The sequence below is a fragment of the Leiobunum rupestre genome, chromosome 7, assembly GCF_980474605.1.
Source record: "Leiobunum rupestre chromosome 7, qqLeiRupe1.1.hap1, whole genome shotgun sequence".
NCBI lineage: Eukaryota > Metazoa > Arthropoda > Arachnida > Opiliones > Sclerosomatidae > Leiobunum > Leiobunum rupestre.
Genome location: NC_143390.1, coordinates 16,434,141 through 16,578,319, shown reverse-complemented (window position 1 = coordinate 16,578,319; position 144,179 = coordinate 16,434,141). Strand labels below are relative to the sequence as shown.

General features: G+C 33.7%; 4 protein-coding genes and 1 pseudogene across 6 annotated transcripts; 1 reads left to right on the top strand and 4 right to left on the bottom strand.

The window, feature by feature from the left end:
* Positions 1–11,063: 11,063 nt before the first annotated feature.
* On the bottom strand, positions 11,064–13,926 carry LOC149934905 (uncharacterized). The gene is made up of 5 exons (XM_090153476.1): positions 13,621–13,926; positions 13,044–13,557; positions 12,259–12,407; positions 11,487–12,188; positions 11,064–11,408 (listed from the first exon to the last, which is right to left on the bottom strand). The coding sequence occupies exons 1-5, from the start codon at positions 13,924–13,926 to the stop codon at positions 11,064–11,066; spliced, it is 2,016 nt and encodes a 671-aa protein (XP_090009602.1).
* A 20,545-nt stretch (positions 13,927–34,471) lies between these two features.
* Positions 34,472–69,053, bottom strand: LOC149934903 (uncharacterized protein ZK1073.1). 2 transcript variants are annotated; one of them, XM_090152837.1, is made up of 12 exons: positions 68,718–69,053; positions 42,957–43,071; positions 42,781–42,898; positions 41,857–41,919; positions 41,730–41,790; positions 40,734–40,820; positions 40,589–40,667; positions 38,623–38,734; positions 37,356–37,394; positions 37,161–37,296; positions 37,041–37,092; positions 34,472–35,192 (listed from the first exon to the last, which is right to left on the bottom strand). In XM_090152837.1, exons 1-12 carry the CDS (start codon positions 68,754–68,756, stop codon positions 35,035–35,037), a joined length of 1,059 nt encoding a protein of 352 aa, XP_090008963.1. In that variant the 5' UTR covers positions 68,757–69,053; the 3' UTR covers positions 34,472–35,034. The 2 variants fall into 2 exon arrangements, with proteins under 2 accessions (XP_090008963.1, XP_090008962.1); XM_090152836.1 differs by lacking the exon at positions 68,718–69,053 and adding an exon at positions 46,956–47,136 and having other exon boundaries at positions 38,623–38,732; positions 40,590–40,667.
* LOC149934904 (U2 spliceosomal RNA) lies at positions 63,019–63,175 on the bottom strand (annotated as a pseudogene).
* Positions 69,054–78,972: 9,919 nt separating the features above from the next.
* On the bottom strand, positions 78,973–116,617 carry LOC149934902 (endoplasmic reticulum-Golgi intermediate compartment protein 1-like). 2 transcript variants are annotated; one of them, XM_090181235.1, is made up of 10 exons: positions 116,529–116,617; positions 116,410–116,447; positions 115,424–115,558; positions 85,024–85,112; positions 80,129–80,253; positions 79,892–79,993; positions 79,766–79,826; positions 79,592–79,692; positions 79,402–79,524; positions 78,973–79,317 (listed from the first exon to the last, which is right to left on the bottom strand). In XM_090181235.1, the coding sequence occupies exons 2-10, from the start codon at positions 116,427–116,429 to the stop codon at positions 79,210–79,212; spliced, it is 864 nt and encodes a 287-aa protein (XP_090037361.1). In that variant the 5' UTR covers positions 116,430–116,447; positions 116,529–116,617; the 3' UTR covers positions 78,973–79,209. The 2 variants fall into 2 exon arrangements, with proteins under 2 accessions (XP_090037361.1, XP_090037362.1); XM_090181236.1 differs by having other exon boundaries at positions 116,533–116,602.
* A 1,488-nt stretch (positions 116,618–118,105) lies between these two features.
* On the top strand, positions 118,106–131,810 carry LOC149934901 (dual specificity protein phosphatase 4-like). The gene is made up of 4 exons (XM_090181398.1): positions 118,106–118,962; positions 127,439–127,611; positions 127,698–127,917; positions 130,232–131,810. Exons 1-4 carry the CDS (start codon positions 118,449–118,451, stop codon positions 130,633–130,635), a joined length of 1,311 nt encoding a protein of 436 aa, XP_090037524.1. The 5' UTR covers positions 118,106–118,448; the 3' UTR covers positions 130,636–131,810.
* The last annotated feature ends 12,369 nt before the right edge of the window (positions 131,811–144,179 follow it).

The window sequence follows — 144,179 nt, the reverse complement described above, 5'->3', positions numbered from 1 at the left end:
GAAAAATTCCTTTTTCTACTTTTAATACGACAACACACAACTCTGATACGCAAATATATACAGAAAATATATAAAAAAAAAAAAAATTCCGATACACAAATATAGATAAAGAAATACTATAAAATGTAAAAAGGTAGAAAAATACTACACATTAACCATTATAAATCTAAGCTTACAACATCCTTCACGTATAGAGCATAACATATATGTTCAGAGTTAACTTGTTTCCTCGTTATCTTTATCTCATATGTTTTAAATAGCGTATGGAATAAGTTAAGAATGTACTGAAATGGTGTATGTTAAAACCTCGTATAATAAAGAGTAAAACATAAGTTCAGAGTCGGCTTGATTACTAAAGCGAATAACACAGAGACGTTTCCGGTGTAGTCACGTAGGAAGAAAAATACTACAACAATCTCTATACTCTACATTCAACACGTTAAAATATATTTCCGAAATGCCAATATAGGTAGTAAAATACTACAAAATCTCTATACTCTACCTTCAATACGTTAAATTACATTCCGATATGTAAATATAGGAGGAAAAATACTACAAAAGCCTCTTTTCTTGGCGTTCAATATGTTAAAATAGATTTCTGAAATGCAAATATAGGTAGTAAAAATGATATGCCTCCGATCGAATCGTTCATTTTTTTCCCTATTTATTTAAATATAAGTATTTAAATTAGAATTGCTTCTAGTCTTCGGCAGTCGATTAATTTTTATCCATGAATAAAATAAGCTCGGCTATATTTAAATAATATTTATTTAAATAACCAATAGTTGAATAAAAATTGTTAAATGTTTAAATAATCGAAAGTGAATAAGCCTATTATTTAAATAAAACAAACAATTATTTAAATAAGTACCACTTTTATTCAAATAAATGCTTGGTTACGTAAAAAACCTAATTAAATAAGTTAAAATGATATTCTTTTTACCAACGTTTTTTAAATAAATCGGTCGGTATATAAAGTTTAAAATGTGTGTTCTGAGGGTAGAAATAATATCAGCCCTATTTTGATTTTCTTCCAAGTTAAGTGTTTCAGATAACGTTTACTTATTCCGCACCTTCCATCCATTTTTTCACATTAATTTGATATAACCTTGTATCTTCCTACAATTCAGTTTTATGCTATGTACAATTCCCTTATTCATTACATCATTCCAAATTTAGTCTAATTCATTCACGGGCGTTGATCTTCTGAAATGGATATTCCAATAAAACATTTTTCTTATATCATCGCTTCTGATTAATCTGAATGTTGTCAATATAAAAAACATCATATGCTATATTTAAATATAAAGGATAAATTCATTACATCATTCCAAATTTAGTCTAATTCTTTCACGGGCGTTGATCTTCTGAAATGGATATTCCAATAAAACCTTTTTCTTATATCATCGCTTCTGATTAATCTGAATGTTGTCAATATAAAAAACATCATATGCTATATTTAAATATAAAGGATAAACACTGCTTAGGTTAAAGATAGATTGAAATGGAATATTTAAGTAAAAAAGCATAAATTTCTGAGGGCCTTTTCCTCCAAAATATCTAAAAGGGCAAGTACATTCTCGATAATTATACAAGTTCTTTGGAATAAGAGACGTTTTTATCAAAGATAAGCCAAGTTTATACCTTATTGTTATTAGTTCCATAACAAGAACCACGTTGTAACGTGATAATGGCTACCCCTATCGAGAATTTTCGGCACTAAGAAATTCTACGTTTCTATGTATTATACGGGTTTTGACAGATTGATATTTTAAATATCCGTGAAACGTAAACTTATCAGAATAAGAAATGGCATACAATGAGATTAGATAACTAGATAACGATCATTGATAATAAAATTCTAATCGTTTAAATTTAACATATATTTTTTACTAATAATAAAAATATTTAAGAAACATGCTATTATTTTTAACATATGTAAGACAATTTTTTTATTCACTATATAATCCATTTTTTTTCAAACTTAGAAGTTAGTTTGTATGAAATACTTACTAATACCTGAAAAATAGACTTTAGAGTGGATAATTAAGTATTTTTCAATCCTTTTACCTATATTTACATATTGGAATTGTTACAAAAGGAATTTTGGAATTTTCTAGAATAGCAAAGTAAAACTAAAACGTAAACCAAGTTTAAAACGAAACTAATAACTGGGAGAAAGGTTGAAGTAAGTAATTTTTTTGATTATTCGTTTTTTAATTTTTGAGTTCCCTATATTATTATAAACTAAATTAAATATAATTTTTGAAAATTTGTGATAAAAGATCTGCTCCTTCGTGTTTTACATATATTTAAAAACTCGAGATTTTAATGAATTGTTTTCAAAGCATGAAAAATATAGCAGATCCTTTGATTTTAATTGTAGTTTTTAGTAACTTAAAAAAAAAGAAAAGTCGCTAGCTGACTTGGAGCTGGTGTAGTTAAATTTTAAAAATGTGTATTTTAAATTTTGTTTGTAAAAGTTTTTTTTTGAAAAAGTTTAGTATTATAGTTTAAATTTATTAAATAAAACAAAATATAAATTATACATTTGGTTTAGTATTTTACTATTGCAAGTAAAATTAACAGTAATTTCAATTACTTTTTTAGTTTTTTTTGACAAATATGCAAACTATTTAGTTATTTCAAAAACAAATACGTCGAATTATTTGGTATTCGAAATACTATTGGTTAGTTTTTATATCTTTAATTTTATTTTTCAGAACAATTTCTCTTTGTCTAGCTTCTTCTAACTTTAATTTAGATGGCCTTAAAGCCAAGTATTTAACAAATTTTGTAACCAAGTAGATGGACTTTTAAACAATTTTTCAGTCATGAGCCCCCGTCGACGTCTGAAATGTGAAATGGGGCACCGACGGGGCTGGCGCGGACGCTGGGGACACGGGCGCCACCCGCGTCTCAACGTCTGACTATCATCTGGCAGTTCCATACTGGGCTATTTTACCATCAAAATGACCAAATACACGTATATTTGAACATTTCCTTGACTACATGACTGAAAAATTGTTTAAAGTTCCATCTACTTGGTTACAAAATTTGTTAAATACTTGGCTTTAAGGCCATCTAAATTAAAGTTAGAAGAAGCTAGACAAAGAGAAATTGTTCTGAAAAATAAAATTAAAGATATTAAAACTAACCAATAGTATTTCGAATACCAAATAATTCGACGTATTTGTTTTTGAAATAACTAAATAGTTTGCATATTTGTCAAAAAAAACTAAAAAAGTAATTGAAATTACTGTTAATTTTACTTGCAATAGTAAAATACTAAACCAAATGTATAATTTATATTTTGTTTTATTTAATAAATTTAAACTATAATACTAAACTTTTTCAAAAAAAAACTTTTACAAACAAAATTTAAAATACACATTTTTAAAATTTAACTACACCAGCTCCAAGTCAGCTAGCGACTTTTCTTTTTTTTTTAAGTAACTAAAAACTACAATTAAAATCAAAGGATCTGCTATATTTTTCATGCTTTGAAAACAATTCATTAAAATCTCGAGTTTTTAAATATATGTAAAACACGAAGGAGCAGATCTTTTATCACAAATTTTCAAAAATTATATTTAATTTAGTTTATAATAATATAGGGAACTCAAAAATTAAAAAACGAATAATCAAAAAAATTACTTACTTCAACCTTTCTCCCAGTTATTAGTTTCGTTTTAAACTTGGTTTACGTTTTAGTTTTACTTTGCTATTCTAGAAAATTCCAAAATTCCTTTTGTAGAATTCCAATATGTAAATATAGGTAAAAGGATTGAAAAATACTTAATTATCCACTCTAAAGTCTAATTAGTAAGTATTTCATACAAACTAACTTCTAAGTTTGAAAAAAAATGGATTATATAGTGAATAAAAAAATTGTCTTATATATGTTAAAAATAATAGCATGTTTCTTAAATATTTTTATTATTAGTAAAAAATATATGTTAAATTTAAACGATTAGAATTTTATTATCAATGATCGTTATCTAGTTATCTAATCTCATTGTATGCCATTTCTTATTCTGATAAGTTTACGTTTCACGGATATTTAAAATATCAATCTGTCAAAACCCGTATAATACATAGAAACGTAGAATTTCTTAGTGCCGAAAATTCTCGATAGGGGTAGCCATTATCACGTTACAACGTGGTTCTTGTTATGGAACTAATGACAATAAGGTATAAACTTGGCTTATCTTTGATAAAAACGTCTCTTATTCCAAAGAACTTGTATAATTATCGAGAATGTACTTGCCCTTTTAGATATTTTGGAGGAAAAGGCCCTCAGAAATTTATGCTTTTTTACTTAAATATTCCATTTCAATCTATCTTTAACCTAAGCAGTGTTTATCCTTTATATTTAAATATAGCATATGATGTTTTTTATATTGACAACATTCAGATTAATCAGAAGCGATGATATAAGAAAAAGGTTTTATTGGAATATCCATTTCAGAAGATCAACGCCCGTGAAAGAATTAGACTAAATTTGGAATGATGTAATGAATTTATCCTTTATATTTAAATATAGCATATGATGTTTTTTATATTGACAACATTCAGATTAATCAGAAGCGATGATATAAGAAAAATGTTTTATTGGAATATCCATTTCAGAAGATCAACGCCCGTGAATGAATTAGACTAAATTTGGAATGATGTAATGAATAAGGGAATTGTACATAGCATAAAACTGAATTGTAGGAAGATACAAGGTTATATCAAATTAATGTGAAAAAATGGATGGAAGGTGCGGAATAAGTAAACGTTATCTGAAACACTTAACTTGGAAGAAAATCAAAATAGGGCTGATATTATTTCTACCCTCAGAACACACATTTTAAACTTTATATACCGACCGATTTATTTAAAAAACGTTGGTAAAAAGAATATCATTTTAACTTATTTAATTAGGTTTTTTACGTAACCAAGCATTTATTTGAATAAAAGTGGTACTTATTTAAATAATTGTTTGTTTTATTTAAATAATAGGCTTATTCACTTTCGATTATTTAAACATTTAACAATTTTTATTCAACTATTGGTTATTTAAATAAATATTATTTAAATATAGCCGAGCTTATTTTATTCATGGATAAAAATTAATCGACTGCCGAAGACTAGAAGCAATTCTAATTTAAATACTTATATTTAAATAAATAGGGAAAAAAATGAACGATTCGATCGGAGGCATATCATTTTTACTACCTATATTTGCATTTCAGAAATCTATTTTAACATATTGAACGCCAAGAAAAGAGGCTTTTGTAGTATTTTTCCTCCTATATTTACATATCGGAATGTAATTTAACGTATTGAAGGTAGAGTATAGAGATTTTGTAGTATTTTACTACCTATATTGGCATTTCGGAAATATATTTTAACGTGTTGAATGTAGAGTATAGAGATTGTTGTAGTATTTTTCTTCCTACGTGACTACACCGGAAACGTCTCTGTGTTATTCGCTTTAGTAATCAAGCCGACTCTGAACTTATGTTTTACTCTTTATTATACGAGGTTTTAACATACACCATTTCAGTACATTCTTAACTTATTCCATACGCTATTTAAAACATATGAGATAAAGATAACGAGGAAACAAGTTAACTCTGAACATATATGTTATGCTCTATACGTGAAGGATGTTGTAAGCTTAAATTTATAATGGTTAATGTGTAGTATTTTTCTACCTTTTTACATTTTATAGTATTTCTTTATCTATATTTGTGTATCGGAAAATGGTTTTTTTTTTTATATTTTCTGTATATATTTGCGTATCAGAGTTGTGTGTTGTCGTATTAAAAGTAGAAAAAGGAATTTTTCATGGTGTTATTCTACCTATTTACATATCGGAAATGTATTTATATTTTACCGTATTTAAAATATAGGTAATTGTTTTTATAGTATTTTTATACCTATATTTACATATTGAAATTGTTACGCATACGTGATTCCCATTTAATATTGGAATATTTATAGTAATAAAAGATAACTATTGTAGAAAATAAAAGATATTTTAATTAAAACATTTCTTAATTTCTTTATTGTCTAAAAATATTTACAATATTTACAAATTTTTATATTGTTTAACTTCATTCATTTAAAAAAATGTAATTGCTTGACTTAAATAAAGCGTGAAAGTAATTATTTTCAAAATTATATTTACAAATCTTATCCACACAAATTTCATTTCATTTTAATTTTAGTGTTTGATAGTATCTTTCTGACTATATTTGTGTATTAGAATTCTATTTTACCGTATTTAAATAGTAATAAAAGCGAATTGAAAGTTTGAAGAAAATATGAATTTAGTTCGTAAATAAAATCCTTTTATAGTACTTTGAAGGACTCTTAATACGTTTTCAACTTGAATAAAATTAAAAACAATAATCTAAGATACCCTTTAAAGTTAAATTCCTTTAGAGTTTATCAGTAAAACCACTTACTTTAAGTATTTTTTCAATCCTTTTACCTATATTTACATATTGGAATTGTTACAAATGGTTCTTTTAAACGTAACTTAGTACATTAATTAAGTATTTTTAATTTACCGAAATTAAAATATAGGTAAGTGGTTTTTATCTTATTTTATACCTACGGAAGCGATAAATAAATTATAGCAATAAATTTTTAGAGTTTGGGGATGGGTGGAAAAAAAAATAAGGCTCTTCGTTTTTCCAACTGCTTTTCTGATGTACCCAAAAATGGACCAAAATAGACCAAAAGTACCGTAAAAACGACCAAAGTCACCATTTTCGGCCCTATGTACCCCATTTCGAACCAAAAGTACCCCAAACTGGACTTATTAGCTTTATTGTAATGTTAAACTCCCATAGAGCTTCCCCTAAAAAGAAAAAAACTTGCGGTCTAATTTTGGGTACATGAATTATTTCGGAGAAGAAATCCATGTTTTTAATTCAAATTAACCGTGCTCCCCGGGCAATCCACGCCTCCCAGTTAATCCGCGCCTCCCAGGTAATCCGCGCCTCCCAGGTAATCCGCGCACGCGCGCGCGAACACTATCTTCCCGCCTAGGTTATTAAGTATCATACAACTTACATAATTTCCACTTATTTCGTACGATAAAACGCGATCGAGATTTAAGAAATACTCGTGAGATCGGTTTAAGTGCCAAGCGTACTACAATGATATTAAAATGAAGTTTAAAAATATTTCCATTCTACTTTAACAACGAATATTCCATGACGTCAAAACACTCTTAAATTCAAATTAACCGCGCCTCCTGGGCAATCCACGCACGCGCCGCCTAGGTTATTAATTTTTACATCATTTAATCTTATTACGTACGATAAAACGCGATAAGATATACGTTCAAGTGTCTTTCGCGATAAGCGTAGATAAATAAACAAGCTGGCCTGGACACAATATGTTGATATACGGGAAAACAAATCGTCGCGAGTAATATCATAAATACATTGACTTTTCGACGATTTTACCCCCATTTCACCCCTAAAATCCTGGATCCTCGATCCTCGATCCTGGGACTGGCGTCTCGCCCTCACTTTCCTTCTACTTCTTTTGATCCGAGTTTCCCGCTTTCGCACGCTTTAAGACCCTCATTCGATGGAAAGTAATGGAAAGATAAACCACTTTTGTTGTTGTTATTACTGCAGGAAAGAACTGCGCAATACACTGTGGCGCCCACGTCTTCGGTGGTTTCGGTGGCATCTTTCCGTAGAATATAAATATTGTTATAATGACTACGTATAAGAAATAATGATATAATTTATAAACAATACCATGTTATCGATTTTTTCTTCAATTTCTACTTTGAAAATAATATTTTTACACGTAGCCGGCTCGTGAAGTCGTGATTCGAGAATCTCGAACCCGCGTGGTCCGCGAGAAGAAAGTCAAAAAACGCGGTTACAAATCCTCTACGCGATAGTAGAAAAAGAAAAAGACTACTGGAAATTCCCCGCCGCTCGAGCGCGCCGAAATCGACCAAACTCATGACGTCAACAATCTGTGAAGTTTTCCGCGGCTATTGAAATACCATTATTTTACATTAAAATATAAAACTAAATTCTAATTGAAAGTGCTAATATGTATATATATTCTGATTCAGGACTTAAAAATCTATCATAACGTGTAAGCCCAAGAACAAATTTTTAAATTAATCTGAGTTGGCAGTGGCACTATCTCTTTAATATACAATGTTCACATTATTAAAAGCAGCTCAACCAAATAAACCATTAACTTTAATAAAATTGTTTAGTAATAATAGTTATTACTATGTGATAGCTTACATTAATGATTATATATGAAAATTGTATAATTTAGCTATTACCGTATAAGTACAGGGGTGCAAAGGCTTAAGTTTTTAAATGTTGATTACAATTATTTTAAACAAGATTATTGTTATTTTATTTTTTTTAAATAATTATTTATGCATAATTAAATGCACCACAACCAAATTTATTTGAAAATAATACGTTTATTAACACTGAAAAGATTTAAAACTTTTAAGGCGGCACCGACCAAAACTTTAATTTTAAAATTTTGGAACAGGGTTGCTCATGAACTTCCCAGCCGATAAGTAAAGCCGTCATGTCAAAAATGTTTCAATAAAGCAAAGCCATAGGTAGGCTTTTACCTACTGTCGAGTAAACCATGTATTTTTTTGCGATTATGAAGTGTTTTATATTTTAAGTTGACAGTAATAACAAACCCCTAAAGCTATCGCTAGCTTCCCTAATACTGAATCTTGGGCATGAAAATCGCTTAAAATTTAAAAGTGGAAAAAAAGCTTACGTTTTTGATAGCATAAATAGTGCTTTCAAAGTCTATGGAGAAGCATGTTGGCCCTTTATAAAGATTCCACTATCTTTCTGTGAAAGAATACACTATTGTGTTTCAAAAGCTAATCAAAGCGTTAAATAAACTTCACAACATCATCATTCATCAATACTAATAATAATATTTTATTTTATTTTTACACAAGATAGAAAACAAAGTTACTAGTGGAGTGTACTACTGCTAGGACTTAAATAATTAGTATTTACCAATTATCAGTGGAGTCTGCTACTGCTAGGACTCGTAAATTCATAACAAAAAGGGAGCGCCCATTAAATACGTGAGGCGATTTTGGTGATTTTTCCACCCCCCCCCTCCCCCCTTGGTGAGATGTCGTGAGATTTGGCTCGCTCCCTCCCTCCCTCCTAATATCACGTAAGATTTTCCAAAAACGTATTTTTAGTGTAAATACGTTAATCTGTGTTTGATTGCGTTGGATTTATTGAAAAAAAAAACATAATTTGCTTAGTTATTTACATATAAGACTAGTTAAGACTAGTATTTTAGACAAAACGTAGTCTAGAATCACAGTGAGAAAATCGAACATTACAATACTTAAATTTTAAGTATTAAGGAACTACTAAAATTCATAAAAAAATATTCATTCTAATTCAGTCCACGGGGACTCATGTGTGGTCTCAAGAGTGACTACTGGAACCAACATGTCCATGTGATTTTCAGTAAAATCATCTGCTCCTTCAACCTCGCTCTGATTTAGCCACTTTAAACCGTTGTCGCTTGCACACAGAAGCTCAGTTACTCGGCGTGTGACAATCCGTGAAGGTCACACTTTGCGTGCTGGTGCAGGTGGTGCTCTGCAGCTCTTGTTATGGATGAAAAGTAGATACCGCATGTACTGCAGCATCTCATTTTCTGATCACCAAGTACACTTGGGCAATAGAGGTCAAGGGGCATGCTGATGAAGGTGTGCAAGGGTTGAATTACTTAATTTAACCCAGTTTTATCTCAATTTTACACTGTTTCTTGCAAAAAAAAATTACGTGACATTTGCCGAAACCCCCCTCTCCTCCACGTGAGATTGGGTGAGATTCAGCTCGATCCCCTCCCTCCCCTAAACGCATCACGTAATTTATGGACGCTCCCAAAGCTTAGACATAAGAAATTACCATAAAAGTATTGGAGCCGGTTTAAAACACTTGGAGCCGGAGCCGCGGCTCCAGATCCGGCTCCGACCTTCACCGGAACTAAAGGCGGAGCTTACTGTAGCCGATAGGGTTTAAGTCGGAGCTGGAACCGGAGCTGGAGCCGGAGCCATGCGGAGCACTATTATTATGTGGCCGATTATTAGTTTGAGGGTGAAAGTTGGAATTACTCTGATTACGATTGGGGTGAATACTATTATTTGGCCATTTAGATTATTCTGGGCATTGTTTTTAGCTTGGCCATTTGTATTTCTCCTTTGATGACTAGCTAGGCGCTCGACAGCGAGGGCATCTCGAATATTTTCGTAGTGCTTCGTTGCCAAATATATTTTGATTTCGGAACGTAAGTTTCTCATTACCAGCCTAACCTTTTCTCTCTCGCAACTTCAGCGCCAGTTCTCAGACCTTTCATAACAACAGGGTGAGCTGGTAGAAACTGTTTCTGAACTTAAAACTACTATTGACTCTCGAGAAGCCACAATAGCAAATCCGTCAGGGACAATGTCTGTACTCGCTAATTCCCTTGACACCTATAAAAAAGATGTTGCAAATTATCAAAGTGATGTTGAGGAGCAACGAGTGACATTAGATGACCACAATGATATTTGGTCTACTCTCTGATAATTTGGATAGTCAAGGGGGTGATTTATTGGACTTGAGAAACACCGTGCAAACAAAACATGTATATGTTACTAACAGCTTAATGAAAATGGATTCAGGGTGTGCCAAACTTGCAAATGTCACTACTTCGTTCCAGAATAGTATATTCGTACACGTTCAGGAAATGGAGTCTTCGATTGTAGCTTTGCGTACACAAATAAAGAATTCCACAGTGCCAGATGATCTGGAGAATCTAATTCGTGATACGGTCACAGCGATGGATCGTGAAATAATTACTACTATTGATACAAAAATACAGGAATCAATGAATAAGATCTCAAGTGAAAGAAGTGAGCATAGCAGACAATATAATGTAATGCTATTTAATTAATTAATTATTAATGCGCCTGATATTCATTGGCCTTCTGTAACCTTCATGCATGACTCGATCGTGGGCGGCGCGTACAATTAAGTCACTTTTCTGCAGCCTGCCTCCAAGCAGAGGATTTTTTTAACGGTCTTCAGATTGTTGACTTCCAGGAGGAGACTTTCTAGTTGGGCTGGCTTTAACCATACGATTTCGTCTTCGCGAATCTCTTCGGCTTTTATATGGCCAGATCTCTTGTTGTTTGGATTCATCGAGTTGTGCGCAAATCTAATTATAAGAGTGGTGATTCGGTAGAGTCTTTTTAATGAACTGAATAGTTTCACTGGTAAAGGAGCCACTGCTTCTGAAGCTTTCACGACTATGAGTGTGGCTTTACGCATCTCGTCCGCGGCGTTTTCCATCTCGGCGTTTTCAACTGTATGTGGCTGAAGTTCCGATTTTAGTTTATTTCTGAGGAAGGGTCACCCTTCCCACCAAAGCTTGTTGTCGGCTAGGTCAAGTACCTTCTGCCCGCTGGTAGGAAGGTTGGCGGGATTTTCAACGCCTTTACAATGATACCAATTGGAAGGATTGGATATGTTTTGGATCTCCCTTACTCTGTTCTGAACAAAGGTCTTCCATTTATCAGCGGGACCTTGTATCCAGCCCAGTGTTATTCTTGAATCTGTCCACATGAAGATTTGACTCGGTTTAGTCCTTAATGTATCGTACAAATGTTTGACGAGTCCAGCACCCAACAATGCTCCCATTAACTCAAGACGTGGAATGGTTAAGGTCTTCACTGGTGCTACTCGGGATTTCGAGGTAATAAAGCTAGTAGTTATCTCCCCATCTATATTCTGGAACCGAAAGTAGGCCACGGCCCCATAGGCGCGTGGGCTTGCGTCTGTGAAACAGTGCATTTCGAGGATGGAGTTATTATCTTCAGTCTTTCCTTTGAAGTAGTAGCGTGGAACTTTTATTTTATTTAAGTCCTTCAATTCCGTACACCAAGCGTTGAAAGATTTCGATAAATCTTCGTGTAATTCTTTGTCCCACGTGAGGCCATTTACTTTCCACAGTTGTTGGAATAACATTTTCCCACGGACGGTGAATGGCGTGATGAGCCCCAATGAGTCGAAGATGCGGGAAACTGATTGCAGTACCCTCGAGGAGACGCTGAAGGTCTGGTGCCTTGCATTTCCACTTTCGCAGCTGCATTCCGGCTGAGTTCATTATTTCGCTACTGTCTTTGATCAACTGATACGCCTTCCTTTCGTCACTAGCTCCAGATACCACATCATCAACGTACGTCGAGTCTGCGAGTACTCTGCTGGCTTCTGGTTTGGTCGTTTGGAATTTTTTGCTTTGAAACGTATTTTTGCTGCGAGGAGAAATGTTGATGACGTAACGCCGAAAGGAACGCGCGTAAAGCTTGTTTTCCACTAGCGCGCGTCATAATGTTATTTTCTTTACGCGCGTAAAAACGTCTGCACGTTTCAAAGCTGAGAAACGCGTCGTTGCGCGCGCCAGTGGAAAACAAGCTTGAAGCGGTAATCTTGAAAGCTGCCGCTGGCTGGAGAAAACGAAGTGCGTCTCTGTCCTCTTCTCTTATTTGGATTTGGAGAAACGCTTTGGCGATGTCTCCCGTGAACGCGACTTTGTTTTCTCTGAATCTAACGAGGACGTCGTATAATTCTGGATTTAAATTGGGTCCTACCTCCAGACATTCGTTTAGCGATGGAATTCCCTCGGCGTGCGCGGATGCGTCGTATACGATACGTGTTCGTGTGGTTTCGCTCGCTTCCGGCACTACTGCTCGGTGAGGCAGATAATAGACGGGGCTGGAGGACTTAAACTTCCGGCTTGACTGTCTCGACGATCCCAGATTCAAGCTGTTCCTTGATTATTAAGTTGTATTCTTGGAGTAGAGTGGGGTTCTTTCTAAGCCGCTGGATGAAGTTCTGCGTGCGAATGGAGGCGACCTTATAGTTGTCGCCAAGTTCTGAGGAGGTAGACTTCCAGGATAGCGCAACGGTATATCGCCCATCATTGTAAGTTGTCTTGAATAATCTTGTTACCGGTGGTAGAATCTTCGTTTGAGTCTTTAACGATATTCCAAAACCTCTGAAGCTGGTTTGACACCTCTTCTTCTTGGTGGACGACGCATACTGAGACTCGCATTATCGCGACTGTGTTTATTCCTTTTAATGTATACCCGAAAATTGTTTCGAATCCAATTAGTGTTGGACCGAAGCGTTCTATTTTTCGATTTTCTGACAAAACGGCTCCGATATAATCTGCACCAATGAGAACATCGATAGTGGACGAGTTACTTCGCTTATTTTCAATACATAAAGCGTCTGCCATCACCAGCTTTCTATCCTTGAACTGTTGCGCGAGTTCCGCGCTTGGAACTGCGAATACTGATACACATATCTCCGGAATCTCGTATGCCTCTAAAGTAACCTTCTGATAGGGGTCGTGGCGACTCCTTAGAGTGAGGAGTATCTTCTTTTTCTTGGTTCGTACCGCATTGGGAGAACCGAAACTGTGTAGGTCGAGCGTTTCTTCGTTCATTGTTTGTAGGCCAAGCTGTTGAGATATATTTTATTTTGCAAATGTCACGTGGCTTCCCGTGTCTAGCAGACAACGTACTTGAAGAGCTTTACCGGCTTTGGAGCTCTGAGCATCCGCTACTGCTGTCTGTAGTAATATGGTACCAGTATTAGCCTTAACGCCGGCCGCGCTAGCCACTACCCTTAAACTAGTCGAGCCAGTGTCGTCCGTATTTATCTGCTCCGGATCTGGAGGCGTCTCGCAGATCGGATGATGATGCTGACGACCGCACTTTCTGCAGTTCATGGATCTAGGATGGAAGTCTCTGGACTGATGACCTTCGCGCAGGCATACGAAGCAGCGCCTCTTCTTGATAAGGACATTCTTTATATCCTCTAGGGACATTTTGTCGCAAATAGAGGTTAAATGATCGCTGGCGTCGCAAAACAGGCAGGGACGTGGCGTATTTCTTACGGTTAGAGCGCCGGCACTTGATAGCGGTTTCTGGGTAGGGCGTTGGCTACGACTGCTATGAGTGTCGCTCAAGCTGGGTCTCTCGGCCGACGGCTTTAGGAACTTTCGATCTGACTACAAATTTTCCCAAAATTTTCGCTCGCTCTCGACTGGAGATTTCCGTTTGTATTGACAAAAGATCTTCTATTTTGAGGTGGCTGACATTGGAGTAAGCTCTACTGAAGGCCAGGTTGATCTCCGCGGGGAGGCGCTGTGTTATGATGGGGCATAGAAGGCTACCGTACGTATCGTTAAGTAATCCTAACGATTTGAGGCTTCGAATTTGAATTCTACATGAATCGTGTAATTTTCGTAGGCCTTGACGTGGGTTGCTTCCATAACTTCCGGTAGCTTCAAACGTTTTTCCATATGTTTGCCTATTAAAAGCGCTTGACTCCCAATTGATCTTTTAAAATACTGATAGCCTCATCGTAATTTGCAGCTGTTGGAGCGAGCCCTTCTATTGCCCTAGCGGCTTCCCCTTCCAAAAGTGATATTAAATAGTGATACTTAGCTCCTTTCTCGATGTCGCAGTTATTGTGGATTTAACTCCGTGTGTATATCAATTACTAATCGCGTAGCGCGTACCACAGAGACGGTGAGTTCATCCATGTATTCCTAGGCAGATTGCGTCTGTTTTTCGAAATCCTTGTCTTCAAGTAGAGGCTCTATTTTTGCAAATATTTCTGCGAGAAGAGGTTCTTTTTTCTCTAGCACTTTAAACAGTCCTTCGATGATACCCACGTCCGGCTTGGGTTTACTTAACTCTACGTCTAGTTGATCCTTGATCTTTGTCGTGGATTGTTTGTTACTTTTACGTCTTAGTTTTAATTTCGTCAAATCTTCCCTCATCGTAGTTGAAAAGAGTTCCACACAAAATCCGAAAAAATCTAAATCACCGTTGTCAGAGTAAATAAATAAATTTAAAGAGTACAAAAATGATAAAAAGAGGGTTTTGTGATTTAACAGTGCCGGACACAAACTCCAGTCCTCAAAGCCAAATTTTCCAACACCAGCCAAATCAAACATCAAACGCCACTCTGCATAAGGGACCTGCAGTATTACCCCCCGAAAACCTGCAACCCCAGTACGCATTAGGCAGGATTTTCTTCCTTCTTTAAGCACGAACATAAGGGATGATCAAAGTGGAATCCTACCGGAAGGTACCGATCATATTTCACCATCAGGGGCTGTTCACAAATTACGTAACGCAGAAAAACAACTTTTTAGACTCCCCCCTCCCCCTCGTAACAAAAAGTAACAAATGGAAAGACCCCTCTTCTTAAATTACGTAACAAATATCGAACCCCCCCCCCTTAAATTATTATAGTACGTAACAACTAATATGCTGGTAATAAAGTACAATAAGATCAGGTACTAAATTTTATTGTTTGTAATTATCATTTGAAATTACAACTGTATTTTTATGCAACACTTTATACCCACCCATGGGTTTTATTGTGGTGTCTTATCGGGGAACGCTTTTCCGTAAGCAGATTTGAGGGACGTAAATAGAGCGCTTTTGTCCATTTTTAACAATGAAAAATCAATCTAAACTGACGAAAAAATTTAAAACTTTAAAATTCACGTGGTAGATCCAGACTAATCGTTCTCGCACTTTTGTCCATCCCGAGCGGGGGAAAATAGGCTAAACTCCCCCCCCCCCCACGTAACAATTAGTAACGCTTGCACAAACCCCCTCTCCCCCCCCCTACCACGTTACGTAATTTGTGAACAGCCCCTCATCACCCCAATTGGATAAGCAACAGTATCAACCCAGACGTACAACTCGTATCAGTGTTAAACCAAAAATACTGAACTTATTAGTGTTGAATCTTGTCCGAGAGGGTATTGTTGTATAGTCATATAAATAACCACATTTTGTAATAAACATTCAAATATTCCCGCGTATATATGTATAGTTCATAATTTACTCAATAGAGGGAACTCGCCTAGCTAGAGAGATTAGAGGTAGGAGAGAATGAATGTGATCAAAATCGTCTGTTCTTTACTGATCAATAAATAGTATTTCGTTTACACAAATCCATTGCTTCTTTATTACAACTCACGACACAACAGATATTATACCGGAATCCCTTTATTTTGATCATCATACCAGATATCTCTTGTTTTTGATCATCATACCAGTATCTCTTGATTTTGATAATCATACCAGTATCTCTTGATTTTGATCATCATACCAGTATCTCTTGATTTTTATCATTATACCAGTATCTCTTGATTTTTATCATCATACCAGTATCTCTTGATTTTGATCATCATACCAGTATCTCTTGATTTTTATCATCATACCAGTATCTCTTGATTTTGATCATCATACCAGTATCTCTTGATTTTTATCATCATACCAGTATCTCTTGATTTTTATCATCATACCAGTATCTCTTGATTTTGATCATCATACCAGTATCTCTTGATTTTTATCATCATACCAAAGCGATGTTTTTGGTATCACTGAAACATGTATAGATTCAGCTGTTCTGGATTCGTTTTCTTACATCTCACTCGTGGAGGCTGCGTCATTCTTCTGGTTGAGTTTCCAGATGAATTATTCGCTACTGTCAACGGCGTTCAATCTTCTGGACGATTACCCGTGGTAATAAAATGACTGTGGTTGGAGGAGTATTTTATTATTATAATCCGACGTAAATCTGCGTGACCTTTTTGGCTTTCTACACGAGACGAGGTTTTCTTCTTTATGGTAAATTTGCACATACATATTGTGAAGCCTGGAAATTGTCGGCTTATGTTTAAACCATGTACGAGAGTCGAACTGTAAAATTCCCTTTATTAATAATACTATATATATATTTACCAAATATTACAAGGCATGGCAACTAAACTTTCTCTAGAAGAGAGAATTGAAAAGATTTGACTGGTTACGTCGGAGTCCGTAACCAAGAGAGAAATAATCCATTGTCCCGACGTCCCTTATATAGCGGGCCCCTCGGATGACGCTACCGGTCTCCAACCTAATTGGCTAGAGAAGAAAGCCCGCCAAGAAATCTTGCGGACTCACTGTGGTGCAATAGTAAGCGTCACCGGTAACTTTACCCCGCTCTTAACCCATCGGGTCAGAGGTCGCCACTCTCGGAGAATTCCAAAGGTGGACGACGCGAGCGAGGATGAGTCATCCCTACCTTCCCCAGCAGCGTTCACCCAAAACAACGAGATAACTCTCTGAAGTAAAGGGAAAGACTGTTAGGGACAAAGCCTACATTTGCGGATGCAAATGCGGGCTTTACAATATTTACTGGTCTAATCCGTTTCCAAGAACATCCGAAGAACAATTATTTTAACAATACTCTTGACTTCTTCATAAATGCTCAACAGTTCATCACTGAAATTCACAATAGAGACAGAGATAATATGCCCTATTATCTCTGCTAGAGACAAATTCCCGATTGTTATTGTTTTGCGTTTTCTGGCAACCTCAGCATGCCACAACCATTCATTCAGTCAATTCAACGTACTATACTCACATACAAACATACCCTCTCTTCTGCTGATCTTGAGATGTGGGAACTATTGCTAGATATTTTTGTTGTTTGCTTTAAAGATAATATACCGTTTATAACCATCCGTGGTAACAAGAGTCCAGCTTGTCTTTTGGATGCCATGGTTCCTGACAGTATTTTTTTTAAATAGTCTAAGTAGAACACCTAGACCTAGAGAAGAGTATTAACCAACATGAAAAAATTAAAAAACAACTTTTAAGGGAAAAATGAAACTTTATTGGAATTAACGCGGTTCTTCTGTTTCTCGGTCGAAGTAGTGACATAATTCTGATCTCTTCAGATCAGCAGCAAATTAGCAAACCTAATTCAAAATATTAGATTTTTGGATTGATATTAAGTGTGGGGTGGGCATTTGAAATCGGACCGAACACTGCCACAAATGTCGATTTGTTCTGCCCTCGCAAGTTAAAGAATTGGAGAATCCACTGTGCCTGAAGGTTGGAAAGCTCTTGCTATTCCAACCTATGCATACCGTATAAGTTAAAATTCGTGACAACAACAATAGTTGCTAAATAACACGACGGAGACTTCATGGTATTAAAATTCAAACGTTCAAATTTTAAAGCAAGTGGCGGCTCTACGTGAATAGCTCTTGTTTCAATAGATGTCGCTAGCGTCAAAATCAAAAAGGCGGTACTTACTTGTACCCCTCGCGTTGATTGGATCGTTTGTAAATTGGTCAATAACATAAATTACAGCAATTATAAACAATATTTTTACATGGGATATATAATTTAGGTTAAAGCCCACTAAATAGAGTGTAAGTTGTTTAGTTATAATACTCGACAATGTCTTTCTGTTGACGTTATCATTTGGCTATTTTAAATTTTAGCTTCCTTTGACATAAATAGATGGCACCACGCTCTCCTGTAAAGTCGTGTTTCTCAAAGAATCTGATACGATTTATGGCCATCTCTAATAACAGTGGCCTTTTCATAATACAAGTGGCAATGATAGAACCACTTTAAAAAATTTAATTTTCTTATCAGAAATTATTTTTTACATTCATTGACTTTTAATTCGCCGCAGTTTTTATACAAATTTAACACTTATCAAAATTTTATTTTCCTAAATTTTTAATACTAGCAGCTTCTTTATAATGTCTTTTAAAATAATTTGATTCACGAGTAATTATATTTCACAGTTATTAAAGTCAATTTTATGTCTCTTCGTATTCCTTACGTTTTCGCCTAATTTTATACATTTTTCGTGGTCATTTTCTCTAACCCAAAATTTTCGTTTTGTCTCGCCAATATAAGATTCATTACATTTAGAAAACGCTAATCCATTATTAATTAAAGTCGACGCCAGAGTTTCTAATTTTTTACTTTTTAAATTTATATCTATATTTTTAAGTTGCCTAATTGTTATTTCTTTTTTTTTACTTATTTACATATTTTTCAGGTTTTTTTTGCGCATTTTACTATATGTGAAATAAAAATATATTTTATAAAATTTTTAGAATATCCGCATTTTACTCAAATAAATTTTTATATATTTTTCCGCTTCATCTGAAATTTTTTCAATTTCGCTTTATGTCTTTAAACTAAGACCATTTACACCTGGACTACAATGCCAACGTTATAACTCGGATTTCAGAGTGTCCGCTACAAAACACCACAAAACATGCAGCAGCCCCCCCTTTTTTATCCCCCTTCTTTGAGAGGCGAACGGTTCGCGCTCTCTCTTCCGCTGTTTTCCTCGGTCTCGGGGCTCCTCTTCATTTCTAGCGGGTGGACGAGTATCTAACACCCATGATAAAAATGATTAAAAACATTTCCTTAAAAAATTAGAAATTTCATAATTAAACATACCTTCAACAAGTTCCTAAAACGTTTAAGGTGGAATTTCAATAAACTTTGCCATGTGGTTTCCACTTAAGCTTTGACGCCGTAAATAACGGGCGAAAATTGGTCACGACTCGCGGGGCGACCGAGAACAATGTCGGGAGAAGAGGGCGACGCTATGAACGAAAGGAGCGCGAAGTGAACGCGTTTTTTCAGCCCGAATTCCCTTGTGGACAAAAGTTGCCTCTAAATAACGATGGTGGCGTTGGAGTAGCGGCTACACTAGCCTAACAACAACGCCTACCTTCATTGCAGTCCAGGTGTAAATGGTCTTAGCTTTAATTTAACACGACTGACAAATTAAGAAAATGTTATAAGTCTATATACTAAGTACTAGATTCAAAAAACTAAGTGGGAAAGATGAAACTATAGTTCATCGTCATCAGTATTGATGGCGATACCTGTTAAAGAAGTAAGTTTCTCTCACTTCTATATCTTGGTAAAAATAAGAATAAAGTGCACGTCGTACGTACTTCCGTCTTCTCATTTATACCTAGACGAAGGACTAGTGTAATTAGATTAAAGTTAGGTAATTATGTAATATACCGCACCTAAGATTGATACAGTTGGTGTCTTCCACGTTTGATTTAGAAGTTGTGGACGACAGTGATGATGAAATGATTCCAGGCTAGTTTTCCGTATTCTTCCCTTGCTTTTGGACATTTGGACAAATATTATCCTGCTTCGTTGGGTGGACGTTCATTTTGTTCCATTATTTCTGTACTTCCTCGAATTGATGTGGTGTCTTTGATATGTATATTTAGTCTTGTCCTTCTTTTTCTGGCGTGGTTTTTGACCTTGCAAGGATTATTACTTGTTCATATTCCACATCCTTCTTTGCAGTATAGATTTCCGTTTTAATTACGTACGAATCCGGATTCGTATCCAGTGCTATGCTGACTGCTGGTAGCCATTTTCGTTTGTTTGATAAATATCAATCTCGTTCATTTAGATGTAGTTTACGTAAGGGTTTATTTGGTCGAGAGTTTGCTTGTTGAACCATCTGTCGTTGTCTCAGTTCCAAAGCATGTTTTATTGGTCTTGTATTATAATGAGATTCCAAAATTGTTTCATTTGTAGTTAGTGGGGTGCGTATGTTCCTTGCCATTATCATTTCGGCTGTGCTTTGGGTATTGTCCTATATTCCAAGCACATAATCCAGATCCGTACCATCTTCTTCTGCTTTATTCATCAGATGTTTTATTGTCTATATTGTTGGCTCTGATAGGCCATTACCCCGAGGGTAATAACGGCTTGATGTAACATCCCCAATATCCCATTTCTTCAGAAAAGTTGTAAACATCTACGAACTGAAGGGGGGACCATTGTCGTTTATAAATCTCCAAGTGTTGGACCATGAATTTCATAATAGCCTCATCATTTTCATATTGCTCTTATTTTCTCAGGATTCGTTTGAATTCTTTGTTGAGAAATAATACGGACCATATGAGATATTTTAGGGACTGCTAACCGAATTTTACTTATACTAAATTTTAGACCAATGCTTCGAACTAGGTCAAGAACTTGTTAATAAGTTTAAAAATCTTATTATGTTCAAGGAGTGTAACTGTATGCATTAGAAAGTCATCTGTTGAAATATGAGTTTTTGGTATATGTCCGAATATAGTGTTCATTGTTCTTTGGAAAATCTCCGAGGCTGTTGCTATTCCATAAAGCAAACGTTGGAACCTGAAGAGTCCAAATGGTGTGTTAAATGTAAACAGAGGCCGAAAGGCATTTTGTGCATCTAGGACTGTAAATACTTTGGCATCATGAAATGTTCTCTTAGTAAATTCCCTTTCAAATCTAAACAAATTCGTACTTCTCAATTCGGCTTTTGGGAATTCTAGTCGAATCAAATAATATATTTGATGATAATTTGATGGTTAATTATTTGATTTTTGATAGTTCAAAAATTGTGGTTGTTCACCAGGAAGATATTGTTCCAATGAATGTAACACACGACATGTGGGCACGAAATGATTTAGTCCTCCACATCCTCTACAGCGATTACCTCTGGCTGGGCATGTTTGATGAAATCCATGGGCATGATCATAGCGTTGGCATTTGGTAGTATTTGATAGGTAACGTGTCGAATGTGACGGCCATTGCCAGTTGTATCACTGTCACTATAGGCTCGGGGACGAAAGGAATCTTGTTGTTCGCATGCCTCTACCAGAACCTCTACCAAAGCGTCTTCTCCATTGATTATGTTTGTTAATCACGTCCCAAGTGGCAGGTGTCTCCTCTATCATAGCACTAGTGCCTGTGATCGATTCTGAGTGTCTCTTCGCGACTTCCTCCGTCTGATAAGTTTAGATTAGATTGAAGTAATAGCTTCTTCCGCACAGCAGATTTGTTGATGCCAATCGTAATTACAATATTGATTATAGATTCCTTCGAAGCTCCCCACTCACATCCATCAGCCAAAGTATACGCAATTTCAATAATATTCATCAAAGGGCTGGTGTGGTTTAGTAGTAAAAAATGTATAGCGTGCATAAGTCACGTTCTGGTATGGCTTGTAATATGAATCAAATGCCGTAAATATATCTGCCCAAGTTCGAGCTTCCGGTACTTTTGTAAACGATAAAATGTTGGAAATATCAAGTCCTGCCTTGCGGATGACGTGCAAAAAGATCTCCCGTTAATATACTCTTATATGTTTAATAGAGGTCTGTACGTGTTGTGTTCGTAATAAATCATATTAAAGTCATGAAATTATATTTAATGGAAACATATTGACATAGTGAAATAATGGACTAAAACTCTCACACTAGCGCTCCGTGTGAAGTCGGGAACCCGAATGTCCTACCTCCTCTCGCTCATGACTACCCCCCATCAGTGAGTGCCCCCTATGGGCCCTATCCATTTATTAGATGAAACACTAAACTATTTTAAGGTACAGAACGATGTATATAACAATACGCGCACGCTAAAATACAAGAGTGACTTGAACTGTTACTGTCTCTACTGTATTAAAATCCACATTGATTATCTTTGATATAATGTCTTTGTAAATGGAAATGGCCACGCCACCCAGTGGCGTAGACAAGGGGAGGGTTTCCATGTCCAAAACCCCCCTGGGTGTAGCTTTGGCTGTACTAAAATTTAACCCCCTTTCCAACCCATCTCAGGTACTTAACATAGTTTGAACCCCTCCCTTGAAGGATCTCTTGCTATGCCACTGACGCCACCACCATAAATACTGGAATCCTTGCGATGCACCGTTAAATAATGTGGGATAACCTCTGAAGTAGGAAACGTTGGTTCTAGATGGATTTCCGTTAAAGCGATGAATTATTAATTTACCATTACACAAACGGTTTCAAGTTCATAGTGTTTACATTCCAACGACTGTATATTGGTATAAACGTAGAAGATGGGGCTTTTCTTGACTAATTGAGGTCACAACTCGGTATTAAAAAATGTCTAGCAATGGAGACTATAAAATATTTTCACTCTCACCAAGGAACTGTTAATTTCTTCTACTGTAGCTCGTCCGGATGAGACACTATAATCTCTGGAGTGGGATCTTCCGCACTTGTTCAGAGACAGAAAATGAGCCGTCAGGTACTAGCTTAGAACCACGAATTGCAGCTTTAGATTCAACATCTTTCCTCCGTCTAGATAGTGCACAGTATATGTACCAAGAGGCCACAGAGCTGCACTGTTTTAAAATAAAGGTCTTATTTTAGACCTCTAAAGTACTTAAAACATTTTCCAATATTTAAGACCTATCATGGTTTTATCATAAAACATATTTAAACCTTCTGCTCCACAAATTCAGTCCTTTTGTGGAGGGTTTAAGTACTTATTTTACACTCTTTTATCCATTTTACTTCATAAACAGTAATAAGTTAATCCTTTTTAACTTTATTTTCAGTCCTTTATAGGCCCTTATTTAATACTTTTTGTATTATTATTTAATACGACTCAATAGATTAACCAATAACATGGCCAGATTAGGCTGGTTTTCGCTAGGGGGAAATAGTCGTTGAACGAAGGGAGTTGATCACGTAAAGTATCATTTAATACTTTCAGTTTTTGATATACATACAGCAAGAATTCTATGGTGCCGATATTTGGGTTATCATAGTTTGACGCCATATTCAATATCCCCTATATTTAAATCTGTTATAAAATTTTTAAAGACTTAACCTTAGTTAAATATTCCTGGTGATTGGAATTTATTCGCATTATGTTATTTAAAGAAAATATTAAAAAAGAAATAACGTAGTATTCAAATACTCGTCTCGAAATTGGTCCATATCATTATTTTCTTCGTTTAAGGGAATTAAATGGGTAGTCAAAAGGATTAAATGTTAGAACATAACTTTTTTATACCTTTACCACCAGGACTGGAAAAGGTATCTGACCCACAAACATAGGCAGTACTGAGCACATGTCCTAAGCTATGCAGATAACTAGGGAATTTACCGTGACCCCTGAGCATCTGCGTTAAGAAGTAGTTAGGGCTGACCCCATTGTCACCCACCCTAGGAATAAAATTCCTAGTTACGATGCCTTTAGTGCTGTCGCTCCAGCCACTCTGCCAATACTTCTTGGTAATGCCCCTCAAAATATATTTAATGCTGCCCTTATCGGGTTTAATAGAATGAATAACCTGATTCAATAATGTGCCCTTGGCAGTGGCGTAGCCAGGGGGGGGGCACAGGGGGCACATTCCATTAAGGTTGGAAGAATTTCCAATGGCTCGTAGAGAAGATAGACTATCACTAAAGATAGCTACCTCTTCATTGTGGGGTCGCTCCCTAGCGAACCAGTTAATGCTCTCCAAGATGGAGTAAAACTCAATATAAAATACACTAGGATTATAACTCATGTCTATAGACGATATGTCTTTGACAAAAGTTTCAAACCATTTGAGTAAACGACAAATGCCTCAGTTGCGGCATTCTCCGATAGCGAACCATCGGGGAAAATCTCTAACCCTGCATTAGTGGGAAGAGTGTCTCCGCGATAAATCTCTACACGAGAGGCCGGATGCCTACCCCATGAATCGCCTGGGTAAACAAAATTTCCACCTACAACATTGTATCCACAGTGTTTAGCTCCCATCTGTTGGTAAAATGACCTAAAGATGGTTTCTTCCTTACTTACAATGTATTCTATCGGGGTTAAGTTGGTAATTACCAATAACGCATCGGTAGAGATGTTACGATAAGCAAAGCAGACTTTAAGAGCTGCTATTCGTTAGATTGACCTGAGCGTTCAAATCATTAAATAATTCTTTGTCTCGTGCCACCATGCGCCAGCATCGTAATTCAGACTTTATACACCACCCTCGACGCTCTATAATTAAGACCCCACTCGACCCTTGCAAAGCATCGTAATTCAGACTTTATACACCACCCTCGATGCTCTATAATTAAAACCCCACTCGACCCTTGCAAAGCAGGCAATGGACTGATCGCGACGAGTGACTGTATGCTTAACCTCCCCTAAGTGAGGCAAGAAGAACAAAAGTTTGGTCCAAGGTAAAGCCCAAAAACTTAGCGGTTTTGACATAAAGGATTCTCTCATTATAACGAGAGAAAATAGGAAGCATATTCATCACCTTTGTTTTAGCAAAGGTGATTGCAACGGTCAACTTATAAATTGTGCTCCAATTACTGAGAGTATCCAGAACTTCGTTACCGATAACCTCAAGACCTCCAAGAACTCCAGACCATCGCCTGTATATCATCTGCAAAGGCCTGAATAGCACTCGCAGCCGGGTAAATTAAAGAGTAGAGGTCCGATACAAAATCCCTGCCGGCACCCCTTGGTGAGTGACTTGCTAAGAACACTACAGCCTACATCAATTGAAGCAATTCTGCTACTTAGAAACCTTTTGTATAATTAATACAAGTTTCTTGGACAATCAACCTGCTGGAGTCTGGACAGGACCCCCGGAACCCAGACATTGTCCAAATTTTTGGGAATTGCCAAAAGTCAAACATGCATTGTAGAGGCGCACGAAAACCAAGGGACAGACCAAGAACATAATCTTAAAAAATTCGATAGTAATGCCATCGAAACCCGGGTCTTTGCCCCTTTTGAATTAATCAAGGACATTAAGTACTTCATCTTCTTTAAAATTTACGTCGTCCTGCTCGACGTAAGGAGCTTCGACTGACTCTTTGATTTCCTTGTGTACTTCAAGGACATCTTCATGCGAGTCGTCTTTAAAAAGAGAATTAATAATAGTTTCAAATGTTTCAGTGAGTCCCTCTCTTTCCGCACAGGAGACATAAGATTATGTATTTGTACCCCGCCGTTCCGCTGGGCACTACGGCGGCACACAAGACAAACAGTCATGCCGGGACAAAAATGCACTTTGCGAAACAAACGTTCGGCCAGTGAGACAGCCATAAAAAACAGGCTCACATATGGCAAACAAACGTCCTCATCATGGCCCAACAAAAGGCGACACCATGGGCTGCCCTAATTCCCACCCTCGCACAGCTGAGGACTAGAGTGACTTCCTCTTCCACCGCAAACTATCCTCCCCAGAAGGTTATAGAATGCCGAGTATGGAACACCCACGAGGTTCCAGTCACCCAGCGCCCCGAGCACAAGACACCCCAAGGACTCCAGTGACCCAGCAAACCGGGTGTGGACCGCCCCCAAGAGCCCTGCATTTTTTCGTTTGGCCTTGCCGGTTGCCCATTTATAAGGAAGATAGTAAGGATCCTCCTTCGATACAGAAGAGTAGATATCCTGCCAAGACTCCAACTTAGAGGAACAGATGAGGCTCTTGTACTCTCGCTGGAGAGTCAAGAAGTCTTGTTTGTAGCGTTCCCTCACCAAAGGATCCATAGTCACCTGCATATGTTTTCACGCTGTACGTACTAATTTTCGCTTATTACTAAGACCCTCGTTCCAGCAGGGAGCCGAGTTATATGTCTTAGTAATAACTTTACGCTTTATGCTAAACTTACTAACATCATAGAAGGTGTCCTCAAATAGAGGAAGCCACACTATCAATCTGATCCCTAGAGTCAAGTGCTACCTCACTGAGTGCCCCAAGAGACAAGTTGATCCGGCCGTGAAAGCGGTCCAAGTCCAGATTTAAACTTATGGGCCTTTTGCTCTAAAAACATAAAATTGTGGTGACCACATTGAAAATATTCGTATTTGTAAGCGTTAAATCAATCCAGCTATTTCCATTGGTGCTTGAAAAGGTAGGATCTGAACCAGGATCGTTCATCACGACCAGATCTAAAGAGACAACAAAATCCACACAGGCAGCACCTCAAGGACAATTGTCCCTCGAGCCCCAGAGAGTATGATGAGAATTGAAATCACCACCAATAATAATTTTTCGCCCTGCAAATTTAGTAATTTGCTCTGAAATAGTATTCAGCTGTTCGTTAAAGACTTCCGACTAATGACATTAAAGTTTATATTGAGTAGTACTATGGCGGTCTTTGGGTTCGCGTCGGAGCACAGCACTCTGGACGAAAGCGGGAGACCCCGTGAAGCAGGCGCAATTGGACGGAATTCTCCATACGAGTGGTGAGACTAACCTCCGCTACCCTAGTACGACGCTCAATTAGCGTGCAATGGATATCGCCGTTAACGTAAATTTGGTCGTCATCACTCGCGGTAAGAAGCAGACGTGAGATGAAATCGTCCTTCGGTGGAATAGAATCGCGAAAATATTGTCACGGTGGAAAAGGTTTAGACGAATATACTATATTTATAAAACTTACAGAAAAATTATTATGTTCAACAATACGCTGGGGCTCTCTCTCATCGGACGGGGTAAGCACGAGGCTCGGCTTTCTCAGCCTTAGTCCTCGGCGTGGTTTGTAGTAGCGGCGGCTGACTTTCGCAGTCGGCAACCTCGCTACCGGAGGGGAGGGCTCGGTTTCTTCAACCTTAGTCCCTTTTATCTCCGAGGAGAGAAAGACGCTCGCTCGACGAGGGGACCCTCCTTTTATACCAGAGGGGCCCTTTGTTAGAGCGCCACAGCGAGAGAGAGTCTTATGTAGGTGACGTTTCCCGTCTGTCCATGCGGGTGCGACAATATGCTTCACAGAGTCCGGCGTATTAGGTGTGGAGGACTCGCAGAGCCGAATGCATATGCACTGACTCTCGAAGGTGTGGTCAAGCTTCGACATAAGTCTAGCCAGAGCCGTGAGATTGAGTTGGGTGCGCGTGAAAAAAAGCGATATGACCATTTGGTAAAAATAAAAGTACGGGAGAATGCGGTAGACACATTTGTCTTTTGAAGAGAAACGACCTCTGGACGGAAACGATTTATGTAGTGAAGACCACGGACACAATTGACGTCAGTGACCATTCCCCACACATTTACACTTTAGAGACTAGATATTACGATTAAAACTATATGCAAAATTACAATTGAAAAGATAAATAGATAAATCGATAAATTATTGCTGCGAAAGGGAAGATGCGTCGAAGTCATTATCGGTCGTTGTTGAGGAAGAGTATTAACGGCGGATTTCCTTCACGACATACACCAGAGTCAGTAATGGTGGGATCTGTATATGTGAAAACTGTCACTTGACACGCGAGAGACGAAGCCGAGTCACTGTCCGTAACAATGTCTTCGACTAGACGACGTTTGTAGGTAAAGGCCACGTGAGCTGTGTGGTCGATGGTTGGTGTGAAGCACCCGTCAGCGTCCTCCTAGGCTCCTAAGTATTAGTCGCCGAGACGAGAGAGTACTTATGGGCAGGAATTGGCGAGACCCTAACGGAGGTTCGACAACGGTACCATTCGAACGTTGTTGGTACGCGCGCTTCCTTTTGTTGCGGCTTCTCAGTTTCCTAAAGCCAATATTCGAGTCGTCCATTGGTTCAACGGTATTTTTTGAGGTAGTATCTGTGGGTGCGTCAATTTGTTTCGGAGTTAGCTGCTTGTTCTCTTGCGATAGGCACGTTAGTTGACTGCGGAGCTGGCAAATTCAGGCAAGCCTGCTGTTGGTGGCTTGCTTCCTTACAGATGTGACAGTGGAGAGGGTTTTTAAGGTAAAACGTGAGCCGTTTTGAGCCCAGGTAGGAGTCGACTGAGGAAGGTAGGCTGGACATTTGACAGATTTATAGCCCGGTGTACCCGGTAAGATTGAAACCACACTACCGGAGGTCTGTCATCATTATGTCCTACGACAGCGTCCACAGACCCGGACAGGCGGCAAAACCAGCATGGGTAGTAGTACCCCACTACTGATGGTCGCGCCCTTGACGCAAGCCACTTAACCCAGCAGAAGGTGCAGCAATGGGTTGACCAGCCCCCACTTCGCACACAGCAGTGGGAATAAGAGTGGATGCTCTGGCAACGCCAGCCGGCACACTACCTAGAAAGGTAGAGAGCCAAGCCCTTTTAGAAGGAGCGCCTAAAGGGGAACGGCGGGCACACGGCAGCCCACATAACCCGGCACAGCTGGCACCGGATATCCCGGTGGAACCCCAAAAGGCCGGGAGATGGGTCCACCGTTCCCTCATACGGAGGCCCGCAGCCCCACAGCAGGCAACTCTATCCGCCGAGACGGCCAGTTTGCCCAGCCCCTCTCCGTTAGCCTGGGCCGAAGCCCAGTTACCAGCCCACACCGGACCGAAGTCGGAGGTGGAGATAGGACCATTTGGACGGAGCTAACATCTCCCAGAGCGCCACCGCCCGTGCTGGGTTACAAGAGCCGGACCCCGACTCCCCGGTAAAGCCACCAGTTATTGCACACTCCGACCCCTCGTGGGCCAGGAAGGTAGGCTATCAAAGTCATTTGCCGTTGCGAATCGAATGTGTACCACGCTACGGAAACTGTTAACCGAGTCAAAAACTGACTGGTCAACTGATGCCGGTAGTTTTTCAATTCGGCCTTACACTTCGCAGACATTAGAGCGTGAAGGTCCGAATCAAGGAAGTATGTTGGAATGTTAGAGACAATAGTGCGTTTGGGAGCAAATATCACCGGAAGAATATCGATATGTTCATTGCGGAAATCAAGTCCAGTGGCAATTAGTTGCTGGGCCCAGCTGGCGTTTTGGAAATATACTTGCACCGAACCGTAATTTGGTCAGACGGAACAACTTGGGAGATCGCTAGTAAATACTCGTTTAGCGAAGTATTTGGATGTGGAGCTTAGAATGTTTTGGCTCGTGACATCCAGTATTTTAGGTGAGAGTTATTCGCTTGAAAATGTCGTACCTTCGGTTTTGCGTTCGAGGCCATAGCGGTTGGAGAAGCGATGTTAGCGTATAAAGTGGAGGTGGTAGTGCCTGTTGTGAGAACGGTAGCGCTACCGGTAGAAGAGTTGGTTGCGGAAGTGGTGGTGACTCTCGTTGATGGAACGGCGACGTGACCAGCTGATGAGAGAGACGAGGAGGTGGGAGGAGTGCCCGTTAAGTGAACGGCGGCGATATAATACGTCGCCGTTAAAACAAAAACACGTATCTTTTCGGTGGCCTTTTTGAGAAAAATGGATTTTTTAATTTTGCAGGGACTTGTGAAATCGCGTGTTAGGTATTAAAGTTTTTCGCCTTGAAGGCCTATCGGCCGAAGTACCGCATATTTTTCCCCATTAAAGCTTAGTTTTCTCCCCTACTTATTGGTCTCTTTACTTGTTCGCGTTTTTAGTCCTCACTCTCTAGACCATTGGTGGTTCTCGTGTTTTTGCTCTTAGGTTTTTACATGTGAGTTAATTTTATAGTTAAATAATTTCGTTTCAATATTGAATTTATGAGGATTTTAATTTAAAAATATTTTGCTAAAGGGGAATTTTTAGAGATACGTGGTTTTGCGTCATGAAGTGATATAGGAGCTGAAAATAAGCAAGATGCGTGCTTTTGTTTTCTCGATTTAAAAAAATAAATCCAATTGCAACCTATTAATGTTTTTAATGTTATATACGTAAATTGGGGTGTATAATCTAAATATGTCAATTTTTACAAAACCACGTATCTCAAGTTACGTGGTTTTGTTTTAACGGCGACGAATAGTTCTTTCTATAAAGTAACATGGCCTTCTTGTTTTAATGTCGCTCTTACGTCACTATATTTACCTTTTCCAACACTACGAGCGCGTGCTCGAATCACGAGGAGCTTCCTATTTCCTAAAGCTCGCGCAAATCGCGCGTGCTAAAATAACTCTACCAAAGATCAGTCTTAAGTCGTAAGAGCAACATGTTATACTTCTACTTTTAACAAGTTGGATAAGCGTAAAAAATTTATAGAAAGAACTCTTGACAGGTGAAGTGGTGACGCTCGTAGTTGCTCGAAGAGGAGATGTAGGTGAGAGAGATGGGTACCCCTCAGCCCGTTGAGAAATAGCGCGTGACGGTTCCGAGGACAACATCCTCCACGGACTTTGTACGTGTCACCGTCCGACTTTGCGTCAGTCATGGATTAACCAAGGCGTAACGAAAAAGGTTTAGGTTTTTAAAACGCTAATTAAATCGCTACACCCGGTAGTATGTGTGCGCCTGTGATTTATCAGTATTTGTGAGATACGCTCTTTCAGCGATACGGTTTTGTGCACGTTGAGTACAGTGTGTAAAATAACGGCTTCTAAACTGATGTCTGATATTTTCTTGACGTTATCCTTCACTGTCCTAACACAGCGTTGGGCAACGCTATTTGAGGCTGGGTGGTGTGGGGCTGATTTTAGTATAAAGTATATTCGCTAGATATATTTTAACGAATGCTAGCCGCTGCTTTTACTTTAACCATGCTTTGGTTCGAGCTGTGTAGTCCTTGTAGGAGTTGGTTTTTAGTCTCTGGGAGTATAAGACGATTAACCATGAGCAGGATGCCATTGAAATAGGATATCTCATCCCGTCTACGATGATATACCAATAAGTCCGGATAAATTTACTTATATACTTTTTCAGCTCCAGGAGGATTGGATCAGCTTGTGTGGCTTCATCCAGTTGGCGTGGAAGATATGTACACGGAAGCGGTGACCTACTCAGCGCATCGGAATTTCCATTTTCCAACCCCCCCCCCCCTTGTGAAAGTTTATGTGCTACCTGAGAGCAAAAGTCAAGTAAGTCGAGATACGTGACTATTGAAAGAAATTCAAAATAAGAATCCTAGGGTGTTTTTAAATTAAGTTGGCTCAGTACAAAATTTTCAATATATATTTTCACTCTATCTTTATCAATTTTCATTATTAGATTATCATTGTTATTATGCTAGATATCGAACTTAAAACTAGTTTTTCTCAAATAGGGGTTTTCAGAATTGCTTGACTCTTGCTCTAAGGTAGCGAAATTTGAGTACGCCGCTAGGATAAGGGACCATCGCTGGATTCTGGCTGCGGCCATTGGTGGGATAGGTTTATTTGCACCCAGGAGCGTAACCATGGTTGATGGTCTGTGTATAGCGTAAATCTCTTTCCATAGTAGTAGACTTTGAACCCCGTATATTAGGGCTTAACCCTCTTTGTCCAGCTGATAATAGTTCTTTTTTTCATCGGGGGTTAGGCGTCGCGTGCAAGGTTTCACGTTTTTAGCGTTTTCCTCGCTTTTATAATTGTTTGGAAGAAAGCGTGAACAATAGTTTAGCAGGCCGAGCAAGGACCTTATTATTTCAATGTTATCAGGTTCTCGTGCGTCCATAAAATTAATGGCTTAAATCCTTGTTTCCAGAGTGTGAATGCCTTGTTTATTCAACCTAAACCCAAGGAACTCCACTTCCGTTTTAGAAACTTGCATTTCTCTAGTTTCATTTTAGGCCAAAGTCCCTAAATCTTTGTAGAAGGGCTAAAACCTCTAAATTTTTCGTTTTGGATCGTCCTCCAATGAGTGTGTCATCTTGGAAGTGCGTAACTAGTGTCGATAACTCCAAACTAATTATTAGAACGTACGATAATTTTAACCTCGTACGATGATTCAGTCTGAGTTACGATAGCTTGCCATAATTATTAATTTTGGCAGAAAACCGGTTAAACGCACTCTCGCAAGCTCAAAATTAGTGTTAGCGTCGAGTTCGGGACTTGTGGTACGTGAGGACGCCGAACACGTCCTGTTCGCGTGTGCCTCCTTCGCGACCCCTCGCCGGAATCTCTACCTTTCGCTCCAGGCGCGGGGTCTCCCGGACTCCGTGGTGGGTGTTCTCACCGCCGTTCACGCGGGTTGGCAAGATGTGATTTTGGACACTTGTAAACTTCTTCGTAAAGCTTTTCCGCGATGATTGTGATTATTGTTCTTTTTGTATTTATTTTTCAGTGCGTCTGTTCTTTCTCAATAACGTTTGTTCGCGGACTTTTCTCCCTGTGCGCCTGGTGTGAAGGCCTCGTTGCTATATACACCAATCCCCGCTACTATTGTTATTCTTCCCCCCCCTCCCCTTTTTGCATATTTGCCTGTGAAATACGCGTTCAGCCTTTCCGTGTACTAGCTGGCCTCATGATTCCGTTTTATTGTCGAAAATATGCAAGTGGTCTATCATTGCCATTCTGACAGGCTGGGAACAATTTCGTTGGCTGGAATCAAACGTTCAGCGACGAATGTTTTTAACCGCGAACTTTATCAATTGTTAGGCTAACACTCGCTGCTGAACCAGGAACCAGGATACCGCGAATCCCCCGAGAGACTATATAATTGCTACCATCGCTACCAGTGAAGTTGTGACATCTATCAAGTCGCTAGATGTCCTAATATTTAAGGATTTTATTTGTGCTGGTATATCAAAGATATTTCGGCTCTAATCCCGAAAGTACCCTCGGGTTTCGGGCTTTTTGGACTAACAGAAGGAATTATTCTTGAGTCGACAACTTTTAGGCAGATAAGGTTTTGCAGTATTAGCTTTAGAAGGAAGACTCGTTGAACAACATCTACAAATGATTTTGGCGTAGCCTTGCCAGATAAAGAGATGATATTTGACTTTTCAGTGCAGCTACTCTGCTTTCGCACGAAGAGCTAGTGGCAGGATATAAAATTCATCCATGAGCGTGAAGTTTGGCTTTACAGTGAGGGTAGTAGACGATTTCACCATGATAGCACTGGAGGTGGATATCTTCCATACAGCCATTGCGTGAGTGGGCAGGATTTGATTGGGTAACCTCCTTAGAACAGTGGTTGAATCGGCCTTGGTTTGGACAATAGGAAAAACTTTTCCTTTAAAGACTAAACACCTCAAAGAAGAACTCACAGGCAGACAGAATATAGACACAGATAAGACATAAAATTAAAGTTTAAAAATAAATATCTTGCAGAGAAACATGACAAGTTAACTTGTGTACTTTAGTCAGACGCTTGCAAACGTGCAAGGACAGCGTGCTGGCGTGAAAAGGCTTTCATAAAAAAATTCCCTATTTGACCATAAATCCATGACGAAGTGGGTTTTGCGCGTCATCAATAAACCAAACTGGGTTACGATAAAGCGATAAATTTTCGGACCCTTTTCTCATAAATAAAAATTCTATAAAAAATATAAAGACCGAAAATAAAATGAACAGTCAGTTTTATATATTTTTATACCAATGTTTTTTTTGTTTAATTGTTCATTTCGTAAATTTACAACAACGGTAATAGCAATCAACGGTTTCTTTGCATCAGTATTGTTTTCTACTTAACCAACCGATACATACTTATAAATAATTAGGGAATGGTAAACCACGAGTTAACTGGGGGACAAATCCTTCTGTTTTTATCCTAAATATAGTTTGATACCGTCAGAAATTGCATTGGTTTATCTAATTTCGTATGACAATTTCTGAACCTACCATTTCCTTTATCGAATTTCAAATTCGCTCTATTACAAATTTAACTATAAACTATTTTACACAAAATGTTTTCCGAGTTTTCGCGATTTCTAATTTATCGTGTCATGAATCCCACATTGTCATATCAAATTTTAAATAAATAAATCCAAAAGATTCTGTTCTCTGATGTTGATGGGTTTGTGGGGTTTTTTCTTTAGCGTAAAATTTTCAAGATTGTATCGTCGCGTTATTAGGGATTAAAATATTTAAAATCATCGCCCATTTAGTTTAATAAAAAGGAATCTCAAAAAGTAGGGCTCTTTAAAAATCTGCGTTTTTTCCTCATTGTTTAAAAGTCTTTACAAATTTATTTCCCCCCCCTAATTTTAAAAATTCATTGTCATAATAAAAAAAACATTTCTTCTTCGAATTTTTATCTTGGTTAATAATCGCGTTTTTTTATTTTTTTTACTGTATTTTTAATCAGAAAATAAAGATATAGCTGTATATTAAAGTTATTGTCTTTTTAAATTCTTGGTAAACTGTTTTTGGTAAAAAATTTGTCATACAATATTATTCTCATAGGTGGAGATTTCTGCGTAGAATATCATGTATATTTAATATAATTAATTTCTGTATACTTGTCGTTTGTTTTACAATTGGGGGATTTTTTTCTGGCATATCAAAGCATTTGGTATCGGGTTGTTAAAAAAAATGAAATCAAAAACATTTATAAATTTACATCCAAAACACGTCCGAAAAATCTGACCGTTCTTCTCTTATTGTACAAGGAAGTCCGTGTCATTGTGTATGAATAATAAAAACAGTTCTCTTTTCTCTCTATAGAAGAAAACACCTCCAGGTCGTTCGAGGCATAGATATATATACTCTTACGGTGTCATAACGTTTGTAATTGAACTCTGTCAGCTAATGGTTCTTTATTTTTGGTTGGCAGTTAGGGATAGTCGCCGAGGTCGAGGTTGGTCGTACTCCTCCATTGACAGCGTCCGCCTTCGGCCAACTGCCCCTAACATTTTGGGGTCTCCACCCGAGAAGGTGCGTTGTCGCTCCACTCCAGGCAGCGTCACAGACGTCACTGGAAAATTACAATTTCAAAAATTTGCCGAACAACCAATATATCTTGAAACGTACAAAAATATCATTCAGAAGTATACAAAATTTGCAATAAATTGTTTTTATAGCCATAACCAAAGTCAACAAATTTTTATATAAAAAGATGCTTGCCAAAAGCTGTTTGTCTTTAAAACTATTAATAAATATTTAATTATTAATTAATTAAAATTGAAATAAACTAGAAATTAAAAGCTACTTAATTATTAATAAAATAAATGAAATTATATTATATTAAAAATAATTAATTAATTATTAATTAAATACGTTTAATAATTTAATAATTAATAAGTTAATAATTAATTATTAAGTTAATAATTAATTAATAATTTAATAATTAATTAATAAGTTAATAATTAATTAATAAGTTAATAATTAATTAATAAGTTAATAATTAATTAATTAATAATGAGTAAAAAATTATTTTTTTATTAATATGAATTATTATTCAAGTTAGGTCAATTAACTAAATGATTTGTAAAAAATAATCTTTGATTCATTAAAAGAAGTTTAAACCCGATTTATTAAGCGTCATCTGACTCAAAAGACCACCGCCGATTGTTAGGCAAAAAAGGCAACATAAGATTTCGCAGCCATCTTTTTAATTGAGCACAGTTAAATTAAAACGAAAATGCTAAATGTAAATGCAATCGAACAATAGCCAAATAGCGTAAAAAGGGAGTTTTTCGATGAAACCCCGCAAAACACTTACCTACTTAGATGTGCAAGATAAAATAAACATCAATATATTTCGTTTTAGTAAATCGATAACTAAAACTACTGGGAAATACTCACCCCTCCCTCATCCCCTTAGACCAAACAAATAAGGGACGGTACACTCAATAGGTAGCAATTTTAGCTTAAAACAAGGGCCGATGCAAGCGCTATGGTGGTGGCTTTCGGTAACTTGTCTACTCAAACAAATCTACGTGATAAAATGAATATACCTTTCACGGCATCAGTCTGTCGCAGAGGCTGGCATTTAAGCTCCGCCTCATAATTACGTCACGGAAAAGCGGCTCTCCAATTGGCTAATGAGCGCTTATAATGACAATTAATCATTGGCTATTGGCAAATCGTTAAAAATTCGATAAACTTACAAGGAGACTACCCGTGGTGGTTATCACCGATTTTGTTGAAACTCGGGGGTTACGTAGACCTTATAGAAGTATGAAAATTCGCAAAGGGAAAAGTTGCAATGGGCTTTAGTTTTCATATGGCAACCGAAAATGTTTTTGATCTCTCCATTTAAAAAAGCAGGAGATTTTCTCGGTTACCCAAATTTTGTTAAAATGTAACCAAAATTGATAAATTTTACCAAAAATACTTAATCAATTTTACCCAAAATAGGTCAAATTCATCTTTTTGGGTAAGTTTTGAAAATTTAATTTTTTCAAATTTTTTAAGTAAGTACCCTGTGAAACCGAGAAAATCCCACGATTTTTTAAATGGAGATTTTTTGTTTTGAGAGATCAAAAACATTTTCGGTTGCCATGGGAAAACTAAAGCCCATTGCAATTTTTCCATTTTCTACCAAGCCCCCGAGTTTCACCAAATTCGGTGATAACCACCACGGGGTTAGTGCCGCCCCTACGACAGCCATATCGTAGTACGTTCAATATTCACGGATGTAAATGAATAAATTCATAGTGATAAATTTTCAAAAACTCAGAGCTGATAACGTGACGTAAGAGTAGTTATAGTTCAAACTTCTAACACCAAAGTACGCGTTGCAATTCCTCGCGATCATCGAGTGTTGAGTCTTCTATTTGTTCGTCTAAGTCCCCCCCAAACAATAATATCTAATACTTACGGAATCCTAATCCTTTGACAAATAAGAGCAGACTTTGGGCCAATTTCTCGGGCTGATTGAAGTAAAATAATTGTTAGAAGATGCCAATTACGAAGATTAAAAAGATGAAGGGTGACTTACAGCTTCATTTAGCAAATCCCCAACATTGTCCACTTTGAGAAGGGAAGTTTTTTGTTTGTCCATTTTGGCGTACATCGCCTGTACGCTCTGCAGGTGAGCTCCCTTACCACCAACTACCAGTAAGAAATCCAAACCTCTGTCATAAAAAATAAAATTAATAAATTGCGAAATAATATAGGTACCTGATACGCTTACCGTAAGGTTGTCTCCAATGCTGAGGTCAGATCTTTACGGCTGCGATAAAATGTTACTATTAGGATTTATTACAGTAACCAGAAGTAAATGAACCGCAGTTATCAGATTGCCATGTTGGAGGCGTTTTCCTTATAAAGCTACATTTTGACCTCGAATTTGAAATTTGGCGCGCTCCTAGGCCGGATAATAAAACATTTTTGTTTTTCTGAAACCATTTTTTATACATAGAAAAAGCTAAACACACAATTACCAAGTACAATTAAAATTCGCTTTTATTTGACTCGATTTTCTCAATATTTTCCTAAGGAAAACGCCCTCCGATTCTGAGCGCTATTTCGATAACTTCGGTTCATTTACTTCCGAGTAACCAAGAATGTAATCGAGGTAACAGAGAATGTACATTCGCAAACTATCAAATTTCAAATTCCCATACACTAATATTTCAAATATCTAAATTTTAAATTTTCTTAAATAGGATGAAACCGGTATATCGTGGGAATTTCTGGCAATTTTATTTAGTTTTTTACTCGAAGATCTATTTGGTCCGAGATTCGTGTCTTTATGTTTACTCGAAGAGCTGTTGGTACGAACTAATAATAATAATAATAATCAGCTAGGCTAATATCCAAGGCACCACTTAAGTCATCGAGCTACTTTTAAAGCTATTTGTAAGTTATTACATTTTTTTAAATTTGTTTAGGGTTTAGCTTTTTTTATATTTTTTCATTATGGACTATTCTACTAATTCGCGTATTTTATCATCCTTTACAATGCTGTCCATAGTCGTGTTTCCTATTAACTTAACATTAGATATTTCACAAAATATTGTTTCCTTGTTATGTTAAAAATTTCATTCAAATAAGTTGATTTTTAACATGTTTTTGATAACACGTAAAATTCCTACGTCCCCAGTTGTCTTCACCTCCTTTACTGAGGGGGAAAGACAGAGGGGCGTGGTTTTTCCCCGGGAATAAAGTGGCAAACAAAATGCAACCCCACATATTATCTGTTAACCTCAAAACATTATGGCAAAACTGATACATTTTCCAGACTAGCCCTGTAAAACCGGGTTTATTAAAATAATAATAATAATCAGCTAAGCTAATCCCGAAGGAACCACACGGGCTTATGTCAACTAGTGACTTGTAAAGCTAATTACGGGTGGTCGGAATAAATTAGATGAACTTTCCATATATGTTGCCGTACAAAAAATTTGCTAAACCCGGTTTTATAAGCCTCGTCTGTAAAGTGTATAATCTGTACGTACTTCATATAAGCTTCAACGTAGCGTCTTAGATTTCTAGGGTTGATGCGACTCTTCAGTTTCTCGGTATAATCTTGTATGAGTTTCTCTTTGTTTTCAGCTTGTTCCAATTGCTGGTTTTTTAATAATTAAAGTTAATACGTAATCAATAACAATGTTTAGTATGCCTAAAGGCAGGGTTGCCACACGTCAGGGAAAACAGGGAAAAGTCAGATAAAATAAAAATGAGCCTAAAAAGTCAGGGAAATGTCAGGGAATTTTAAGAATTGGTAAAAATTCTTGGAAAAGTCAGGGAATTCAATTTTATCTTGGCACTTTTTGAAGGTAATTTAAATCTAGATCTACACTCTTAAAAACTTTGGGTTAAATGATTTTGGTTATTTCATTTTTAACTACTTTTTGAGTCAAAAATAACCCAAATATAGTTATAATAAGATAATATAATAGCAACCCAAAATTGGGTCATACTATCAAATTTAAAGTTCCCACACGCCAAAGACGATAATGTGTCCATCGAACTTGTAGTCTTTGGAAGACTGGAAATTAAAAAATTTGCGCCATTCTCGCATCGTTTCCATGAGGGCTTGAAAGGATTCTTAATTTTTGATTCTAAAAGGTATAGAATATTTTTAATTTTATTTACTATTTATAATTTAAATTTTTCCAATATTTAAAATTTATTTTTTTATGTTGTGTTGATATTTCAGCGGAAGAACGTAATGAGCTCCTTTGTTTAAATTTATTGCAAATTACCAAGGCCCTACGATATTCTTTCCAGTGTGACCAAATTTATAAACCAAATTAATTGTTAATTTATAACCCAAAATTGAGTCATATATTAACCATATTTTGGTTATCTTATAAATTTAACCCAAAATATCGTTATTAAAATAACCCATTTTGGGTGAAAACGAAAACCACCCAATATTTTGTTTGGTTAAATACTGACCCAACAATGGGTAAAAAAACAACCCAATATGTTTAAGAGTGTATAACAAATTCCACGATTATCATTTATTTCCTTGAATGTTTGGCTAATTTTTTCAACATTGCAATAACCTTTTTACTGAAATATAAGTCCATCTAAATTTATTAACTTCTGATAAAAGTGAAATATAAAAGAAAAATTTTCACCTTAATAAGTCAGGGAAAATCTCTTAAAATGGTCAGGGAAAACAGGGAATAGTCAGGGAATTTGAATCTGAAAATTTATTTGGCAACCCTGAAAGGGGTTTAACCGATATTAGAACCTTAATTACGCAAAAAATGGTCATGACAAATGCGGTTTCGCAAAACAAACAAACAATTTCCGCCACCCTATTAGTTTAAAATAATTTTCATGTTCTGTTTTAGTTCAAATTGCAAACGACATTAAATTAATTTTGGAAGATAATACCGTGGTTATTCTACTTTAAAAAGTAGCATCACCACGATAATACCATTATAGAGTTTTTTAAATTCCCGCGCCTATAATCCGATACAAGATGGCAGCAGAATATTTAGAAAATAGGTAATTGGCAAAGGTTTTGAAATAGGAAAAGAACTGCGCATGCGAATACAAATAGTTACCTCCTGTATTTGCAACCCATTAACAAGCGATTTATAGTATCCAACAGTAAAACGATAGAGACAATTGAGAAACATTCACGAGCCATCACCATAAGAACAATGTACAGTACGACCAACCAATAGACCGGAAGAGACATAGCCAATACAATCGTTTTCAAGTAGATGATTTATAGACGAGTGGCAAAGACACCAATTTTTTGGTGTCCGAGCAGAAATAAAATATTAAACAGACAATATTTATAACCAACAAACCGAGTTAAGTATCGAAACCCAAACCTTGGCAGTAAGTTTCAAAAATGGTCGAATGCCAAGACTTAGGATTTGGCAGTTTCCAAAGCATTAGGGCTACCCTTTCGAAATTATCGTTATTTTCAAAGAAGGAACAAAGGAAAAAGTCTTACGGCTCCGAATTTGTGAAGAACCAAATACTGTTCGGCGGATGGACTCATCCCGACGTTCTGAAGTTTCCAATTCATTATCTGCGTAGCCAAGTTAAACTGGTTAAGGTCGAGGTTAAGGAGAAAGTAGGTATCTTTCGAACGCACCTTATCTTTAAAGTATTCCATCATACCAACTCCCGTTGCCACGCAGTGAATGAGGACGAGTCCGAGGACTCTAGATTGGTGCGCCATCTATTCGAAGATAAAAATAAATTAGGTCCATATAAGTAATGGCAAAAGCGACATAAGACCCAAAAGTGTGTCAGTACGGTATAATGTTTAATGGGAGCTTGTCGCGAAGTAAAAAGAGGGAGTGGGAGAGGGGGTTGAAAATACGTCATCAAAATTTTAAATTTCCTCCACTTCAGCGCCGCCGAGTGAGGCGTTTTAGAACGTATGTCTACGGGAGAATAAATTGAAGCAGGAATCCATAACGCTACTTGGAATGAATAAAGGCTTCGATTCCCCGCCGTTGTGGCGGAACATAGTAGGCGGAGCTTATAAGCCTTTGTTTGTCACTGAATTTGACGTCATTTAAGGCGGTATAAGCGTTTTTAGCCCCTCCCACAATGTTCCGCCTCAAAATACCACAGGGATATGGGGAGATACTCATTCCAAGTAGCGTTATGGATTCCTGATTGAAGAGATAAAATCGCGCCAGACCATAGGCTAAATATACAGTTGCTAGTACTATTCCAACTAGTAGGTTATGTAGTCTGTTGTGAGACTAGCTCTCAGTAAAATATTTTAACGGGCGCAAAGGTAGAGTTGACACACTTTTGGGTAACTTTTGGTAATGACATAGTTAACGTAATAATTGTAAGTATGACACTGAACGATTTCGGTTAGTGATAGTTGGTCAGACAACGCGTTTATGTTGTCATTGGTGAAACGGACATTCATTAAACGAATTATCGTTGGGAGAACAGGAAGTGTCATGCATCAGATTTATAGTCCGGTGTACCGGTAAGATTGAAACCACCCCACCGGAGGTCCATCATCAAATGCCCTACGCCAGCGTCCACACGCCCGGACAGGTTACAGGAAGTGTCATAATTATTTTGTTACGTTACTTATGATAGTAAAAACTGAGATGCCCACCGCAAATCGAACAAGAATATTAGCTCCAGCACCTTCGCCAAATCCAACCACTAGATTAACTCTGAAAAAAACGAAGTCGTCTTAAATACCATCTTTGTCGCAATTGTGTGGGATATGAATCGCTTACTTTAAATGATCGAGGACCGTAACCAAATCTTCTCCCAGCATCTGAATCGTCGGAAATTGGTAGCTGAAAAGGACAATAACGATCATCGGTCAAGATTTTCTTTGAGGGAATGGAAGCATCGACAAACTACCCCAAGCAAGGAATTGTAATCAGGTTATTACGCTACATGGCAATGTCGAATTTTTACCATCGCCATCTTTCGCCACACAAACAATTTACGCTCTCGAGATCAATATTTAATTCCATTTGACGTCACTAGCGCCACTATCACACTAGAGCTTAAACCCTAGTTTAGGTCCGTTTGCATGCCAGTTTTGAGCGCTAACGATAATTCTTGGTTAACACGTGTGAAATCGCTTCACCCCGGTTCGCTTATATAGCTAAGGCTTAACGTCATTTCAAATTATGACCTGAATTTTGAAATTACTAAAATGTATCCCAAAACTATTAGTTAATCATGTTTACTATACATACAGTAATATTATTTGACATTATTTAGAATTTTATTCCCATTATTTTGAAAAATACGAGCAATTTTACTTCCCCGCCTTGTCGTTTTGAAAGCGATTCTAATTGAACCAACTTGGACGAGTTGCTTCCCGAACCAACACGAAGCGATTTCTTACGCTGGTTTTGAAAACTAGTTATCTAAAACGAAGTGATTTTAGGGGTAAGTGTGAACCTGGCTTTAAACACCCATCCTATAGACGCGATAATAGACTGCGTTGAAGAAAATGGGGTGGGATTTTGACGCCACTAGCTAGAGCGAAGCCGACTTCAACACGATCAAAGAAACATACAATGCGATACGCTACGATAACCAGTATCTCTTCTAGTAGTTTGTCTTTGATGTCAAACATCTCTAGCAAACGTGACAGTTATCGGTGTCTTACAACAAACCACGACGTCTGCGGTCATACTTACTCGTTTGGGAAGTCAGCGGCATTGTCTTCCTGACCAGGTACGTCAATGTGTATGAACACGGATCGAGGTTTAATTTCGGACAAGCACGGGTGTTCCACAAAGTCTCGGAATGAAGAATCTAAAATACGACACGGAGTCAGACACGAATCATTCCGAAAACGAAACGAAGATCTTACGATTTGATCCTATGTCGTGAACAGTTAAAAAGATTGCTTTCTTTTCGACGTTTTCCAAGTCGCCTTGAACGTGAACCGTCATCTTGCCGCATCTTGGCGTCACTATTTCGAACTTCTACGAAATAAAGAACAGAAAACTATATTTAATTAATTATTCTTAACGAATTGTAGATCCTTATGCAAGCTAAAGAGATATACTGGTGATGCAAAAGTTTGAAGAAGTTGTAACCGGTGAGTTGAGAAGTATGCCTGTCTTTTCCCCATTTTCCTACGATGAGTTAAAAGAGCGCCAAAGAGCCTCAAAGTGTGGCCTACTAGCCCCTGGAAGGAGGCTGCAACAAGCGCAAAACCAAGCAGCAGAGAAATGCGATTTCAGGGGTACGATGAGTTTGCGAATGCGTGGGAATTGAGATAAATAACAAAAAACCAATGAGTAAATAAGAGATGTATAATGAGAATAATTAAACACAGAAGAACAAAGTTAACAGATTCTGAACACACCGGGAGTATTTCAACATGTACGCGATTCCCTCCTTCGACGGTGTCATCTTTGTGTAAGAGTTGAAGGAACATTTATTGTAACTTGTACAAAATACACATTTTCCTACTTTTGTTATTTATCTCAATTCCCACGCAATTCATCGTACCCCTGAAATCGCATTTCCCTTCTGCTTGTTGCAGCCTACTTCCAGGGGCTAGTAGGCCATACTTTGAAGCCCTCTGGCGCTCTTTTAACTCATCGTAGGAAAATGGGCCAAAAACAGTCATACTTTCTCAACTCACCCCCTACAACTCCTTAAACGTTTTGTATAACCTTTTGAAACACACTGTAGGTAGCTTAAATCAACTATTTCTATGTACTTAAAGGGAATATAACCTGCAAACAAATCTTTATGGCAGACCCCTTAAGGTTTTCAAATTTCCCTGTACAGTGGTGCCAAACATTTTTAAGGCAATAGGCCAGAGCTACAAACATTGGTGTTCCACACCAAATACTTGAGGTTATATTCCCTTTAACATTATAATTTTAAACTTAAAGATTTCGTTAACATAAATTATCATTTTCGGTTGATAATGAGCCATCTAGCGACCATCGCGAGAAACTCATTTAGCTGTTGGAATTCCGTTTGCTAAGTAGACGCTTTGTGTTTTAAATTGGCAAATCAATTAAGCAAAATTGATTGCTTAGCAGATGAAAATTCAGTAGCTAAGTGAGCTTCTCACGTCGGTTTCTATAGTGGTTTTTATATACACCAAAAAACGAATTGATGGATCTCAATTATCCTAGGTCACAGATCAAAATTAGAACTTCATTTGGTCTGTAATTCTTCCTTGAACTAATTAATCCACATCGTATAATGAGGTATTGGCAAGTTTCATCCTTGATTCACTTTTCATGTATAGTTAAGTGTTTCTGCGCGTGTACAAGGCTTGATAGCTGAGTCGAAATGTCCCTGTCAGTGATTATACCAAACGTTTCAGCCTATTCGATTGAAGTTTAATATTTTAATCGGACACGTACATTATCAAATTAGTGTGCGCAACAAATCAATGATTAAAATTCCATTTCAGCTCCCGATAATAGCTGAAGCAATTAGGAGCGACGTGCGGGCTAATTCATTTTTGTTCATAGTAATGACTGTACTGAGGCGCCTGATTTACGCAATTATTATTTGAAAATATCTCAAATCTCAAATTATCATGAGCTACTATTTCAAATTTGCTCAATATCAAATTTCCAGACTAATTTTTCAAATATCTCCAATCTCAATCTCTCGTGTACTAATTATTCAAATATCTCCAATTTCAAATTTCCATAGACTTATATTTCAAATAGCTCAAATATCAAATTCCCAGTGTAATATTTCAAATATCACCAATCTCCAAACCTTACACACTAATATTTCAAATATCGCCAATCTCAAAACCTTACACACTAATATTTCAAGTATCTACAATCTCAAATTATCACAGACTTTTATTTAAAATATTTCAAATCTAAAAATTCCATAGACTAATATATCGAAAATCTCAAATTTCAAAACTACGATAGACTAATATTTCAAATATCTTAAATATCAACTTAAACGCACTCTCGCCAGCTGAATTTTCTCACTTAGGTAGCTTTTAAAGGTTTGATTAAAAAGAGATGGCGATGGAGTCTATCGCGACGCGTGCTACGAGCTATTCCAATCTCACTTCAATCTTTATTGTAAAAGTCGAACCTTAGAGTAAAAGTATATGTGGGAAGGAATGAACTATATGCCCCAAAGAGTTAGAAATCAGTCACTCCAGGGCTAGGGGGCTGAAAATCCTCTCTCCGCTAACTTTGGCTGTACAGCGTAGTTAGAGAAACCTCCGCTACTCTCATTGTCGCTACTATCTAATGGACAAAAATTGAAAGAAAATAAGTAGTCCCGAACTCGACGCTAACACAAATTTTGAGCTTGCGAGGGTGCGTTTAACATAGACCGATATGTCAAAAATCTTCTTTTTATGTTAAAAATTTTATTCAAATCGGTTGATATTTAGTATGGCTTTGATGAACACGTACTTCCCTTAAATTGGAGTGTCAGTCAACGCTCGCTCCGCTCGCTCCACTTCAATTAAATTAGTTCTCTCAAAAAAAATGAAACTGTCAAAACTCTTTTGTTTTTTTGAGAGATTCGTCGACAGAAAGAGAAAAAGATTGTTGCTCTAAAACTCCGGAAGTGTCGAACGCTCGTAACATCTCGGGCCAAAATTGACCCAAAATCTTTAGCGTCATTCGGTGACGTCACCGTGGACGTGCAAGCGCTATAATACATAGTCGCGTATTGATCCATTTTAGCGGGGTCAGGCTCAGCCTCTCCCGATTTTCCAAAAGGTCAAACTTCTCCCTCCCTATCTCTCTCTCCAGCGGATGGGACCGGAAATCCGATTTGAAAGTAAACCCCAGAAGGCTTTCGGTCCCCCCCTTGCTCCTATATTCCACTCTGTGGCTTACCACGAAAAATAAACAATAATAATGGAAAAACACTAAGTATGAATGGAACGGACTAGAAAGTTTCGTTTTTGAAACGATGCGTTTTAAAAATCGACGTGAAAAATAATCTCGCTTACAAATAGCAGATAAGACGTTTTATGGTTGTTTTCCATTTTAGAGTTATCTCTTTGATAGATAATGTTTAACGGGAATTTATATACGTATACACTTGGAACTTTTTTAGGAATAGTGTTTTGATACTAATGATTATCGTATACAAACGGGCGTGGTTTATAGCCTAGATTTTCGTGGTTACGTTAAATTTTGCACCGATTCCATATTAAGGCTATTATCAAATAAAAATTCATAATATACACTTTAAAAAGGTGTAAGGACTGATTTAACCTCTCTAATACTTAATTTACTTTTTTTAACTAATTAAATACTTTATTTTTGTGAAGAACATTATAAATTCACCAAGAACGTTAGTGTGAGATCGAATTGGAGTTTCTTAAAGCTATTTTCCGAATGAGTGTCTTCCATTAGTGATGGCGGTCAGCCAATGAATTTGAAAATACACTCTATCTTACTTTCGCCCGTTTCCTCAGGTGCACTCGCGTCCTTAGATATTTACGAAAATACCTTGATCTTATGTCATCATTTGGATCCAGCTTTGATCAAGGCATATCCGGTTTGAATCCAATTTTATTTGGATCAAATTATGCTAATCAAATGGTAATAAAGTAGAATTTCATACATTGTAATGGGATCAAATATGAAACATTTTGGATTGTAATTTTCGAATTGGGATCTGTCCATTTTGAGGATCAAAATTGATCTACCATTTCCATAAAAGTACGAATATAATTTCCTGTTCTTAATTTTATTTATTTATTTCCCGGAAAATATTTATTTATTTAAATTTAAACAATACGAAAGTCTCAACAAAGATGTTATTAAAATTCAAACAGTATTTCGTAAAGGTAAATGACGTCAGGATAGTCCTAAAATAGCTTTTCAAGAGAATGCTTTACCTGTTCGTGTAGAGCTCCATTTGTGGTTCCGTTCACTTTACCATTCTTAAGCTCGAAGGAATCCATTTGTATTTCAAATGCTCGTACGTCTTTTAACACGCTTTTAAAAAAAGGGAGAATGCGAAATTCCCGGATAAAAATAAGCGATATTCCCTCAGTCGAAAGCGTCCACCAAAATAGTTTCTTTTCAGTTTCGATACGGAATATATTTATAAATCGGAGCCTTATCTGTGCCAGTGATAACGGAGGAGAACCCAGAGACAAAATAGCATAGAAATTCAAAACAACAGGCGATCCTCAAACTCGAGTTGGCAATGCAGTTACAGGGATAAGATTAACTGGAAGGGCTACTGTACGAAGCAGTCTGGAATCAACAGGCCTCCATTTCACGGAGTTCATTTCCAGATACGCGCTAATCTTAAAGTACGTTACATTAGTATTTCTCGTCCCTCGCCATGCTTCCGCCGTTACTGAAAATCCGTAACGCGAGTGTCCCCGCTTTCCCACGGGCATTGCAAACGTACGTGCGGGTTCCTTAGATATTCAGAAAATTGAGTGCAGTTTGATAACGAGTATACATCGGCGCTAACATGACGCCTAAAACGTTGATTAGAAATTTTCCATTCGATTTTTTTTTGATCACTTAAGGTTATCAATATCTAATTATATCGTTCTCACGGAATTATCACCAACTGAGCCATTTTACACGATAGTTAGGTGCCACTGACACACTGCGATTATTACTAGTTGTATAAGTTTATAACAATTATGGAAATCATCTTCAAGAAACTCTACTACTTATTAACCGTATAATAACGTCTGGATATTCGAAATGTCAGGAACTTCAGAGGTCAAATCCCATAGATTACGCTTTTGTGAGGTGCCTTTGACTTTTTATATTTAAAATTTGAGCCTCAACAATATTCAGACTACGTAGACAAATAAGTAGTCACCCTAAATGTCGGTTTCTCCCTGATCATTGGTGTAATGCGGGTCTAATATTTCTACAGGCGCTAGTAGGTCAAAAATAGGTCAAATCGAAAAAATTAATTAATTGATTTTAATTTAATTTTTAATTTTTTCAGGTCTTATGTCTGTTTTACTTGACAAATTCAATATAAATTTTAGTGCAGTGGTAACGTAAACTAAAATTAATTTTAATCTTCAATAAATTAGTTTTGAATTGACATTGATAGAGATCCTACGTTCGTTCATTTACATACAAATACAATGAAATATAAAAAGTGATTTAAATCAATGATTTGTTTTAAAATCGCTGATAAAATCTTCTAAGAATCGGTTGAGACTGCAGAAAATAGAAAGAAGTGTATATTGAAAAAAAAAAAGGATTTCCTAGAGTTGTAAGTCAGAAAACTTTCCGGAAAATGACCGAGTACTTTTTTTCCGGAAAAGTTTCCGTAGTTTTCCGAAAAAAATTAAAGAAATTCATTCCATGATTAGTCTAATATTGTTTGCAAATTTAAATAAAGCGGCATTTTCGCCTCATTTTTTCGAATCTAAAAGTAAAACTAAACCTCTAAACTAGCTTTAAACTAATTAACAATGTAACACTATTAATGTTTTGTAGTATGTTTACTGTTATTAGACATTTTATATCGATAAAAAGTTGAAAAGGTTAAAAACCCTTAAAAATTCATTTATGTTTCAATTTCTTATTTTTCCGATTTTCCGCTATTCGGAAAATGTTTCGGAAATTTTTCCGCATTTTCTTTTTCCGGAAAATTAACAACACTAGGTTTTCCAATGGAATAATCTACCTTTACCGAAATTCGACAGAAGACGGTAACTTTTTGGGTGCGGTTTTATGCCACCACCTAATCACCTTTTTTAAAGTTATCCGGGTCTCGTACCATAATTCTCGCTGGCGAAAGATACTCCACCCTAGACAACACGGAAAGCGGCCTGGAAATTCTTATTTTAGCCCCACTTTTTGCGGCTAGACGGAGAGTCTTCATCATCTCAGACATCAGGATCCACCTCCAAACGGTAAACACCCATGGCAGAATCGTCGTAAGTTACTTCGGTGCATTTACATACGACACTTTGAGAAGAGGGCAGAATTACTAATACCAGAACTATATAAAACTAGGCCAGGCGTAAGTAGCAAGATATAAAAACATTCTTTGGTACTAACAATCTAAGTGTGTTCAGGAAACTATAGAGGTTTACATTTGGAATGTCTAAGGTTCCATTGGGACGGTGATACGAAAGTGCGTCGAGAAAAAGGCGGGGCTTAACTACGTCAAGTGTAAGACGTAACGCGACATTTCAAATTCATTGGCTGGAGGTTTGACGCGAAAATAATGCGTCGTCATGGTAACAAATAGGCGATCTTCCCGCGCAAAAAAGGCTTATAAAACAATGGATTTAAAAACCTCAATTTGTTATCGTACTTAATATTTTGAAGTAATTACAACGTTCTTCGCGAAAGAAGTGTAGTGATACCTAATTTCAGGTATTTGTATGGTTATAAAAGAGATAATCGAGTAAGCTAATAATATAATAACCATGACTAGGCTTAATGAAGAGTTTTCGTCGAATTAGGGTAGCGAGGCGCGAGAGTTTTTCTCGTGAGTTTTCCCGCTTTAAGACACGCCCATTTCTAAGAGCTTCATCACGGCCGTAAAAATCTCCCTTAGACATTCCAAGTGTATACCTACAATCCTACATAGTTTCCTGGTGTGTATTTGTTTTATAATTATATAATTTTTGGTAGTATTATGGTTTTCATAAGTGCCGCAAAAACAAATACGTAATCTTGCATAAGTCTCAAGTAGATTTAGTCAATCGTGATATTTATGCGTTAAAAAAGTAGTTAATATGATATCGAGATTCTCTTAAATAGTGATTACCCAAAAGATAACAGTGGTACCGTTTGACCCAAAGCCACTTCTCCCAATTCCCACTTCACCCAAAATTCATAAAGCTATTTATTTATGGCATTAAATTAAATTTGAATACATTTGTATTGTATGTTTAATCTTTAAAAAAACAAGTCAAAAAAGAGATAAAAATTAAATTAAATTTGAATCTTTAAAAAAAAACAAGTTCTTTAAGTTTCATATATTAAGATGTTAAAGTAGTAGGTTTATCGCTGTTGGTGTTTTGGTTAACATGAAATGGGTTAGAAGTTCGAAGAATCGTATGATGTCGTTTTTATATCTCTTTGGGATAATTAGATTTGGGTGAAATGGACTTGGGAGAAATGGGTTTGGGGTAAATGGGATTGGGTGAAAAGTAGTTTGGGTGAAATGGACTTGGGAGAAATGGGTTTGGGTCAAATGGAATTGGGTGAAAAGTAGTTTGGGTGAAATGATTTTGGGAGAAATGGGTTTGGGTCAAATGGGATGGGGTGAAACGTAGTTCGGGAGAAATGATTTTGGGTGAAATGGACTTGGGAGAAATGGGTTTGGGTGAAATGGGACTAAATCATTCCCACATATTCACAGTATTTAGTTACTTTGAAGCGAGTGGTGGCTACAACGAAATAAATTAGAAGCTTTCCCGTATTACAACGAAAAATACCGTGTTAAGTATCGCCCTCTATCGTAAACGCCTCGCAAACTATTTAAAATTTTATCAACGGAGACAGGTTCCTGCGATTTCTCCATTTAATTCTCGTGATTATTTTAATTATACCCACGACACACCATCTAGGTCAAATTTACAGGGGGAAAAAACATTTTAATATAATTATATGGTTGAAATTAACGAATATGTTTAAAAACTAAATTAATATTTTTAAGAAAACAAAAGAGTAATTTGTGAAAAAAACATTTTGCGAAATAAAAACATTATTTGTGACGTACGAAATACTTTTGTGACAAGAAATACTTTTAAGACACAAGAAATACTTTTAAGACACAAGAAATACTTTTATGACACAAGAAATACTTTTATGACACAAGAAATACTTTTATGACACAAGAAATACTTTTATGACACAAGAAATACTTTTATGACACAAGAAATACTTTTATGACACAAGAAATACTTTTATGACACAAGAAATACTTTTATGACACAAGAAATACTTTTATGACACAAGAAATACTTTTATGACACAAGAAATACTTTTATGACACAAGAAATACTTTTATGACACAAGAAATACTTTTATGACACAAGAAATACTTTTATGACACGATAAATTCTATTATGGCATAATAAATATTTGGTGATGTAATAAATATTTTTGTGACTTGGGAAATCCTTTTGTGACATAAAAAATACTTGGAAATATGTCACGAATATCCGTGAGTGGCGTAAGCAACCATGTATTGCTTGTATGTATTAATATTTTTAACAAATGTATCTTTAAAATATTGTTTAACAAAATATTTTTTCACAACGTATTTTTAACCTACAAAATATTTTTTATTTTAAAATTTTGACTTGAATTGTAATTTTTATTTAATTTTGATTTATATACCGGTTCAAAATATGACGAATAACATCCAAACTTGAACTTTTTTAAATCTAAAAGATTTTTATTAGTATTTACGAAATAAAATAAAATCTTAAAGTGTCAAAAAAAAACGCATTTCCCTTGGCAAGTATGCCACAATTTTATAGTCACCGTAGGTAGGTTCTGGAAACGAGGCGCCAATAGTGTTCTCATCCGCGACATCTATCGAGCCATCGAGGTACTACAGATGAAGCCGCCAAAGATCATTATTGATAAAATCACGCAATGGACGAGTCATTAACTATATAGTGATTATATTCAACAGGGTCACCGGTAGAGGGAGACTAGATACATTATTCTACGCTCGTCGCTGACCCCTACGAAAACATTTCCGTGACACGCGGTCATCAAAGAATCGGTCGACGGTGCCGGGGTGGGGGCTTAGCAAGATGGTCAGTAATTTCTCGGGGATTTTGGTCGACGGACTTACGTCTGCTCAGCCGTACCACAACCAGTAATGAAAACCCAACTGGTTCTTGGCCCGAGGGGGTGGAAATACCCCCTACTTTGGGAAAAATATCTAGACCAGCCAAAACATTACGGACAGCTAGATACATTGGACAAAATATTGACTACCGTTTTTTACCTCTCCGAGGAGGGGTTATACAACCACCGTGTCAGTCTGTCTGTCTGTGGGTCTGTCTGTCAGGCCTGCGTACGCAGTTTCTTAGAATCAGGGAAAAGGTTTTTCCAAAAGCACCCTCTTTTTGTCATTGGGTGTAGTATAATTTTTTAATCGGTCGGGATTTGAACCCGAGCCCTCTTGAACGACAGGTGAGCGTTCTACCGCAGAACCACGGATACAGTTACGCATCCCTGAAAATTAAAAACTCTTCCGAGGATAGGTATATTTTGGCTTGCCAACTTGTTTTCCTTTGCTACAGACGAAAAAGGTTCGGCTTGGGTTTTTAAGCGTTAAGCTTCACATCTATCTACGTTACACTACTGGAAGTTTTTTAAACACGGTTTTTGATATAAAGTTCAGAAAAAAAATTCAGCTAGTCTTAAAAATCTTGCGAAACTGCGGTTTAAAAAGTTCTTTTTGACGAGTGTTTTAAATTCACTGAGAACCAGTTTGTACTTATAGTATACACGTCTAAAGAGAATTATCTATTCGGGGGATGAAAAGAGAGACTGATGGCGGCGTGGATCGAATTCTTAATTTCTCCCAATCGCAACTAACCAAAGAGCGCCTTTGAAATCCAAAATGAGAGACAGTCAGAGACGTTCTCAGACTAGGATGCTCGCCAAATTTTTATTTTTTTTTCAGTTATATCGATGCTCTAGGAATATTATGTGTGCCTTTAAAAAACCGTAGAAATAACTGTTAGCTTTAGTCATTCCAATTTATGTCTAGCGTGTTTGCGACTCGGAGCGTTAGTTAGACCTTGCCTGGTACCCGTGTACCCAATGCTGGAGATAATTTTTTACTCTTACACGGAATGGAATGTATTTAAATAGCTATTAACTTTGCGCAGCTATGTATGTTTGCAAAAATTGTTTGTATTACTTATTTTTTTAAGTTCGTAATTAGCCTTCTCATTTTACATAGAGCCAACGTTTGAAGTTCTATATTTGATGGATATTAATCTGATAAGCAGACGCTTTGTGATTCATCGCCTGCTTGGCAAACGAAAATACAACAATTTGATAACTTCTTACGTTGGCCAATAGGTGGCTCTATGTAAAATGAAAAGGTTAATTAAAATACTGTAATAATAAGGGGGGAATATGAAAATACTGTAATAATACTGGAAAAAATATTAAAATACTGTAAAAATTAAGGGAAAAAATATTTAAATACTGTAATAATAAGGGGGGAAAATATTAAAATTCTGTAATAATAAGGGGAAAAAATATTAAAATACTGTAATAATAAGGGGAAAAAATATTAAAATACTGTAATAATAAGGGGGAAAATATTAAAATACTGTAATAATAAGGGTAAAAATATTAAATACTGTAATAATAAGGGAAAAATATTAAAATACTGTAATAATTAGGGGAAAAATATTAAAATACTGTAATAATAAGGGTAAAAATATTAAATACTGTAATAATAAGGGAAAAATATTAAAATACTGTAATAAAAAGGGGAAAAATATTAAAATACTGTAATAAAAAAGGGAAAAAATATTAAAATACTGTAATAATAAGGGAAAAAAATATTTAAAAACTGTAAGGATTTTGAACCTTAATCTGAAATGGATTTTGAGTTTTTGAAGTAGGATTTATTTTTAATTATTATTTTTTTCAGCCAGCGCATTTATTAAATAAGTTCGTTATTAAAGGAAAATAATAATAAGAATTTAAAAAAATGTAAGGATTTTAAATCTCGATATGGTTTGGTAAATTTTAAATTTATTTTGTGATTCTAAAGGGTGCTTTTTCGATTTTGAGAATATATGAACTGATTTTCGTCCATATTTCGAGATTTTTCAGTTTATTTCAAGATTTTTATTATTTTTGTAGATTGTACTAATATTGTAATGTTCTCAATCGCTCTTTAACTATTTCAAAAGCCTTTGACAATAATTTTTTTGAATAGGGCAATATTTTCAAGGCTGATAGGTCGCTACCCCAGCCTACCCCATCGCGGTTATTGAATGTAATAATCGCGGCTACTCTATTGATACGGATAATTCTTTCGTAGAAGATTTAATGAGGGATAAACGTTATCCACGTTTATCCGATTGAAAGATAATGTAACGGTAAACAGAGTGACAAAGAAAACTCGGGAACGCCAAAGTTCAACGATCCGCCAACCCAGATATTTATGTCAAACTTAAACGAGGCCCTACAAGTTTAGCCGAAAGAGAGAGCGAGAGAGAGAGAGGGGGGCCATCTATCGTTGCACTCCCGAGGCAACAGTTCCTTTTATCTTATACCGAAGAGTATAAAAGTTCACGCTTTCGCTTTTATTACGCATCGCCTCACGCGAAATTCTCGATGGATTACGAAAATGCAAAGATCAGCTTGTTTACGTGGGGGATGTTCACAAATTACGTCACGCTAAATAACCGTTTTTAAAGGCCTAGGTTTTCTTCTGCCTGTCACCCTTTAAATTTACTTTCCGTCTAAACAAATACCCTGGTAGTAGGCCAACTTGTTCCGCTGTTGGCCTACCACCAGGGTTTTTTGTTTGGAAGAAAAGTAAATTTAAAGGGTGTCAGGCAGAAGAAAACCTATGCCTTTAAGAAATGGAAAGATTCCCCGCCCCTTAAATGACGTAACATTTACTCAAACGTAATTATAATAGCAATCAAACTTAAACCTAATAAATTTCTTTTTATTTATTATGTAATCTCTAGAAAATTATAGATACTATATTTATTTTAATTGAGAAAATTAAGTAAAAAATTACTATTGTAAGTTAAAATAATTTATAATTTACGTATTGTTTTATCTCTAGAAAATTTATAATTCTTTTACTATAAATGACGCAATGAAGTACAAAATTTCGATTGTAAATTAAAATAATTTCATTTTGATTTATTTATCGATTGTAAGTTAAAATATTTTAATTTAGATTTATTTATCGATTATAAATTAAAAAAAATAATTTAGATTTATTTATCGATTGTAAGTTAAAATTATTTAATTTAGTTTTATTGGTCCATTTTAAATTTAAAATAATTTAATTTAGTTTTATTGGTCCATTTTAAATTTAAAATAATTCAATTTAGATTTATTGATCAATTGTAAGTCAAAATAATTTAATTTAGATTTATTTATCGATCGTAAGTTAAAATAATTTAATTAAGATTTATTTATCGATTGTAAATTAAAATAATTTATTTTAGATTTATTTATCAATTGTAAGTTAAAATAATTTAGTTCAGATTTATTTATCGATTGAAAATTAAAATAATTTATTTTAGATTTATTTATCAATTGTAAGTTAAAATAATTTAATCAAGATTTATTTATCGATTGTAAATTAAAATAATTTAATCAAGATTTATTTATCGATTGTAAATTAAAATAATTTATTTTAGATTTATTTATCGATTGTAAAGAATAATAATTTATTTTAGATTTATTTATCGATTGTAAAGAATAATAATTTATTTTAGATTTATTTATCGATTGTAAAGAATAATAATTTATTTTAGATTTATTTATCGATTGTAAATTAAAATAATTTATAACTTAGGTTTCGTCATAAATCTTTGAGCTGTGACGTCGAATTGTAGCTACCCCTCTCCCTCCCCCCTTTGTAACTTTTCATAAACACCCCGTTGCGTAATTTTAGGACGGCCCCCTTGATAGGGGAGACGTAAATTGTTGACATAAAAACGCAGGTGCGAAACTATATTCGCCTAACATCGCGTTAAGATGGCGCGAGCAGCGGGCGCTAAGCCCGGGAAAACACACCCACCCTTCTGGCCTCTTGATTTGATTTCTTATTTTTACGCGTTCGTTGTCTCACCCCCCGCCCCTCTCTCGTTTCATCTTTATGATAAATTCTTGGCTAGGAAGACTGAGCGAAGACATACCCTAGTTGTCACTGGAAACGTACGTTAGACCGGCTCTTCTCCGGGCTTCGACGCCAGTGACATTCGACTCTTGGCCATTCGCTAAAGAGGAAAACAGAATTTATTGGCCTCATGCCAGAACGTTCTCCACAGTCAAGGTTGCCGGCTTCGACGCTAGCGGAGATGTTGTTTTTCTCACTCGCCCTTTAGCCCCAGAAAGTTAGCGACTTTTTTTCTACAGAGTATATCTTTTATTCTTTCGTTCAAATATAATGAAGTAAGGAGAAAGGCGGAAGAGGCAAATAAGACAAACGTCAAGCGCATTTATAAAGACAAGATCGGATCTAGGGTACTGAGAACGCACGAGGCTGATTTCCAGTACTAGCTGCATCGTCTAAGATAATGTATACTTGGAAAGAATTTTACACCCGACGTGAGAGAGGGGAATGAAATATGTCACCGGTTTGAGTTTCTATCGCGGTTTTAGACGTCAATTCTAGGGAACCAATGACGGGGGAGGAGGTTACTGTTAGAGTGTGGCCACTAAAAGCTGTGCTTAGGGTCCGGCTCTTGTAACCCATAAGGGCGATGGTGCACTGGGATAGGTTAACTGTGATCAAATGCATGGTTCTATCTCCACCTCAGAAATCGGTCAGGTAGGGGCCGGAAACTGAGTTGGAGAGGGTCTAGGTATCCTGGTCGCATCGGTGGAATTGGTAGCCTACTGTCAGGTGGTGGGTCTCCGTATGTGGAGGTGTGACCCTGTTTCCCGGCCTTTTGGAGTTCACCGGGATTTCCGGTGTTAGTTGTATCGGGTTTCGCTGGGTCGCTGCGTGCCCGTCGTTCCCCTTTAGAAGCCTTTTCTGAAGGACTTGGCTCTGTACTTAAGTAGGTAGTGTGTCGGATAGAAATGCTAAAGCATCCACTCTCTATCCCAGACCTGTACGTGAAGTGGAAGTTGGTCACCCCATTGCTGTGCCTTTTAGCGGGATGAGTGGCTTAGGTCGAAGGTGCGATCGTCAGCGGTAGGGTTCACTCGCTGTTCATGGCTGTTTTGTCACCTGTCCGGACTGTGGAGGCTGGCGTAGGAAACGGTAGGACATTCTGATGAGACCACCGGTGTAGTAGGCTCTATGAGCTTTATGTTGTGAGGGAATTAGGAGTGACGCTACTAACTAAAAAAAATACATTCTTGATCTACTGCCTGAGCTCCCAAAGAATACCCCTCCATTTCACTAGGAAATTATATTATTACACTCGGAATGTCTGGTGATCGATGGGCACTGTATTGCGAATGGGTGTGGAGAAATGGGCGAGGCTTGAAGTACGTCGAATGTAAGACGGTGGGATTATTGTCAAAATCATTGGCTGGTCGCCGTCGCTAGGGAAATCCTCGGATGTAAACCACGCCCTTTTGTATGATAATCATCAGGGCTACTATAGTCTTCCTTGGGCATTCCAAGTGTTTACGTATATAATTTCCTGATTTTATTAATTGTATCGCGCCATCTAGTATAGGCCTTAAACACCATTTTTGTTTATCTTTTCGAGAAAACGTGTACGTAAAATTTCTATTTAATTCTTAATTTAATAAATATTAATTAATTACTATTAATTTTTCATAAATTTCACAAATTATTGCGTTAAGAAAATCTTTTAAATCAAGGCCACGCCAGAGATGGTGCTAGTGTTTTAATTTGAATTGCAATTCCCAATCTAGACTATTTGGTACTTTTGGCTACCATAAACGGATCGACTAGTACTGTCTCAGAAACATAAATAGGTTCTTGATGAAGCAGAATAAATGAACTATTTTATTTTCCGCGTCCTGCCAATAAGCGGGCTACTGTATCTTTTGGGACTACTACGTTTTGTATTCCACTACAGTAGCCCGAATTAAACGATTACTCTCAACCAACGGGACTGGGTGGCTTCAAAGTTACGATTCTGACTAAGTGGTTCCCAATTATACGAATTAAATGTTTTTCGCGTGTAAGAATTCCACCTATAAAGGCAAAAGGCGAGACAGTTAATTTAAACATCTGAAATTACTTTTATCCGTTTTGTTCTGGTTAACTAAAACTAATTTTAGAGTTGCATTTCCTGGAATTTTGGCAGCATTTTCTCGGAATTCTATTTTTTTTTGCTGCGGAAAACAGAAAACCACGGAATTCTATTTTTTTCGCTGCGGAAAACAGAAAACCACGGAATTCTATTTTTTTTCGCTGCGGAAAACAGAAAACCACGGAATTCTATTTTTTTTCGCTGCGGAAAACAGAAAACCACGGAATGCTAATTTTTTTCGCTGCGGAAAATGGAAAACCACGGAATTCTAATTTGTTTCGCGCCGGTAAACGGAAAACCACGGAATGCTAATTTTTTTCGCTGCGGAAAATGGAAAACCACGGAATTCTAATTTGTTTCGCGCCGGTAAACGGAAAACCACGGAGTTCTCTAATTTTCTCTGCGGAAAACCATGGGAACCTCAGTTTTTCGATGTGGAAACTGAAACCTCTGGAATTCTCAACTTTTCGCGCCGGTAATCGGAAAATCATGGAATTCTCTATTTCTCACGGTGGAAAATGGAAAACCTCGGAATTCTAATTGGTTTCGCTTCGGAAAACGAAAAACCACTGAATTCTAATTTTTTTCGCTGCGTAAAACGGAAAACCACAGAATTCTCAATTTTTCGCGGCCGAAAACTGAAAACCACTGAATTCTCAACTTTCCGCGGCGGAATACGAAAAACCTGGGAATTCTCTATTTTTCGCTGCGGAAAATGGAAAACCTTGGAATTCTAATTGGTTTCGCTGCGGAAAACGAAAAACCTCGGAGTACTTAGTTTTTCGCGGCGGAAAATGGAAACGTTAGGAATTCTAACTTTTCGCGGCGGAAAACGGAAAACCTTACAATTCTCAATTTTTCGCTGCCGAAAATGTAAACCCTGGAAATTCTCAGATTTTCGCTGCGGAAAATGGGAAACAAAATCCTTCTAGCGCGAACTAGTCTCGTCTGTCCAGTTCGGAGGGACAAAAGAAACAGATTTTAATCAAGAGCCAGAACCAAGATTAGTTTGCCGCGGGGTGTACCCTCTATCATTTAATACGATAGGGCCCGGAAATCAGCACCAGGGGGAACTCGGTACGTAGTAATATATCCGACAGTCGATTCCCTAAATATTAGCCTCCATTTACGCAGACTCAAATGAACTTGTGCTCATCTTATAGGAGCTGATTTACTTCAATAAATATATTTTTTAAACCAGAAGTATCTATTTAAGCGATCGAAAGGAATCATTTACCTTCCCGAGATATAAGCTGATTTTATTTTATCTTTACTAAAATGATTTTATCCAATTCAGCTTGGAACAAATCGGAAAAAAGTTGAATTTCGTACATTTTAATTAAATCAAATATAACACATTATCGATTATGATTTCGGATCAAAGTCGAATTTGGATCAAATCGGAATAAAATTGAGTTTCGTATATTGTAATTGGATCAAACATAACACATTATTGATTATGATTTTCGATCAAAGTCGAATTCGGATCAAATCGGAATAAAGTAGAATTTCGTATATTGTAATTGGATCAAATATAACACATTATCGATTATAATTTCGGATCAAAGTCGAATTTGGATCAAATCGGAATAAAGTGGAATTTCGTACATTTTAATTGGATCAAATATAACACCTTATTAATTATAATTTTCGATCGAAGTCGAATTTGGATCAAATCGGAATAAATTGAATTTCGTATATTGTAATTGGATCAAATATAACACATTATTGATTATGATTTTCGATCAAAGTCGAATTCGGATCAAATCGGAATAAAGTAGAATTTCGTACATTTTAATTGGATCAAATATAACACATTATGGATTATAATTTTCGATCAAAGTCGAATTTGGAAAAAATCGGAATAAAGTAGAATTTCGTACATTTTGATTGGATCAAATATAACACATTATTTATTATAATTGTTGATGAAAGTCGAATTCGGATCAAATCGGAATAAAGTAGAATTTCGTACATTTTAATTGGATCAAATATAACACATTATTTATTATAATTTGGTATCAATGTCGAATTTGGACTTTCCCATTACGGATATATTTTTGAAATCGAATTTGATCCAAAAATTTCCTCATATTTTCTTAAAAAGATATATTACTTTTATTAAAACTTTTAAATCTTTAATCTTATCTTAAATCTATTTTGATGGGGGGTAGCTATCATGACAGTGGCCCTCTTGTTCGTAGCTACGTGACTGCAGCCGCGTGCTACTCGAATATCTGGGACGCACATTTTTTTGTTACTTAATAATTATGGAAACCAAAGGGGGAGGGACCGAGGGGGATGTCAATTATTAAAGAAAAACAGTACGAATGGCGGAAACTGGTTGGGGCCCTCTGCAAAAAATAAAATATATAAAAATAAAAAACTGTGAAAAAAAATAATCGGCTCTTAAAGAAAACCGCAATATTTCTTTTACGTTTTTGAGATTTAATAAGGACAAAAAGATTTATATCTTAGCGGCCGGCGCCATGGGCTTGCGAAATTTGGCGCAGTGTGTGAATAATAAGTTGAAATCCGAACTAATACATTTTGCTACCTGAGAGCGAGAGTCAAGCAAGTTTTAAAAACCTCTATTTGGGAAAAAAATTGGTTTTTGTTTGGTATTGTAATCAATCAGAGTAAGGTTCACGAAAAGAAGGTTAAAAAATTAAGTAATTGGTGAACCTAATAGTTCTTTTTATAAAATAACCTTGGCCATCTTGATGAAATGTTGCCTCCCCCAGGCTCCCCGCTTCAGCTGTGGATCCGTTTTATCTCCCACTAAAGAGTTTATGAACTCATTCTTAGGCATTGGCTGAACTATACCAGGACAACATTTCAACAAGCTGGGCAAGCGTAAAGACATTTTATAAAATCAACTATTCTCATTTTAATTTCGATTTTCTTTCAAAAGCCACGTAAATTAACTTACTTGACTCTTGCTTTAAAATAGAGCTTCTCCGTCGCCTAAAAGAAAATACCACGTAACTTTGTAATTAAATCCATTAAAGATACGTGTATTTGGCTTTGAGGCGACGTCATTACCTTAATAAAAGATTGTTTAAGCTCGCCGTAGATAACGCGTACGAGAAACTTGTCAGAGTTTAAACGTAGCTTTGCAGCTCGCAAACTGTTTCCCCATACACGTTTTCTTGCGCGGATTTAACCTGTTTATTAACGTGAATAAATTAAGGTAGCAACCATGTTTTCTTTCTGCATATACTGGGGGGGTCCCTATTTACAGATAATTTGAAGTTGAATGATGGCATACCCGACCTAATTTGGTGTCAGCAACACTGACAAAGGGACACTTAAAATTATTTACGCAACAATGAGATTTCCGGCTACTGGGGTACAAGTTACGATTGTAGAAGCTCACAAATGTCGCCATAAGCTAATATTTACATTTCGCAGAAGTGTGTCACTTCTATATCTTCCTCGTGCTAAATGTTATTATGCCAAATATGGGGTTGTCATAGTGAATGCTTTCAAGTTGCACTACTTAGGCCTAAAACCCACGTGTGATATTTTTTTGATGGAGTGTATTTTTCTCACTAGAGGCGCTTATATTTTTGTATGACGTCAATTCTCCGTCACCCTGCACAGAGCTATCAGTAATAATTTCGATTAACTGATACACTTATAACAATGTTTATTGATTTAAGATATCATAACATACAACTCTCAATAGTCCTACGCACCATGCAACAGATAACTCTCAATAGTCCTAATGGCAAAATATGTATTCCTACCTCCATTTATTGGGCGGGAAAACGAGAGTCCGCCATTTTGGGTGTAGTACACTTATATTAAAAGGTGGGTAAAAATGCCGACCCACCCAGCAAAATTTGAATTTATATGAAAGGCCAATAAGAAATTGCTATTTCGTTACGCAGACCATTTAAAATCGAAAACACGAAACTACGCGAGATAGGAAATTCGTTTTCATATAAACTCAAATTTCGCAGGGTGGGTAGGTTGACATTTTTACCCTACTTTAAATATAGGCGTATTCAATATGGCAACAATGCAATATTTTGGTTTTTGGTCGTTTGAGAAAGAATTGGCAGGCTGCGCAGTTTCTCCACGACAAAAATAGCTTTTCCGACCGTTATTTTGAATTATCGATTATGGAAATTACCTCTACGCAAAAATAAAACTATGACTATCGGCTGTCAATATGATTTGAATATAATCTTGACGTTTCGCGTTTTAAAAACGAAATATTGAAATAGATTAAAAGAAGGAGGATCTACAAGAAGCGAGTCTACTTTCGTTTATTCCCATTCGACCGAAATCCCATTGGACCAAATCCCATTCGACCGAAAGAATTTTAAAATGTAGCCCAATTGGCGGGGTGATTTGGTATTTTATTTATAAGGTATGTACTATCGAAGATCCATGTTTAGGTTAGGTTAGGTTAGGTTAGGTTAGAGTTGGTTAAGTTTACTATTTCAGTTTTGGTTCAGTTACTTTTCTTGACTAGGTGAAGATAAAAATATAATTCATGCTCATTCCATTTTATTTTCAAATAAATGCATAGTACAAAGATATTAAAATGGCATAGCTAAAGCCAATTTATATAGCAGCGTTCGGTCGAATGAGACACATAAAAACCGCACGTTTCGGCGGAATTCGGTCGAATGGGACACCTCAAAAACCGCCTTCGGTCGAATGGGATTTCGGTCGAATGGGACTAAAGCTCTACTTTACGAGAAACTAAATTTAACCCAGGAAGTCATTAAAAGAGAGAACGTGACACTGAGCTCGAAATGCTTGTGGCCGAACGTGCATAAACCCGCGCTAGATAAACATACAAAATATCTGCCAAAACATTAGTCAAGCGAGAAACTATGGCAACAACTGAAGATCTTAAGCAAAATTTATTATTAAAGTAAAAATATATATTTATATTCCTAATAGGTTTGAATGTAACTACTACGTCACAACTTTAACTTTGGTAATATTAGGCGCGCGCGCTTTGGGCGAGAGAAACCTAGGATTTCCACGTGCGCGTGCAAACCGCGCGTGTCAAAAATATTCTAAGAAAGCTATGACATCGTGACGTAAGAGCAACATAAAAACAAGCTAGGCAAGCATAGCTGAATTTATAAAAATAACTATTATTCAATGTTTTTTACGCGAACAGATACTATACTTCGATCTTAGCCAAATGGCGAAGAAGATTAAATTACTAATATTAATCAAATGTTTTTGTGCGAAGTTGTCTATATTATTGATTTGAAAATATACTACACTTTGATCTTAGTCAAACGATGCTTTTAATAAAATTTATAAAATGTTTTTATACGAAGTTGTCTATATTATTGAAAATAAAAGATATTACACTTTCATCTTTGCCAAACGGTGAAGAGCCTAATTATTAAATTAAAAAAATGTTTTTGAACGAAGTTGTCTATTGTGATGAGAAAAGATGTCACACTTTGATCTTTGCAAAATTATCCACACTATATATGCGAAAGTTACTACACTTTGATCTTAGCCAAATGACGAAGAAGATTGTTATAAAATTTAATAAATGTTTTTATTCGACGTTGTCTATATTATTGATCCCAAAAAATACTACACCTTGATCTTAGCCAAACGCTTAGAAAGCTTTTTATTAAATTTAATAAAAATGGTTTTCCATAAAGCTAAATATTTTATTGATGCTACACTTTGATCTTAAATTAAATAAAAAAAGTTTTTATTAGAAGCTATTTACTATCCGCTGAAATACTACACTTTGATCTTAGACATATGATTCAATACAATATGGTATTTATGCACAAGTAGCTACACTTAATTTTATGATTCAATAGCTTACAAATTAAATAAAAAAAATGGTTCTATACGAAATTATCTACCACACTGATGCGAATGGTACTACACTTTGATCTTATAGATAAACTACGCAAAAGTTAACTATTAAAAAATAAAATGTTTACTTTATCCGACGTTATCTACTTATTTGATGGGAGGAAATACTACATTTTGATCTTAGGCAAATGCTTAAGAAGGTTATTATTAATTTAGAATAAATTACTTATAAGAAATTATCTACTCTTTCGATGCGAAAAGACGTCAGTGAAGCGTTGAAGAAATTTATTATTAAATTTAAAAGAAATGGTTAGTTACGTTTTTTAAAAAGTATGTTACAGAATAGACAAGTTAAGCGTGTAGCGGTAGCTTGTAGGAGGTGCAGGCTATAGACACAAAGGTACGTCTCTATGCCTAGAAGTCTACTAGGCCCTCTTACTGCAATAAATATGTAAGAAATTGAAATTAAAATGATTTGATTTGATTTGAACATCTATATCAACGAAAGGTAAATTTTCAATCGTTTTGGATAAATCTAGTTACTGCAGCGTTAGGTCAAAAATAATTTTCGCCAAGCAAATAATGTTGTTTAAATAGCTGATTTTATAAAATAAAAAGTAGTCTTGCCCAACTTGTTAAAATGTTGCTCTTACGTCACAATAGTATATTCTTCGCACGAGCGGTTTGCACGCGCGCTAGAAAAACCTATATTCCTCGCGCTCTTACAAGGAGACATCCCGAAGTGAAACCCACCGATTTTGTTCAAACTCGGGGGATTGGTAGACCTTCATGTATCATGAAAAATCCTAAAGGGAATTTATAACCGTTTTGCCATGGCAACGAAAAATGTTTTTGACAACACAAAATATTAAATTTTCCCATTGAAAATAACATGGGATTTTGACCTCAAATTGATCAAAAGTTGATCAATTTTGATGTTTTTTTTTGTCAATTTTTATCTATTTTTTGTATTTTTGGCATTTTAGAAATTTAGAAATTTGTTAAAATTTTTCACAGGGTCCCGGGACCCTAGGAATCCCGTGTTATTTTCAATGGGAAAATTTCCATTTGTTGTTGTCAAAAACATTTTTCGTTGCCAAGGCAAAACGGTTACCCATTGAATAAATTCCCTTTAGGATTTTTCAAGTTACATTAAGGTCTACCAATCCCCCGAGTTTGAACAAAATCGGTGAGTTACACTTCGGGATGTCTCCTTGTTAGACTTGTAATAGTAAGGGACTATGACGTAGAAGGCACATTAAAACAAGGAGGCCAAGTTACTAATAGTATCCAACCGAAAACAAGGGTCGCATGGACTATCCTAACGTCTAATTAAGTTAAGATGTCCAATTACCATTAAATACATCAAGAGGAAACGTTTTCACTTGACGTCATCGTCTCTATAATGGAAGGGTAGTGCTATAGCCCTTTAACACTTCACCAGAAGTAAATGAACCGAAGTTATCAGACTGCTATGCTCCCCATGTTGGAGGCGTTTTCCTTATGAAGTTACATTTTTGCCTCGAATTTGAAATTTTGAGCGCTCTTGGTCGAAAAAAAGTTTTGGTTTTTATGAAACCATTTTTATACATATAAATAGCTAAACCCACAATTCCCAAGTGCAATTGATCACGTCAAAAGACGGGGATGGAAATTAGCTTTTATTTGACTCGATTTTCATAAGGAAAACGCCCTCCGATTCTGAGCGCTATTTCGATAACTTCGGTTCATTTACTTCTGACTTCGCATAATGACCGCCATCTTCACCAAATTCTGTCGCTATCTGGTGATCTTTGTCGAGCAGGTTTTAATACGATCAGTAACTCGACACCCCCGCTTCATGATAGAAGCGACGGAGCTAAAGCGTTTAAGTTCCAAGGCCCCCAAAATGACAGTTCGCATCACGCCAGCCAAGCGTTGAATATTCAACTCAGCGTCTAATACAAGTCGCCACAGAAAGGAAGAAAAATAGAATTCTAAAGAGGGGTTAATCTACTTAAGTCTTTAACCATCTTTCAGCGAGGGGGACAGAAGGGAATGGGGGGGTTAATTAAGTACTGTCTACAAAATTAAAATATTTTAGCTTTCCAACAACGGAGAGTCGCGGGAAGTAGAAACGATAAAAATAGAAAATCCTAAAAATGCGCCTCGGGCTTTCGCTAATAGCGGTAAATGTTATTATCAAAATTCCCTATAAAAATTCGAACCGTATCCAATCTAACGGGAGGGAAATGGAAGGGGGGGGAGCAGAGGGAAGGGGTTTATACTGATGATGGCCCCTTCACAGGTATCGAACGGCTTTCCCGCGTTGCCACGGGGATGCAAAGGCCTACTTGGATGCGTAAACTGAAGTGCTACCAGTGGCGGTTGCATTATTTTGATTCGATGAGGTAGGGGGTGGGGGAGGCACATAATTTAATATTAATATTATACATTTATTTATATATTTAATAAATTATACATTTATTATATTATATATTTAATAAATTATATATTTATTATATTATATATTTATTTTTACTTATTATATTATATTTTTATATTTATTACATTATATTTTTGTATTTATTATACTAATTTTATATTTATTATATTAAATTTCTATATTTATTATATTATATTTTTATATTTATTATATTATATTTTTATATTTATTATATTATATTATTATATTATATTTATTATATTATATTTCTATATTTATTATATTATATTTTTATATTTATTATATTATATTTTTTATATCGAGAATGTATTAAAATTAGTGTTGTTAATTATCCGGAAAAATATATTGCGGGAAAACTTCAATAAAATTTTCCGCAAATCGGAAAATAAAAAAATTAACATAAATTACTTTTTAATGGTTTTTAATGTTTTAAACTTTTTATCGATATAAAATGTCTAATATCAGTAAACATACTACAAAACATTAATAGTGTTACATTGTTAATCAGTCTAGAGGTTTAATTTTACTTATAGATTCGAAAAAAAAATATATATATATATTTACTTATTTCTTAATTTATTAAAAAATAATTCATACAGTCATATTGTTAATGTGCACTTCCCCCATTTATTTATTTATGTATTTATTTATTCATTAAAACAATATATAGGGGCACACCCCCCCCCCCCTCCGGGCTACGCCACTGAGAGCTGGGCCATAACAGGTTCTTATTATATGGCCGCGTGTCTGACTTTGAGCGTGTGAGATCACCTGTAATCCCCGTTAGAGGGCGAAGTACTTAAGGGGCCCCTGCAAAGGGTGCTCTGTTGGCTCAAGCGACGCGCCACCGTCAAAACGCCCATTACTGAAATGCCGCGAAAGAAAGCATTATTTCCCCCTTTCTTTTCCAATAAATTTCTTTAATGATCCGTGCGAAAGGGGCCCATTCTCTTGTCACAGTAAGCTTTCATTTTTGCAACGACTACGAAATGAAATAAATAAAACGACAGTCTATATATCAAAACTATTCACGCGTTCGAGGCTAACTTGTAGGGGTATTTAATAAATTTATTTGTGTTTTTATAAGCGCAAAGGCCTATATTTTCTTTTTAGGTTACGCGAGTCATTTTGGAGCTGGTGATTTTCGTAAATTTAAAAAAAAAACCCCGTTTTTAGTTAAAGAACATGATTTCTGAAAAGGATTTATTAATTAATGTGCAATTCTTAAATTTAGGAATGTTTTGAAAGGAAATTTTGAATGTATTTACAATTTAAATCTTGTAAATAATTGGTTTCTGCTAACATTCAGTTAAAATTAATTATCATTAATTAACTTTCAATTTAATATTACGGGTGTATTAATATACGTTATCCCTCAAAATCGTGAAGATAATTGGTTTCTGGTAACATTCGGTTAAAATTAATTAATATTAATTAAATTTCAATTTAAAAACGAAGATTAAGGACGTATTGATATACGTTATCCATAAAAATATCATTATGGTAGTTAATACGTTTTTGCAAAAACTATAACGATAAAATAAATAAATCGAAAATCAATATAGAAAAGGCGATACGTTCGGTAGAGGTAAACATAATTTGACGAAATATTTCCCAACGCAAAACATTTCCCTCCACCCTACTTATTTGCATAAAATAGGTCTGTTTAGTTTGTAGAGAGGAGGGGGAGGAATAGAGGGATGTGACATACGGGGGAATAAAGTCCCTCTTTACAAATGCAAATCCCTCCAATAAAAACGAAACCGATCTCTTGGTAAAAACATCTGGAACATTGCCAGGCCGAATTTGTCGAAATGCAATTGGAGAGGATTTAGTTAAATTTCTCTGTTAAGTAATATGTTAGAGCAACGAGTGAGATTTCAAGAAGCCATTAGAATCAGACCAAATAGACACTGCATAAGAAATTCAAACGGTCTTCTAAATATTGAACGAGCCGTTGATTAGATTAATTTCGCGGCGCCGTTATGTTATTTAAATAATAAACATCTGCTCCCGACTTGGCTGACGACCGGCGGTGCGAAGAGGGAAAGACATACACACGGGGAAAGAGAGAGAGAGAGATGGGAGGAACGGTGGGTTCGGTCGCGGTTCATGCCTGAAATCGAAAGTAAAAGAGAGGACAGGGAAACGCTCAAGATGAAGAGAGGATGCTGTAATGTTAGGGGTTACCATAGCAACGAGTTTCATCTTCAACAACTAAGCCTAACGCTTCCCCCTCCCCTCCCCCTGCCTTCATCGTTTTCCGACAAAATGATAGAAAAATGAAGTACTACAAACGTATAATATTGGTTGAGCTAATAAATCAACTTGTAGATGGTGTACAAGGAACAAAGCTTACGCCTTCAGTAAATTCCTTTAAACACTATACGCAACGTATCGGAAATAATCGACAGTCTAGTCAATGGTAATACTAAAAAAATATCTATATCTTAAAGTAAACAGACCTTTTCGTCGAGGGTTTCGGTCATTCCACCATCATCCATTTCTGAGTTTTGGGCGATCGAGTTGAAAGCGACAAAGAGAATGCTATTGTCCGCACCGTCGTAGGATCAACGTAATTATCAAAGAACGGAAGCTCGTGACGAAGCCCGATTTAGCGCGGGTCTGGGATAATCCGTAATGTTCTCGAAATGCACCGCGAAACTCTCTCTCTCTCTCTCTCTCTCTCGAGAAAGTAAACCAATCGGGGCGTCTTTTTCAGCGCGTCCAACGATCACTGCCTGGAATATCTACTGACTGAAGCTTCTCCGACGTTCTTCAGATTCAAAACTCCGGAGTTCTCTCTCTCACACCGCGTTCTCTCTTCAGCCTCCACCAAGGTTGGCTGGCTCTATCCAAAACAAGTCAAACTCGATTCTAGGACACACCGCGTTTGGACAACACGCCGATCCTCGCGGTGTTGTTAAACGTCCACCGAGATATTGGACCCTACCTCTTCGGCAAAAATAAAATGAGATTCTTGGCGTTTCAACGGGGCTGGCTTGGGTTGGGGTGGAGGGTTTTCGTTTGTATAAAGAGTTGGAGAAGAGAGGGGGGTTGGGAATTAATGTCTCTAGTTCTTCCCCCGACACTAAAAGAGACAGAAAACGCGCCTAGTTTCGTAATTATGTCATAATTACCGTATTCTAGTTAACGAAGCTGAATAATTTTATCCTTTTGGTAATTAATTCGTTTTTGACACGTTTTTAACAACACTAGCTCGTTTTTAGCTGAGTGGGACAAAAAGGAGCTTGGTTGACAAAAATGTTAATGTCGTGGTGGGAACTTTGATTGTATAGTAAAATAGGGAGCTAGCAGTTCTACGTCACACGACGTCACACATGATTTTTCCTATTGAAAAAAAATTCTACCTAACATGGCCAAAAATCTATAGTAAATGGAAATCGTAATAAACTGTTTTACTGTTGGAATAAAAAGTTAGGATTTGCTGATAAATTCTTGGGAATTTATATTTGTAGCTTCTATTTCGTACAATAACATTACAATAAGTATCTAGAAAATATTCCCAATTATATGATATTAAATTATTTTGAAATTAATTAATTTATTATGATGTGTTAAATGCTTCGTAATTGTTTTTACAATTTAAACAAAAATGGTTTAAAATTTCCTAAATTAACCTTAAAATTTAACTATTAATATCGAGTCAGTAATTATAGGGAAAACATTTTTTTATGAACTCTTATAAATGCATATTTTTATCTCCTATTTTGTAAAACAAAATTCCAATAAATATCTAAAAATAATTCTGAATTACATTAAATTAAATTTATTGAATAACATTAAATTTATTAATTAATCGTGTCGTATTAACTGTTTCGTAATTGGCGTTACAGTTTAACAAAATAATAATAATAATGATAATAATAATACCCAAGTCATCTAGCGACTTTTATTGCCTTTAATTCAGGTGGCCGGGTTAAATTGGATAGGAGGTTGGTGGAAAGCCCTTCATACCACGCGAGCCAACCGTTACTATTACCTTTAACCTCTACAATCAATACCAAATCAGAAATTTTAAACAAAATATGTTTAAAATTTTCTCATTTTCGCTAAAATTAACCCTCAATATCAAGTCAGTAATTAATTTTAAAGATTTTTTAAAATTTACTAACCTTTACTAACATTTAAAACTATATCAAGTCAGTAATTTTAAAGTTTTTTTTTAAATTTACTAGATTTTACTAACATTTAAAAATTGAAATCGGTAATTTTAAAGATTTTTTAATTTACTAACTATTAGGAGCATTTAAAAATCAATATCAAGTCAGTAATTTTAAAGATTTTTTAACTTAGTAACTTTTCCTAACATTTAACTATCAATATCAAGTTAGTAATTTCAAACAAATGGTTTAAAATGTACTAATTTTCACTAACATTTAACCATCCATATCGTCAAAACATTTAAGAAAGTGCTTACAAATTTCCAAATTTTCATGAATGTCAGTAATGTTTAAGCGAAAAAAAAGGTGTAAAATTTCTAAAATAATACAGTAGACTAATTTAAAAATCCAGTTTTAAGTTTTTAAAGGGTCGTTTCAAATCATTTAACCTTTAAACTTCGAAAATCGTTGCAAACGAGATTTCGCTACAAGCAAAGAGGGCAACTAAATCATTGTGGCGCCAGACAGCTGTTGCTAGAATAATCTAGTCGTTTTGTTTGACACGTAAATAAATGACCGAAAATGTCAGTAATATTATTAATCGTTAGTTCGAAGCAGTCTGCCGTAGCCGCTTCGGGAAAACGAGACAAAAACTATCTGTTGCAGACTTTGTATTCCAGCAAATTGATCCGTATGGATCCCACAAATTAGGCGTTTCTGGAAAGTGGCCAAAATTTCCATTCCTTCGACAAAAACAAATTAGCGTAGACTACCTCTCCAAGCGTCTAATCCTAGAAACAGGGATAATAATGACCATCTTTAAAACCTCCAAGGTCTCATTCGAATGCTTTTAAAAGTGGCTAAATAATAAATAACCCTGAAACTGTTGAATGGCAGAGTGAAAAGGGGGATTTCACTGGTGTCGAAGTTACGTGCATTTTACCCACGCCCACAATTCCAACTCTAGCTCCCGAGGTTTCCCCCTCATGGTGATTTTATGTATTGTATAACATTGTATAACGTCATCCACGGACGCATGCGCTCTTCCCCAAAGCGAAGAAGCCCGCTAAAATACTCGGAAGCTTCATTTTTCGGGTAGTGACCCGGCTCGTTTGTGAAGTCCACCCACCGAACTCACACTTGAAGGAACTATAAAGCTGTAGTTTTCCAGTAAATAGATTCTTTAGTTTCGATAGAAAATAAGATTATCTAACTCCGATATAAAATAAGATTGTCTAACTCCGATATAAAATACGATTGTCTAACTCCGATAGAAAATAAGATTGTCTAACTCCGATAGGAAATAAGATTGTCTAACACCGACAGAAAATAAGATTGTCTAACTCCGATATAAAATAGATTTATGAGCTGCCATATAAAATTGGCTACAGATATCCGATAGAAAACAAGATTATCTAACTCCGATAGAAAATAGATTCTCTAACTCCGATGGAAAATAAGATTATCTAACTCCGATAGAAAATAGCTTATATATATTCGGAAGAAAACAAGATTATCTAACTCCGATAGAAAATAGATTCTCTAACTCCGATGGAAAATAAGATTATCTAACTCCGATAGAAAATAGCTTATATATATTCGGAAGAAAATAGATTAAATATATATTCGGAAGAAAATAGATTAAATATATATTCGATAGAAAATAGATAATATATTTGATAGAAAATTGATTATATATATTCGATAGGAAATTGATTATATATATTCGATAAAAAATTGATTATATATATCGATAGAAAATAGATTAGATATATTTGATAAAAATAGATTATTTATTTGATAGAAAATTGATTATATATTCGATAAAAATTGATTATATATATTCGATACTAAATTGATTATATATTTGATAGAAAATAGATTATATATATTCGATAGAAAATTGATTATATATATTCGATAGGAAATAGATTATATATATTCGATAGAAAATACATTTTCTAGATCCTATAGAAAATAGATTTTCTAGATCCTATAGAAAATAGATTTTCTAGATCCTATAGAAAATAGATTTTCTAGATCCTATAGAAAATAGATTTTCTAGATCCTATAGAAAATAGATTTTCTAGATCCGATAGAAAGCAGATTTACGAGTTTCGATAGAAAGCAGATTTACGAGTTTCGATAGAAAATAGATTATCTAGATCCGATAGAAAGCGGATTTACGAGTTACGATAGAAAATAGATTACAGAGGGTAACAGAGCTCCTATCGAAAATTGGCTACGGAAAGTAAGGTTATCCCGCTCCGTTAGAAAAACCATTCCGTAGCTCCAATCCAAAATAGAATTCCATAAGTATAATATATTTAGGGACTTAAATAAGTCCTTGCTATAAGTACTCCAACTATTTCCACAAGGCGTGAAGAGAATCTCGCGTTTCGCAATTTTCCCCAAACGAAAAAAAGGTCTACTTGCTCTTGAGATTCTCATATATGAGAGAGAATCCAGGCATATGGCTTCGAGCCGCAATGTCTACAAGCCGCCGTGCTGCCCAAGCCGAAGACCGAGTCGAATCGTTATATTTATCGATTTCTGTGGGACTATCCACTGGAGAGCATTACCAAAAAAAGAAATACTATCTTTTAACGCTAAGGATGGAAAGAGCCAAATTTTATACATTCTGGTTTCAATCAAATAGGATTTTTTCCCGATTGAAACGAAAAACAGCTATTAAATAAAAACGTTCTGGCTGAACTTAAGTTTTAGGTCATTTCCTCGTTGCGGATAGTACAGAAACGGGATTAAAGACAGTGATTGATTAAATTTGTTTGATTTTTTTATACCCAAGCCATAGCAGCAGTTACGCCAGTGGATCGAAGAAAAGGAGATTGGGTAGCACGCCCAAGGGCAATAAGAATTCCAAGCAGGTATCGCCATCATGTGGACGTTAGAAGAACTAGAAAAAGGCGTCACGCTTAAACTTCCGAAAACATATTGGAATATCGTATTTTACGTGATTTTATTACAATAATAATAATATAATATCAGAAATAATATTTATCTTTACCTCTCCTACTAAAGTTTTTTCAAGGTTCGTCAAGAAAATACACTATTGACCTTAGTTATAATTCCCCTTTTTTTTTCTAGAGTTGTTAGTTTTCCAGCCAAATAAAATGCGGAAAAATTCAAAAACAATTTCCGCAAATCGGAAAAATAAAAAATTGAAACATAAATTACCTTTTATCGATATAAAATGTCTAATAACAGTAAATATACTACAAAACATTAATAGTGTTACATTGTTAATCAATTTAAACTAGTCTAGGGGTTTAGTTTTACAGTTAGATTCGAAATAATGAGGCGAAAATGCCGCTTTATTTAAATATGAAAACAATATATTAGACTAATCATGGAATGAAAAAATTTTTTAGCTTATTCAGAAAAATACGGAAAAGTTTCCGGAAAAAAGGTCTCGATCATTTTCCGACTTACAACACTAGATTTTTCAAATAAAGTTTGGGCCGTGATGCGGTGTATACGCGATTTGGCGGGAAATTCGCGTCCAACGCAATTTGGGTTTCATTTTACTTCCCTCGTAAGAGTTATATTATAAACTTCTGATAATATATATTTAGACTTAAGGTTAAGATTGAGAAGGGATTTAGCCAAGTATCTTGGCCCAAGATTCCAGTCGAATCAGCAATTTGCGGGCGAAAGTGTAAACAGCCGCGCTAAAATATTTAAGGCACGAACTATATAGAAGAGGAAAGAAAAAAAAAACCAGCCAAACTTGACAAATATTAACCTCATAGAACGGTGACGTGGAATAATCAGGGTATGGAAAATTTCTGGGAAGATATAGAATACTTTTGCCGTTACCGAAGCACGTATATTACATTAAAAATTGAATTCATTAATGTGGAGTTGCAAATATTTTCATTAGGATGACAAACAATTACATAAATTCTTTTAAAAATACCTTAAAAAGGCTCAATGTTGGCAATTACTACTGAGTTACGTTGATGCCGATAAATATCAGCAAAATCACGTTTTAAGTCTCAATCTTTAAAATAAATACCATTAGAAATGAAGCGAGTGTTTATAATAGTCAGTTTTATGTAACGATTTAATTATTGGTCCATATTTGGCCAAAACAAGCGTATATTTTACTTTCGAAAGTGGATTAGTTTTCAATAGGCCTTGGCTCTAAACGAAAATTGCATTGCGAAGGAGATTCCTCGACGTGGCTACCTGGAAGTTCATAATACGGTCAAAGACATCAACGAAGTTTGAAGTAAGTGTCAGCTTGCCGTGTACTAGTCCCTTTTTTCAACAGATGTCACTAGCGTCGAAATCGAAACAAGATGCTTAAGCTACATTTTGACCCAAAAGGCGGGATATAAAAGTACCCCTAGCGTTGATTGGCTCGTTTTTAAATTTTACAATAACATAAATTATTTTAATTTTTAACATTATATTTTATATGGGATATATAATAAAGGTTAAAGTTCACTAACAAGGAGACTACCCAAGGTGTTACACACTGATTTTGTTCAAACTCGGGGGATTGGTAGACCTTCATGTAACTTGAAAAATCCCAAAGGGATTTTATTCAATGGGCAACGGTTTTGCCATGGTAACGGAAAATGTTTTTGACAACATAAAATAACATGGGATTTTGACCGATTTCCCTGTGAAAAAAATTTTAAAAAATTGATAAAAATGTGACCAATTTTGATTTTTTTCGTCAATTTTTATCAATTTTTTTTTATAATTTTGGAATTTTAATTTTTTTTCAATTTTATAAAATGTTTCACAGGGGGGAGGCACCCTTGGAATCGGTCAAAATCCCATGTTATTTTCAATGGGAAAATTTCCATTTTAAGTTGTCAAAAACATTTTTCGTTACCATGGCAAACCCGTTGCCCATTGAATAAATTCCCTTTAGGATTTTTCAATTTACATGAAGGTCTACCAATGCCCCGAGTTTGAACAAAATCGGTGTGTAACATCTCGGGTAGTCTCCTTGTAAGTAGAGTATAAGATAGGTGTGAGCATCGATACCTGATTTCAAGAAAGTGTTCCTCGAGACCCCAGCCACTATATTCCCAACTCAAGAGCCAAAGAATCGTTTGAATTTCAGAAATATAGCTTGAAAAATACCAAATTAGTGAGATCTGCTACAGTTATCCCTTTAAAAGAGGTTTAAACTTCGTAGGAATAAACGAAACCCTAAACTTCATCCACAGAAGGACAAGCTCATCGTCATTCGTAAATTTGACTTTATAAATAATTATTCTTGCATTTTAATATAATTTTTACATCGTTTGCTAATAATTGTACAAGTTTATTTTTAAAAAAACGTTCTTACTAGGAGCAACAAACACAAGGAGAACGCAGCTAGCCTTTAAAGGGAATATAACCCGCAAAGCGATCTTTATGGAAGACCCTTTCAATTTTTCAAATTACCCTGTACAGTAGCGCCAAACATTTCTAAAGCCAAAGGCAAGAGCGGCCAGAGCTGCAAACGTTTGTGTTCCACACCAAATACCTGAGGTTATATTCCCTTTAAACACGCTAACGAAGGGTTGTGTACGAATTTCATTGGACGAGCGTCACGAGCCTTTACGCTGAACGTTTTACGGACGGGGGGGACGATAATTTCCGAATTTTCCCTTCCGACGGCAGCGTCTAGCCAATGAAAAATGTACACAAGAAAATCCACGACTTTTGACGGGGTGCGTTCTCCTTGTGTGGGGTGTTGTGTTTGTTGCTCCTAGATTCTTATGACTTTTTAATTTGTCTGTAGCAGACGCTAGATCAGAGGCGCAACCTCGGAGAAGATAGCGCCGTTACGCCTTCCAGACTCGTCTCGGTCGTGAATAGTCAATTCTATGTTTTGATTCGATTTCGTATCAGTGTACTATTACTGGTATTTCGCCGATATAAACGTTATTTTTATTTTTAAAGGGAATATACCCCGCAAAGCGATCTTTATGGAAGACCCCTTCAATTTTTCAAATTACCCTTTACAGTAGCGCCAAACATTTCTAAAGCCAAAGGCAAGAGCGGCCAGAGCTGCAAACGTTTGTGTTCCACACCAAATACCTGAGGTTATATTCCCTTTAAGTAGCCTTGGCTCTTAAAGGGAATATAACCCGCAAAGCGATCTTTATGGACGACCCCTTCAATTTTTCAAATTACCCTGTACAGTAGCGCCAAACATTTCTAAAGCCAAAGGCAAGAGCGGCCAGAGCTGAAAACGTTTGTGTTCCACACCAAATACCTGAGGTTATATTCCCTTTAAGGGAAACAGAAGATTCCTCGTCCTAACCTAGAAGTTACGCACAGCGCCAAGTTCGTTTGTGGCGTATGCTTGAACTTCATTATCCAGGTCACGGGTTAAGTAGGCTTATAAATTATTTTCGATTTTGAATCAATTATCTCCAGATATAATTTGGAAATAGAATTGCATTTAGTATGGGTTAGACTTGTAGTTGGTTATAAGTTAATAGGAAAAATAAAATAAAATGGGGAAACCCCAATAAAAGTGACAAGAAATTTAAACTTCTTGGAAAATAAAGGAGAATATGGAATTTGTAAAAATTACAGAAAAAATATTGGTTTAAAATATTTATCAAAAGAAAAAGAGTGATATTTAAACTGAATTCAGCTTAATAATTGGGCAAGCGAGCAATGATTTCTTGGATATCGGTGACCTGATATCTGACAAAATCCAGTTTTCCACCCATGTAGTTTTAGATTGCTGTTGATGTAAATAATGTCTCATGACAAAGAGAAACGAATAGAAAATTTCTGTAAAATGAGTCTATATTACAGATAGCCTTTGAAAATATACAAAAAATTGTAAAATATAAGAGTTGTGGTCACCTAGTGGGTATAAACATGTAATGCAACATTAACTTAATTGCATTGTAGAAATTGTAATTGTTTATCATCACATATAACTTAACACAGATAAGTATGACATTAAGCTAAAATAATCACCTGATTTTCAAAGTTATTTCACAATCAAGTTTTAATCACCACAGAGCCCCCTAGTGTCAAAATATGCCCCAGGGTGAAATATACTACTACCGAGGACGATAATATTCTACCCAGTTTGATTGAGAGTTTTAGTCATAGCTGGGAGAGTGTCAAATATTTAAAATTGTTCGGTAATAAAATTAGCATTAAAACAATATGGTGTCATACTTATCGTTATTATGTTACTTATAACCTATGTAATTAACGAATCTAAGAAATGAAAACCAACTATTTACAGGTTTTCCATAACATTTTGAGACACCCGACCTTAAATAACACCAATCCAAAATTAAACTCCGTTAAATTGTCAAAGAATGATTAAAAATCAAAATTCTAGAGAGGTTGCTGAAAAATCGTTTAAGGATACGCCCATAGTCTTTCGGCGGAGAAATTGGCGAAGCACCAGACACGAAGGGTCAACATTTTATATAGGGATTGGGAGTCGAAAATACCGAAAGAAAATTGATTAAAAAGGCGTAATTATGTTACTTATACCGGGTGTTAACTAAAAAACAATACAGGGCCAATAACTCAGGTGTATTAGCTATGAATTTTAAATTTTTACGACACATAGACCGTGAAGGGGGTCACTTGAAAACGGAAATTTCCATAACCTTGAACCATGTCTTCAAGATGAATTAAAATTTATCTCGAGAACCATTAGAGATACAAAGTTGGTTTCAATTAGTGAAGTGTTCCCCCTTCATATTTTAGGTCTAAATAGCTTTGATACCACCTAATTTGACTAATAACAAGTCGAGGGAATTTAGACAAAAACATTAAGGTCGTGAAGAAAATAATGTACCAAAGACCAGGTCAAAGGGCTAATCACTAAAAAAGTACACATGCTAGAGTATCAAAATTTTCTAGACATACTCATATAGTAGGAAATCTTTAGAATTTGCAAACTCAGATGACATTCAACTCATGGTTCAAGGTCATTCAAAGTGTATCTTGAGAACCAATGGATTTAGAGTCTAATTTAAAAAGTGTGTAAATCGAAATTTTAAGTCTAAATGTCTTTAACCCGATGCAGATGACCATGATGAAAACTTTTCGAAAAGGAACCATTTCTCTAAATCCATTGGGTCTTGAGGTAAACTTTGAATGATCTTGAACCAGGAGTTAAAGGTCATCCGAGTTTGTCAATTCTAAAGACGGCCTACCAAATGAGTATTTCTAACAAATTTTGATGAGTACTTTTTGAGATAACAGCCCTTCAACTTGGTCTCTGGTACATTATTTTCATCTCAACCTTCCTGTTTTTGTCTAAATTCCCTCGACTTGTTATTGTTCAAATTAAGTGGTATCAAAGCTATTTAGACTTAACACGCGAAGGGGAACACTTTTCTAGTTGAAACCCACTTTGTATCTCTAATGATTCTGGAGTTAAGTTTATGACCCTCAAGACATGGTTCAAGGTCATAGAAATTTCCACTGTCAAGTGACTCCCTGCACGTTCTATGTGTCCCGAAAATTTGAAATTCCTAGCTAAAGCACATTTCGAGTTCTTGACCTTGTATCGTTTTTTTAGTTAACACCCTGTATTAACTATTACAACAAATAAATGACAAACAAATTTAACATATAACAAAAACGCAGATTTTTAATAGAAATATAATTATGATGTACCAAAGTGAGTTTTTATGTGGAAAAAAATAAGTGCTACTAATCTGTTCCCTTTGTTTCATATTAAATAGTTTTTTTTTATAATAGTCCTGGGCTAACGCACCGTAACTTCCTCTAACAAGTTCTTTCTTCCTTTTAATAAAATAACTTATCACTGAGAACTAGAGGAACTTATTTTGTTTAAGTCTCGATACTCTCAACTTAATTTTCCCAATTCAAATTTCTTAAAAATCTCAGTGGCGGTGAAAATACTTGAGTCGATGATGCCCGCAACGGTGAACGTTCCTCCAATAATGGCACAAATCTGGGATGAAATTAAAATATTAAATTTTAAAATTATCGTAGTTTAAATTGAGAATTTACAGAATAGGAAATTAATTTAACATACTGAGGTTAAAAATACATAAATGGGCTGCCTTTTCTCAGTGTATTTAACCGTAATCGGAGTCAAATCGTATCTAAACCAAATGGCCGGAATTACTCTGCCCGTCATGCCGATTGAAACGTATTTCTACTCAATTAAATATAAAAATTATATTAAAAAATTAACTTAAAAGTTACGCGAGATTTATATTTACTTTATATGCGTACGTATACTGATAGGCCAGAGAGCGAGTTCCACTTATATCTTCGTAAATAGTTGGCACTAGTTTCATTATGTAGTCGTGAGATTCCATAGCTATAAATCAAAGTTACAGAATAAATGTAACGCTTTAAAAATCTTCAGGTATCTTGTTTATTTTAAATATTACCATTGACATCCTTTCGATTTATGTTTCGAAGTGCATTATAAGAGCCTGGCCTTCCCTCAGGCTGGAATAAAAATCATAATTTGGGTTAAATTATTTACGAAAATGAAGTATTATTATCAAATTTACCATTCCTTCTCCGATGCTGACTTCGTGAATTATGTGGGCCATATCAATATTTTCTGGCTGCCTCGATGCGGAATGTGTCGAAACATGGAAATTACCGGGAACCTAAAATATGAAGTTCAAATTAATTTTAACGTTAATTTCCAACTATTTAGTCTCGGAAACGATCAAGGATGGCGCCACCATCTATTTCTCGAAACGCCGCCTGCCGTCAGCAGATGCCGCCAGTGTGTCGCTTACTTTATTGACTTTGAATTTTCCTTGAAAGAGGCAACCTTTTCCATCAAAGAGTGGCGTTTTTTCCGTGTCCTCGACGAATCCCACTTCGTGACGTCCCATATCGTCTTGTATGTCAAGACCAATAACTATCAAAATTAAACCAAATATTATATTACATTTAATTTAAAATTACGTAACACCGCGTAAGGGAAAAGTATTAAAATTGAAGTGGTAGTTTACAAAAAGTTATGATATTCAGAAACTGCCTTGAAATCAGGTTTGGCTGATTTAAATCAATGTTTTAAATCATAATTTATATCCAGTGATTGATTTAAATCATACAATGTATTCCAATGGAGGAATAAAAGATAGCAAAAAAATAGGTTCTTAAAAAATTAAAAACAGAAAATCTGAGCAAACAAAATAATAATTAAATTTAAGATTAGCTAACCGATAAAAGTAAAATATACGTTAAGTATACAAGAAAATAGCCATTGTATAAAAATCAATTAATTCAATAAAATAAAAAAAAATCGATTTAAATCCAAAAAATCGATTGATTTGATTTTAAATAAAATAATCAAAAAAGTGACAAGTATTTCTTAAAGGGAATATAATCTCTAGTCCCAAGATTGTCCGAAACCTCCTATGACTTTTGGGCGCTGCTTAGTGGTTTATTGCGGAGGCCATCTTTAAAGAATGCGTTGCAATGAGCAGAAAAGAGGAAGTTTTAAAAAAGAGGATTCCAATAGTAGAAATTAATTAAATGCGCTTTGACACCATCAATCAATTAAGCTTAAGATTCTTAATATAAATAGTCTACTATTTTCATCCCTTTTTTGAAATCCCCCCTGCCAGCCGGGAATTATCAAACGACACCCATGGTTTCGACTCTTGTTTTTTCTCCATGACTTCATTAATGGTGAAGAAATCAAAGCCTTCCAAAATGGCGGATCAAAATGCTTTATATTACCAGGGTGACCACAGAATATTTTGAAGTAATTTAAAGGAATTATAGGAAATTTGGGAAAGGGATAATATAGGAAGCAAATGGGGGAAAAGCGAAAATATAGCAAGAAAATTGGGGAAAAGAGATAATATACATGTAGGAAGAAAATTGCGGGAAAAAGTGAAAATATAGGAAGAAAATTGCGGAGGAAAGGGAAAATATAGGAATAAAATGGGAGGAAAAGGGAAATATAGGAAGAATATGGGAAAAAAGGGCAATATGTGACGAAAATGGGGGGAAAGGGAGAATATTGGAATAAAATGGGAGGAAAAGCGAAATATAGGAAGAATATGGGAAAAAAGGGCAATATGTGAAGAAAATGGGGGGGGAAAGGGAGAATATAGGAATAAAATGGGAGGAAAAGGGAAATATAGGAAGAATATGGGAAAAAAGGGCAATATGTGAAGAAAATGGGGGGAAAGGGAGAATATAGGAAGAAAATGGGGGTAGGGAAATATAGGAAGAAAATTGCGGAGGAAAGGGAAAATATAGGAAGAAAATGGGAGGAAAAGGGAAATATAGGAAGAATATGGGAAAAAAGGGCAATATGTAAAGAAAATGGGGGAAAGGGAGAATATAGGAATAAAATGGGAGGTAAAGGGAAATATAGGAAGAATATGGGAAAAAAGGGCAATATGTAAAGAAAATGGGGGAAAGGGAGAATATAGGAATAAAATGGGAGGAAAAGGGAAATATAGGAAGAATATGGGAAAAAAGGACATGTGAAGAAAATGGGGGGAAAGGGAGAATATAGGAAGAAAATGGGGGGAAAGGGAGAATATAGGAAGAAAATTGCGGAGGAAAGGGAAAATATAGGAAGAATATGGGAAAAAAGGGCAATATGTGAAGAAAATGGGGGGAAAGGGAGAATATAGGAATACAATGGGAGGAAAAGGGAAATATAGGAAGAATATGGGAAAAAAGGGCAATATGTGAAGAAAATGGGAAAAAAGGGCAATGTGAAGAAAATAGGGGGAAAGGGAGAATATAGGAAGAAAATGGGGTAGGGAAAATATAGGAAGAAAATTGCGGAGGAAAGGGAAAATATAGGAAGATAATTGGGGGGAAAGGGAAAATATAAAAAGAAAATGGGAGTAAAAGGGAAATATAGGAAGAATGTGGAAAAAAAGGAAATATATGAAGAAAATGGGGGGGATATAGGAAGAAAAGGGGGTAGGGAAAATATAGGAAGAAAATTGGGGGGAAAGTGAAAATATAAAAAGAAAATGGGAGTAAAAGGGAAATATAGGAAGAATGTGAAAAAAAAGGAAATATATGAAGAAAATTGGGGGGATATAGGAAGAAAAGGGGGTAGGGAAAATATAGGAAGGAAATTGCGGAGGAAAGTGAAAATATAGGAAGAAAAATTGGGGGAACGGGAAAATATAGGAAGAATATGTGGAAAAAGGGCAATATATGAAGAAAATGGGGGAAAATATAGGAAAATTGCGGAGGAAAGGGAAATATAGAAAGAAAATTGGGGAAATGGAAAATATAGGAAGAAAATTGGGGGAAAGGGAAAATATAGGAAGAAAATGGGAGGAAATGGGAAATATAGGAAGAATATGGGAGGAAAGGGGAAATATAGGAAGAATATGGGGAAAAAGGGCAATATATGAAGAAAATGGGGAAAAGGGGAAAAGGGGAAATGTTGGAAGAAAAGGGGTAGGGAAAATATAAAAAGAAAATTGGGAGAAAAAAGGGAAAAAATGGAATGGAATTAATTATACTATAAGAGAAAACTGTTGTCCAAATTGTTTAAACTAAAAAGAGGGTATAACATTCAAAATAAAGTTGATAACGGATAGAAATAGTCTAAAACTGTCGCCGAACAGTGTTGGAAATAATCCTCTTTAAAAACGTTTTAAAGACTTCCAAGGGTAAAATATCAACTATTTTAATTTCTTCATACTTTTTATAGTTAAAATATAGGGTATTATAGGAAATTTAATGAAATTATAGGAGAAAAAAAGGAAGGACATTAAATTATAGGAAATATAGGAACTGTGGTCACCCTGTATAACAGAAAATTATCATAATAACCTAATAAAATAGTAACTGCGGGTTTTTAAACATGAAAGAAGACCGATAACAATTATATATTTTCGTGGGCGGCTCCTCCCCCTCCTTTAAAAAACGGAAAAGAAATTGGTTTTAGGTTCGTGCGAGTCTTGCCGGAAAGCGCGCACCTACACTTGCCATAGGGGCGGGCGTAGGAGCAGAGACAGAAGACCTTACACGATGCTCGGCATGACTACCAATTCCTACAAAAGCGATACCGACAATCGGCTTTACGCGCGCAAACTGTACCGCGTTCCCCTCGTCGTCACCAAGCGACCGGTGACAAAGGGCTATAATTTCAAGCCAGGGCACCCTACACTGAGGAGGTGGAACCACACCCACTGAACTTGGGGATAAAGACAAAAGGGGTCGGCGCGTGGGATGCCATACCGTCCCGAAGCGGGGGGAGGTGAATTTCGCAGCTGGTTTCACCTTCGTGGATAAGCCTGTCAAATCGTCGATATTCGCTGACAAGTCAAATCGCGGATTGTTACTATCAACGCGCCACCATCTCGCCTGTCACTTGTCACTGGGAAGCACCTTGAGAAGATAAAAACCCCATGTATGGATCGCTGTAAGACACAGCTTTCACTCTTATAATGTATTCAGGCAATTCAATTAAATGCAGAATCAGGGTTGTAACAATACTTTCGATGTATCCTATTATATAGGATAATATAGGGATATTTTATTATACAGGATAATATATAGGGATAATATTTCATTATATAGGATAATGTAATAGGGATAATTACAGGATAATATATAGGGATAATATTTCATTATATAGGATAATGTAATAGGGGTAATATTTTATTATATAGGATAATGTAATATTGATCATATTTTATATAGGATAATATAAGAATAATATTTAATTATATAGGTTAATACAGGGATATTATATTACATAGGATAATATAGGGATATTACATTACATAGGATAATATAGGGATAATATTTTATTATATAGGATAATATATGGATCATATTTTATTATATAGGATATTATATGGATCATATTTTATTATATAGGATATTATATGGATCATATTTTATTATATAGGATAATATATGGATCATATTTTATTATATATGATAATATATGGATCATATTTTACTATATAGGATAATATATTGATCATATTTTATTATATAGGATAATATATGGATCATATTTATTATATAAGATAATATATGGATCATATTTATTATATAAGATAATATATGGATCATATTTATTATACAAGATAATATATGGATCATATTTAATTACATAAGATAGTATAGGGATATTAATTTAAAGGTAAATCTTTTTTTAATATGGATATGATTATTTGAAAACCAACATTGACGTAAAATATCAACTATTTTAATTTCTTCAGATTTTTGAGTTAAAATATAGCGTATTATCAGGAAATTTAATGAAATTTTAGGATAAAAAAAAGGAAGAACGTTAAATTGTAGGATAAAAAAAGGAAGAACGTTAAATTGTAGGAAAAAAGGAAGAACGTTAAATTGTAGGATAAAAAAAAGGAAGAACGTTAAATTGTAGGAAAAAAGGAAGAACGTTAAATTGTAGGATAAAAAAGGAAGAACGTTAAATTGTAGGAAAAAAGGAAGAACGTTAAATTGTAGGTTAAAAAAAGGAAGAACGTTAAATTGTAGGTTAAAAAAAGGAAGAACGTTAAATTGTAGGATAAAATAGGAAATATAGGAACTGTTGGTCACCCTGGAATTGGCCTTAAACTGACGTTTTAGGCTTATTTTCAAATTCTCCGACTTTTCGCCCATCATAAAAAACGTACGAAAAATCGCTCAAAATGTAAATAATTTCTATACGTACCATCGCAAGTTAGCCTGGGAAGAGTGATATTGATCCGAACGTTAATTCTATCGGCGTTATCAGAGTTGTCCACAAATAATTCACTGGCCCTGTAAAAGAATACGGATTGAATAAGAGCGTTATTCTAAAAATAAAGATATAAAAGCAATTCTTCGAAAATAGAAAATGATGTTTGGAAGAAAGGTTTGTTTGTTTCACTTTTCTTCGATAGCGATCTTTCCCGTTTTTTGTCGCCGGCAATACGCCATTTCGAGGTCTTTCCATTTGAGGTCGTGACCCCGATCACCCCTCCTAGACGCCGCCTCTAAATGCCCCTCTTCCGTCGTTATTTGGAACATGTCATAATTACGAGAACACAAAATTCCGCGAATTCTCGGACGTCACCCTGCCGAATAGCGAAAGCAACACGAGAATAAAGTGTCCAAAATTAGGTACCGTTTTTTGAAAATGGCCCTCCGTGCGCACCCGGCTAGGCAATCTGTTTCGTTTCGACGACTTACTTGTCGAGCTATTTGTTGGGAACGCGACTAAGGGCAGTCGAATAGTCTTAAGACAAATATTTTTTACATTTTATTTTATTTAGTAGAATAACGTTTTACAGGGTTCCCACAAAATTTTCAGATTCAAATTCCCTGAATATTCCCTGTTTTCCCTGACCATTTTAAGAGATTTTCCCTGACTTAAAAAGGCCAAAAATTTTCTTTTATATTTCACTTTTATCAGAAGTTAATAAATTTAGATGGACTTTTATTTCAGTAAAAAGGTTATTGCAATGTTGAAAAAATTAGCCAAACATTCAAGGAAATGATAATCGTGGAATTTGTTATAGATCTCGATTTATTACCTTCAAAAAGTGCCAAAATAAAATTGAATTCCCTGACTTTTCCCCGAATTTTTACCAATTCTTAAAATTCCCTGACTTTTCCCTGATTTCCCTGACGTGTGGCAACCCTGTTTTAATCGGTCTGTCCACCAAATATTTTAAAGATTTTATTTAGTAGAATAACGTTTTAATCGGTCTGTCCACCAAATATTTTAAAGATTTTATTTAGTAGAATAACGTTTTAATTGGTCTGTCCACCAAATATTTTAAAGATTTTATTTAGTAGAATAACGTTTTAATCAGTCTGTCCACCAATTATTTTAATGATTTTATTTAGTAGAATAACGTTTTAATCGGTCTGTCTACCAAATATTTTAAAGATTTTATTTAGTAGAATAACGTTTTAATCAGTCTGTCCACCAATTATTTTCAAGATTTTATTTAGTAGAATAACGTTTTAATCGGTCTGTCTACCAAATATTTTCAAGATTTTATTTAGTAGTATAACGTTTAAATCGGTCTGTCCACCAAATATTTTAAAGATTTTATTTAGTAGAATAACGTTTTAATCGGTCTGTCTACCAAATATTTTCAAGATTTTATTTAGTAGAATAACGTTTTAATCGGTCTGTCCACCAAATATTTTAAAGATTTTATTTAGTTGAATAACGTTTTAATCGGTCTGTCTACCAAATATTTTAAAGATTTTATTTAGTAGAATAACGTTTTAATCGTCAAAAACATTTTTCGTTGCCATGGCAAAACGGTTGTCCATTGAATAAATTCCCTTTAGGATTTTTCAAGTTACATCAAAGTCTACCAATCCCACGAGGTTGAACAAAATCGGTGGGTTAGACTTCGGGATGTCTCCTTGTAAGTTGTAACTGTTATTAAGAATGCATTCGGGTAAAGACACATTATGAAGCCGCAACTATATAAATGGGGAAAGATTACAAGAGGGAAGTAAGAGGGGCGTGGTTTTTCTTCCTGGAACCACGAGGCTAACAGGATGCTGCCCACATATTCTATGTCAATCTAACTACATCCTTGCTATTTCGTATCAATACGCCTCAGCTTTGACCATCTTGTAACGCTCTTTAAACAGAAGTATAAAAATAGCCTTTCCCGGATTTATTAGAAATAGGGTAATTAGAGACCTATTTCCAGATGGTTTAGTGATAGTGAAAAAAAATCATGTAACTTTTATGTTATGTAGCTTTATAATTGCGCAACCAAATTCAGCTCATCTTCTGTATATATTTTCGTGGGCGGCTCCTCCCCCTCCTTTAAAAAACGGAAAAGAAATTGGTTTTTAAAAAATTAAAACATTTGTTTTAGGTAAAATTATGATACTAAATGATATAAAACTTTGGAATTTTAAATAAAATCAAAAAATCCATAAAAATCCGATTTAAATCAACCAAACAAACACATCACCCCACCCATGGAGAACGCAACCCGCCAAAAGTCGTGCATTTTCTCGCGTACAATTTTCATTGGTTATACGCTTTAGCGCCTGCTGCCGTCGGAAGGGGAAAATATGGAAATTGTCTTCCCCCCTGCCCGTAAAGGTTCAGCGAAACGGCTCGTCCAATGAAATTTGTACACAACACTGCGTTAGCGTGTTTAAAAGGCTAGCTGCGTTCTCCTCGCGTTTGTTGCTCCTAGGTAGAATGAAGTTGAAAAGTTGGTTTTAAATGAACAATAGAACTTCTACAAATACAATCCTAACACCAACATAAAAGTCGTTAGACGCGCTATTCTAGTGCTTCACCGGTATGTTTTTATAGGTGGGGGGAGGGGGGCAAAAAATAAAAAACAATCCGAGGGGGAAACGATTATCTTAATGCTGGGCTTTCCATTACGTAGGATGGAATTACCATCCCAATCCTAAGCCATCATCTCCTCTCCCTTTTCCCCCTTTGAAGGCTAAGAGTAGAAATCTTTTTCGGGACCGGAAGGATACGAGAAATCCACATCCGGTCTCTCCCCCGCAGCCAAGAGAGAGCACGCGAGGACACGCTCTTATTCTTCTCCTTGGTGGAACTTTTTTTAGATCCGAATCTGCTACGCGGAGTTAGGCAACAATTCGTACACGCTTTCATTCCTACCCAAACAGAGTTTACTCTAAACATAAGTCACATAATTCCACCATAAGTATGACATTTACTAATGTTTTAACGGGAATTTTATGATTGAATCTTTTTTCGACAATAACACTATCACTCGGAACCCCTCCTTCCGGGTTTTCACCCGAGTTCTATGGTTTCCCCTAGTGTTGTAATGTTTCGGAAAAATAAAATGGGGAAAAATTTCCAGAAAATTTATATTATGTTATATTTTTATATTTATTATGTTATATTTTTATATTTATTATGTTATATTTTTATATTTATTATGTTATATTTTTATATTTATTATGTTATATTTTTATATTTATAAAATTTTATATTTATAATATTATATTTCTATACTTAATATACTATATTTTTATATTTATTGTATTATATTTTCATATTTATTATATTACATTTTTATATTTATTATATTATATTTATAATATCATATTTATTATATCATATATTTATTATATTATATATTTATTATATTACATTTTTATATTTATTATATTATATTTATTATATTATATATTTTTAAATTATATATTTATTATATTATATTATATATTTATTAAATTATATATTTATTATATTATATATTTATTATATTATATATTTTTAAATTATATATTTATTATATTATATTATATATTTATTAAATTTTATATTTATTACATTATATATTTATTAAATTTTATATTTATTATATTTTTATATTTATTATATATTTTTATATCAAGAATGTATTAAAATTAGTGTTGTTCATTTACCGGAAAAATAGAATGCGGAATAATTTCCAGAAAATTTTCCGAATTGCGTTAAATTTTCCGCAAATCGGAATAATTAAAACATTTAAACATGAATTCCTTTTAAGGGATTTTAATGTTTTTAACTTTTTATCGATATAAAATGTCTTATATCAGTAAACCTACTACAAAACATTAATAGGGTTACATTGTTAACCAATTTAAACTAGTCTAGAGGTTTAGTTTTACTTAAAGATTAGAAAAAATTAGGCGAAAATGCCGCTTTATTTAAATTTGGAAACAATATATATATAATTAGACTAATCATGGAATTAAAACTATTTTTTTCGGCAAAATACGGAAACTTTTCTGACTTACAACACTAGTTTACTTTCCTCTTCCCATAAAAACTTGTTGAGGTTAACGGTAATAGTAAGTGTAGGGAGCTGTTAGCTCGCGTGGCGTTAAGGGCTTGCCACTAACCTCCTACGCATTGTAACCCGGCCGCCTGAAGTATAGGCATTAAAAGTCGCTAGATGATTTGGGTATAAGCCTAGCAGATTATTATTATTATTACTATTATTAAAATTTGATCGTCCAACAGCTGTGAAAATTAATGCGGTGATAATTTTCGTTAATTGTCATACATAAGTAGTTAAGTTATTACGTCACTTATGCTCTAAGTAATATTATTATTACAGACTTATGGTTGTAGGACTCGATACAAGCCTTCAACGAAGCCCACTACATAGCCTGTGTGGAAGAAAACTCCCAGTAAAATCATTAAAGTGTCATACTTATCATAACACCGGGCCCCCACTCAAATCTGCACTTTTGTTTATGGGAAAAATAGGATTATATTTCTTAAAATATAGGACTTTATAGGACAATTTTTTTCAAATTATAGGATTTATTTACCAACTGTATGCATTTAAAAACCAAATCTATATGTAGTGAAATGAATCTTTGATTTTCACTTAAAAATAGAAACTATTTAACCAATTTATCCCAAAAATATACTAGTAGTTAACCATGTTAACAATAGCCAAAGTATAATCTAGAATGACTTCGTATAGTAATTTATCCTATAGCTAAATCTAGCCATTTCACTGGGTGGCGGGATTTGAAATGGGCCAAATATCAAAATTATAGGATTTTATAGGACTTTTGGGGATTTTACTAAAAATATAGGATGTTATAGGACATTTGAAAATTAAGGATTTTATAGGACCCCTGCGGGCCCTGTAATAATATTTCGTAACAACAAAGTTAATTTGACATTTAATCACCTGCATGATAAAATTCTTACGGCGCTAAAATATATATTAAGAGGAATTTTTAAATTTAGTCTTCACCTAAAAGCCCTATTTTGAAACTTTGACGACCATTAGCTATCGTTCATTAAATTACGCGAAAAAGTAGAAAAGAACTTTGAAGAGGGGAAAACTAAACTTGATTAGATTTAACGCTAAAAGCGTTTAATGTTCTGCCTCTTTAGACTAAATCTGGCTCCGGGCTTTCTTGCTCGTAACTAGCGTTCTCCGAATCACTTCCGTAGCCATGGTGACCGCGCGCTTGAATATTAACCTATTTAAGTTTGTTTAAGCAACTTCCGCTGAGTGGTTATGTGGGTGGGGTTCATATGGTACTCTCGTATTAAAATAAAATATAGCTGATTTAATTCCGTGGGGGCTAACCACTTAAGAAATCTGGTGTGCAAGTAGAGAGAAACAAATAGTTATTTCGGGATATCTAGACTTAAAAGCATTATCGGATATATTCGGATATAAGAAATCGCCAGAAATAAGGAGAAATAATAGAAATATTGGGAAATAATAGAAATATTGGGAAATAATAGAAATATTGGGAAATAATAGAAATCTTGGGAAATATCAGAAATCTTGGGAAATATCAGACATCTTGGGAAATATCAGACATCTTGGGAAATATCAGAAATCTTGGGAAATATCAGACATCTTGGGAAATATCAGACATCTTGGGAAATATCAGACATCTTGGGAAATATCAGACATCTTGGGAAATATCAGACATCTTGGGAAATATCAGACATCTTGGGAAATATCAGACATCTTGGGAAATATCAGACATCTTGGAAAATATCAGACATCTTGGGAAATATCAGACATCTTGGAAAATATCAGACATCTTGGAAAATATCAGACATCTTGGAAAATATCAGACATCTTGGAAAATATCAGACATCTTGGAAAATATCAGACATCTTGGAAAATATCAGACATCTTGGAAAATATCAGACATCTTGGAAAATATAATAAATCTTGGAAAATATAATAAATCTTGGAAAATATAATAAATCTTGGAAAATATAATAAATCTTGGAAAATATAATAAATCTTGGAAAATATAATAAATCTTGGAAAATATAATAAATCTTGGAAAATATAATAAATCTTGGAAAATATAATAAATCTTGGAAAATATAATAAATCTTGGAAAATATAATAAATCTTGGAAAATATAATAAATCTTGGAAAATATAATAAATCTTGGAAAATTTAATAAATCTTGGAAAATTTAATAAATCTTGGAAAATATAATAAATCTTGGAAAATATAATAAATCTTGGAAAATATAATAAATCTTGGAAAATATAATAAATCTTGGAAAATATAATAAATCTTGGAAAATATAATAAATCTTGGAAAATATAATAAATCTTGGAAAATATAATAAATCTTGGAAAATATAATAAATCTTGGAAAATATAATAAATCTTGGAAAATATAATAAATCTTGGAAAATATAATAAATCTTGGAAAATATAATAAATCTTGGAAAATATAATAAATCTTGGAAAATATAATAAATCTTGGAAAATATAATAAATCTTGGAAAATATAATAAATCTTGGAAAATATAATAAATCTTGGAAAATATAATAAATCTTGGAAAATATAATAAATCTTGGAAAATATAATAAATCTTGGAAAATATAATAAATCTTGGAAAATATAATAAATCTTGGAAAATATAATAAATCTTGGAAAATATAATAAATCTTGGAAAATATAATAAATCTTGGAAAATATAATAAATCTTGGAAAATATAATAAATCTTGGAAAATATAATAAATCTTGGAAAATATAATAAATCTTGGAAAATATAATAAATCTTGGAAAATATAATAAATCTTGGAAAATATAATAAATCTTGGAAAATATAATAAATCTTGGAAAATATAATAAATCTTGGAAAATATAATAAATCTTGGAAAATATAATAAATCTTGGAAAATATAATAAATCTTGGAAAATATAATAAATCTTGGAAAATATAATAAATCTTGGAAAATATAATAAATCTTGGAAAATATAATAAATCTTGGAAAATATAATAAATCTTGGAAAATATAATAAATCTTGGAAAATATAATAAATCTTGGAAAATATAATAAATCTTGGAAAATATAATAAATCTTGGAAAATATAATAAATCTTGGAAATTATAATAAATCTTGGAAAATTATAATAAATCTTGGAAATTATAATAAATCTTGGAAATTATAATAAATCTTGGAAAATATAATAAATCTTGGAAATTATAATAAATCTTGGAAAATATAATAAATCTTGGAAAATATAATAAATCTTGGAAAATATAATAAATCTTGGAAAATATAATAAATCTTGGAAAATATAATAAATCTTGGAAAATATAATAAATCTTGGAAAATATAATAAATCTTGGAAAATATAATAAATCTTGGAAAATATAATAAATCTTGGAAAATATAATAAATCTTGGAAAATATAATAAATCTTGGAAAATATAATAAATCTTGGAAAATATAATAAATCTTGGAAAATATAATAAATCTTGGAAAATATAATAAATCTTGGAAAATATAATAAATCTTGGAAAATATAATAAATCTTGGAAAATATAATAAATCTTGGAAAATATAATAAATCTTGGAAAATATAATAAATCTTGGAAAATATAATAAATCTTGGAAAATATAATAAATCTTGGAAAATATAATAAATCTTGGAAAATATAATAAATCTTGGAAAATATAATAAATCTTGGAAAATATAATAAATCTTGGAAAATATAATAAATCTTGGAAAATATAATAAATCTTGGAAAATATAATAAATCTTGGAAAATATAATAAATCTTGGAAAATATAATAAATCTTGGAAAATATAATAAATCTTGGAAAATATAATAAATCTTGGAAAATATAATAAATCTTGGAAAATATAATAAATCTTGGAAAATATAATAAATCTTGGAAAATATAATAAATCTTGGAAAATATAATAAATCTTGGAAAATATAATAAATCTTGGAAAATATAATAAATCTTGGAAAATATAATAAATCTTGGAAAATATAATAAATCTTGGAAAATATAATAAATCTTGGAAAATATAATAAATCTTGGAAAATATAATAAATCTTGGAAAATATAATAAATCTTGGAAAATATAATAAATCTTGGAAAATATAATAAATCTTGGAAAATATAATAAATCTTGGAAAATATAATAAATCTTGGAAAATATAATAAATCTTGGAAAATATAATAAATCTTGGAAAATATAATAAATCTTGGAAAATATAATAAATCTTGGAAAATATAATAAATCTTGGAAAATATAATAAATCTTGGAAAATATAATAAATCTTGGAAAATATAATAAATCTTGGAAAATATAAGAAATCTTGGAAAATATAAGAAATCTTGGAAAATATAAGAAATCTTGGAAAATATAAGAAATCTTGGAAAATATAAGAAATCTTGGAAAATATAAGAAATCTTGGAAAATATAAGAAATCTTGGAAAATATAAGAAATCTTGGAAAATATAAGAAATCTTGGAAAATATAAGAAATCTTGGAAAATATAAGAAATCTTGGAAAATATAAGAAATCTTGGAAAATATAAGAAATCTTGGAAAATATAAGAAATCTTGGAAAATATAAGAAATCTTGGAAAATATAAGAAATCTTGGAAAATATAAGAAATCTTGGAAAATATAAGAAATCTTGGAAAATATAAGAAATCTTGGAAAATATAAGAAATCTTGGAAAATATAAGAAATCTTGGAAAATATAAGAAATCTTGGAAAATATAAGAAATCTTGGAAAATATAAGAAATCTTGGAAAATATAAGAAATCTTGGAAAATATAAGAAATCTTGGAAAATATAAGAAATCTTGGAAAATATAAGAAATCTTGGAAAATATAAGAAATCTTGGAAAATATAAGAAATCTTGGAAAATATAAGAAATCTTGGAAAATATAAGAAATCTTGGAAAATATAAGAAATCTTGGGAAATATAAGAAATCTTGGAAAATATAAGAAATCTTGGAAAATATAAGAAATCTTGGAAAATATAAGAAATCTTGGAAAATATAAGAAATCTTGGAAAATATAAGAAATCTTGGAAAATATAAGAAATCTTGGAAAATATAAGAAATCTTGGAAAATATAAGAAATCTTGGAAAATATAAGAAATCTTGGAAAATATAAGAAATCTTGGAAAATATAAGAAATCTTGGAAAATATAAGAAATCTTGGAAAATATCAGAAATCTTGGAAAATATAAGAAATCTTGGAAAATATAAGAAATCTTGGAAAATATCAGAAATCTTGGAAAATATCAGAAATCTTGGAAAATATCAGAAATCTTGGAAAATATCAGAAATCTTGGAAAATATCAGAAATCTTGGAAAATATCAGAAATCTTGGAAAATATCAGAAATCTTGGAAAATATCAGAAATCTTGGAAAATATCAGAAATCTTGGAAAATATCAGAAATCTTGGAAAATATCAGAAATCTTGGAAAATATCAGAAATCTTGGAAAATATCAGAAATCTTGGAAAATATCAGAAATCTTGGAAAATATCAGAAATCTTGGAAAATATCAGAAATCTTGGAAAATATCAGAAATCTTGGAAAATATCAGAAATCTTGGAAAATATAATAAATCTTGGAAAATATAATAAATCTTGGAAAATATAATAAATCTTGGAAAATATAATAAATCTTGGAAAATATAATAAATCTTGGAAAATATAATAAATCTTGGAAAATATAATAAATCTTGGAAAATATAATAAATCTTGGAAAATATAATAAATCTTGGAAAATATAATAAATCTTGGAAAATATAATAAATCTTGGAAAATATAATAAATCTTGGAAAATATAATAAATCTTGGAAAATATAATAAATCTTGGAAAATATAATAAATCTTGGAAAATATAATAAATCTTGGAAAATATAATAAATCTTGGAAAATATAATAAATCTTGGAAAATATAATAAATCTTGGAAAATATAATAAATCTTGGAAAATATAATAAATCTTGGAAAATATAATAAATCTTGGAAAATATAATAAATCTTGGAAAATATAATAAATCTTGGAAAATATAATAAATCTTGGAAAATATAATAAATCTTGGAAAATATAATAAATCTTGGAAAATATAATAAATCTTGGAAAATATAATAAATCTTGGAAAATATAATAAATCTTGGAAAATATAATAAATCTTGGAAAATATAATAAATCTTGGAAAATATAATAAATCTTGGAAAATATAATAAATCTTGGAAAATATAATAAATCTTGGAAAATATAATAAATCTTGGAAAATATAATAAATCTTGGAAAATATAATAAATCTTGGAAAATATAATAAATCTTGGAAAATATAATAAATCTTGGAAAATATAATAAATCTTGGAAAATATAATAAATCTTGGAAAATATAATAAATCTTGGAAAATATAATAAATCTTGGAAAATATAATAAATCTTGGAAAATATAATAAATCTTGGAAAATATAATAAATCTTGGAAAATATAATAAATCTTGGAAAATATAATAAATCTTGGAAAATATAATAAATCTTGGAAAATATAATAAATCTTGGAAAATATAATAAATCTTGGAAAATATAATAAATCTTGGAAAATATAATAAATCTTGGAAAATATAATAAATCTTGGAAAATATAATAAATCTTGGAAAATATAATAAATCTTGGAAAATATAATAAATCTTGGAAAATATAATAAATCTTGGAAAATATAATAAATCTTGGAAAATATAATAAATCTTGGAAAATATAAGAAATCTTGGAAAATATAAGAAATCTTGGAAAATATAAGAAATCTTGGAAAATATAAGAAATCTTGGAAAATATAAGAAATCTTGGAAAATATAAGAAATCTTGGAAAATATAAGAAATCTTGGAAAATATAAGAAATCTTGGAAAATATAAGAAATCTTGGAAAATATAAGAAATCTTGGAAAATATAAGAAATCTTGGAAAATATAAGAAATCTTGGAAAATATAAGAAATCTTGGAAAATATAAGAAATCTTGGAAAATATAAGAAATCTTGGAAAATATAAGAAATCTTGGAAAATATAAGAAATCTTGGAAAATATAAGAAATCTTGGAAAATATAAGAAATCTTGGAAAATATAAGAAATCTTGGAAAATATAAGAAATCTTGGAAAATATAAGAAATCTTGGAAAATATAAGAAATCTTGGAAAATATAAGAAATCTTGGAAAATATAAGAAATCTTGGAAAATATAAGAAATCTTGGAAAATATAAGAAATCTTGGAAAATATAAGAAATCTTGGAAAATATAAGAAATCTTGGAAAATATAAGAAATCTTGGAAAATATAAGAAATCTTGGAAAATATAAGAAATCTTGGAAAATATAAGAAATCTTGGAAAATATAAGAAATCTTGGAAAATATAAGAAATCTTGGAAAATATAAGAAATCTTGGAAAATATAAGAAATCTTGGAAAATATAAGAAATCTTGGAAAATATAAGAAATCTTGGAAAATATAAGAAATCTTGGAAAATATAAGAAATCTTGGAAAATATAAGAAATCTTGGAAAATATAAGAAATCTTGGAAAATATAAGAAATCTTGGAAAATATAAGAAATCTTGGAAAATATAAGAAATCTTGGAAAATATAAGAAATCTTGGAAAATATAAGAAATCTTGGAAAATATAAGAAATCTTGGAAAATATAAGAAATCTTGGAAAATATAAGAAATCTTGGAAAATATAAGAAATCTTGGAAAATATAAGAAATCTTGGAAAATATAAGAAATCTTGGAAAATATAAGAAATCTTGGAAAATATAAGAAATCTTGGAAAATATAAGAAATCTTGGAAAATATAAGAAATCTTGGAAAATATCAGAAATCTTGGAAAATATCAGAAATCTTGGAAAATATCAGAAATCTTGGAAAATATCAGAAATCTTGGAAAATATCAGAAATCTTGGAAAATATCAGAAATCTTGGAAAATATCAGAAATCTTGGAAAATATCAGAAATCTTGGAAAATATCAGAAATCTTGGAAAATATCAGAAATCTTGGAAAATATCAGAAATCTTGGAAAATATCAGAAATCTTGGAAAATATCAGAAATCTTGGAAAATATCAGAAATCTTGGAAAATATCAGAAATCTTGGAAAATATCAGAAATCTTGGAAAATATCAGAAATCTTGGAAAATATCAGAAATCTTGGAAAATATCAGAAATCTTGGAAAATATCAGAAATCTTGGAAAATATCAGAAATCTTGGAAAATATCAGAAATCTTGGAAAATATCAGAAATCTTGGAAAATATCAGAAATCTTGGAAAATATCAGAAATCTTGGAAAATATCAGAAATCTTGGAAAATATCAGAAATCTTGGAAAATATCAGAAATCTTGGAAAATATCAGAAATCTTGGAAAATATCAGAAATCTTGGAAAATATCAGAAATCTTGGAAAATATCAGAAATCTTGGAAAATATCAGAAATCTTGGAAAATATCAGAAATCTTGGAAAATATCAGAAATCTTGGAAAATATCAGAAATCTTGGAAAATATCAGAAATCTTGGAAAATATCAGAAATCTTGGAAAATATCAGAAATCTTGGAAAATATCAGAAATCTTGGAAAATATCAGAAATCTTGGAAAATATCAGAAATCTTGGAAAATATCAGAAATCTTGGAAAATATCAGAAATCTTGGAAAATATCAGAAATCTTGGAAAATATCAGAAATCTTGGAAAATATCAGAAATCTTGGAAAATATCAGAAATCTTGGAAAATATCAGAAATCTTGGAAAATATCAGAAATCTTGGAAAATATCAGAAATCTTGGAAAATATCAGAAATCTTGGAAAATATCAGAAATCTTGGAAAATATCAGAAATCTTGGAAAATATCAGAAATCTTGGAAAATATCAGAAATCTTGGAAAATATCAGAAATCTTGGAAAATATCAGAAATCTTGGAAAATATCAGAAATCTTGGAAAATATCAGAAATCTTGGAAAATATCAGAAATCTTGGAAAATATCAGAAATCTTGGAAAATATCAGAAATCTTGGAAAATATCAGAAATCTTGGAAAATATCAGAAATCTTGGAAAATATCAGAAATCTTGGAAAATATCAGAAATCTTGGAAAATATCAGAAATCTTGGAAAATATCAGAAATCTTGGAAAATATCAGAAATCTTGGAAAATATCAGAAATCTTGGAAAATATCAGAAATCTTGGAAAATATCAGAAATCTTGGAAAATATCAGAAATCTTGGAAAATATCAGAAATCTTGGAAAATATCAGAAATCTTGGAAAATATCAGAAATCTTGGAAAATATCAGAAATCTTGGAAAATATCAGAAATCTTGGAAAATATCAGAAATCTTGGAAAATATCAGAAATCTTGGAAAATATCAGAAATCTTGGAAAATATCAGAAATCTTGGAAAATATCAGAAATCTTGGAAAATATCAGAAATCTTGGAAAATATCAGAAATCTTGGAAAATATCAGAAATCTTGGAAAATATCAGAAATCTTGGAAAATATCAGAAATCTTGGAAAATATCAGAAATCTTGGAAAATATCAGAAATCTTGGAAAATATCAGAAATCTTGGAAAATATCAGAAATCTTGGAAAATATCAGAAATCTTGGAAAATATCAGAAATCTTGGAAAATATCAGAAATCTTGGAAAATATCAGAAATCTTGGAAAATATAAGAAATCTTGGAAAATATAAGAAATCTTGGAAAATATAAGAAATCTTGGAAAATATAAGAAATCTTGGAAAATATAAGAAATCTTGGAAAATATAAGAAATCTTGGAAAATATAAGAAATCTTGGAAAATATAAGAAATCTTGGAAAATATAAGAAATCTTGGAAAATATAATAAATCTTGGAAAATATAATAAATCTTGGAAAATATAATAAATCTTGGAAAATATAATAAATCTTGGAAAATATAATAAATCTTGGAAAATATAATAAATCTTGGAAAATATAATAAATCTTGGAAAATATAATAAATCTTGGAAAATATAATAAATCTTGGAAAATATCAGAAATCTTGGAAAATATCAGAAATCTTGGAAAATATCAGAAATCTTGGAAAATATCAGAAATCTTGGAAAATATCAGAAATCTTGGAAAATATCAGAAATCTTGGAAAATATCAGAAATCTTGGAAAATATCAGAAATCTTGGAAAATATCAGAAATCTTGGAAAATATCAGAAATCTTGGAAAATATCAGAAATCTTGGAAAATATCAGAAATCTTGGAAAATATCAGAAATCTTGGAAAATATCAGAAATCTTGGAAAATATAATAAATCTTGGAAAATATCAGAAATCTTGGAAAATATCAGAAATCTTGGAAAATATCAGAAATCTTGGAAAATATCAGAAATCTTGGAAAATATCAGAAATCTTGGAAAATATCAGAAATCTTGGAAAATATCAGAAATCTTGGAAAATATCAGAAATCTTGGAAAATATCAGAAATCTTGGAAAATATCAGAAATCTTGGAAAATATAATAAATCTTGGAAAATATCAGAAATCTTGGAAAATATCAGAAATCTTGGAAAATATCAGAAATCTTGGAAAATATAATAAATCTTGGAAAATATAATAAATCTTGGAAAATATAATAAATCTTGGAAAATATAATAAATCTTGGAAAATATAATAAATCTTGGAAAATATAATAAATCTTGGAAAATATAATAAATCTTGGAAAATATAATAAATCTTGGAAAATATAATAAATCTTGGAAAATATAATAAATCTTGGAAAATATAATAAATCTTGGAAAATATAATAAATCTTGGAAAATATAATAAATCTTGGAAAATATAATAAATCTTGGAAAATATAATAAATCTTGGAAAATATAATAAATCTTGGAAAATATAATAAATCTTGGAAAATATAATAAATCTTGGAAAATATAATAAATCTTGGAAAATATAATAAATCTTGGAAAATATAATAAATCTTGGAAAATATAATAAATCTTGGAAAATATAATAAATCTTGGAAAATATAATAAATCTTGGAAAATATAATAAATCTTGGAAAATATAATAAATCTTGGAAAATATAATAAATCTTGGAAAATATAATAAATCTTGGAAAATATAATAAATCTTGGAAAATATAATAAATCTTGGAAAATATAATAAATCTTGGAAAATATAATAAATCTTGGAAAATATAATAAATCTTGGAAAATATAATAAATCTTGGAAAATATAATAAATCTTGGAAAATATAATAAATCTTGGAAAATATAATAAATCTTGGAAAATATAATAAATCTTGGAAAATATAATAAATCTTGGAAAATATAATAAATCTTGGAAAATATAATAAATCTTGGAAAATATAATAAATCTTGGAAAATATAATAAATCTTGGAAAATATAATAAATCTTGGAAAATATAATAAATCTTGGAAAATATAATAAATCTTGGAAAATATAATAAATCTTGGAAAATATAATAAATCTTGGAAAATATAATAAATCTTGGAAAATATAATAAATCTTGGAAAATATAATAAATCTTGGAAAATATAATAAATCTTGGAAAATATAATAAATCTTGGAAAATATAATAAATCTTGGAAAATATAATAAATCTTGGAAAATATAATAAATCTTGGAAAATATAAGAAATCTTGGAAAATATAAGAAATCTTGGAAAATATAAGAAATCTTGGAAAATATAAGAAATCTTGGAAAATATAAGAAATCTTGGAAAATATAAGAAATCTTGGAAAATATAAGAAATCTTGGAAAATATAAGAAATCTTGGAAAATATAAGAAATCTTGGAAAATATAAGAAATCTTGGAAAATATAAGAAATCTTGGAAAATATAAGAAATCTTGGAAAATATAAGAAATCTTGGAAAATATAAGAAATCTTGGAAAATATAAGAAATCTTGGAAAATATAAGAAATCTTGGAAAATATAAGAAATCTTGGAAAATATAAGAAATCTTGGAAAATATAAGAAATCTTGGAAAATATAAGAAATCTTGGAAAATATAAGAAATCTTGGAAAATATAAGAAATCTTGGAAAATATAAGAAATCTTGGAAAATATAAGAAATCTTGGAAAATATAAGAAATCTTGGAAAATATAAGAAATCTTGGAAAATATAAGAAATCTTGGAAAATATAAGAAATCTTGGAAAATATAAGAAATCTTGGAAAATATAAGAAATCTTGGAAAATATAAGAAATCTTGGAAAATATAAGAAATCTTGGAAAATATAAGAAATCTTGGAAAATATAAGAAATCTTGGAAAATATAAGAAATCTTGGAAAATATAAGAAATCTTGGAAAATATAAGAAATCTTGGAAAATATCAGAAATCTTGGAAAATATCAGAAATCTTGGAAAATATCAGAAATCTTGGAAAATATCAGAAATCTTGGAAAATATCAGAAATCTTGGAAAATATCAGAAATCTTGGAAAATATCAGAAATCTTGGAAAATATAAGAAATCTTGGAAAATATAAGAAATCTTGGAAAATATAAGAAATCTTGGAAAATATAAGAAATCTTGGAAAATATAAGAAATCTTGGAAAATATCAGAAATCTTGGAAAATATAATAAATCTTGGAAAATATAATAAATCTTGGAAAATATAATAAATCTTGGAAAATATAATAAATCTTGGAAAATATAATAAATCTTGGAAAATATAATAAATCTTGGAAAATATAATAAATCTTGGAAAATATAATAAATCTTGGAAAATATAAATCTTGGAAAATATAATAAATCTTGGAAAATATCAGAAATCTTGGAAAATATCAGAAATCTTGGAAAATATCAGAAATCTTGGAAAATATCAGAAATCTTGGAAAATATCAGAAATCTTGGAAAATATCAGAAATCTTGGAAAATATCAGAAATCTTGGAAAATATCAGAAATCTTGGAAAATATCAGAAATCTTGGAAAATATCAGAAATCTTGGAAAATATCAGAAATCTTGGAAAATATCAGAAATCTTGGAAAATATCAGAAATCTTGGAAAATATCAGAAATCTTGGAAAATATCAGAAATCTTGGAAAATATCAGAAATCTTGGAAAATATCAGAAATCTTGGAAAATATCAGAAATCTTGGAAAATATCAGAAATCTTGGAAAATATCAGAAATCTTGGAAAATATCAGAAATCTTGGAAAATATCAGAAATCTTGGAAAATATCAGAAATCTTGGAAAATATCAGAAATCTTGGAAAATATCAGAAATCTTGGAAAATATCAGAAATCTTGGAAAATATAATAAATCTTGGAAAATATCAGAAATCTTGGAAAATATCAGAAATCTTGGAAAATATCAGAAATCTTGGAAAATATAATAAATCTTGGAAAATATAATAAATCTTGGAAAATATAATAAATCTTGGAAAATATAATAAATCTTGGAAAATATAATAAATCTTGGAAAATATAATAAATCTTGGAAAATATAATAAATCTTGGAAAATATAATAAATCTTGGAAAATATAATAAATCTTGGAAAATATAATAAATCTTGGAAAATATAATAAATCTTGGAAAATATAATAAATCTTGGAAAATATAATAAATCTTGGAAAATATAATAAATCTTGGAAAATATAATAAATCTTGGAAAATATAATAAATCTTGGAAAATATAATAAATCTTGGAAAATATAATAAATCTTGGAAAATATAATAAATCTTGGAAAATATAATAAATCTTGGAAAATATAATAAATCTTGGAAAATATAATAAATCTTGGAAAATATAATAAATCTTGGAAAATATAATAAATCTTGGAAAATATAATAAATCTTGGAAAATATAATAAATCTTGGAAAATATAATAAATCTTGGAAAATATAATAAATCTTGGAAAATATAATAAATCTTGGAAAATATAATAAATCTTGGAAAATATAATAAATCTTGGAAAATATAATAAATCTTGGAAAATATAATAAATCTTGGAAAATATAATAAATCTTGGAAAATATAAATCTTGGAAAATATAATAAATCTTGGAAAATATAATAAATCTTGGAAAATATAATAAATCTTGGAAAATATAATAAATCTTGGAAAATATAATAAATCTTGGAAAATATAATAAATCTTGGAAAATATAATAAATCTTGGAAAATATAATAAATCTTGGAAAATATAATAAATCTTGGAAAATATAATAAATCTTGGAAAATATAATAAATCTTGGAAAATATAATAAATCTTGGAAAATATAATAAATCTTGGAAAATATAATAAATCTTGGAAAATATAATAAATCTTGGAAAATATAATAAATCTTGGAAAATATAATAAATCTTGGAAAATATAATAAATCTTGGAAAATATAATAAATCTTGGAAAATATAAGAAATCTTGGAAAATATAAGAAATCTTGGAAAATATAAGAAATCTTGGAAAATATAAGAAATCTTGGAAAATATAAGAAATCTTGGAAAATATAAGAAATCTTGGAAAATATAAGAAATCTTGGAAAATATAAGAAATCTTGGAAAATATAAGAAATCTTGGAAAATATAAGAAATCTTGGAAAATATAAGAAATCTTGGAAAATATAAGAAATCTTGGAAAATATAAGAAATCTTGGAAAATATAAGAAATCTTGGAAAATATAAGAAATCTTGGAAAATATAAGAAATCTTGGAAAATATAAGAAATCTTGGAAAATATAAGAAATCTTGGAAAATATAAGAAATCTTGGAAAATATAAGAAATCTTGGAAAATATAAGAAATCTTGGAAAATATAAGAAATCTTGGAAAATATAAGAAATCTTGGAAAATATAAGAAATCTTGGAAAATATAAGAAATCTTGGAAAATATAAGAAATCTTGGAAAATATAAGAAATCTTGGAAAATATAAGAAATCTTGGAAAATATAAGAAATCTTGGAAAATATAAGAAATCTTGGAAAATATAAGAAATCTTGGAAAATATAAGAAATCTTGGAAAATATAAGAAATCTTGGAAAATATAAGAAATCTTGGAAAATATAAGAAATCTTGGAAAATATAAGAAATCTTGGAAAATATAAGAAATCTTGGAAAATATAAGAAATCTTGGAAAATATAAGAAATCTTGGAAAATATAAGAAATCTTGGAAAATATAAGAAATCTTGGAAAATATAAGAAATCTTGGAAAATATAAGAAATCTTGGAAAATATAAGAAATCTTGGAAAATATAAGAAATCTTGGAAAATATAAGAAATCTTGGAAAATATAAGAAATCTTGGAAAATATAAGAAATCTTGGAAAATATAAGAAATCTTGGAAAATATAAGAAATCTTGGAAAATATAAGAAATCTTGGAAAATATAAGAAATCTTGGAAAATATAAGAAATCTTGGAAAATATAAGAAATCTTGGAAAATATAAGAAATCTTGGAAAATATAAGAAATCTTGGAAAATATAAGAAATCTTGGAAAATATAAGAAATCTTGGAAAATATAAGAAATCTTGGAAAATATCAGAAATCTTGGAAAATATCAGAAATCTTGGAAAATATAAGAAATCTTGGAAAATATCAGAAATCTTGGAAAATATCAGAAATCTTGGAAAATATCAGAAATCTTGGAAAATATCAGAAATCTTGGAAAATATCAGAAATCTTGGAAAATATCAGAAATCTTGGAAAATATCAGAAATCTTGGAAAATATCAGAAATCTTGGAAAATATCAGAAATCTTGGAAAATATCAGAAATCTTGGAAAATATCAGAAATCTTGGAAAATATCAGAAATCTTGGAAAATATCAGAAATCTTGGAAAATATCAGAAATCTTGGAAAATATCAGAAATCTTGGAAAATATCAGAAATCTTGGAAAATATCAGAAATCTTGGAAAATATCAGAAATCTTGGAAAATATCAGAAATCTTGGAAAATATCAGAAATCTTGGAAAATATCAGAAATCTTGGAAAATATCAGAAATCTTGGAAAATATCAGAAATCTTGGAAAATATCAGAAATCTTGGAAAATATCAGAAATCTTGGAAAATATCAGAAATCTTGGAAAATATCAGAAATCTTGGAAAATATCAGAAATCTTGGAAAATATCAGAAATCTTGGGAAATATCAGAAATCTTGGGAAATATCAGAAATCTTGGGAAATATCAGAAATCTTGGGAAATATCAGAAATCTTGGGAAATATCAGAAATCTTGGGAAATATCAGAAATCTTGGAAAATATCAGAAATCTTGGGAAATATCAGAAATCTTGGGAAATATCAGAAATCTTGGGAAATATCAGAAATCTTGGGAAATATCAGAAATCTTGGGAAATATCAGAAATCTTGGGAAATATCAGAAATCTTGGGAAATATCAGAAATCTTGGGAAATATCAGAAATCTTGGGAAATATCAGAAATCTTGGGAAATATCAGAAATCTTGGGAAATATCAGAAATCTTGGGAAATATCAGAAATCTTGGGAAATATCAGAAATCTTGGGAAATATCAGAAATCTTGGGAAATATCAGAAGTCTTGGGAAATATCAGAAATCTTGGGAAATATCAGAAATCTTGGGAAATATCAGAAATCTTGGGAAATATCAGAAATCTTGGGAAATATCAGAAATCCCGATAAATACGAAATATTTATTCAATATTTCTCGATATCCAGGATACGAAGAAAATCGGGAAATCCAGCACTTGTTAGAAATATTTGGAAATAAGAAATCCAGTGTTAGAAATATTTGGAAATAAGAAATCCAGTGTTAGAAATATTTGGAAATAAGAAATCGAGTGTTAGAAATATTTGGAAATAAGAAATCGAGTGTTAGAAATATTTGGAAATAAGAAATCCAATGTTAGAAATATTTGGAAATAAGAAATCCAGTGTTGGAAATGTTACAAATATTTGGAAATAAAAATCCAGTGTTGGAAATGTTACAAATATTTGGAAATAAAAATCCAGTGTTGGAAATGTTACAAATATTTGGAAATAAAAATCCAGTGTTAGAAATATTTGGAAATAAGAAATCGAGTGTTAGAATATTTGGAAATAAGAAATCGAGTGTTAGAAATATTTGGAAATAAGAAATCGAGTGTTAAAAATGTGATAAATATTTGGAAATAAGAAATCGAGTGTTAGAAATATTTGGAAATAAGAAATCGAGTGTTAGAAATGTGATAAATATTTGGAAATAAGAATTTGTGTTTTCGAACTGGTTAGTATTTTAAGGCATTTGGTAGTTTTATGTGTTTTCAATCTTAATAAGGCGATCCCACACCGTCGTCCCGAAATCTCTAGATTCCTTGTCGGAAAATTTTTCAATGTTGAGTTACTAATTTATTAGCAAAGAAATCTGGATTGCAGAAACGGTCCTCTGCTAAACGATTCGTTCAACAACGAATCAAGAGATACCGGTAGTGTTATTTCAAATTGTGTCTACTATGACAGGAATACACAGCAGCGTTGCCAGGTCCTAAAAATCGTATTATTATCTGAAAATATATCGATTTCAGAAATGAAATATCGTGTGAAAATAGCGGGAAAATTGAATTTTATGCGAAAATCCATTGATAAAAATTTACTAACAACAAAAATTATAAAAGTCTTAAAACGGATTTGCGATAAATTAAAAAAATGTACGATAATACAACACTGATGCGCAGAAAGATTGAATTCCTATCGTATGTGCAAGGTGAATTATCGAAAATAGAGTATATGGAACGCCGTTGAAATTATCGTACGGTCCAAAATTTAGCTCGAAATTATCGCGACGTACGTCTGACAATGCTGATGCGCAGAAAGATTGAATTTCTATATTCAACCTAGGGTGGAATTAGCTTATAATTAAAGGCATAAGTCGATATTTGTACAGCCGAAATTAACAAAGTTTTCAATCATAACAGTAGTGTATCATTATAAAAGACGTTTCAGTGCACTGTCATACCATTTTATTCTAATTTGTCATTAAAAAAAGTTGGCAAGAGCATATCCGAATATGTTTGTTTACTCCTTTACGTGATACATATTTTCTATCACAAATCAAATATCGTTGTTTTTTATTTGTTTAAACCCGTAACCCCCTGTCTAAAAAAGCTATGGTCTAGCTTCCAATTCCGGTATCGGCCAATATCAGCTTTTTCCCTGATTTTAAGGCTACTTTTTAAAATTCCCCGACTTTTCCCTTAATTTTATACCCATATTCAAATTCCCCGACTTTTCCCTGATTATTGTACCCATATTCAAATTCCCTGACATTTCCCTGATTTTAAGGCAAATTTTTAAAATTCCCCGACTGTTCCCTTAATTTTATACCCATATTCAAACTCCCTGACATTTATCTGATTTTAATTCAAATTATTAAAATACCCCGACTTTTCCCTTTATTTTATACATATATTCAAATTCCCTGACTTTCCCCTGATTATTATACCCATATTCAAATTCCCTGACTATTCCAGGAATTCCAGGTTTTCCAGGTACCGTGGCAACCCTACCGATATCTCGGTGCATACCTAGATATTTGTCAAACAATCGAATTTGATGCTTATGGGCGGCTTCCAAAAAAAGCGCGGCAAAGGAAAGGGGAGCCAAACCGTTGGGGGTACACATCCAAATGTAAACCGACTGTATTTTTCGGTGTCAAGAGTATTGAATGTTTGAAAGGGGGAGAGCGGGGGGGGGGGGTTTCCCTTCCCGGAAGAAGCCCTAGCTGTTCATTCTTTATTTTCCGGTCACGTGTCCGGCCGATCTAACGGTTCGGAAAAAGGAAAGCGGCATTCGACGCTGCTAAATCGGGCACGGAAGCGATAATTCGTTACAATTCACTCGTTAAACAATAAAACTACAGATTTAATACGTTAACTACCATTATACTAGTAGTACTAACATCTCCACCCTCCACCCATAAATACTTTTTCCGTTTGCGCAGCGGGCTTGCGGGGAAACATTGTTGCAGGGAAATTGGTATCCTACAAAATTATCACACCAGGACTCTCCCAGTCAATTAGACTTTTAAATTTACACGCTGGGTTTTTATCTGCTTATGTAGACGCTTTGAGATTTATCGGTTGCTTAGTTAAAGGTAATAGTTAGTGTAGGAATCTGTTGGTTCGCGTGGCATGAAGGGCTTTCCACCACACTCCTACACATTGTAACCCGGCCACCGGATTAAAGGTATTAAAAGTCGCTAGATGACTTGGGCCTAAGGTGGTACCTTTGGTGTTTGCATGGGTTGATTTTATTGCATTTATTGATTTTTATACAATTATTGGCTCTTTCATTGTATAATCTTGAATTAAATGAAATCTTAATTAAATTTATATACTATTATAATTTTAGTTTGCTCAGATTTTCTATGTATTTAAATTTTTTAAGAACCCATTTTTTGGCAATTTTTATTCCCCCATTAAAATACATTGTGTGATTTAAATCAACGATTTTTTTAAATAAAAACCAATTTGATTTCAATTAGACAACCCTGGGTATTAAGCCTAGCTGATTATTATTATTATTTTGTTCAAAAATGTAAGAGTTATAGGATAAAAATATCAGAATTACCGATTTATATTAGTTTATAGAGTTCAAATACCGAAATATACAAGATGTCTATTTTTTTTTCGTAATGACTTTCCATGACTTTTCCAGATTTTCCCTGACCATTTTTTTGTATAATAAATGAATGGTTTGAGGTAAAATCTTGCAGAACATTTATCATGGATTTTTAATACATTTATAATTTTTTGGGATCATATTCAAATTGCCTGACTTTTTCAAGTCTAAAAATCACTTCGAAAATTCAAATCTCGAAATCATATTAAAAATTATGAAATAAGAATTGAAAATCACTTTAAGAGTAGAAATCCCTTACGCAAAAATTTGGAAGTGTCAGGATAGTCGCCTTTTAAAATCTTTATCAGTTGGATTTTTAACAAATATAGTAAAATATTATTATTTATATGACAATTTCAGAATTATAGGAAATATAGGTTTTGTATGACAATTTCAGAATTATATTAAACATAGGATTTATAAGACATTTTCCGAATTATCTGAAATATAGGATTTTATATGCGTCTCCGAATTATTATTATACCAAAATCCCGTACACTTTTGTCTAAAATCGCAAAATCTTTTAACTCTCTCTATGGTAAATTAAAATTGAAATCCTAAAATCACTGAAAAAAGTAATGATAAAATCACCAAAGTCTCTACGAAATCCCGAAATCCCGTACAAAATAATGGCAAGTTTCCGACCCCTCGGAAAATATAGGATTTTATATGACAGTCTCCGAATTATAGGAAATATAGGATTATATAGGACCATTTCCAAATTATAGGATTATATAGGACAATTTCCAAATTAAAGAAAATATAGGATTTTTCAGAAATGTAGGAACTTATAGGACTTTATAAGACCAGTCTAGAATTATAGCTCTAAACTTTATTTAGCTTACATAATAATAATAATAATAACGAACGAAAACTAGTATCATAATTTGAAGGCTACCAATAAATTAGTACCACAAAAAACCGTTTCCATCTTAAAGACGCGAGGCCCAACCAATCCCCGAAAATACCACGAGAAAAATGGTCATCTTATTTTCGACTGATTGAAACCTTAGGCTCTCAGCGAAAATTCTCAAAAAAGAAGCTGATTACGGCGTAACCCAAAATGAACCATCGACGAAAAATCATTTCATGGGGGGTCAAAACTGGGCGTTAAAGGCCTGGCAGATCCCGAACGAGCGGCAATTCGACCCCTTGACCTTTGGAGGGATTGGTCGTTTGTCGGCGTCGTCGTAGATGGGAACGGGACCGAGATAAGAAAGAAGAGAAGGCCTGGAAGTGGGGTGCACCGTTCCCCATCAGTCAATATAGATCCATCTCATACTCTATAAAATAGAAACTGCGCGTGGATACAGCCCTTGACCTATAAATGGCAAAACTTTGGAACGTTACCGGAAATGTTCGCTTCCCGGACGCGAATTTTTCGGTACGACACCCTACTCCCCCATCCTTACATCTCTATGGTTATATTTATAAAAAAAAAGTATTATATTTGGCACTTACGAGTAAAACTCACTTACTCCCCCCCCCCCCCCTCTTCCGCCCTCGCATTAGGAGCCCCCGAATTCGTATTTATTGAAAAAAAATCTTCCGCCTGGGTTGTACGAAATGAATTGATTTTTTTTTCATTATTGGTTTAAATCATTTATCAGTGTATCAGGGTGACCACAGATTATTTTTAATCAGGGTTTAAAAAAACCCGTTGTTTTTTTTTAAAAAACCCAGCCCATTGGGCTTTTTTGGGTTTTATTGCGTTTTTTACCTAAAATGATACCCCAAATCGATGATTTACTTATTTTCAATTTAACACTACTTATTTCTCGCCCTTATTCTTATCTTTCGTAGAAGTAAAGTATCGTCTGCTCCATGTTCTGCTAAATATTGATTGAAAGTTGCAGAAGTTTAAAACTTACTGTTTAGTTAACACTATTAACTTGCTAATGTTAGATTAGTGTTTACCAAAACACTGGTAATGTATTTTGTGTAAATATGTTTTATAAAAAAGCAATATTTTTGTAATATTATAGAATTTAAAGAATTAAAGTTTAATTCTTTAAATTCTTTAATATAGTTTAATATAGTTTAATTTTAAACTATATATTTAAACTTTTTTCGTCATTTTTGAAACTTTTTAAGGTGGGTTTTTTTTGGGTGGGTTTTTGAAATTCGGACCATGTTTTTAATTCCTTTAAAGGAATTATAGGAAATTTATCAGCGAAATATAGGAAAATATATAAGAAGAAAATTGTGGAAAAAAGGAAGAAATAGGAGAAAATAAATTATACAATAGGAGAAAACGGTTGTCAAAATTATTTAAAGGGGAAATAACATTCAAAATGAAGTTGATAGAAATAGTCGAAAAATATCGGCAAACAGTGTTGGAAATAAGCATCTTTAAAACCTAGGACAATATGAAGACTTCTAAGGGTAAAATATCAACTATTTTAATTTCTTCAGACTTTTGAGTTAAAATATAGGGTATTATAGGAAATTTAATGAAATTATAGGAGAAAAAGGAAAGACGTTAAATTATAGGAAAAAATAGGAAATATAGGAACTGTGGTCACCCTGACTTTTGTGTATAGGGACAAGGCACTTGACGCCATTTTGGGAGAGGGAAACGTCACGACATCGTACCGTTATAGCTAATTTCGCGCGCTTTTCCCCCAGTGGGTTGATTTTCAGGAATGTGAGATAGAGCGTAGTGACGTTCTACCTCCCCCAACTGCCTTGTCCCTATAGGGAGGCAGAAGGCATGGCCCGATTTTTCATGAACCAGGGAAGCTCAAAAAGGATTCTCTGGCAACCCTGCCAACCTATAGATGTCTGGAAAAATAGGGGATGTTTGATCAAAATCCTATTCATTTAACGGTTATAGTTTTATACAAACCATTATAAATAGTTAATTAAATATATCTCATAGATTTTGTAAATAGTTCAGTTATGGACTTACTATATTTTTAAATATACCACAGGGCCCCCAGAGGTCCTATAATTCCTATATTTAAAAAAATGTCCTATAACATCCTATTATTTTAGCAAAATCCCCCAAAAGTCCTATAATTTTGATATTTTGCCCATTTCAAATCCAACCACTCAGTTAAATTGCTAGATTTAGCTAAAGGATCAATTCCTATACCCAGTCATTCTAGTCTATACTTTTGTTATTGTTAACATGGTTAGCTACTAGTATATCTTTGTGATAAAATGGTTAAATAGTTTCTATTTTTAAGTGAAAATCAAAAATTTATTTTTCTAAACTTAGATTTTGTTTTTAAATGCATAAAGTTAGTAAATTAAATAGCATATATAGTCCTATAAAATCCTATAATCTTGTAAAATAGTCCTATAAAGTCCTATATTTTTAGAAATATAATCCTATTTTTCCTATAAAAAAATATAAGATTTGAGTGGGGGCCCTGAATTATACCATCTTCACGTAGGCTACCTTAGCTATATTTTGAAAATCGAAAATATGGGTGACACTTCAGAAAATATAAATCAAATAGGAATGAGCGTATGCAGAATTTTTAAAACCCAAGAATTAATAAGTTTGCAAGTAATATTGAAGTACCGCTATGTTGTCTTTGTGAAAGTGTTTGGCCTGTTTAGCTAGGAATTTATAGAAAGGTCTATTCATAGAAAACTCAATTAAATTTTATTATTATTGGTTCATTATATTTAATTAAATTTAAATTTTAGTTAAGATTACCAGTTGCACACAAATTATTTATGTGTCAAATAAAATTTAAAAAATGAAACCCAACAGCAAAAGAAATATGGACCTAACTGCAGACAAAAAAATAATTTCTTGCCACCACCCTCCTACGCATTTGTAACCCGGCCACCTGAATTAATGGCTTTAAAAGTCGCTTGATGACTTCAAACTTATTCATTTAAATCGAAAGAAACGTAAATAATATTGCAAGTGAAAAGGGATGAGTTTCTCGATAATTCATTTTCTGAAAATAATAGTTTTATAGAATTGTAATTGCAAGTCTGTTGGTCTATTTATGAAGTACTCGGGGTGTGATTAAGGTTACTGGATTTTTTTGTAAATTGATAAATTGATTTAACTTACTGGTTAAATTTAACTTAAATCCAAATTATATGAATTCAATAATATTTATTTGAATCTAATCCCATTTATTTGAATTAAATACCATTTAAATTTAATCACATTTACTTGAATTAAATACCATTTAAATTTAATCTCATTTATTTGAATTAAATACAATTTAAATTTAATACCATTTATTTGAATTAAATAACATTTAAATTTAATCCCATTTATTCGAATTTGATCCAATTTATTTGAATTTAATCCCATTTATTTGAATTAAATAACATTTAAATTTAATCAAATTTATTTGAATTTGATCCAATTTATTTGAATTTGATCCAATTTATTTGAATTTGATCCAATTTATTTGAATTTAATACCATTTATTTGAATTTAATACCATTTATTTGAATTTAATACCATTTATTTGAATTTAATCCCATTTGAATTTAATACCATTTATTTGAATTTAATCCCATTTATTTGAATTAAATGCCATTTATTTGAATTTAATCCCATTTATTTGAATTTAATCCCATTTATTTGAATTTAATCCCATTTATTTGAATTTAATCCCATTTATTTGAATTCAATCAATTTTTTTATTTAATGTCATTTATTTGAATTAAATACCATTTATTTGAATTTAATCCAAATTAATTTAATTTAATGCTATTTATTTAAATTTAATACAATTTATTTTAAATTTCATTTTATTTTTCATTAAATCTTTTTAAAATTAAACCTTTTCTTACATCTTATTCTGAATTAAAGTTTTTAATTTTAATGTTTTTTTTTTGGTTTTAAGCTTTTTTCGCTAATACTTATTGAAAATTTGCACGCATTGGTAATTTTACCTAAATTTTAAATTCATAATTATTAATTAAACTTAATTTCTACTTTTATTTAATTTGCATAGAATTGGAATTGCTATAGCAACCAATTTTGGACCCTTTTGTAAATGCATTAAAATATCATGTCAATGATTTAAAAAAAATTGATTTAAATCGTGATTTAAACCCAGTATGTGCTGAATTTTGATATTTATTTAACTCTCTTATAATAACTAGTTTCTTTGTCTCTGAAGAAGACCCGCAAAGAACCGAAACACGTTAAACCACTAGCAAAGCCAAGTTTTTATTTAAAGCTTAATATATGAATCTTTTGTTGTTAGTAATTTATATGCGAAAATAACGTAATATTTAAATATAGACGATGCTAATCCCGAAAAAAGGGGGGGGGGGTTAAGATTTGCGGCGGTTCGTTATCGGAAATTACACTTTTGTCTATATCGTAGAAGGATCTTTATCAAATTGCCGACCCTGCTATAAATACCAGATGTTGGGTATTCCATAGTGCGATGGAAACGTGAAACATAATTCCCGCGTAAGTGGCGATCGGGGTAAAGTCTGTTTCGTAATGTTTCGGATGACTTTACGTAAGGCTTTGGATCGAGGATATCAGAATGGAAAGAGAAAATCAAGGCCACCTACGATAATTAGAATACTAGTCTTTGGCTGATTCTGGTTGTCCCTTTAGCGGGAGCAGACTGCCCAGTTTCCGGACTAGTCTTATCAATTTATAACGATTTTACCAAATCCAATGTACAGGAAAAATAATTACACGTAACATTGAATGGAGTAGTTTCTCCCGCGTTTCGCTTGGTAACCACGAAAATGAAATTACAGCAGACGTAGGAGGGGATATATTATATAGAACCTCCTGTAAATTGGCTACAAATACATACACGGATGCAATGCGTGCATTTTTCTACAGGGGTTAAACTTATTTATCGAATATTTTAAGAAATTTAAAATAATTTAATTGGTCAAAGTTAAAGAAAGTTGTTTAGTAGTTACAATTAGAAATAAATGTAATTAACAGGTGCTGGGTGACCATAGAAAATATTTAAAATATAAAAATAGAAATTGGAAAATATTGGATAATTTCTGTCGGAATTACTAAACAATATAGGTTTTGAATACTTGTGAAGTGAAAGCCCATCGTTTTTAAAAGGGAATCGGTTCAACTATTAGCTCAGCAAGCAATGTGAGCAACAACTTTAAATTTTTATTTGTTTGGAAAAACTTTTGCTTTAAGTGCGGGATATTTTTGTTTGAAATGCTTTATTCAATTCAATTCAAACTTCTTTTTATTCTGTATAAAAACATGTTAGTAGTAACACTTTTAAAATTTACACAGAGGTTAAGTTATTACAATATTATTATGTATTTATGCAATGGGGTTTAAAAACTGGCACAAATGTGTTACTACTTTGTTTGTCTTGTTGATTTACTTACATTTAAGTATTTAACGTGGTAGTTAATGGATTGCCATTATATAAATTATATTAATAATTTTAAAATCTATTATAGTCCGGGTTGTTACGTTTTTATTTAAATTAGCCTTTGATTTTTAATAATTTACTTTGTTTTTAAATATTTCATGCCTGTTTTTTTTAAAATAATTGTGTAAACTAAAATTGAAAATAATCTAAATATAATTACTAGTTATTTAGTTTGCGCTGAATACATTAATAGGCTTTTATATCAATATTTTTCTAAATTACTTAATTTAGAAATTTAAATCAGTCAATCCTGATTATAATATTTGATTATATATTGATTTTAATTTTTCAGGCATAGGTATTCTATTCTAACAATATACTGTTCAAACAAGTAGTCCATAAAGATTTTGTATACTTACACATCTGTTGAAATAAAAGCAATTAACTCCGAGAGGAACAGAAAAAAGATGAATATACAGCAGCAAACGGAAACGACAGCTCCAGTTAACGTGGGTTGTGTTAAATCTTTGGGAATTTTCCGATAAATATCAAATCTGAAATTGAAAAAAAAAAATAAGTTTTAAAACAGCGTAATAAAATTAATTTCAAAATCAACCTTGGATTAAAAAAGTATTTTGATATTTGATAATAAATATTCTTTAAATGTAATACAAATGAAATAAAACCGTGAGAAAGTTTTGAAAAGGTGGTCAAGCCTTATTGCATCACTACTCTTTTCTAGCGTTACCGGCTATGGCATGGTAGCCAAGCGATCTAGGGTGTAAAAGTTGCAAAAACAAATGAGCCACCCTTTCTAAGGGCACTACATCTAGAAGACATTTTGCTGTGGTCACACAGTCTAGGGTGCTTTCTTACATTCAAACTACTTAATGATGGTGAAGGTCGAGAGACCTTGCCAACTTTGCTCTGCCGCACTTCCGGACAGAGAAGAAATTCAACCAAGCAAAAACTCGATGGTCATGCTTGAAATACACTGTGGGAATCTTTTTATTTTAATGTGTATAGAAATAAATTAAATATCAATAAGCTTTATTGGTTTATAATATAGTTACAGTTTTGTTGATATGAAATAGCGGTAGCAGAAGCATTCTAATAACGGTACAAATATAAGTAATTGCTGGAAACTGTTAAATTAATTATTATTTAATTTTAATGAAATTAGGGTGCATATATTTATAAATACATTTATTTTTCTATATTTGCCAAATGAGAAGATTATACATGAATATCATGAACTTTATTATCAGTCGTGTAGATTTACTGACATTTATGCTTATGGCGTCAGGCCACGCTTAACCCAATGAGATTTTAGAGTTAGCCAAGGCTTAGAAAATTAACCACGTAGGGGCACATTTTATAGACTTTAAACCACAAAACAACTTACCTTCTGACATCAAATGCCATTTTGAACACAACTTAAACCTAACAAAAAGCACTGTTGATGTAAATTAACGCGCAATATTGCCTATATTTTTAATAAAAGGAAAATATGATAAAACAAACCTACGCTACAAGTACGAAAAGTCGGCGTCGTTCCCAACAAACGTCACTACACCGGCTTTAACGCATTGCTTACGCCCTGGCAAAATAGATGGCGCTTTGAAACGACTCATACGGCGGGAACAAAATTTATTTCAAAATCATTGACTTTATGTTTCGAAAGAATTCCATGAAACACCTACGAAAAATAACACAATGAAGATAAAAATTGCGATATCATGTATAACATTTTAATAATATTACGATTTCAAGAGAGCTTAATTAAAAAAAAGCGATATCACGGCAATATTTAAATAATATTACGAATTGAAGATAACGCCATTTATAAAACGGATAGTTTTGTAAAGGGTTTTTGTACAGTAAAATGTTAAAACAATATCAAAATCTCCACCTTTCCAAACGTTTACTAAAAACTGAAGCAAAACTAGGGGTGTGCAAAATATTTGGTTAGACCAAATAATTCGATCGAATACCAAATCGAATAGCACTTGGGAAAGGTCGCGAATATTCGTTTTTCTTGATCAAATAATCGAATATTCGAAAAGATAGGAAAAAGGTATTTGGTATTTTCAAATAGTTTGCAAACTGGTCGAATAACCGCGGGTCTTTTTCTAATTTGTTGAGTTTCAAGGCCACCAGAGGAGAACGCTGGGGTAGTTAAACTTTAAAAATGTGTATTTTAAATATTGTTTGTAAAAGTTTTCTTTGAAAATGTTTAGTATTATAGTTTAAATTTATTAAATAAAATAAAATATATATTATACATTTGGTTTAGTAATTTACTATTGCAAGTAAAATGAACAGTGATTTCAATTACTTTTTTATTTTTTGACAAATATGCAAACTATTTGGTTATTTCAAAACCAAATACGTCGAATTATTTGGTATTCGATCAGTTAACTGGCTTAAAATTTTGCTCTAAAAATATTCGACCAAATTATTTGACGTTATAAATATTTGATTTTGTATTTGACGTGCCTTGAAAAAAATATTTGATATTCGATATTCGATTCGATCCCCAAAAAATGGTATTTGCAAACCTCTAAGCAAAACACAACAACAACAACAACAGCAAATTTACGTTAAAAATTTGCGCAATATTTAAAATGAAATTTTTAGTAGGGTACACGCTTATGTTTAATTCATCGCGTCAATAATTTGTGAAAACAAGTTATAATAAATTTCACGAAATCCTCCGATTTGAATAGCGAATGAAACAACGGAAAAATTCCCCATACGAGGGGGCTGACTGGGTCTAAAAGAGCCCAGTCACTGCCGGAAAGCCGCCTTTCACAACATATCCATTCAATATTGTCTCGTTAAACCCATTGACATGTCATATACAACACAGCATAATATCGTACGAGAGCGTAAAACGCATGCGTGAATTCGGGGCCAAGAGGAGAAACTACGAATTAAATTAACCCCTTTTTTGAACGCCGACGATATATTAAATTTCAAAAACCGTAAAAGGAAATAAATTTCAAAATTTATTAGTAATCGGAAGTGTGCGATAGCTTTCGCGCGTAGTAGAATCGGGGCGCTACTTTTTCCCGCGTAGCGATACGGAGCGGTAAACGGTTCCATTCATGATACGCGCGGCGGAGGGGGATAGAAATAGCGAATGAACGAGAGAGGCCGAGAACCGTTCAATAAACGAACCACACCACACTTTACTACGAGAGTAAGAAGAGGTCAGCCCCAGTACGGAACAATTTTTATTCAATCGAAGCAAAAACCAAAACAAGAAGAAGGTTTTCGCTAGTAGGGGCTATACCTGCTAGCTTTCGCGTTCGCGCTTTTCGGTTGTTTTACGGGAAAAACTATTTAGTAGAGTTCGGATAAAGAACAGTTTCGCGTCGCTTTTGAAACTGTTCGTTATCTTTCGAGTCCGCGAGAGAACGAGGAACCCCACAAGTTTAGATGCCGTCAGTTTGTCGTCGAATGCGGCATAGGTTCGGCCAGGAGCGGGCGGAAAATAATATGTCTGCCCTACAGGCGCTATCCTCGGAAAGGTTGCGAATTTTCATGATCCAAAACGGAGCCGTCGCGATGGAAGATTTAGCCGAAAGTGTCGGCTCCTCCGCCGAAAACGCCGGACTTTTGCTGCTGGATTGCAGACCGTTTCTTGCCTACAATAAGAGTCACATTGACGGGGCCATCAACGTCCACTGTCCGGCGATACTGAGACGAAGAAACGGTGGTCGTTTACCCTTGAGGACTGTCATTCCGTCGGCGGACATCAGACAGAGCCTGGCCGATGGCTACTGTCACCCCGTGGTACTTTACGACGAGCAAAAGTTTTGCCCACAACACTCGCAGCTTCGAAACTGCCTGACCAGCACCTCGCCTCAAGGCAACGAGGACTCCATGGCCATTTTCGTCGCCAAGTGCCTCCAGACGGAGCTTAACTTAAAGAACATTTTTATACTGGAAGGTAAGCTCGATACATCAACTTAATAATTAATCTTCCTAGTTTAGATGCCCCGTATGTAATCGCATTTGGTTAGAATTTGGGAACATTGATAATTTATTTTAAGGTTTTTTTTAAAAAGCTTTGCTAAACGTACTTATCAATATAGTACACCAAATAATAAACCTTAGAATTAATTATACATTATTGAAAAACTATATTGGCGTCATTAAGCAATGTCGCGTATATATTATCTTCCATGAGAACAGCAGTCACGGCCATTGTACATCGTAGTTAAAGGGATTTGACTCTCGCAACGTACCAATCAATGATCGCGCAATGTTACAATTAGTACACAACTGCCCAAGTAATGGGTGGGGTTGGAAATAACTCGAGAAAAAACGCCTTAAGAAAAGGATTGTATTGTTTCCTTTTGGACTAAAAAGAAGGCGAAATCTCGAGCGATTCATTGTAAGAGTTCAATGGTTTCTTTTCCCACAAAAACTGAGTTTATGAATGGAGGTTTTTTCATTCCCATACGCTTTAGAATACTCGTTATCATTGTTAGGAACGTATTTCTCAATTTGTTTATGAATGAGGCGAAATAATTTGTACGGTACAGTACCTTTTTATCCTTTCCTCGTTCTTACCCTGACACCAAAAACCGCTACACCGTGATGTACTCGAGCGCACTTTTCCCTCTATTTCTGTTGTTTTAGCGTTCGGTACTTTTGAACGAAATCTTAATGAAGCTTGTGGGCGAAACGAAAAAACGTATTCTTTTCAATCGATACGCTACGATACCTTCTTTGATGGGAGGGTCCATCAATACGTCCTTTCTGATCTATAGACGCAAAAAATTATTTAATAAATTACTATTTAATTTAAATTTTGTACATTTTGTTTCCTTGGATAGTCTACTGTAGTGCGTATCAATTTTATCTAAGAATTCTTAAGCCCCGTTTTCAATCACGAATTTTTCTTTAAAAAAAACGCTTTCGCGTCAAAACCAAACGCGAGAAGCTTCGCTATCGGCTTTTTTGTCAGAAATCTAAATGGATTTGATATATGCTTATTTTGAAATAAAAGCGCGTCAAAAAAGCAAAAGCGAAATGCCTGAAATTTATCGTAATTGAAAACGGGGCTTAATTTCAAAGAAAATTTCACAATACTTATGACGTCAAATTGAAAAAAAATACTTATCAATATTATCGCATTAATAATAACAAGCGATAATAAGTTTTTTAAAAATCGCTTACGTAATTTAAAATACCTTAAAAAATTTTCCTTTAAGAAATTATAATGAACAATTTTCCAATTATGGGTCGCGTAAATTCAAAATACGAGGAAAAGATACCCGGGAAAAAAGTGGAAAAGAAAAATTCAACAAATTGCCAATTAACTCTCCATTCAAAAGTAGATTTCCTGTTGCCAAATTCTTACGAGGTCGGAGTAGGAGGGGGTCGAAAACTGTATGGAGGGGACGACACGCGCCTTGCATTCCATTTAAAAGTATACGTCAAATACAATATCTAACAGATACGTCTTTACAAGTATTGTATATATTTATACACATATATAGGTATATATGATATCTTTAATACGTGTAAAGACGAATTCGTTACACGGGTTTTCGTTGGGGCCTATCAAACGTTTCCTTAGACCCTCCCAGCGTTGATTTTATTTTTTGGCGAGTGCTTCTCGCTTTGCGAGGCTTAGAAGTGGGTCATTGAAGAGTCTTATTTTCGACTTTTTTGCTGGCTCGATGTTGTAGTACAACATTTTTATTTTTCCTTACCCTAAAATTCGCGCCATTTAATTTAGGCTTAGCTACAGTTCTAGTATACCCGTACTGAAATCTTACGTTAAAGTAGTCTTACCAAATTTCCATCGTACGATAGCGTTTTTTCGCAATGATTTCTGTGACTTACGATGGTGAAATATGGAAACTTAGTCGTCTTTATATTGAGAAATATTAGACGCTGCTAAAATTATGAGTTTAAATATTAATCTTTGTACGTCATTTTGTATATTTTTCGTTTACTTTAATAATATATTGGAATAATTTCCCATAAAATAAATCAATACGGAATAAATATCGTATAAAATATTCAGACGTAAAATAAAGATAAAACTTACTTCCGCAAAACTACCCTACTTAGAATTGTAAGTAGTCATTCCTTAGACAATTATTTAAACGTACTTTAGTCAACATGTCAACGCTCCCCTAAAATAACGCACCTTTAATTTTTATCACCAGATATGGTCGTAATAAAAATCGAATATTGACACTTTTTTTTCTAAGAAAGTTTGGGTGAGATATCTTATTGACAACCACAAGTCTATAAACCACTTAGTCACGGACGTAATCGGACTTAAGGTTAACGTCCAATGTACTTCTGTACGGGAACTATTACGTAAGAGAAGACCTTGCTTAAGAAACCCTACAACAACTTATAAAGCTTCTTAAACTTTGCAAATCGATTCTAATGAGTATAATTCCAATTGCTAATTTGGAAGCTGGTTTTTTTTGGAGGGGGTTGTAAAGAGGGGGACAACGCGTTTCCCTTGGTAATTGTTCCATCTTTTACAACAATGGAGCGATTGTTTTTTGGTCGTGTCGATTCCGGTCCTATGGCGACAGGATATGTAATACTCGGAGGAAGCCGATATTCATTCTTAACAATTCTCAAAATAGAAATGTAAGGAAGTTAACTCTATATAGATCAGTCACTAGCGATCGCGACTTTGCATTGTTCGAGTTTCCTTTAAAGATCGATCAAGACACCCCCTTTCGACGACCGAGCTAACTAGGCGCCCTCACGCGAATTAAATACCCAGGATGCGCGAAATTAAATGTAATTTAAATTTATCGATATTATTGTAACGATGTCCTGGTGCGCAAAAGGTGATGATCGTGAAAAACTGACAAATCTGACCCAAAAAAGGCATTTTACTATAATCAATATAGAGTTACATCATTTAAACTACGATTTATACTATGGTTGGCATAGCAACTGTGTGACAACGAATATCGTACGTAACCACTGACGTATAAAGGCAAATCCTAATGGTATTCTTGTAACAGGACACTGTTTTAGGACGAGTCAAATTATTTCAACATAATACAGGCTTATATGAAATGTTTTACTATAAATAGTATTTTTTAATATATATAATTTCCGTAATAATATCATTGACGTCACTTCAATGTTAACTAACTTGGTTAAAAGTAACTTTAATAAAATTAAGAAATACTAAATTCGTATTTTTATGATTTCAAGATTTTAGAAGCTAATATGAAATGTTTTAGTATAATTATTATTTTTCAAATCGTATAGTTTTCATGGTAGCTTAAATGACGTTACGCCTATGTCGTACTAAATTGCCATTCATAGTTTTCATGATATGATTAATGACGTCACGGCCATGTCTGACTAAATCGGCATTCGTAGTTTCATTGACGTCACGCCCTTGTCGTAATCAGTTGCAATTATAGTTAAATTCTTAAGCAATCAAAATTAACAAATATTTACTCTGTAATATTTAGAAATAATTTAAATTAAGACTTAAATTAAATATTTTATTGATAATTGTATTTGTCGACACAGTTTTCATGGTATTATATACCGTCACGCGCAAGTCTTACTCAATAGCGACTAACTTTATAAAAACTTTATTTAACAAATATTTACTTCCGGTTACGAAGAAAGGTAAACAATATTCGGTATTTTGATACGACTAAATATTTTACCAATAATGGCGTAAACATCCTTTGGATATCCTGGTTTAGGAGCCCAAAATAGGAACCAAGTTTCAACTACGCTTTCGGGGTACCCCTGAATTTTACCATAAAAAAACTGGTCTATTGTAGTGGGTTCGCGATGGTCACATTGTAGCGGAACTTCCCTTATGTCACTTTCGTAAAAACCTAGCCCCGAAAAAATCACTGGGTCTGTAGAGTGACGACGTAAATGGGGAATCGTTTTGGGGCCCCGTATTTTGGCCCACCCTTTGCGAATTATTTATGGGTTTCGGGGTCGAAACACGCTTGCGGAATTCCGAGGAGGGTCTCTATAGAGTCAGATTTCTTTTGTGGTAACACAACGCCGATTGAAAGAGGAGCGTTGGATTTAGCTCCGAGGTCCTCGATACTCGCTAAGAATGGTTCGCTAAAAAGGTATTAAAATGGAAGGCGCCGAGGGGGTAAAGTTTGCGGGAGTATCACCTCTTAGTATGCCGGGATAAGACGCACCTTCGAGGAGATGTGCCCAAAATGCCCATCCCATCCTTTTTAAGAACCATTCCTTAAATTCGCGGATGAAAAGAGAGTTATTCAACTATGAACCGGATGTTAACCTTATTAAATATACGGTGTGGTTCTCTCTCTCTCTCCCAATTTGCATTTTTCGGAGCTTTCTTCGGCCCTAGCAAAACGTTATACGGAACTTATGGCGCAATTAATGATATTATTTCTAAAATTGAGTAACATTTTTCTTTGTCAAATCCGGTTGACGATGTATTTCGTTATTTAAAATTTGGACCGAATTTCGTTGAATTCGATGATTTTTAAATACGGTTAAGATTTGTAACGGATACAGTTAAATTCAGGGTGGTTGAGAATCATTTTAAGTATTGATTTTATTGATCTTTCAAGGTTTGATGACAGTTTCCTTCACAAATTCGTTAATAATTTAAGTGCAACGGTAATGTAAACTTAAATTTAAATACATCTTTACTTAATTTAATTAATTCAAAATTTTTATTTGAGTTTGATCTGATTCTACCTTCCTACACATTTTCGTAAAGTATAATATGTGACTTAAATCAATAGTTTATTTTTAAAATCACTTGATTTATATCGGACAATCCTGGTAAATAAAAATCTTAATTAAACGAAGTGGAAATATTAGTAAAAAAATTCCATTCGGGAAATGCCAAGATAGATAGTAATAATTTATCACGTTGGAGAGCTCATCCGTACGTCAACAAACACTTAACTTTATCTATTTAATAAAAATTAATTATTTCGAATTGATAAAAATTGAACGAAAAACATCAGGCAAGGTCGTTTTAGTGAAACTCAAACAATAGATTAATTTTATCAGAAATTTTCGAAGTAAAAAACTGATATTCCGATAGAAACGTGGAACATTCTGACGCAATATTAAAAATTATCAATAAAAACACGTTATTTAGCGAGCTTCTAATTCCATCAATGAGATGTCGATTATCTATATCAATCAAGAGCCGATAGTTAACAGAGATATCGCGTTTCAAACACATTCGTAAAACTGAATGTTGTCGATCAGTATTACTAAATAAGGAACCGGAAACGCGTCCATCCCTCTTCGCGTCTTCATCATCATCAACTTTCCCGCCAAAGATCGATCCCGAGTTAAGTCGCGAGAAAAAAGAATGTTTCTCGATGAGCGTTAGAGACGTCACAACCCCCTTTTTAAGTTATATCGAGAAAACGGTTCCCCAAATTTGTTTCTCTCTGTAACACCCGTTCCCTCGGGTGCTCCGTTCTTCTAATCGGATATCCGGCAGATTTCGGAACCCCCCCCCCCCCCCCCACAGAATTATTCTATTACATTAGCACGCGTCAAACGAAGCCGTCACCAAGGTGGAGCCTTTTTCACTAAAAACAAACTTTTCCGACGATTATGAGTGACTTAACCGAGTCAACCGGTTCTCTTTCAAGTTTTAACTTCACACTCGTGACTGACATAGTTCCGACCCCATTCCGTAATTGGGAATGTACCCTTTCGCGTGACTTACGATTGAACTGTCTGGTAAGGGTTTAAAATATATTAATAGGAGTAACGTAGATTGAACGTCAATTTCAGGGTCTTAGGACTTTCTCTCTCCGTCGCTATGACGTCAAGTATCTATTCCTGTTGTTTACGATAAACGGGGTACGACATTGAGAATTTCTCGGCAGTGTGGCAAGGTTGATTAGACCTTCGAGGATCTGTTCTCTCGCCATTCGCAACTTTTTCTTTATTAAACCTTCCGGCATGACGGTATCGCCGTGGAAACGCCACTGGCATATTTGATTTATTTTTATAAAAGAAAGCAACGTGTGTCCTGGTTAGGTTAAACGAGGAACAGTGAAGAATTGAAACATTTCTTCTAGCCCGAGGTGGTCTTTATCTAGACTTTAAAGAAAGCGGGATATGGGAAATTGTGAAAAAATATGTCGCCAATGTTTGATGTCACGAATATTTTTCGAGGAACGGAAGTGCGTAAATTGATATTACGTAAATTCCTGTTAAATGTTGACGGGAAATTTTAATAAATTTTTCATGTATTGGACGTTGGGGAACTTTTTATTGTAGTAGTACTCAATTGTACTCGCAAGAAATAGTTTTTTTTTAATTTATGTTATGCAGAAACAGGATTTAAACAGTGATTGAAATCAAATAATTGGTTTTATTCATACAATTAAATCGCCTATTATTTTATTCATACAATTAAATCGCCTATTATTTTATTCATACAATTAAATCGCCTATTATTTTATTCATACAATTAAATCGCCTATTATTTAATTCATAAAATTAAATCGCCTATTATTTTATTCATAAAATTAAATCGCCTATTATTTTATTCATAAAATTAAATCGCCTATTATTTTATTCATAAAATTAAATCGCCTATTATTTTATTCATAAAATTAAATCGCCTATTATTTTATTCATAAAATTAAATCGCCTATTATTTTATTCATAAAATTAAATCGCCTATTATTTAATTCATAAAATTAAATAGTCTATTATAAATAAATAAATACTAATACTACTATGTATTTATGAAAATGTACAAAGATGGTTGTTGCGAAACAAACTTGTTACAAGTACTAATTTAATTAAGATAAATATAAAATTTAGATCATCATTAACAATTCATGCAAATTATCAATAACTTTGTTAAAAAATGAATTAAAATAAAAAAATCATTTAAAATCAGTAAAAATCGAATTTAGATAAAATATTGTTTTCTGATTTTTAAATACTAACGCGAAGTATATTCAAAATTACCAACATTTATATTCCAAATTATTTGAATTTTCTTGGTATTTAATGTTCCAGAATTTGATATATTTATAATATATTTCGGCAAATGGGAAGAATTAATTAACTAGGGAAAATATAAAAATTAACAAACTCTGCTAAGAAATACTTTATTTAATGAAAATTTAATATACAGGTATAATTGTAACAATTAAAATATAATCCTTAAGGTTCTTGGAGAACACCCAATTTTAACGTAGCTTTTATCACACGAACCGGGAAATGTACTCGAACTTAATATTGAATTCCCAGACCATTATTTCTCACGGAATTTTTCGCGCCATTCAAGATAGGCATCTCGAACGGCATCAAAGAAAAACTATTTACGAAATTTCTCATCAGAGTAAAATAGCGGCTACGTCAAAAATGCCTCGGTAGATTTGTTAAACCAATTCGCCCATTGAAAGTATCACTGAGGAATTCCCATAGAATTCTTTCACACCGTAGTCAATTACGAACTAAGACTGGTCTATGCCTCGAGGTCATTCTGGCACGGAGAAAGTCTGAGAAAATACGTAGAACCAGAATAAAGATGAGGAGCATTATAGGGTAGAGATGAACCGACTTTTAATCATCTTTTAATCACCCCAAATTTCACGGGAAAACAACATTTCTCAAGTTGCCAGCGAAGTTTCGTAAACCGATCATTATGAATTTCGTTCTCAAAAAATAATACTGTTCTTCGTTTAATGGACTAGGTTTGTTAGATTTCAACACGCGGAAGTTGTTAGATTATCATTCTTGCATATTATAACTCGTGAATTGTTTTCGCGTTCAACCCTCGTTTATATTTCGTTAAGGTAAGAGACGCAGCTGTTTGTTCAAAAGTGTTGCGTTGATTCATAAAGTACTTGTAGATGAGGGTGGAGGACGTGACTGAAGAATATATATACCCGCGTATAAAAATTCAACGGAGAAATACAGTACGAAGTGTCGCAATAAACCCACACAATTTATCTCGCTGTAGACTCTCTCCTCTAACTGCAATGGAAATACGTAATTATTTTAACGGAATAGTATATAGTAAATTTTAATCCTATTTATCTTTTCTGATGAAATGTTATTGTTGCGATTTGCCATTGAAATTACGTTCTATAATTTGGGAGATTTTAACTTTATTTATCAGTTGTAATTTTTCATATATAAATCAGCCGATTTTACTATTTTATTTCATGTTGAAACTTAATATTTTAATGGGATCGCGTATAAATTTATCATTGCTGATGCAATTTTATTATTGCGTTTCGCGATTGGGGTGTGAAAGCGTTATGTATTAACAATTTAATTCGAATAATATCTCGAAATTGTAAGAAAATTTCATTTTCCCATACATACCTCACCTATTTATAAACACACCTAGTACAATAATTACGCGTATAATTAATGGTTTTATTCAAATTTATTTATTTTTTCTTGAACAGGAGGCTATCACGACTTTCGATTGCATTATCCCAGCCTGTGTCGGGAGAGCCACCACTCCGACCCCAGGACGATCTGCCCCCGGGCCAAAATCAGCCCCACATCCGCTTACATCACCAATGGAAACAATTTGGTTCGCCACGGCAGCCCTCTTACGGGATATAGCAGTCCTCAGGTAAGATACCACACCTCTGACGAGCTTCGTCATCGCATCCGGAGTGAGAAAGTGGAAATTTTAACATTTGGACGATATAATTTTAGGACTGTCCGGTGGAAATCTTGCCTCACCTGTTCTTGGGAGACGCTTACCACGCCTCTGACCGAGAAATTCTTCAAAGACTGGGCATCACGGCTCTTCTCAACGTGTCCGATACCTGTCCGAACCACTTCGAGGACACTTTCACCTACAAGAGTATTCCCGTCCAAGATTCTTGTTCCGAAGACATTGGCTCTTGGTTCGAAGAAGCCATTAACTTTATCGGTCAGTAGAAACGTCCTTCCACCTACGCTTCGTATACTCGTTCCGAAACCCGAACCAAGCAAATGACTAAACTGCCCTACGTTATCGACCATTTTTGACTTATTGAGTTTCAATGCTCATCGTACTAATTTTAGAGGGCGGATTCTAAATTTGAAGTACGGTTTTTTCCTATCTGTGCTAGTGATTGAAAATGCACAAACGCATTAAAATCGAAAAGTTTTGAAAATACTCCCGTCGGAAATTTGCAGAAACGTATTATTAACCAATAAGAGTCTTCATTTTGTATAATTTCGTCCGCTCTTAATTTCTTCAGCCGCATTCCCAGGGTAACAGGCACAATGGTCGTTACTCAGTATTATTATACGAAATAATGCGTTTCTGCCCAGAGTTTTTTTAACCAAATATAAACGTAAAAACGCATTATGTCCAATTATTCTGAGATTTACTTAATTTTGGCTATAGTCGTTGTCCATATTTAGATTGCGGACTAAAAGAAACCCCTAACAACTAGTTTTAAGTTACCTAAATACTGTAGTATTGTTATTTTTCAGAAGAATTAGTCTAGTGCTCGGATTTCGATTAATTTTTATCCATGAATAAAATAAGCTCGGCGATATTTAAGTATTTATTTAAATAACCAATAGTCGAATAAAAATTGCAAAATGTTTAAATAATCGAAAGTGAATAAGCCTATTTAAATAAAACCAACAATTATTTAAATAAATGCCACTTTTATTCAAATAAATGCTTGGTTGCGTAAAAAAACATAATTAAATAATTTAAAATGGTATTCTTTTTACAAACGTTTTTTAAATAAATCGGAAAATTTGTGGATAATGAATAAACAATTCAGAGCACTAACTAGAATGACAAAAATCGATTGGTCTCGAAATGCCATTTTTGGAGATAGTGCGTTTCTGAAACGTAGGGCAGTACACTAACGGATACCAAATCCAAATTAAATTGTTTCTCAAAGTATATATCAAAGTGTAGGATTACAGTCCGAGGGAATCGCAAATCCTTATTTGGAGACTTAATTAGGACGGTAAATTAATTGGAAGTGGAATTCAACCCACGCTAAATTTAAACGCCGAGAGATAGAACTTTCGGGGGAGGGGAAGTCCAACAATGATTCGTTAATTTAACTCCGGCTGCTTCGATCAACAAATCTCGCCCACTCCGCTCGGAACAAATCGAATACTTAAAGGGCGGAGGATGTCCTTTCCGCGAACAGGAAGAATAAATTTTATTCCCCAAAAATACGGAACGTGCTACGTTCGCGCCGCGCCGTTTTACGAGCCTCCATTTCGAAAATAACCTTTTTCCCAGTGAGTGAGCGCGCCACCAACGTGGAGTGGCAGGAACGGAAAGAGCCCGTGACTGTGGATTTAGCGTAGTTTAAATAATTGGAACGACACGCGCATACATTTTTCCCTTTTTGGCCGTTCATTGATGGAGAGAGCGAGAGACGGACGTTACGTCACAGCGACGGATGTCGGGATGCCAACAACGCGAGAGGCCGATCCCGCCTGCGCGAAGAGGAGAAAACAGAACATCCCGGATGCTGGAAAAGTTATCCCCCCTCCTTCCTCTTATTTTTCTCCCAAAAATATCGCGGCGCATCCTTTCGGCATCCCTTTCAGCCATCAACGGATCGTTTCTCCCCCCCCCCCCCCAAAAACCAACATCGTCGTCCATCGCATCTTCCTTTCTCCGTCGTTGGAGGGCGCTGGCTTTTATCAAATCGAAGCCACCCACGTTTATTGGACGACTTTTCTGACCGTTGGAAATGTTTCGGACTCCCCCCTCATCCTCTCGCTCTCCGCGCCGGCATATCGAGAACAGACGACGGAGAGGAAGTGAACAATGCAGATGTTTTGCCACTTCCTCCTTTTCTAGAGGACTTAGTTAACGTTGTTATTTCCCGGGGTTTTTCTGGGCGAACGGCCGAGCTTAAGTTTCCGGCCGAACGAACGAAATATCCCAGCTTGCGAGTTCGTTTTCCCCGCTTCCGATTTATTAAAATCGTCGCGGCTCTAATTAAGATATAATTATCCGGTTTTATATCTGTCGCAACTGGACGATTTCGCTCCCACGCCACGGTCACTGGTCTAACGTACCAAAAGGGCTTCCTCACCTACTCTATATATTTTCCAGCGCCCACCTTTTTCATATAGAAACAATTTATAAATATCCATTGATAACGTATTTTCTCACGGCGCCTTTTTGGACATGTGTTTCGAACGGATGTATTGAACGATAGTTTCAATGTAGGAAATAATTAATTTACGCCTTTGTTTTTTTTTTTGAACAGAGGACGTGAAAGGTCAAAATGGGAAAGTACTGGTCCATTGTCGTGCCGGTATCAGTCGTTCAGCGACCATATGCATCGCGTATTTGATGTCCACCAAAAGACTGCGCATGGAAGACGCGTACGAATTCGTCAAACTGCGTCGGCGAATCGTGTCTCCTAATTTTAACTTTATGGGCCAGCTACTAACTTTCGAATCTCAAGTATTTGGAGGTCCTTGCGCCAGACCCGTCTCCCCGTTGCCCGCCGTCTCTCCCGTTTTGGATCCCGACCCGGATACCCTGACTCCATCTAGGGGAGCTTCTCAGAACCAACCCGTTTTCGACTTTGCCATGTCAGCGGCTGATCCCTTAACTAGAAGCCCAGCTAAAACTTTGGTCTTGGGTACCACAGTTTTCATATCTTGATGATGCGAATCATCTTTTTAAGACGCGAAAAGACCGACGGTTCTTTTAAAAAACATAAAAAAAACTAAACTTTAGTATTTATTGGTAGAAACATTTTGTATTTACTTACATTTTGAGATTAATATTTTTCTCACCGCGACGGTTTGAGAAACAATTTTTTTGTACTTATTTTGAGATTAGTTTTTCTATAAATGTTTATCACTAAATTAGAACCACTTCATTTCGGATTTTTTTTTAAATATTGAGCTTTAATTACCTATACCTAAATGTTTCAACGTAGACTAGAAGGTTACGGTAACCTTAAGCACTATTAAAAAAGTAATATTAAAAGCGACACACTGTAATTAAGATAATTCCATCATAAATCCACGATGGATTAATTAATCACTAGTCCGATGTTTTTAGATCTAGTCTTTTGGGGGATTAAAAAAATTATTGTATAGATCGAATTTATTGTATAAAATATATTTTAAAAAGTGACGTAGGGCCACATATATTCGATGTTCTTAGATTATCAAAAATACACAAAACTAGGGACCAGATTTTTTTAAATTCAAATTTGAGAAAAACATAAATTAAAAAAGGTTAACAGTGCAGAGACATTGTAATAAAAATAAAGTTCTTTTAAAAAAAACAAATTTTTAAAATTAAAAAAAAATGTTTAAATGGTTTATATAAACAGTAAAACATAGTAAAATTGTATAATTTCGTTGAAAACGAAATAACAGTTGCCTTAAAAATAAATAAACATTTTTTGGGAGCTAAAAAAAACCTTTTCTAGATTTATCATTTATAACTTTTTGTAAAAAGATCAAAATTTGAAACCACGTTTTTTAATTGAAATTTATTTCGTATTTGGCAACATTTTTAACCCGATAAGTCGTGAATTTTCTCCGCTATTTCTAGAGTTGTTTAGAAGTAAAGATTTTTTAGGTTTTTTTAAAAGCAAAAATAAACACGATTTTGTACACGAAGTTTTTGTAAAAAATATCTCACGTAAAACAAAAAAAATCGTCACTTGTATGCCTGAGATATTGTTGTCACCCACCAAAAATATAACACGGAATATTACGTTCATGTTCTAGTCAAAATATAATGACATTTGCTGTTGGCACTGAGGGGGAGGATCATATGTGACAAATAAGTCTAGCTAATAAAAAATCCGTTTTATTGAATTTCACGTCTTTTTATTTAAGATATTTGAATTTAACATTTTCCAGGAATGTTATTCTGTAAAAATCAAAAATGCCAAAAAAAAATGGCAATGCGCATGTGCAGAAGGGCGGCTATCGAAAAATCAAACTATCGATTGTGTAAGTTCAATTTTAAGTAGTGGCAGTATGTTATTCTCTATCCGGTATTTTAATCAAACCATAAACTTAAGCGGACGTAAAATATCTATTTTTTTTGGTGCCCAAAACTTAAATTGGCACAATCTATCGTATAAAATCACTTATGTCCGCGTAACAGACCGCCATGATTTTGAATATGACCAATAATATCAATAGTTTGATATTTCGATAGCAACCTCTTCTGCACACCCGCATTGTCATTTTTAACGGATAATGATTTTTTTGGCATTATTTGATTTTTGCAGAATAGCCTTCCAGTTAGAATTACTACAAAGACCAGTTAGTTAAACCCGAGGGGCTGATCACTCCGCGTAATCGGTGTACAGATCCGTACCTTTGACTGTATGAATGGGACTACGCGTAATCTTTGAAGTCCCTGCCTTTGGCAGTGGTAATCTAAGCGTAATCCGGTGTACAGACTTTCTAAGAGTGGTTAGCCCCTCGGTTAAACCCGAGCAACTGGCAACTCTCATTATTCTGTGGATTTAAAAAAATATTTTTTTATAAAATAAAAATTCGTCTTGCCCAACTTGTTAAAATGTTGCTCTTACGTCACGAGACCCAGCTTTTTTTTAGTGTATTCTCGCACGAGCGATTTGCACGCGCGCTAGATAAAGCGATGTTCCTTTGGCGACTGAAGCGCGCGCTCGTAGACAATTGCGTATCCAGGATTTTATTTCAGGGGGGTTTTGAGGGAAAATTTCAAGGGGGGGGGTTCTGACGGAAGTTTCACTGATTTTTATTAGGCACCCCCCCCCAGTCATCAGCATTTCGGGGGGGTCCCAAACCCCCTTCCCCCCTTAAATACGCCCTTGCTCGTAGACTTGTAAAAGCTAGAGACTGTGACGTAAGAGCCATATTAAAATAAGAAGGCCACGTTACTTTATAAAAAGCGCTTAATATATTCCGTCCTTATTCGGGCTAGACATATTACAGTTTCAGAGCGCCATCTCTTGAAAGGAATACGAAATGATATTGGTTTTCAGTTTTAAAGCGTTATTTCTTGGAAGGTATACGAAATATTATTGGTTTTCAGTTATTCCGACCCCCCCCCGCGTTATTTCTTGGAAGGTATCAAGGTTCTTACAAGCTATATGAAATTTTATTGGTTTTCAGTTTTAGAGCATTATCTCTTGAAAGAAATACGAAATATTATTGGTTTTCAGTTTTAGAGCGCCATCTCTTGAAAGGAATACGAAATGATATTGGTTTTCAAATTTTAAAGCGTTATTTCTTGGAAGGTATACGAAATATTATTGGTTTTCAGTGTTAGAGCGCCATCTCTTGGAAGGTATACGAAATATTATTGGTTTTCAGTTATTCCGACCCCCCCCCCGCGTTATTTCTTGGAAGGTATCAAGGTTCTTACAAGCTATATGAAATTTTATTGGTTTTCAGTTTTAGAGCATTATCTCTTGAAAGGAATACGAAATATTATTGGTTTTCAGTTTTAGAGCGCCATCTCTTGAAAGGAAAACGAAATATATTTGGTTTTCAGTTTTAGAGCATTATCTATTGAAAGGAATACGAAATATTATTGGTTTTCAGTTTTAGAGCATTATTTCTTGGAAGGTATAAGAAATGTTATTGGTTTTCAGTTTTAGAGCGCCATCTCTTGAAAGGAATACGAAATATTATTGTTTTTCAGTTTTAGAGCATTATCTAGCTCTTGAAGGAATACGAAATATTATTGGTTTTCAGTTTTAGAGCGTTATCTCTTGAAAGGAATACGAAATATTATTGGTTTTTTAGTTTTAGAGCGCCATCTCTTGAAAGGAATACGAAATATTATTGGTTTTCAGTTTTAGAGCATTATTTCTTGGAAGGAATATGAAATATAATTGGTTTTCAGTTTCAGAGCGCCATCTCTTGAAAGGAATACGAAATATTATTGGTTTTCAGTTTTAGAGCATTATTTCTTGGAAGGTATAAGAAATGTTATTGGTTTTCAGTTTTAGAGCGCCATCTCTTGAAAGGAATACGAAATATTATTGTTTTTCAGTTTTAGAGCGTTATCTCTTGAAAGGAATACGAAATATTATTGGTTTTTTAGTTTTAGAGCGCCATCTCTTGAAAGGAATACGAAATATTATTGGTTTTAGTTTTAGAGCGCCATATCTCTTGAAAGGAATACGAAATATTATTGGTTTTCAGTTTTAGAGCATTATTTCTTGGAAGGTATACGAAATATTATTGGTTTTCAGTTTTAGAGCGCCATCTCTTGAAAGGAATACGAAATATAATTGGTTTTCAGTTTTAGAGCGCCATCTCTTGAAAGGAATACGAAATGATATTGGTTTTCAAATTTTAAAGCGTTATTTCTTGGAAGGTATACGAAATATTATTGGTTTTCAGTGTTAGAGCGCCATCTCTTGGAAGGTATACGAAATATTATTGGTTTTCAGTTATTCCGACCCCCCCCCCGCGTTATTTCTTGGAAGGTATCAAGGTTCTTACAAGCTATATGAAATTTTATTGGTTTTCAGTTTTAGAGCATTATCTCTTGAAAGGAATACGAAATATTATTGGTTTTCAGTTTTAGAGCGCCATCTCTTGAAAGGAAAACGAAATATATTTGGTTTTCAGTTTTAGAGCATTATCTATTGAAAGGAATACGAAATATTATTGGTTTTCAGTTTTAGAGCATTATTTCTTGGAAGGTATAAGAAATGTTATTGGTTTTCAGTTTTAGAGCGCCATCTCTTGAAAGGAATACGAAATATTATTGTTTTTCAGTTTTAGAGCATTATCTAGCTCTTGAAGGAATACGAAATATTATTGGTTTTCAGTTTTAGAGCGTTATCTCTTGAAAGGAATACGAAATATTATTGGTTTTTTAGTTTTAGAGCGCCATCTCTTGAAAGGAATACGAAATAATATTGGTTTTCAGTTTTAGAGCATTATTTCTTGGAAGGAATATGAAATATAATTGGTTTTCAGTTTCAGAGCGCCATCTCTTGAAAGGAATACGAAATATTATTGGTTTTCAGTTTTAGAGCATTATTTCTTGGAAGGTATAAGAAATGTTATTGGTTTTCAGTTTTAGAGCGCCATCTCTTGAAAGGAATACGAAATATTATTGTTTTTCAGTTTTAGAGCGTTATCTCTTGAAAGGAATACGAAATATTATTGGTTTTTTAGTTTTAGAGCGCCATCTCTTGAAAGGAATACGAAATATTATTGGTTTTAGTTTTAGAGCGCCATATCTCTTGAAAGGAATACGAAATATTATTGGTTTTCAGTTTTAGAGCATTATTTCTTGGAAGGTATACGAAATATTATTGGTTTTCAGTTTTAGAGCGCCATCTCTTGAAAGGAATACGAAATATAATTGGTTTTCAGTTTTAGAGCGCCATCTCTTGAAAGGAATATGAACTATTATTGGTTTTCAGTTTTAGAGCATTATTTCTTGGAAGGTATACGAAATATTATGGTTTTTCAGTTTTAGAGCGTTATCTCTTGAAAGGAATACGAAATATTATTGCTTTTAGTTTTAGAGCGCCATATCTCTTGAAAGGAATACGAACTATTATTGGTTTTCAGTTTTAGAGCATTATTTCTTGGAAGGTATACGAAATATTATGGTTTTTCAGTTTTAGAGCGTTATCTCTTGAAAGGAATACGAAATATTATTGCTTTTAGTTTTAGAGCGCCATATCTCTTGAAAGGAATACGAACTATTATTGGTTTTCAGTTTTAGAGCATTATTTCTTGGAAGGTATATGAAATATTATTGGTTTTCAGTTTTAGAGCGCCATCTCTTGAAAGGAATACGAAAAAGTATTGGTTTTCAGTTTTAGAGCGCCATCTCTTGAAAGGAATACGAAATATTATTGGTTTTCAGTTTTAGAGCGCCATCTCTTGAAGGAATACGAAAAATTATTGGTTTTCGGTTTTAGAGCGCCATCCCTTGAAAGGAATACGAAATATTATTGGTTTTCAGTTTTAGAGCGCCATCTCTTGAAAGAAATACGAAATATTATTGGTTTTCAGTTTTAGAGCGCCGTCTCTGGAAAGTAATACGAATTATAGCTCCGGTGTTATGCTGTTATACCAAAGATATAGAACTCCGTACACTAGATTAGAATTCTGAGAGCTATCTGTTTGACGGTTTTGTAACGAAGCGTTTACCCACTTTCCGGCACGTGACCTCGGAACAATCGGCCTCCATGGTAGCTGCCATAGTCTTAAGGTTCCTAGAAAAAAAATCTCTTATATAGTCCTAGAACGTCCAACTTTGATGAAGCGCTGATGACTACATGCAAGGCAGTTATACGAAATATTACTGTATTAATTAAATATTATAAATATTATTTTTATAAATTTTTTAATACAGCATATGTTTTACATTTCATACATATAATTTGGTTTTATTTCTATATATGTATTTTTAATAATAAAAAGCATAAAAAGTACTCATTTTAGATTTAAAATTATCGTTTTAAATTATTTTCCAAAAGTAAATTGAAAATTAGGTAGAAATTGGGAAATGTTCGATAATTTTGAATATTTTTGTAATTAATACTTTCGATTTTGCTCAATAGATGGCGGCATTCGAGTCTTACGAAATGTGTAAAAACGATAATTGGTAGAAATACATCTTATCATGGACCAAGAATCTAGGGGACTCGCTGTTCAGGCTTTAAAAAGCACGTGTTAATACTGGGAATAAGAAAATAACGGTAATTTTAGTTCAATGTAAACAAACTTGGCGTCGCTGAAGTCGATTTCCGGCATGGCTTCGTAGAGAAGCTGGACTAATCACGACAGCGTTGCCAGACGACAGACGTACGATAATTATCATACACGTCGATAAATCAAGGATCCTATAGGATAGGATCCTTGGAAAAATTCGGGAAAATGTTGGGGATGTACGATATTTTTGATAATTCCATTGGCGCGTACGATAATGTACGATAGTTATTGAAATTGTATGAAAACCAGTTAAAACTGTGACATTTAAACATAAGTTTTCAATCGGTTGAACTTTATTTATTGATGTTAAAAATTAAAAATCTTTATTTCGAAAGTTTGAAGTCAGTATTTCACACAAAAATTCAAATTGGCCGCTGGTTTTCATTTATTTCTGAAATCGATAGTTTTTTGGCTCTGGTACAGGAACTGGCAACGCTGGATCACGTTCAATTTTGACCAAATGGCGCCGTTGATGTCGGGTAAATGACTAGGCTTAGTAAGTTTTAGGCCTTTATTTTTTAAATTGGTTATTTAAAAGTTTAAGGAACGGTAATTAACCATTGTGTTAAGTAAAAATAACCAGTAGGCCACGTATGACCGAGATTTTTTTTATCAAATTCACTGGAAGAAATTTAATGTGATAGTTGAACAGAATTCTTGACGCGCTTCAAAGCGGCTGGTGTACCTCAGCAAGCTTTCCGATTTAGGCCACGCCTACCGTGTCAGCTAGGAGCAACATACACAAGGAGAACGCAGCTAGCCTTTAAACACACTAACACAGTGTTGTGTACACATTTCATTGGACGAGCCTTTACGCTGAACGTTTTATGGAAAGGGGGAAGACCATTTCCGAATTTTCCCCTTCCGACGGCACTAGGCGCTAAAGCCTCTAACCAATGAAAATTGTACACAAGACAATGCACGACTTTTGACGGTTTGTTGCTCCTAGTGTGTCAATGAGTTCCCTTAGATTCTTGGTCCATGTTCGAATTGAAAACTGAGCAGGTTTCAAGTACAGTAACATTTTTGCTGTACATTACAGTTAAGGATAACTAGTCTGAATTTTCAATATTTTTTGGTAAGAAAATGTACTTTTTTTCTTAGTAATGTTTATCTTACTTCAGTAGTGGTGCATCGATCATGTTCAGTTACCCAAAAATTCGTTTTCCCAGAAAAACGCAACTACCACCATTATGCGCCATACTCTAAAATTAATTTATATTTACCATGACTTACAATTAACAAAGACTAACAATAAAATTCTTAGGATTGTTTTAATTTAAGATCAAGTTTCAAAGAAAAATTTAACTTATAAAGAAACAGTATAATTTAGACGTCTGAATATGAATAAAATCGATTTAAATAAATTCGTTTCAGATAAAATAACCCGAATTGTTAATAAGTAATTTAAAAACAATAATCTCTGTGTTAGGCAAAAATTAAGTAAGAATGGTCAACTAATATTAAATTAGATTAAAATACACCACCGAAACTTATAAATAGATGGCGCTCTTTTAGTAAGATCTTCATTGAATCCACGATCGATTGTCGGATCGAAGCTCCGGCCACATTCAGACCGTAGTAGGACATCGTTCTACCCATACTGAATAATTCCAGTTCCAATTATATAAATAAATACAATAAGCTACACGAAAAGCATTTATTATTAATTTCGTTTTTATAAAAATGACATTTATTCTTAATTTTGTTTGTATAAAATAGCATTTAATCCTAATTTTGTGTGTATAAAAATGGCATTTATTCTTAATTTTGTTCGTATAAAAATGGCATTTATTCTTAATTTTGTTTGTTTAAAAATGGCATTTATTCTTAATTTTGTTTGTTTAAAAATGGCATTTATTCTTAATTTTGTTCGTATAAAAATGGCATTTATTCTTAATTTTGTGTGTTTAAAAATGGCATTTATTATTAATTTTGTTTATATAAAAATGGCATTTATTCTTAATTTTGTTGATATAAAAATGAGTTTTATTCTCAATTTTGTTGATATAAAAATAGCATTTATTCATTATTTTTGTATATAAAAATAACATTTATTCATTATTTTGTTTATATAAAAATGGCATTTAGTCTTAATTTTATTCGTATAAAAATGGTATTTATTCTTAATTTTGTTCATATAAAAATTACATTTATTCTGAATTTTGCTCATATAAAAATGAAATTTTTTCTTAATTTTGATTATATAAAAATGGCATTTACTCTTAATTTTGATTATATAAAAATGGCATTTACTCTTAATTTTGATTATATAAAAATGGCATTTAGTCTTAATTTTATTCGTATAAAAATGGTATTTATTCTTAATTTTGTTCATATAAAAATTACATTTATTCTGAATTTTGCTCATATAAAAATGAAATTTTTTCTTAATTTTGTTCAAATGAAAATGGCATTTATTCTTAATGATGTTTTCTTATCGCCAAAAGACTGCCCCCCCCCCCACAAACCACCGCGTTTAACTGCTTTGCACCCCCCCCTTAACTTCTCAAACGATCCTACGTCACTGTACAGTAGTACTAGCCCGTTGTCATGGACCGTTAGGAGATTTAAAGATGTGTTTTGATCGAAATAAACAAACAAAATGTGTGATCAATCAATTTAATTCAATTTACAGGCTTTAATTTCAATACAAGTGAATTTTGAATGTTCGAATTCAAAGGGCTCACATAACTGGCGGTTGAACGTGTTTTAGAGAAACGAAGTAATGGCTATTCTGTCGCGAGATGGTTTCCGGTCCATACCTTGAGGCAACTGCCTGATCATCTCGAGGTAATTCTTGGCTTAGCCGAGGGAAAGATCGTGGTGTTATTGGTATTCGAGACACTTGCATATAGGTTGATCGTGGTGTTACTGGTATTCGAGACACTTGCATATAGGTTGATCGTGGTGTTACTGGTATTCGAGACACTCGCGGATGGGTTGATCGTGGTGTTACTGGTCTTTGGGACACTTGTGGATGGGTTGATCGTGGTGTTACTGGTCTTTGAGACACTCGTGGATGGGTTGATCGTGGTGTTACTGGTCTTTGAGACACTCGCGGATGGGTTGATCCTGGTGTTACTGGTCTTTGGGACACTTGTGAATGGGTTGATCGTGGTGTTACTGGTCTTTGGGACACTTGTGGATGGGTTGATCGTGGTGTTACTGGTATTCGAGACACTTTCGGATGGGTTGATCGTGGTGTTACTGGTCTTTGAGACACTCGTGGATGGGTTGATCGTATCGGTACTGGCATTAGGGTATTTTTTGGAGATAAAGGTCTTTTAATAGCAGTCAAATGTCGTCTTTTTCCGGTGGAGGGAACATTGACAGCGACTCTTGGTCTGGGAGAGGTGGAAGATGTACCCGACGGTTTGTAGTGTCTTTGAGAAGCGATGTAATGACTGTTCTGTCGCGGGATGGTTAAGGTAGTATTTCGATGATTGGCTGGTGCAACTGCCGAAGCAACAGGAGGTACTAATGGAGAGGTAGATCGTGGTGATACTGCTATTCGAGGAAATTGTGGATAGGTTGTTCGTTTCCGTACGTCAGTTCCGGAAAACGAAGGAGAGGAACCCCTTCTTGCAGCAGCCAAAAGTCGAGGCTTCCTGGTGGAATCAGACGTCGCTACCCATGGAACGTTGGCAGCGGCCTTTTCCCCCGAAATTCTAGTTGCCGTTTGTTTTGGAGAAGTCAAATTTGTTCCCCACGGTTGGTAATGTCTCGGAGAAGCGATGTAATGTCTGTTCTTTCGCGGGACGGTGCGAGATCCGTAGGTTGATGTAGAATTTCGATGATTTTTTGGTGCAACTGCCGGTGTAACTCGTCGAGAAAGTTTCGTAGAGGCGGGTCTTTTAGAAGCAGACGTCGAAAGACGTCGCGTCCTGGTGGATGGAGGTGCGGCTACACTTGGGACATTTGTAGCGGTCCTTTTTCTTAAAACTCTACTTGGAGAGGACGAAGATGTTTGAGCAGTTTTCTTGTCCGTAGCTTTAGATCCAGTTAGCTGACTAGCCCCTAGATTTTTTGAACTTAAAATATCGGAGGGTTTGTTGACTGTATAAGCGTTTGGCTTGGCTGTTCGAGTGTTAGCTTCATTTCTCGAAGACAATCCGGAGCTGTCTTTTTTTGGTTTTACAATCTTTTCGATCACCGCATCAACCAAGTTACCCGACACAGATAAAGATGCAACATCGGATTCCATTAGTTGAGGACTCGTCCCACTGGTGGTGGTTTGGGATGATTCTCCGTCTTTGGTGATTGTGATATCGCTTTTCGGAACCTCCTCGATCTCGCCGATAGCCGCTTTAGCCAAGTTCGTCGAGGGGGTAAGCCCAATCTGATGGGTTTCCGATGTGCTGTTCAAAGAAACTTTGGATTCCCCCATTGGAGCTTCTTCAATTTGGCTGCTCAATTCTTTAGTTTCCGAAAAGGTATTTGTGGGTTCATTGTCTTTCTCCATGGTGTAGATTACCGAATTCATCGGGTTTGCCACGGATGAAGATGATACGAGTCCATTCGTTATCATTAGTTGAAAATTCGTCCCTCTAGTGAGCATTTTGGATGAATCGGTATCACTGGATATCTCAATTATTCTTTCTGGAACTTTTTCGAGTGTCGAATTCATGTTGATTCAAGATCTTTTACAAACAGCAAAAAACAAAAAAACCAATTTGAAACTCATGAGAAACCGTAGCTAAGCCTACTTTTGAAATTTTAAAACACGAAAATATTTCACGTGACTGCAGGTTCCAACGCAATTTGAATAATGATTATTGTCTCGCGACGTAACGTGGCTCCAGAACGCTTACACCACTCGCGCAAAATTCAAGTCTTTTATTTTGTACATTTTTCCTTGGTTAGACGTTTTAGCGCCTGCTGCCGTCGGAAGGGAAAAATTCGGAAACTGTCTTCGCCCCCCCCCCCGCCCATAAAACGTTCAGCGTAAAGGTTCTTCCAATGAAATTTGTACACAACACTGCGTTAGCGTGTTTAAATGCTAGCTGCGTTCTCCTTGTGTTTGTTGCTGTTAGGACACTCAAATCATGGACCAAGAATCTAAGAGGACTCACTGTCCAGGATTTAAAAGCACGCGTTAATACTAGGATTAGGAAAATCACGGTTAATTTTAGTTCAATGTGGACAAACTTGGGGCGCGCCAAAATTCTAAGACGGAATTCTTCTTTTGTGATAATTGTTTTTACGTGAGTACTCGCTAAAAAGCGTCAAATGTAAAAAGATTTTTGTAAAGATTGCGGCTTACAAGAGTGCCACGAACGTTGCAAAATAAGCCTTTGACAATAAATATTATTTTTACACGATTTCACGATAATATATGAAGGATGAAAACATTTTATTTATAATTTAAAAGGAAATATTTCATCGGAAATTAACTTCACATTCAGTTTTCTCTGAAAATATCATACTGTTTATTTTTTTCATTACCAAGTAAACCGACTAGAATATTAGCTGCAATTTTTATTTATAATCCCCCTCCCTTTTTTTCAACCAAGGGAGAATATTCGATCTTCTCAAAAGAACTCATGAGAAGAGATTACGTCACCTCCTGTGAGAAGGACCGTCAATGTTTTGAGAAGTGAGAATAGGTCTTTCAATAAAAGTTACGTCCCCCTTCCATCCCGCCCGCCGCGTAAAACCTGAAATAGGTGATTTCATTTCTGTTACACGGCTACCAGATTTTATCGGGTAGTTGAACAGCCAACCCTCTTTGAAACAGCCAACTTCAATCCAAGATTTCGCTTTAAACTGTAAGCCTCGGCACACGCGTTACCGTTCTTGCTTCGTGGTGGTCCTTCGTTAAGATATTTAACGTTGGGTAAGTTAAAATTTTAATTAAATGAAATAAATCTCATGTAAATAACTTAATAATTTCTAGTTTTCAGTTAAATAGAGAAGATATGGAGCCACTAGACGGTAATAAAACCAGCAAAAGTACAGTTAATGCTCAAATCTCCGAATATATTGAAGGAAAATTCCAACTTAGGCCTAACGTTTACAGCGTTAAAAATATTTCCTTATTTCAGGCACCAAGCGACCACAAGTGACAAAGACTATACAAAAAGGAATCTGTTGGTCCAGACGCGGAAGGATAATACTCCTTGGCGAGTGCTGAACAGGTTTCATTGAAAGGCCTATTCTCACTATCAAGGGAAGAATTCTTAGAATTTTGACGCGCCCCGACGTCGCTGAAGTCGATTTCCGACGTCGTTTCGTAGTTGGAGCGTTCACGTTCAATTTTGACAAAATGGCGGCGTTGTTGTCGGTGAAATGATGAGGCTTAGTAAGGTCAGTGGTGTAGTCGGGCCAGGGCATCGTTCGAAGCTTTTTTCAAAGGCAGGGTGCCGCCCCGCCTTGGTTTTTTCATTTTTCCAGGGCGTGCCCTGCTCTTTTTTCAACTTGCCAGGGCGCGCCTTGCTTCTATTTCGCAAATCATTTTTCTCGAATAAAGGGTGTGTTAATTTATTATAAATTTTGCTACCTTGGTACGGCCAACTTCGATTACGCGTGAAATCGAAGTTGGACGTACATTTATAGCGGCCAGTAAATAACATAAATTTTAAAGCTCAAAGTTTGTAAAAAAAGAAAAAAAGAGCTATTTTACCTTGTAAATATTATTTTTTTTGTCATTTTAATGCTGCGCTCCCACTGAAGCCGCCCTGTTTCAAAAGGGTGTATTGAATTATACGGCAACAATAAAACCTACTAACCTATTAACCTATTAGCACCCCGGTTCTTTTTTTCAGGACTACACCACTGAGTACGGTTTAGACCTTTTATTTTTGAAATTGGTTCTTTAAAAAATTAAGTAATGGTAATTAACCATGGTGTTAAGTAAAAATAACCAGTAAGCCGCGTATGGCTGAGGTTTTTTTTAATCAAATAGGCGAAATTATAAAGTCGATGGGGAATGAAGAAATGAATTCCAGTGATTAATCGACGTCATTAACTCGATAATAGGTCTTTTAAAAAATACGGTGATTATATTAGTTTCCTCGCGTGCATATTTTTTCTTTCAGGGTGTGCGAAAATGCACGAGATTCTTTATGAAGTAGATTAGCTATCTCACGTGGTTTGTGTTTCCCGTTTTAACAGGTTTGGCAAGACCAAAGGAACTTAATAGACGCATTCACATATTGCCCACAGGGAAATATGCAAAAAGGGGCCAAATCCACCCGAGGTACCTTCCTATTTAATAATGTTTGAGGTAGATGGCGACACTATAAAGTTTATGAAAAATAAACTTTTTTAAAAAGTTATTAATTAATTACTAAATTCTTTAAATTCTTATTAAAAATATGTAATTTTTGTAATTTAAATTAACGATTAATTTTAACAGTAGTTAGCACTCTCCGCCATAGATGGCATTATAATACAATTTTAAACTATCCAATCAGGGAAGATAATTTTGTATTTTAAATCTCGACAAAACCGTCCTCCACTAAAAACTGAAAACTTTCAACCAATCGTTGAAAA

What these genes read in the sequence shown, in the direction of transcription:
- LOC149934905 (XM_090153476.1), bottom strand. Translation starts at nt 13,926, where the DNA reads ATGTCCCTAGAGGATATAAAGAATGTCCTTATCAAGAAGAGGCGCTGC. An exon ending in AAACGAAGATTCTACCACCG is followed by an intron (nt 12,408 to 13,043) that starts GTAACAAGATTA and finishes GACGCGCGCTAG; the next exon opens with TGGAAAACAAGCTTTACGCG. An exon ending in CGACGTACGTTGATGATGTG is followed by an intron (nt 12,189 to 12,258) that starts GTATCTGGAGCT and finishes TAATGAACTCAG; the next exon opens with CCGGAATGCAGCTGCGAAAG.
- LOC149934903 (XM_090152836.1), bottom strand. Translation starts at nt 47,021, where the DNA reads ATGGATTCCTTCGAGCTTAAGAATGGTAAAGTGAACGGAACCACAAAT. An exon ending in TGGAATACTTTAAAGATAAG is followed by an intron (nt 40,668 to 40,733) that starts GTGCGTTCGAAA and finishes TTGGCTACGCAG; the next exon opens with ATAATGAATTGGAAACTTCA. An exon ending in GCATTGGAGACAACCTTACG is followed by an intron (nt 37,297 to 37,355) that starts GTAAGCGTATCA and finishes TTTTTATGACAG; the next exon opens with AGGTTTGGATTTCTTACTGG.
- LOC149934902 (XM_090181235.1), bottom strand. Translation starts at nt 116,429, where the DNA reads ATGGCATTTGATGTCAGAAG. An exon ending in GAAAATTCAAAGTCAATAAA is followed by an intron (nt 79,994 to 80,128) that starts GTAAGCGACACA and finishes TTCATATTTTAG; the next exon opens with GTTCCCGGTAATTTCCATGT. An exon ending in TCAGCATCGGAGAAGGAATG is followed by an intron (nt 79,827 to 79,891) that starts GTAAATTTGATA and finishes TTTTTATTCCAG; the next exon opens with CCTGAGGGAAGGCCAGGCTC.
- LOC149934901 (XM_090181398.1), top strand. Translation starts at nt 118,449, where the DNA reads ATGCCGTCAGTTTGTCGTCGAATGCGGCATAGGTTCGGCCAGGAGCGG. An exon ending in GAACATTTTTATACTGGAAG is followed by an intron (nt 118,963 to 127,438) that starts GTAAGCTCGATA and finishes TTTCTTGAACAG; the next exon opens with GAGGCTATCACGACTTTCGA. An exon ending in CGGGATATAGCAGTCCTCAG is followed by an intron (nt 127,612 to 127,697) that starts GTAAGATACCAC and finishes ATATAATTTTAG; the next exon opens with GACTGTCCGGTGGAAATCTT.